The 144,179-nt window shown below is 39.9% G+C and overlaps 1 protein-coding gene across 2 annotated transcripts; it reads left to right on the top strand.

Annotated features, from left to right (window-relative positions):
- Nucleotides 1-70,239: 70,239 nt before the first annotated feature.
- Nucleotides 70,240-124,884, top strand: LOC102223887 (runt-related transcription factor 3-like). Of its 2 annotated transcripts, XM_023352679.1 has the most exons (8): nucleotides 70,240-70,462; nucleotides 70,765-70,852; nucleotides 93,025-93,266; nucleotides 93,889-94,045; nucleotides 95,659-95,763; nucleotides 110,938-111,084; nucleotides 117,491-117,565; nucleotides 122,087-124,884. In XM_023352679.1, the coding sequence occupies exons 2-8, from the start codon at nucleotides 70,795-70,797 to the stop codon at nucleotides 122,566-122,568; spliced, it is 1,266 nt and encodes a 421-aa protein (XP_023208447.1). In that variant the 5' UTR covers nucleotides 70,240-70,462; nucleotides 70,765-70,794; the 3' UTR covers nucleotides 122,569-124,884. The 2 variants fall into 2 exon arrangements, with proteins under 2 accessions (XP_023208447.1, XP_014324284.1); XM_014468798.2 differs by lacking the exons at nucleotides 70,240-70,462; nucleotides 70,765-70,852 and having other exon boundaries at nucleotides 92,237-93,266.
- Nucleotides 124,885-144,179: the final 19,295 nt, after the last annotated feature.

Raw genomic sequence — 144,179 nt, 5'->3', positions numbered from 1 at the left:
AGGCTTATTTTGGGCCATGTTACTTAAGCTAGTTTTCAGTGAAATTATAAGATTTTTTTCTTGTTTTCTTTTTTCTTTGAGATCCAGCCACTTGTTTACACATCTTCATAGCATATGCCTCTTGTCTTTTTCTCTTATCAAGTCCATCACATCAAATTACAGATGAAGAAATAAAGAAAAGTCATAAAACTAGGGTTTTAGTTGAATATTAAGCTCCAAATAACCTTTTGTTTCTGATACCTAAATTTGTCCTTTTAGACAAAAGACCATTGTTCACAGAATATTCCTCTCATATGTATTAATTGTGCTTTAAGATAATAAGATTTAGAGCTTAAAAAAAGTAAAAAGATTTTGCCAAAGAAACTAGCTCTGAAGGTGAGGAAGATATGAAATGCTGTTGTTAAGGACACACGGCATTTTGTATAGTAAAATGTGGTCCTCAAACACATTTCCCCTCCAAATGTACACCACACAGGTCCATTTCCTATTACTGGTACTCTACTTTAAAAAGCTGTCCAAACTTCAAAACATTCCCGAGTTGTAGCCACTGAAGTTACAGGAACATACATCTAATTCCTACTGGCTGAGGTCAGGCCGCTTATACATTGGAACTGAATCAACAGCTTAATTTCACTGATTCATTCTGGCCATTAAATCATTTTAGTCAGAGGCAAATGGAGAGCTGTTTGCTGTTTATCAGACTGAAAGGCTTCCTCTTCGCTCATTTAATGATAGCATTACAGTAATATAGGTGTTTACGATAGGTGTGGGGCTTATTTAGAGTTAATAAAATATTCCCTTTCCTATGTAATGAAGGGTGCCGTTTGACATAAGTGCTTTTTGTTTGTTCTGTTTGGTCTCAAGTGTGAGGAGAGAACCATTAACTTGAGACAAACATTTTTACCAGCGGTTTGTGAAAGCCTTCTCTGAAACGAACGAGAGGAGAGGCTCTGATGTGAAGCTTTCTTGTCGACTTTGCTCATTCCAAGGAGCAACACAGTGAGAGAGAGGAAGTTTTGAAATAAAAGTTTATTTGTATTTTTAAAGGCAAATAAGGACAAAAAGAATTTCAGTAAAGTTCTTATATGTAAAATAAAATACATTTTGAGTTTGTGGAAGGTTGCTCTTCTTTTTTTTTTCCTGGGTAAATACAGTTTTCAAATAATGAGTTCATTCTTTGAAAAAAAAAAAATCCAAACAAACTTATATGAAAAGGTATTTACCCAATAAAGCTAATAACTTGTGCCAATCGTGATGGTTGCAACTACTGGTGGCAGTTGTTGCTTGGTGGCCTCACCTGCCACCAAGTATTTCTGATAGTCTTTTATGTCGCTGTGGAGCAATTTTGGCCAAATTTTGTTTGCAGAATTGATGACCATGTCCTTTAAGTGATGTCATTGCTTCACAACTTCCATCTTGTGTGTCCATTTGTGACTTCTCGGATAAGTTGTTGATGCTCTTTTGGAGTAATTTTGGCAGACTAGCTGCTCCATGTTGTGGATATTGGCTCCCAGTGCAGTTTTGCGGAGCCCCAAAGTCTTAGGAATGGGTTTGCGACCCTTTCCAGACATTGGTTTAACTGAATTTGTACATTATTTCTTCTTCGTTTCCTTTAGATGACGTTTAGCCTACTTCATGTGGCCAGATAGCTTCTATTGAAGAGATTTCTTTACTTTGTAGGTATGGTGATAAGGAGGACCGGGAATGGCTTGAACTCCGCTGAGTGTGACTTATCAAATAAATAAAATCGTCACATTAAAGCATTTGTTGTATTCACTTCAGGTTACATTTGCCTGGCATTAAAATTTGTTTCATGATCTGGTATACTTAAAATTGTATGTATGATATGGTTGACAAAATATAAAGCAGTGGGTTTTTGTTTTTCAGTTGAATTTGATGATGCTTCCCTTGGGATCCCAGAAGCTCAATGCGGCTGAGCGTGCACTACAACTTCAAAAACCCACTACCTAGGAGCTGCAGTTAAGCGAGATCCTTTAAAACAGCCAAACCGCTTCAAACGGCAGCCAAACAAGATCCACATTGTTCGATGGCATGCCCAAAGTGGCCATAACCCAGGCACGGGCCCATAAACAGATTGTAATTGGTTTAATTATCATATAATTTAAAAAATATGTTTTAATCTGGGGTCCTATCCTTTTATTTTTCCAGAGCCAAGTGGAAATGAGACATGGGGCCCTGTAACAAATTCAATATGCTCTTTATGTAAACACCTTAAAAAGCTCAAAGGGAAACAGAGGAGAAAGAATTAGCCACAATGCAGAACGTAAATAAGAAGTTTCAAAAGTTAAAGCACTAAAAGTTTGCTTTATTCCAAGAAAACACTGAGGTGGAGATAAAGCCACCGACAACTCCCCCCTACTGCCTCTGTGGCTGGTTTTCAGATAATGAAACAGGGCAGCAGACCGTTTAGCAACAACTGCTTCCTTCCTGGATGGAGGTACGACTGGTGGCGAAGGATAAGAGACAAGAACGAGTCAGAGGCGGCAATGAGAAAGTTTGTCGGCTCCTACCGCCTAACTGCAAAAAGAGTGGAATTAAACCGCCTGCTGAGCGCTGAACCACGAGTACTCTGAGACTTCACAGGGCATGGGGCAATTCATGACTCAACCACTACTACAAAAAACACAAAGAAACGTGTGAGAACACCACGCACTGCAGCACAATTCGCAGGAATGCTCAGCATGTTTACTTTGAGTGCCGCTTTACTGGCAGATTGATGTGCAGAGCCAAAAACGTCTGCTTGGCACAGCCACAAGGGCGACATGTAAATGAGAAAAGAATAAAACCCAACCCCAGTCGTGTACGATCATGTCTAATTAACTGGGAGCTGTGGGTGGAATCAGATCACATACAACAAAAATACTACAGATTAACCACAGTTTATAAGTTGTTTTGCAATGATAAGCTGGAGGGGTTTAATTTCTATGCAGACGTGCTTTTAAACCAGCCGTGACGCTTTGATGTTTAACCATCCAGTTTACTTAATTAAGATACAATGTCTTACAAAAGTACTCATACCCCATAGACTTTGTATGCATTTTATAAGTCACTTTGTTTACATTTTTCAGAAACTTCAATACATTTTATTGGGATTGAATCTGATCAACCAATACAAAGTAGCGAATAAGATAGAAACTTGGCCTACATAATAAACATAGATGCTTCTCAGTAATAAAAATATGACCGAAAAGTTCATTTATTTCAGTTAATATCTCAGTTAATATATAGAATAATTGCACAGATATTGATATACTTCATACATCTATTTTAATCCATCTAGGTCTTAGAACAAAATAAAGTGCTGATAAAAAAATGGAGGCATGAAATATCCTCTTTAAAAAAAAAAACTGGATGCAACATGATGAAATGTAAATGCAGGCTTTCATTTTCCACACATTGGTTCTGTTTTATTGACTCTTAAATGGGTGGGAGCCATGTTAGGGTTGACTTGAAAGTGTTACTGGGCTACTCGTTTTTATTGATATATTCTGTGACAGACAACCTAATACGAACTCTAAAGGTTCAGATTCAGTGTTTCAGAGGTAAAAATGTTTGATCCCAAGAAAAATATATTGGGATCAAAAGTATTTATTCTTTCCCCCTGAAAATAAAATTCAGGGCAGGAAGAGTCACAGAAACAACTAGAAACAGCTGCATCCCAAAAGAAACTCATTCTTGGGTGTTTTGTTTTACTCCTGGAAATTTACTTAATCTCAACATTAAGTGTGTGTTGTTCAGAGACAATGCTGTGTCGCCTTTAAAAACAAATACTCTCATGCTATTATACAAATTTTATGGCCTGACTGAAATTTCTAACAGAGACAAAATTAGGGCTAAATTGCTTTGAGTCATCAGATTCCTTTAGGGAAAAATATGGAATGACTGGCCATGACACTAGAAGCAATTTTGAAAAAGCTGCCAAAGATGAAGAGGAAAAAGTAGTTGAGGTATCAGGTCCTTTCCAAGGAATAATCTTACTGTCATCGGTGTCAGGCTTGGGTTTGGTCTTTTCCGAAAGACACACAGTGAAATGGTTTTTAATAGCCCTATTGACAATTTAGTAAATCCAGATATTTTTTTTAAATGTCAGGATCTTTCTGGAAGCAAGAAAAGAAAAAGGAAAGTTGTCAAAGAGGTGACTGTATATAATCTGAACACCAATCTTATGTTTTATTGAAGAACTCAATGTCCACCTGAAAGAAAAGCAGTTATTGCAAAGTTCAAAGCTCATATTTCAGTTCATTAAGTGAAAATCTACATTGGGATTTTTGAGGTGAGGGGGAGAGAGTTGGGAGAAATGTTGCCCGATAGCAATAGATTAGAGACCCCTCAAACCATCACCCTACAGAGATATTTAAAAGTGCTTTGTTGTGAGCCCAGTATATCTGTAAATGTGCACATTGGCAAATGATTGTTGATTTTAACCAGCATTGTTATGCTAATGCGCACATACATGAATCAGAACTTCCCTCCCTATGACTGTAGTTCACTTTAACAAGCCATGCAGTTGTTGTTCAAGTCTTGCTTTTCTCTGTGTAATGAGTCTGACTTTTAGTCATGAGGATTTAACTACACTAAAGAAATAGAGCTGTCAAATCGTCATTCCAAGGACACGTATCATGTCACAAACTCTAAAAGTCCATCTGCAGTTTGTTTCCCCAATGATAATATGTTGTTTGTCCCAAGAACTCACTTCAAGCTAATACTACACATGTGATGGATGAAAGGTAAGTAAAAATACTAAGGTACAATCAAACTGCAGCTGTTGGCAAACCCTTTCTTCTTCATTTGGCACAGAGAAAAGAAAAATAAAATGGAAAAAAGAGTTAAGCTAAGCAAAAGCAGACATTTCAGACAGACAGAGGATACAACTGCTGTGAATATATGGTTTATACTTTATCCACAGTTTACCTATGTTTTCTGTTTACATTATCTTAGCAGCAACAATTATCACTCTGCTTTTTCTGAGGTATTGATAATTATTATTTCTATTAACTCTTTTATGTTAAGGAAACAGCTTGTTTTCTCTCTTCAACAATGGCCTATTGGACACTGCTGATCCAAGTGACAAGTCATTATCCTAATACGGCATTCATGCCCTGTTTTTAAAAGGTATGGTTAACAAAGGCTTATCTGTTTTTAAAAGGTGTATTTAAAATTCCTCATCTGCTTTGAAAAACAACGGAAAGGGCAATTATAATTTATTTTTGTTTTCTACTTTCAATATTTACAGGTTTCATGGCTCTAAAATCTGATATTTGGTCTTCAAAGGCCAACATGCTGGTTTATTGGGAACTCACATCACAGCTCTTACCTATCTTCAAAATGTGCACTTCATTTGCAGCTTCAACCTCAACATCACGTCACTATTTTCAAAACAAACTCTCTCCTCATTAGACGTTAGAAAAGTGATGGAGCGACAGAGGGCAGAGGGAGGGGGAAAAAATCTGGAAAAAACCCCTCAGAAATAAAGATAAATTGAAAAGAGAGGAAAAATGAGAAACAGTGAAAATGAAAGAGTGTTTTTGTTGATGCGAGCCAAATGACAGACGCTGGGACACGAATGTGAAGACTTAATGGGCCTGGCCTCAGAAGTTGGCCTCCCCCTTGGTAAAATGAAAAGCCTGTGGAGCCGGCTCCTGTGATGGATGAAGCGTTGCGCTCGCCCAGTCCTGACAGATTCTGGGAAAGTGCCTGAGCCGTCTCCGGTCCTGATAAAGAAATAAAAGGAGAGCCAGCGCTGCTCGTCTTGCTCCTGGCGGAACAGAAAAGCTTTAAAAATCTGATCGGTTTGCCCAACCACAAACCTACAAAGTCTAGTCACGACACTGTAAGCCACAACAACATCAGTGTTTAATGAATTATTATAAACACACTTGACCCAGTTGGTCAAAGGTGGTGACCTTATAAGTTTATGACCCACTGATTTTAATAAACTACCAATACGGAGGCCTGGAAGTGAGCCCACATGTGTCTGTTCAGGAGATGTCTCCAATCTGTTTCTAATTGGTACCATCTTCCTTCCAGAGTGACATCACTGACGTTAAGGCAGAGGTGATGGGGACCAGATGGTGCAGAGACAGTGACAAGCCACTCTTCCTCACTCCTCACCCATGTGGTTTTGTTTCAGTCTTTTGCTTATCTTATCTCTCAGATCGCAGGGATTCATCCCCCTCCATCGGCTCCATCAAGATGTTTTTTATTGCCTCTGGTTTCCAATATAATTGCAGTGAACTAAATCAATGCTCCTTCACTTTACCTCACACATTCTTCATGCCGGCTGCGATTGATCTCACAAGATCAGTTTTCTTTTCATACAATGAATAGATTGGTGTAAAAATTAAGCCCTGATTTCTGTCAAATCCTTCTGCGAGTCTGCGACCTCTAATTAACACCCTCTCCGCCCCCGACCCCATCATTTCCCAAAAGTGATCCAATCCAGCCCCAGCGGCAAGCGCTGCTGACCTGGCGAAGGTCGAACCTCTCCAGCGTTTCACGCCTGCATGCAGAAACACATGAGTCAAGAGTCGCATTGATCCTATGTGTGGGTGTTCATTTCAGATTCCTGTTAGGATCCATCCAAGGCATTGATTTTACCATCTCCTCTGATTAGGCAATTGAGGGGAACATAACGGTGCTCCAAAGGGGCCTGATCAGGAGGACTCATCCCAAAGGGCGGCTGATGAAAAATTAATGTAAAAGTGTAAAATAGAAGAGGACAAAATTAATTAATTCAAATCGTACATTGGTTATTAGTTTTTAAAAAAATAATGATCCAATACTTAGGCAAGAGAACAATTTGTACAAAGAAATGTATTTACAGCATTGCATATGGATGAGTAACTGAAATCTGCAAATACTTAAAACCTCCTCTGAAATGGCCTGTGTTGATAGTTCAAACACCAAACATACCTTAATATGCATGAACACACACGATAAACTGTCTTGACGCTACAGCAGAAAATAATGTTTATATTATTTTCCTTATCTCCACTCTTGGGGGTCCAGCCAAACAGCACCAAGGCAAGTGAATGCTATGCAAACGCCAGCCAATAGCGTATCAACTAGCACTGCAACCTGGGAGCCCTGGAGTTGCTTAGTCAGCCGTGACTTCCTCAGTATACTGACTGACAGCTGAAGCTCAGCCATAACAAGTTTTGAAACAGATCCCAAACATCGAAGCTAATCGACAACAGCAAAGATAAGAAAGAAAGAAACAGATATGTTGGGATGGCCTAGTTAAAGCCTAGGGCCAAACCTGATGAAAATGCTGTGCTGGGAGCCTGGAGTCAAATTTATGAAAATGCTGATCATCCATGCAGGCAGTAATATTTGGGATGGCATCAAAACTCAGCTTTAAAAAAAAACTGCACGTGATGAGCAGAATAAAATACAATGTTGATGTTTGTTTTTAAGAACGATTTGGAGAGATTTAAAGCAGATCTACTGAAGCAGGGAAAAGTATTCAATGTGAAAGGTAGCTTGGCCTAGGGATTATGATGGGTCAGTGTTGTAGTCTAAGCTACAAGTAACTGATGTCATACTTATTAAAAGTCATAGTAAAATGTTCTTAATCATTTATTGGCTAAACTTATTGTTCCAAAAGGTAAGCATTGTTCAGCCTTATTTATTGCTTAGGCTTAATACCAGTTTTACTTTGCAATGTTTTACAGGATGCAAAGGCGCTTTTTAATTTAATTTTCTTTTATGAGTGGTTAACAGCTGAAGTTACCCTCAGCCCCTCACAGTTCTCCCAATCACATTTTTATTTCTTTAAAGCCAGTGAACTGTACCTTGTGAAGCAAAAACAAGCTGTAAATAGGGGATGAAATATAGTAAGAAAGTAATAATTATGCATTCTGTAATTCTATTATTTGGAAGAAAATGAAAGTCAAATGAGCTTGGCAGAAACAATAAGAGCTGCTAAGCTCTGTCTGGACAGCAGCTCTAAAAAGTGATTCAGGAAAAAGTTAAAAATGAGCAAACAGCAGCAAAGCTTCCATGCCAACAGTGAGATTTGTGGCTTGAGCAAAGCAACATGACATGTTCTGCTTAATGATTTCAGACCTGGACAACAGAGAGCAGACACAAAGCTTGTCTGAGCCTGTGACACGGATCACATGCAAGGAACTGTAGTGGCCTCCGAACACACAGTCCAGACCACAGAGAGTGGATCCAGTCACAGAAACAGAGGGAGACTGTCCAGGCATTCTTCTCCGTCTGTGTCAACAATGACACACCTCTGCTCTCCAGCTGGTCTCCTCCCTTCTCCTGGATGTCTTTCAAAACACACAGGCCTGTGTCACAGTGTAAAGCCACTTCAGACTGCTTTTCTTCATGATTCTTCTCTGTCAATCCGTAATCCCAGTCTTATATGGGGGTCTGCCTGTCTCATTCTGGTCCCTCTTGTTCTCTTTCTTTATAGGAATAAAACAGCAGTTGAAGAAGTAGCCCACCCCAGGGGTTGAAAGCTTGTATCCCATCCAACCCTGAAAGCTGTTTTCACTCAAAACATTGTCAGCGTGCCCAAGCATGTCAAAGGAAGTTATTCGTAACAAGGGGGATAGCAAGCTATCCTTTAGATCTGTCATCGGGCTCTGGAGGGGAAGCTCTCCACTCGCTGGCCACAACACCTCGGCCAGCCAATCGGAGGGCAGAAAGGGAAAATAAATAGAGGGCTCTGTCCCTTACTGGGCGGCTCACACTGGTGGTTTCATCATCCTAATGGTGAATCGTGGCAACAGTTTATATTTCCTATTTTCCCTACCAATCCCTCTTTATTTCCCCACTGCTGACCACTTTTAAACACAGCATATGAAACATTCTTAAAGTTAGTAAAAGAGATTTTGAATCAAAAATCAGTTGGTAATAACACAGTAAAGATACATCTAAATAATGTCTGGAAATGAAAGGAAGAAGGATTATTCTTCCATGTTTTTAATACAGTTTTAGTACCTTGGTGCATTTCTTAAATGCAGCATCCCAACCAAATGTTCTACAGGTTTTTATAAAGCAGCCCAAACTGTCAGAGTAAGCAGCAAGCGCCAGTGAACATTTAAAGAATTTTAAGTCTGGCAGCAGATTTTCAATTGGATTTGGCTCTGGATTTTGACTAAGCCAGTTGCAATATATATATATAAAAGCCTGGTTGTCTTTTTCAGCCTCTAACTGGTTTTCGACCAGCATATTTACATCTTCTTAACATGTTTGTTTGTATGCGAAAACACTTATGTTTTACCTATTAACCGATTTGGTGGTAGACAAAATTCTTTAAACTTAAGTTATAAACTTTGATTTGACCATTTTTTCACAGGAAACCAAGGGAAACATTAAAACAGCATTGTTTGATAAACATGAAATTGTATTTTAGTAGCAGTGAAGTCATTCTTCAAGATCTGTTAGTTAAAAACTTTGCTTGCAGTCAAAAAACCATATGGCAGCTTTCAATTTGTATTTGCAGGATTTGGAATCTCTTTTCTTTAAAAGCAGAACAAAAATTTAACTAAACTGCCAAAGCCATTAGAAAAAGCCCGGAAGACTTTTGAAAAGGCTTTTTTTTTTACAAAGTTCTCTTTCAAAGATTACATAAGCTCTAAAGTGGGAAAGAAGATAGATAATCAAAATGTTTTGCTCAACGTTTCAAAAGGCTACAAACCTTTTACACATTCAGCTTATTAGTCTGTGCTGCTTGTAATTCCCTCAACGCAACAAGTCTAACCAGCTCTCTTGGTTTAAAAACAAACTTTATTAAAAGATCATAGGAAGGTGGTCCGACAATAGCAGCAGTCATCAATCAAAGACTGCCATGGTGTGCGTGACGCAGTGGGAGGTTTGGTTGGAAGAGTATCACAGAAAGTGACTCATGCTTCTCCAGATTTGTTGGTGCACTTCCCTTCTGTCTCCTCCCCCCCAAAACCAGGAATGTCACTGCAATCAAAGATGATGTCTGGCGCGGTTTTTTTCAGTCGCAGACGAAGAATTGAAACTGAACACAAACAAATGGCAAATGTGCTGGCACTACACGCACAGGGACGATGACACTGCAGCTTTATGGCATGATAGGCAGGAACACAAGCTCAATTAAACTCTAAGGCGGATAGAAAACAAGCCAGGCTGCACTCAGTCAATTGTCTAACCATTATTCAACACATGAGGCTAATTTGTCCCTGGCAATTTTGATATTGGTTGGCTGACGGACTGCAGGAGAGATAGAACAAAGTAGAACAAAGACGTGGTTGCATTATGATTTCCAACCAAACCAAGGTAGCCGCAAACACCATATATAAATGTTAGCTCTCTCGCCAATCTCCTGCTATTCTGCCTCTGTCAACACACCATGGAAGCCGTGGAGCACTGGCCGAGGCCGGACGCAAAGCTAACTTGAAGGAAGCAGCAAATGTGAACCGTCTGATGCGGAACTGGAGTCATTTGACTAAATTAGGCAAGTTAAATGTGTTGGAGCCTGTGGTTAGCAGAATATAAGGAGAAGAGTCACTAATCCATCCACACACATTTGTCAACGCAGAGGGATGAAGCACGCGCCCGTGCGCTGGCAGACACACCAAGCTTTGTGGGTAATGGTGGCTGGATGGGTGTTAGAGGGGCGCCACTGTGGTTGTACTGGGCTGTCTGGGAGCATAAAGTGGCCTTCTCATGGTTCTCCTCATGCCTGGGTGGTCTGACCAGGGGCGCTAATGTGTGTGTGGACAGGGACGGACGTGCTCTCGTCCTGCTAAGGTGAGAGGAGTGAATATGTGTGTGGCAAAGACTGCCAGAGCTGTGCCCACACATGGAGCAACACTGATCGTCCTATTCAACACACACAAACGCGCGCGCGCGTACACAGGCACGCATAGTGACCATGTACATGGAACAAATATTTTGACAGAGACGGTCAGACTATAGGGCGTCTCCCCTCTCGCTGAGCGGGATTCGCTTGGTGTTGGGGTGGGTTCTGCACAGGATGGTCATGCTGTGTTCAAACAGGACCATAGGAAAACCTCAGCCACTTTTAGAGTCAGTCAACCCCCTCCTCAAACCCACCAAATCCCGCCCCGACGACTGAAACACCAACACTGAGCCATCAGAGTGTGGGGAGAGGAGGACAGCAGATTCCTTGGGTTTCTAAGTTGTGGCCAAGAAGAAAAAAAATAAACATTTTCTTCTTCCAACGAGATTTCAACAGGCAGATATACAGCCTGTCGCCATTCCAGTTACATTGAGGGAAAAAAAAGTGTCCTTCTCCTTCTCTCATAAGTGCCAGGCTATTTTGGTTTCCCAAAATATTTTCTGAGGCCTGAAGAGCTGCTTTTATATATCTGTCGCTGTTGCTGCTTGAAAGCGAGAGTGTCAGCTGAAAAGGACCATTCAGCAACCAGAATCAAAGTCCTCTGACCATGTAAAATGGTCCTCTATTGAGAGGGGGGGGGGCACCTCAGCAAAACTACAACTCTACAGTATCTAATGTGTGCTTCCCTAGACGCTCCAGTGTGGAAGGACTCAATATGTTTAAATTGTTTTCTAAAACAGGGACTAAATCCTTTCTGGAGTTATTTGTCTTTCATCAATTCAATTTAGATAAGGCTTATGAGTTTAACACACTTTACAGAACGAAACGTCCAATTGTTATTTACTTGATTCAGATGTTAATTCAAAAGGTTTGGAATTAAATAAAATAGTTTAATTATGCAGTCTGCAGTGGGCAATTAAAGTCAGTGGAGCTTATGATGCAAATTGATAATGTCCAGCTGATTGCATCGAGCTATTCTGAAAAAGAAAATCTATTATTTATCAAAAAGAGAATAAATTGAATGTTTTATTACATTCTTCGAAGTCAGACATACACTATACCAACAAACCATTTGATACTTCAGAGTATAGGAGGTCCCAGTCTGGATGTAGTATAAGACAATACTTCAAACATACAGCTTCCCTGTATACTGACAGAAGAACAGCAATCTCAAATTGGAAGTCAGATTTCTTTTAAAAGAAACACAACATCAGAAAATATGAGAAGAATAAAACCAGGAAGGAGACTGTGAAGAGGAGAGACAATGAAGGTCAGGGAACTCGGCATGCTGGGTAATGGCAGGAACTGAGTGAAGGAAATAGACTCACTTAAAACTGATTGAACAATGAGATGGAAACCTGGACAGTCCAATTAACCATGCTGAGCAGCTGGGTAACGACGCTCATTGAAAAGTTGAGTAAAATTAAATTAACACAGAAAATAATACACATGAATCCACAAAGGACACATAAGGATTTTATCAATCCAAAAGCTAAAGACTTGCACTAAGGTATTAACCAAACCAATGCATCAAGACATGAATAAACTAACAACCTTAAAGCCAAAAGTTTAAACATATATAGAAACGTGTGATAAAGTTAAAACAAAATAGTCCCACTCAAACACAACACCAAAACTAACATGACAAATTTCAAAGACCTACGGATTATGGCAGACATGACCATTTCGGTGACATTCAATTTAATGTACACCTCCAAAAAATATCATCAGATTTCTGAGCAAACCTGATGATCTTTTAACTCATCATTCCAGGTACTGAGCCTTGCTTTGATCTAAACCATTTTCCTCTAACTCTGTGTGTATTTAGGGTCATCGTGGTAAGATTTTTGTTTCATATGTGTTCTGTCATCTGTTTTCAAAGTATTCATTTGTTTTTAGTTGTAGTGTTGAATTTGCTTGTGTTCTAATATTTACGTGTTTAGATGTTAATGTATTTTTCCTCTTTTTCTTTCATTCTTCCTTAGATCCCTACACATCCATAATCCCTTTGTTTATTAATCATTTCTCCTCTATTTGGTAAAATTCTAACTAACCGTAAGGAACACAATGAAAATGCAAATGAAACACCAGATGGAAGCAGGAGTTGTGTTGTAAAGCTCTACACATTGCAGTTTACATGTAATTTTGCTGCCGCCTTCATGCATTCAGGAGTTAAGAAAGCCCCATTTATTATTGATCAGGCTATCTCCAAGTGTCCTTACTGAGTAATAAACAGTTGTTCACAGACAGTCAGTGCATTAGTGTCAGCAGGAGACACACAGCAACGGTCTATCAGTCACCATCACTCTCAAATTGACGAGACTGATTATAGGTCGTTATTAAGCTGTATTGATTACTGCCAGGAGCGGCTAAGAGAACAGGAAAACGACTGTTGAACTGTACTTTTATTGCTCCCTGCACTAAAATACAGCATTCTATAGTAAAGAGAAACTTAAGTAAGGTTACTTTTTCAAAAGAAAACTCAAATATACTTTCTTTAGCTGCATAATTCCACAGTTTCATTGACCTTACAGTCTCTGTAGCTGTGTCAACGAAGTTCACTATTAAATGCTATCAGTGGTTTTTAGCTTTTATCATCACAGTAATTATGGCTGTCTATTTGTTGAATAAACCTTTGAAGCGGTATCTTGTTCAGATGCCATAGCCACCCCAAACACACCACTTTGGAGGCAGAGGGAGCAGCTAACAGGCTTTTGGAGGCCATGTGGGTTACCTCCTCTCTCTACGAGTTTATCTACACACACACACACACACAAGCACACCCACCCCATTCTGTGCACCAATCATTATACCAACAGTGCCCACAGCTCCTCATCTCCACAGAACACACTTAGCTGTGGTTGCAGAAGCACTTACACCCACTCAGTAGGCAGCCCCCTTTTTCCTCCCCAAGCTATTCTGGCGAGGGGCTGGGATCTTCTTTTACGAACTTCCTGCAATCATCTATCAGCCAGCTGAAAAGAAGTGGGTGGGCACAGTGGCCGCAGTCTCTAACCTCAAGACGAGCCTAATGCAAGGAGGGCCTCTTTGGACTAGCTCCTCTGGCCTGCGTTGCATAAGAAGCGAAGCCATTAAATATTAACCCTCCACTGGGTTTAATATTTAATGGCGGCGACATGTAATTTACACTTAAACTCGAGAAATCACGGGGTAAGGACCAAAATAAACAAGTGTATTTGTTCCAGGAGGTGTTATATGAATCCTGTCAGATGGGCTCTCTGATCTTATTTCACTAATAAGCTCCTCTGTGAGGCTGCAGATGTTTGAGCTTTGATTTGATTCATACTGGAAAAGCTTGGAAGCAGCAGATTTTAAATCACGACATATCAGCTGGCTGTTCTACTGTCGAATCTGTGGGATATTAATCTTTTTCTACAAGACTGCGTCTGATGAAACTCTCATGTACAGGCAGGGATTTTAATACTGCATAGCTCCAAGCAACATGTGTCCTGCCTCTGATCTAAAAATATTGTATAAAATATCAGCCAGTAGCATGTGGCGGTACACCACACTGAGAGAACAGTTTCATGTTCTGGTCCAAGCATTGTATTCCCAACCATCCCTCTGTTGCATGCCTCCAGAAAACCAAACACTCTTTAATCTATATCCAGTAAAAACAAGAAAATTTTTTTGATTAAATCGTGCAACCGTTCTGTAAGTCTGCACCTCAAAATGGGCTGCGGCAGCGGCCGCAGGTTTTCAATGAGCCACTGAACTTCGAGTTAACACCTTTTGGGGATTACAAACTATGTGAACATGTGTTGTGAATCTCTCTGCCTTCAGAGAAGACGACTGACCTCTGACATGTGGAACACCTTCTAATTTGTTCAGAGGAGAACTTAACGAGGCCTACTGGGTAGGGGGCTCGTAAAAACGATGAGTGCTGGGGGTCTTGTTGACAGAGGCTGTGAGTTTTGGTGCATACATGATGAGTTTACAGGGGACATTTACTGTATGTGTGATTTATAGATTTTTAAATAAGGGCTAATGAAACTGGGAAAGTTTAGTGCAAATAATACAAATTTGATCAAACACTACAGCCTGTCTGTACTGTGCAGATTCGACAACATTTGGGTAATCAAAGTCATAAGGAGGAGTTTGCAATTTGATGACCAGGAGAACACGGAGTCAAAAATACTAATAAATGAAAACTCAATCAAGAAATCATAAACAAATACTACAAAATAAAGCTTTTAAAACAACATACATTTCTTCATAGTTTTGTTCTTTGGGATCAAGCTTTTGTGTGACTTTTTAACAGTATTTCAATCAATATTTCTCCAGCTAACCAGGCATAATTTTTTAGTGGTTACAGACATCAATTTATTTTAGTTTGATTTTATTATTGAAAGACAGACATACAGTAAGAAGTTCAGTTTGCAGTTCGGCTAAAGGCGTTTTCCCTGGGGCTGTTTTTCTTTACACCTGAGATAATCTACTCCTTTGTGTTGATCTACTACATAAAATCAAAATATAATACATTGAAATTAGTGGTTGTAACAAGACAAAGTGTGAAATTGCTCAAGTGGTCTGAAATGCTTTTGCTAGATGTTGTGCCATGTGCCAGGACTAATTTATTTGCGGGCCAAACCAAGTGTTTTTTTTTTGTGTTTTTTTTTTTTGTTTAGCTGATTTCAAGCTAAAAGTTTTGAAAATAAAGCAAAAAATATTTTAAAAATAACAAAACAAGTAATTTTTTATACAATTTTATTTGTTAAACAGGCCAATATAGAGTGAAGACTTACTGGTAGAAACTCACATGTTCAACCATCTGGTAGGTCTCCTATGATCATACGACTTTTCCTGAAGTTCACCTCTCGTGCACCCCAAGCAGAGAAACCACACCATATGCTTCCAGGGCAGTGTGCTTACCACTGATAAACATTCCTCAAACTGTGGTGGAAACTGTTTTATTATTTTTTTTTGTAGCTGCTGTGTGTGTCTTTGTCAGCCAGGACTGAGGAGGAATGCATGGACGGCTGCTGTGAAGGACGTTTTTTTTTAATTTTTTTTATTTACTGCACCACTGGAGGGCACTGTTCCGTCTGCATTCACACACTATACTCTTTGTTGGAAGAGGCTTCTGCTACAAGGATAGGTGGAAATCAATTGAGGCTAAATTTGACCTATTGGAGTCTTTGTTTTGCAATTAAATTTACCAGAAAAGTCCAGTGTAAAAGAAAATGCATACATTGAGTAATTTGATGACTGATAGAATGAAAATAATTACAGCCGGTTTTTTTTATTTTTTTTAACAGAGCTGTTTTAGTAGATTATTCAAGTTTAAATGAGTAGGTTTTAAAAAAGTAACAATAATAATGCAGTTATAAACCCGAAAATAAAAAGGGGTTAAATGCAATGCCACACAATATGAAAGTCTCTTCACCACAGACTTCTCAGCCTTGGTTTTCTATTTCATTATGTTCTTTTTTAAAATTTTGGTCTGCAAACTGAAGCAGGGTTGGCTGCTCTGGAATGTTCCCAGGTTTGAGTTATTTTAAATGACATATTTTCACATCAACACGTCTGCCCCCCATTTGCCTCTCTGGCCACAGTATCACAAACACTTTCATACTTGATAGAGGTAGACTGTTGGCAGCCTTAAGGTGCAAAAGAAGGATTAAATTCAAAACCAGAGCATATCTGCTGATTCAGTGGGTTTGCATAGCGAGTATTACTGCTACAATTACTGAAAGTCATTGCTTTGTGGATTAGATTTTGAAGAGCTGTCAGTTAATAATACCAGGAAATGATGGGATATAAGTGAAAACTAAATGTTTGAAATGGAAATGGTACAAATAGAGAGGGCTGGCTTTCGGAGTGGGGGACAGAATGATGAAAATGTTTTCAGAAACGTTGGAAAATCCTTGTGAGGCACAGCAATGCTCTGCATGACTGATGGTCCTTAATCAGAGGATATGATACAGTGATGAAGATCCAAACCACTGTCAGCTCAGCATGCCCGGCTGTGCGCAGCACTGCAGAAGCTCAGGCTTTATTGGAGGTGGGCAGATGTTCAAGTTTTTTTGTTTTTTTTTTCCTCTTCAGATGCTCCACCCCTCAAGCTGCTTTTATGGGGCTGTTTACTAGAATTGGCTTCCAGAGATCTTTATCGAGGGCGCCTTTGATTTACCAGAGCTCTCTCATCCCACATCCCATATGCAGCGGCAGAGACACGGGCCTTTCAAGACGCACAAATAGGAATCTGGCAGTCATTTCACAGTTAAGACAATTTTTTTGTCTGCTTACTCCCTCCCTTCATTTTGCTCCTTCATAGCCCCCCTTCTCTTTCTACACATCTTCACATATAATTATGGATGCGCTTTGCAGATGTTGCCTCTCTTCTTCCCAGCAAACAGAATTGCGGAGGAAAGCAATTCCTCAACCTAATTTACTGTCACTTCTCTCAGTTGAAAAGTCCTTTTCTGGAAAATAGCTAAAAATATGAAATCTAAAAGTGAAATAAGCGACACCATATTGCTAATTTTAATTATCTTCCATTACAAAGACTGCAGAGGAAACAGAGCAGCTGGAGTGGTTTCCGTTGAACAGTCTAGGTGGTCAGGAACCCACTGTAAACTGTACAAGACATGAATCACTGCAAAGAGACAGTTATTAATCATCACTCATTAATGCATGGCAGAAAGGCGCAGATTAAGAATAATGACATGAAAGAATGCTTTGGAGAAAAAAAGACGATAAAATCACTTCAGCAAACTCTATGGATAGATACTAATGCTGAAAAACAAGTAATTACTGGAGTCATTTGGAGTCATTACTGATTTTATAATATTTTGTCTGTAAAACTCCAGACTTTCTTCTGTTTAAAGACATTTTGGTTGAAATTTCCTTAGTCTTTCTAAAAAAAACAAAAAACAAAGTTTTTTCTTTGGACTTTGGCTATTTTTTATTCAGGTTCAAACCATTCTAAGAGGAATATTTTTGTTTTGTTATTATTAACTTTGACCTTATTAATTATTTAATTGTTGTACTTAACACCACTGTCATTTAATTATATATATATATATATATATATATATATATATATATATATATATATATATATATATATATATATATATATATATATATATATATAAATTTAAACAAACTCCACATATTGTATTAGTTTCACTGGATTGTATTTTATTTTACATTTCTCAAATTATTGTGAATTTCTGTTTTTCTTTCTTTACTATTCATTTTGTTCGAGTTTTTGTTGGTGTTTATATTAATTTCTGATGTTTCCTGTTTAGCCAAGTCTCTTTCCTGCCCTCTAAATGCCCCAGACGTTTGGGGTAAATGGTGGCTTGCACTGCTTCCTGTTAACTAGGTGTTGTTCATCTCCACCCTCACCACATGCTTGATTAGGATGAGTAAATTGCTGCAAAGGAAATGACTCATCCGGATTTTGTAAATTACTTTTTGCCATCTAGCAATATGATAAACTGAATCTCACTTTGTTTTATAACAATCTGTATTAAATACAACTTTAAGAACTTTGATATGAATCTATCTATATAACTGAATTGAACTGGGCTGATTTTTATTAACATCAACTGGAGAGAGTTGGATATCAATGATTAAATTAATCAGAAATTGGCACTATTTCAAATAAAACTATTCAACAACATAAAAATTAAGAATGCTTTAAAACTTTTGTTCATTTTGGAGCCATGGACAACCGTTAGGCAGATTATTATTTTACATCAACGCAGAAGCACACTAATGATAACTTTCGATCATTAATACCCACCCCTGTGGGTAGGCAAGCTTCTTTTGTGAGCAGACTAGAACTCACAGTTGAGGTCAAATTAACCAATGAGCATGTTTGTCACATCACCAAGGTCAATAGATGGTTTCAGAAGAAATAAAGCTGTGGGCCAGCAATGAGTGAGCCTTCTTTTTTATTTTTTAGAAATATTTTGCTTGCCTTTCATCACATTACCAGAAGCATCAGCTACAGGCTTTCAGGCAGGCAAACCTCTGGTGTGCCTGCTCAGCAAAGTGATGAAGCTTCCAGTTTTAAGCTCTGAGTGAAGAGTGCTTGTGTCTTTCAATATTTTCACAATTGTGGCCTTACAGATGTGTTTGGGAAGTGAGTCTAGGCAAGAAAATTCTTTCTCTGTGGATTAATCCCTGAACTGTCACGGTCCAGGTAAGGGGTGTGATTTGGCCCATGGTGGCTGAGGAGGTTCTGCATGGTAGACAGAGGAAGGAAGCGCTCACTGGGCTAGAGAAGGTCAGCAAGTCTATTTAACGGTTTCTGAGAGAGAGAGAAAAGTTTAACTGAAACACAGAGCCCCTCGCTTGTAATCCTGCTGCGGTTTCCTTCCTCAGCTTGACAGCCCCACACCCCTACACTACTGCTGCCTGCTAAACCGTCCTCTCCCCCATCTCTGTCTTTCAATATTTTTTTTTCCCTTCTTTTTCTTTTGTGGCATTGGCTTCCATCCAGGGGAGGAGATGTGGTTTCTCCAGCTGCTGTGAATCCTGCAATAAAGGTTTGCTCATGAAGCATGCTTAATTTGGGGTTGGAAGTTATGATACACCCCCCACCAACTCCAAGTATTTTTACTTTTATTTTATTTTTCTTTGAGATCTCAACCTCCTGTTTATGTTTATAACTTACTTTTATAGTATTCAAACAGTAGCTGAAGCAGTAGTGTTTTTGGATATGGGTGATTCAGGGAGTTGCTCAGGGCAGCATTAAAAATGGGATGCACCTATAGTGTATAGTGGATCTGTCCATTGTGTCCTGAACAAGTTTCCTACCATCCCAGAATCTCAGATCACGAGGACTTGCCCAGATCAAACATTTGTTTTCCTTGCACTGCCACATTACTACCTGTTCTTACTACAATGTAAAATAAGTATTCAATAAGTTGGATGCTTATTGAACAGTTAATTTATTAATTTTACTCAACTCTCTAAATCAATCATTTTATATAGATTTAAAAACACGACTGATATTTTCAAGCCTTTATTTCTGGTAATTTTGATTATATGTAATGTAAACCTTACAAATACAAACTAAAACTATCTGTAATGTTTTTCATTTTTCTGCCATGTGATGCTGCTCCTCTGCTCTGTCCCTCCCGATCCTGTTGCTAATATAAACTCCTGCTCTGCATTCAGTCGGTGTGTCGTCATCACAGCCTTTGAGTGTTCCACATCATTGTTTCTGATCATATTCCTCACAGGTTTCCTGTCTTGCCTGGCTCTGAACCTCGCTTCATGTACCTAGACTGATGTTCTGCCTTCCCTCCTGGCCCTGTTGCTTACACAGGCCATTCAACATAGAGCTTTGGGTTACAGACAAAGTAACTTCTTCCTTTCCTTTGGTAAAACCTGAACATTGGATTGGAGTGTGTGACCCTAATTACCCTGCCACAGGAGTGTTCATACTTTATGAGCTCAATGTTCCTAGTTTCCAGGATATAGAGTGTTTCCCTCTATTTGGTCCTGTGGGTGAGACAATCCCCAGTAAAAAGGATATTTTCCAATCCTCAACAGCTGCATTTCTGAGAATTCAAGTTTGTCAAGTTCGAGTCTCTGAAGAAGACTTACTGGAAAACACCTCTGCTTAGTAATCCACAATATCCTGATTTGTTTTGCTTGTGACTCCATGAGGATATTTATGTACATTTTTGCAACATAAAACTAGGAAACTTCATCTTTTGGGCAAAATAGAAAAATGTGTTACTTTTTTAACATTTTAAATTACGTGTTCAGATTTTGAGGGTTTTTTAAACATTCTGGACCAAACTTGCTTCTAAACATTTGTTATTTTTTTCAGTTAGCTAAATCAGTCCTGATATCTTTGCCAGATTTTCTCCCCATTTCCTCAAAACAACTTTACAAAGTTAATATTGATTTAATGGTAATATTTGAATTTTTTTTGTGAGCTCTTTTTCTATCTTCCACTTGTCCAGTTACCTGATTATTTAATACATTTTGTTGAATAACCTTCAGAATTTCTAATTAGAAACAAAAACAGTCTGACTCATTGGAAGAAAAGATTAGTCATGTTAAAACAGAAATGTAATTTTTGCTTAGCATTGTTTCTATAACATGTTTGTGGGTAATGGACAAGTTTTTCATACTGTACACAACTTTCCAGGTGGCTATTGCAAAGTCACGTGACTTCTCTTAATCCTAAAAAAGTTTTTAATTTTATAAACCTAACCAAAGTTACTTTTGTGCTCAGCAAATAGTAAAATTTTACTACAATGCCAGAAGACCATGCATAAGCTATTAGGGAGGAAAGTCTGCCAGCATTTGGAGCTGCTGCCATGTCCACATATAAGTCCTATTTACATCTCCCACACTAAACACTGCCTACTGCAGTGATCAAAACATTACATAAGACTGCTGTGGTGGTAGGTTGGGTTGCCTGGCTGGAATCCAGTGGCTTTCTAGAGGCCCTGGCTTCTCTCTGTACATTAGCCAGGATATTAAAGGAAATGCAGGCCGCCACAGGCTCCACTGCTGCGGTTTGCCATCAGCCGGAGCAAATCTGTGTGTTCCAGTGGCACATTCTCTGCCCAGTTTTGACAGGGGGGCTGCCTAGAGTGGGTGGTGGTGAGGGGGGACAAATGCACGGCCACTGCACTCTTTTTTGTGTGGCCTGTCAACAGCGGGTCACTGTAGTAATACTCATTACACATAATAGTCATAGAGACAAAGCGGCAAGCCACACGCACTGTCATGAATCCACATGGGCCCCTTGGTGTTCACGGACCATTAGCATAGCTGCTGTGTGCTGTAATCGGCTGTGGCAGCATTTTGCTTGGGACTGACCGGGTGGGACAGGTAACTGTATTACAGCTCGGCCAGGGTTGGCTTGAAAAAGACACTAGAGAAAACACATGGACTCTGCGGCTGGATGGAAACTGAAAAGCATCCTGCCTCGTCATTACCCCTCCACTTCAATAAGAAGCCCCAATTTCTGCATTTGTGTGAAAAAGAGATTAATCACGAATGACTCAACATTCTGTATTTGTGTATGTTCATTTTTAAATATCAGCATGTGTGTGTGTGCGTGTCTGTAGGGGATTGTCTCTTAATATAGTTAAGCTGTGAAAAACCCCAAGTCTTTGGCAAGGACTCACACACACTTTTTCTTCTTCCTTCCTCTCACCAGAACCATTTATCAGAGCAGAACAGGGGCAGCTTGCGTGTCGTAAGCCTCTTTGGAGCCACAAACAAATCAAGCAGGGCTCTCCATCAAATGAACTCCCCACTCGACTGGCGGTTACATAAAGGTTTACTCACTCGCTGTGTAAGAGCATGTTTCAGTGGGAAAGGCTTCTGATTGAATACATCCATACTAAGAAACACAAGGGAAGAAAAATTACTAAAATTCATAGCAAGGGTGGGGGGGGGACTGTCAAACTTTTCTCACTTCTTCATATGTCAGAAAACTCTGAGGCTTAACAGCTGATTCCTTTATCTCAGAGCAAGTGTTGCAAAATGTCACTATTTTACCTGGTGTGTGACTGACATGCAGAGCCCTGAAAAAGTTTTTCATACTTTTCACATTTTGACTCATTAAGAAAAAACTGTAATATATTTTGTCAGGATTTTACAGTTTGTGTTGGACCATGCAGTAAAGCAGAACAAAGGAAAAGGCTGTGTGGTTTTCAAACACAGCTTTGATTATAATTAAGATTTTAATGGAGAATTTTTCTACCAGTATATTTAGAAGCTAAAATTATTGACATTTCTTTTCAAAATAGCTCCACTCCAGTTATGTTGAAGAGAGAGCATGTAAAAACAGCAATTTTCAATTATTTTTGATTGAATTTTGGGCTGAACTTGAACTGGGTCATTTCAACACATTAATAACATTTCTTACACTTTGTTCCATTACAGGTTTACTTTTATGTTTAGGGTTGTGGTCCCTGTGGAATATGAACCTCCTCCACAATCTTAAGGCATTTTCCTCTTACAGCTTTTATCAACAATGCCTCTATAAAGGGATCTTATAGAGGGAATCCCCACAGCATGATGTTTCCACCACCATGTTTTATAAAGGTTTAGGGTTATTTTGAATGTTGATTATGCACCACAGATATGTTTTTCCATATCGGCCCATCTTGGTCTCATCTGATCAGCCTTTTTCTTGTCTGTTTGCTGTATCTCCTAAATGGCTTTTTGGCAAACTTTAAAGACAAAGACATTTTTAAGGAAAGCATAACTTTCCTTAAAAAAAACAAAAAACAACTGTCAAAAAAATAAGTACCGTCAACAAATGATTTTCCTTGAGATGGGACCTTTTGCAAGCCCTTCAGAGAAACTCTGGCCTCTTCGCTGGTTCTCTGATTAATGTTCTCCTTTCGTCACCTACCAGTTTAGGTGAATGAAAATACCTTCACTGGTTTCCAGTTGTGCTTTTATTTTTGGTTGATGGGTTTAGCAGTACTCTGTTTGATGTTCAAAGCTTTGGATATTGCTTCTTAACCTAACCCTCCTTAAACCCTGCTTAATAGCTGAAACCTGAGTAACGAAGTAGGATTTCATGAAAATATGTTTTTTAAAAATGCCCCCAAAAGCACTCATCAGGTTTGATGAGACCTCAGAACTCAGTCTGGTTTGAATCTACTGACCTGGTATTACGAACACAGGGAAATGAAGGCTTAAACATTGGCACGGCCATTCTGCAACAGTGTTTGCTTGTTGTACATGTGTTCACAGGAATCAAGTGGTGCAAGTTTGGAGTCTACTGTATGAGTCATCAATCCCTTTGTTTGTAGAAATGTGTCTATGAACAGAGAGAAACAAACACAGACACCACCATGGTGACACAACAACAATAGATAAAACATGCATATCAGTACAGAGACAAAAAAAAACTGGGATCAGACTGGGTAATGCTTTCATCCCTTTCACTGCCATTTGGAAATAAAAGGTTTTTTTTGAGCAGTTAACACCCTAATTTATCATTCCTGCTATTTTGACAGCTTTTCTCCAGATTACTTCACAATATCCTAGGTGAACCTACAGGTCCAGCCAAAATAAACTCTTATAACATGCAGATGGGGTCCCAGAATGTCCAGAATGAGAACATGAATTACATGAAGCATTTCCTATCTTAGGTCAGCTAGATTTAGATTGAGAGAATAGTTTAGAAAGTTTCTGTCCATATTTAGAACCACCTTTCAAACTGTAGGGCTTGCATGAAATGTTACGAGTATCCTACCAAAAGCTTCCCACAATGTTTTGCTAGAATTTTGTCCCATTCCTCCTGATAGAACTGATGTAATTGAATCAGGTTTGAAGGCTGCTTTGAACATTTCTTCCTCAAATTTTCTTCTTGACTATGACCAGAGCTTTGCGGAGGGAACCGGAAGCTGATGAATGAAAATGAGTCCAAGGCTTTATTTCTCCTTCCCTTTTTTCTTTCCCCTCTTTAACTACAGTGGTATGTTACTCAACTAATACCGTTTAAATCGTCTAATCATGTTACAGCTACAAAGTAAAGAAGTAGATTAATCTATATTTCAAAGAGTATGTGACAATGGCCAATATGTGAAATGATTGAGTAAGGCTAAAGGCTTCATTACAGAAGCTAAGTGTTGCATTAGTTTCAGACTACAAGAAAAGTAATCAATATCATTCATTCAACCTATTTCCTAAACATAACAGAAAATGTCTTTGTGGTGTTGACTATCCTCCGTCTCCAACATCACAGTTTATGCAAAGAATAACCACAAGAGCCTCTAAGAGGGGTCACCAATCTGAGCTCCACAGTGAAGAAAAGGCCCAGGTCAGGACAAAAAGCAGGTCAAACCTCCTCTCTGTGGTTTAGCTACAGCTGGAAGAGTCTCCAACAACTTGACCTTCACCTTTGACCCTGACTGTGGGTTTAGATGGAGACCAGGGGTCTGTACCCTCCTCTGACTTCTGCGACTGTATCAGTAATGGCATTGATTACTGCTTCTGAACTGGAGTGTTTGCATATCAGGGGTGTATGAAAGCATCGCGACTGCCTGCTTTGAATTATGGGGACATGAGGGATGTGGTATGGCTCTTTTGAGTAGTTTGAATGATTCATGGTGACGAGAAACACTTGCATGAAGTACATCATATACAGTCCCTCTGGTAGCTCCACCCTTTCAGCTCCATCTCACCCCTCTCCCTTGTGGAGTACAAACGGAGCTTTTAGGGCCCTGAATAGGTTTGGAGTCATGGAGTAAGGATTTTCAGTTATTTTTGCCAAAAAGCCAGAAATAACTCAAAGGAATCCCAGATCATCAACAACTTATTGACATGATTTGTTCATGTTTCAAATTTCATCAACACATAATGGTGTAATGAGGAAGCAACATTGTTTGAGCATTTGTCTGAACGGTGAGCAGTAATTTGAAATGAAGGGCAATCTGTGGAGGGCCCAGTCTCATAGGGCCAACTAGTGAACATTAGAGAGGCATGCAACTCACACTACACATCAATATTTAAGGACATACTGGGACTCTTCCATTTGATATCCCAAGGGGATGAAGCAGGCCAATATTTTTTTTTTCTCCTTCATCTCCTAACCCTGACCTCTGTTGCTCTTTTGCACTTCCCTTTCTCTCACTCATTTTCCCATCCATTCATTGCTCTGTCCTTTCCACACTCTGGTTTCTGTTGTGCGTTTTGCTTGTACTACTTCTAATGTTAAAGCCAAATACAGATCTAAATGTCAAATGAGAAATGCTTGACACATTTTATTTCTTTAAGCTATAAATCTTTGATTATTAACCAGTAGTCCTTCTCCTAGTGGATCATATACAAAATGACTAGACCTTCATATTTTCTTCATGATGCCATTCAAATAACTATCCACTCATTTCGAAACTCAGCATTATAGCTAAAGTGCTTGTAAATGGCCAATTAAAGAAATATTTAGCCTTCAGTGGTATTCCATCTCTCCATTAGACTGCTTTTGGGAAACAGCAAAGCACTGTATGTGCCGCTACCAGTTTAAAATTATTTTATGGCTTGATAAGCCTTGGATGCAAATGGCTATCATCCTGCCCTTTTTATGGATATGTAAAATGCTTTTGACACTGTAGATCATGACAGTTTCATAAATCGCCCTCTTAAAACGTGCCTTTGGCTAGTTTTTGAAACATGTCATATACATCGGAATCAATTCAGTTTTTCTTTGAATTATTTTGCTGTTTTCAGCAAAGTATCAGTCAAATCTTTGTGTTATAGGATCAGCATGTTTCACTATCAAGGACCTGATACAGCCACCTAACTGAAAGCATTATTTATATTAATGCTCTTGGCCAATTTTTGAATTGAATTGAATTCATGTATCATGAAGCACTGACACTCTTCATAGGATGTAGATCTATTACCCTCCATTACACTTCATGCTCACTGGTTAATAGGGCTTCATTGTTCTCAAGCTCAGTTTTGCACTAGTATATTTTGATGTAAAATGTCATTGAAACCCAAGGCTTCTGCAGCACAATTTTCTACTTTTATTGTTTTTTGAAAGTAATAATCAATGATGTAGAAGCCTTGGACTCCAAAGACTATTGTACTACACTGTTCTGAGATCTGTCCACACTGCTGACCATAACTTTCAGAAACACGTTTTCTGATTAGTGGGTTTCCAAACTATTTTGCAGTCTGAAATAATGTGTCCTAGTTTGTGGTCTCATTTGTTGTTTTCTAAATGTCACAGGCAGTCTTCCATAAGTGTCACTATGCATTTTTTTTGGTAAATGGGACAATTTAATAGACAAATCAATATTCTTGGCATCATACTTGTTTTCTTGCCATGGCTAACCCGTGTAAAGAAAGTTGAAATAAACAAATATTTTCATTTAGAAATGATTAATTTGGTAACATTGACAAAACCTGTTCCTGTATTAAAGTTAGCTTTATGAATAAAGGTAAAATGAATAAACAAGAGAGGCTTAAGTTAGCCTTTTCTTTTGCAGGGGTTCTTCAGAGCAAAGGAACAGCTAAAGCACTTGAAGAGATAAGAATTTGTTTTCTACCTTTTTGCCCTGCCAGTAGCCAAAAGCGAGAAGAGGAGATTGAGATGCGACCGAGCAGCTGGTTCTTCTTTGGCTTTAATAGCTCCCAGAAAGTCGACTATGGTTTGATTTGGTTTTTTACAACTGGCCTTATTTTTCACATCAGCGATTCACATGCCCCTTCAAAACCTCCCCCTTAAACTTTTGATGAAATTTGCACCATATGTCTTTTGATGGGAGATGAACAGACTAGTGGGCATGCTTCTCTTTAACTCCCCTTACTCGTGCGAGTGGTTTGATCAGGCCTCAGTCCTGATGGGAGTGAGTGCTCCAATCCTCAGCCTGTATTACATTCCCAAAATTGCCTGACTGAAGATAATGAAGGGCTATGATTTTTGTTTTTTTGAGGAACGATCACATCCAGAAAGGAAAGGACTTGACTAAGGATGTGCTCACTAGACCGTTACTACCAAATCAACCCCATAAGTGGGAAATGTCCTGTTGTGTGCCTCAAAGAAGAGTCCAAATTCATCCAATCACTTCAGACTTCATGTCAAGTCTTCTCTAAATACAACATTCAACAGGATTAAAAGGGTTTTATTTCACCTTGAATTACAGCTGCATGCAGCATGCTGTGTAATCCATATTGAAAGCGCCCCGGAATAAGTTTGGTCAAATGTAGAAAAGAGGAAAAAGAAGGAGGATGGTTCGCTGATTGCTGAAATGAACGCCGTGTTTCCCAGTATCTTTGCCCCAATGAAATCCTTCCCTCCTTCAGAGGGAGAGCCAATCAAAGCCCCTTATCAACGTCTCATCAGGCCGACTGGGCGAATTAGCCTTTGGCGTTTCACAGAGTGACGCACAGTTTGGGCAATCAGGGAGAAATCAGCAGCCACGAAATGAGGGCATCCTTTGGAAAAACAGTGAAGAGCAGTTAACCATGACCAGCCTCAGAAAGTGATGAACATGATGATAAAGTCATATTTTTAAACCATAAAGTTAATTAAAGATGCCTCGATTTCATTTACGTCACATTGTGGCGCAACAGAGAAAAAAAAAAAAGTAGACGAATTGTCGAATGAGTTTGAAAAGTTTCATTGTTTAAACAGCCCGCTGAAAGTTGACCCAAACTGCATGACTTCAAACTCTGAACCAATAAAATGAATAACTGAACAATTAATACTTAAAGCAACAACAGAAAGAATGTGAAATTTTTCTTCATGCAGTAAATGTGTCAGAGGTTGACAGCATGTCTGTCCTCCGTCTGCCGCTCAGCAAGCTGTCACAGATGTTTCTGAACAGCAGTCAAGGTTTAGACGTGCTGGAAAACAACAAAGCTTTGGTCTTTTCATTTGCTCAACAGATAAAAGAATGCAAAATGTGATGGTGATAAATATAATGCTTTCCAGAAGCATTCGTATCCACTGAGTTTTTTTTTATTATGGGTAACATTCCAGCTCAATTAAAAAAAAAAAGACTAATAAAAACCTAAAATCCTAATTAAAATCCAGTGCAATCAATTGCCTTAAAAAAATCTACTTAGTAAATAGGGTCCACTTGTGTAATTTAATTTCTCTGTAAATACCTTAGAGGTTTGATAGAAAACATTACTCATGTGACAGTACCATGCAGATGAATTAATACAACCGACGGATCAGGGATAGAGTTATAGAAAAAAAAATATATGGAGAGTATGATATCTAAAAATGATCATCTAAAATAACACCCTGAATGTACAATCACCTCTGTGAAACGCAGTGGTCGCAACTTCACGCTTTGGGGTTGCTTTTGTTCTGCAAATGCATTGAATCTGTTCAGAGTTTATTAGGGTGTCAAAGGACAATTCTTGATATAAACCAATTAAAAGCTGCTGAGCACTGAGACTGGTTTGCAGACTCATCTTCATGTGGCGATCTTAAACATAAAAATGCCTGCAACACTTTTTCTGATTTGTATTTGAAGACAGGTTTATAAACCATGTATCCTATTCCTTCCACTTCCCAGTTTTACACTACTTTGTGTTAGTTTATCACTTATTATATCAATAAAGGATATTAAGGTTTGTGATGCAATGTTCAAAGAGGAATTAATACTTCACTGCAGCAGCTGTCTGTTGGGGGCTTGATGCATAACAACTGAGCTGGGAGTCATTATTAAACAGTGCAGAGACAAACTGTAACACACGTGTGTGATGTGTTCAGTAAGGCATCTTTGACATACTGTATGCAGCCTGCCTATCTGCAGGCCATCACTATTGATTTACTAATGCTAGAGAATGCAGCTGCACTAATTGAATTGAGATCCAGGAAGTCAGTTAATGTAGCTGACAGCGATACAGGAATTTAATCTCCCTGGTGCACAGAATTATGACTCTTCCCTATCTGTGCTGTCGGATGGATAAATAGTAAATCAATCTCTGCCAGAATGGGCCGCACTCAGAGTTCTTCGAACAGGACGGATTGCTACGACCTTCCTCTGTCTGAAACCATCAACAGCTCAAGCTGCTCAAATGTTTGTCACTGCTTCAAAAATAAATCAGAGTTATGGAAAACGCGGCTGCCTGACGCAGATGGAGCTTCCAGAACCAGCAATCACAAAACCTGTCATTATAAAAAGACAATGTGCGCGCTGCCGCCAAATCACTTGTAACATAATATTTCACAGGCACTTAACATCATCCACGTCAGGGCATTCGCATTTACGCTTCAAAATCCACTTCCTGAAGTTCAGCCGAGTCCAGCTGGTTCCGTGCCACCCCTTAAAGAGTCCGCCCGTGTCAGCATTTCTACACTCAGGACCACCACCACTACAACGACCGCTACAATGTCTTACAACATCAGAGACGCTCCAACATAAAGTCATTAATAAAGGCCCGCTCTAATGTATATGTGTTTGTACAGCTGCTATATAGCTGAAGGTAAAAAGGAGGCTGTATAGCATGGTCTTGAAAAAGCTGACACTGTCCAGAAAAGGCAAGCCAGGCAGGGGGGCGAGAAGCCAAACCACGACAGTGTGCTCAAAGGCACCACCACCCAGGCCGGCCAAGGTGTGTGGGCCCGCTGGCTGGAACCGGACAGACAGTGTGTTTAAAGTGTGAGTACATGAACAGGAGTGGATCATATAGTGCATGCATCACAGAAATTCATAACCCAGAAAGGGACATGTGTATTTATAATAAAGACTGAGTGTCTAGGCAACTGTAGATTAGAAAAACAACTTCTTTTTTTCTTTTTTCTTTGCTCTATTTCCTCTTTTGGTGGTTAATGGATACAAGTTATATACAGTACAAGCTTGAGTCTTTTTAATCATGAGCTTTTATTGTATTTTCTGCCAAGACCTTCCACCAGTTGCTGGTCGACTGCCAAGAGAAATGAATGAAAATGTAGAGAAACCAAATATTGCGGAGGCAGGCCTCAGACCTCCAAACCCATCTTTTCCTTCCCCTTTGAAGAGGCATAGAGTTATAAAAGAAGCACCTCAAACTGCTACCAGGTATTGTGTGGAAGACAGATGAGGAAAACACTTCAGAGGGCTTTAATGATAGGAGATGAGTTTGTGTGGTTAATATTACCTGGTGTCTTGTGCAACTTAAGCTAGGGTAAGCTGTGCAAAGAGAAAACAAATACAAATGTCAGCATTTCTTTATTCCAGTGGCTTAGGAAGAGAGGAGACAGCATCATTAATCATTTTCTGACATGTCTTGATATGCAAGTTAAAAAAAGAAAACAGCTCAAGCAGTCCTGTTTATCAAAATAAAAAGTGGGTAATCCAGTTCTGCTCAGAAAAGCTTCCCAGAGCTTAAATCCCCAGGAACAATGAAAGGTGTCGACGTTATCCTTGTGTGTTTCTAATGGATGGAAATCCTGCAGAGTGGATGAGTGTGTTCAGCCAGAGTTGATCCGTTGGCCTCCCCATTAGATGGGGCCAGGGCTGCGGCCAGTGAAGCTCTTAGGCCTGCAGAGTTATACTTAATGCTTGGGTGGGGTGGAGGACCTTTCTGCCCACAACGTCCTACCCCATGCCCCCTGGAAAACCACAGCTGACCACCGGGGCAAAGGGAGATGAAACCAAGGAAACCACGAACGGGGCAAGAGCCGCTCGGCGGCCGACGCCGGGATGGAAAAAACAAATAGTCCAGCCTTTTGGCGGCTTGGTGGTTGGAGCTGATGGAGGTATTAAGATATTAATTGCTTTTTGACATGATTTTGTTAAGGAAGGAGGGCAGGCCTGCGGCTTTGAATACAATAGCTGTTAAAACAGTATACAAGCCTGACGGGGCAGAAACTGTCCAGCTCTGAGCTTCACCCTGAATGAGAGAAGCAGCTATGGAAGTTTAACATTAGTGGTTTGGGAGTTTTAGATGCGAATGTAAATAACTTAATTTAAATAAAACTCATGTAACGTGCAGATTCTTCAGTCCTACTCGGTTTAAATAAAAATATTATATATGATCAGTATAAAACAGATTTTTAACTTAAAAATGTTACATCGATGGTGATGTTATTATCTATGCAATCATAGGGAAATTCTGCTTACTCAACATTTTGTAGCCTGTCACTGTGGTAAGCACAAAAGCTGGCTGTTCAAAGTGTGGAAAGTTTAGTGGAAGAAAAAGTGTGACAAAACAAGATGCACAAGCAACCAGAATAAGTTGAAAGGCAGGTGAAAGGCTTTGGGGGACTGTGGTTAGATTGCTAATTTTGATTACAGTTTTCCAGTGGACAGTTATTGAATCATCTGACAAGGAGAATAAGCCAAAAAACATTGGTGTTTTTTTCTTAGCAAAAATAGCCAAATTTTTAATTTTTTGCTAAAAATATTTGCTGTTCACCTAGTCCTATCCAAGCATGTTAATGGGAGGTTAAGTAGAAGGAACAAGTTGGGGGAAAAAAAGGCACATAGATTATAGACTGAGAAGATTTTGAAAGCACATTCAAGAGCTTGCAAAAGATTCCAGACTGTGGCTAGAGTCACAGCTTCCAGAGCCAACGCACAGACATATCCAGGACATGGGCTATAATTGTCACATTCCTTGCATCATGACAACGTCATAAACACCTTCGCTGGGTTAAGGACAAGAAGTACTGGACTGTTGCTCAGTGGTCCAGTGTTGTTCCACAGTCAGTGAGAATTTGAGGAACCGTATCATCTGCTGTTGTTGGTCCACTGTGTTTTATCAAGTCCAAATTCAGCCCAGATGCCCACAAAGGAATTTTAGAGCACTTTATAACTTTCCTTGCTTATATCTTTTGTAGTGATGCTGACTTTAATTTCCAGCAGAACTGGGTACGTCCACACACAGCCTAAAGTACCAATGCCTGCTTTGATGACAAGAGCATCTCTGTACTTGGTTGGCCAACAAACTTAAACCACATTAAGGATCTACGGGTCATTGTCAAGAGGAAGTAGAGCAACAGCAGACCCGGCGACACAGACACAAAAATTCAGCAATTCATGCAAAACAAGCCACAATCAAGTACCTAGCACATGCTGTACAGTACATGGCAAAGGTTTTCAGTAGGTCAGCATTACAGAACGAACAAACTAGTTCATTTCTCTAATCATGTTATATTCTCTTTTTTTCAAGAAATAAGAATTGTGAATTTTCACTCACTTTAAATTATATTAATATATTTAATGAAACTATTTAATATCTAAGTTTCAATACTTTAACTGAACTACTGAAATTAACTTTTTGATTAAATATGTAATTACGTTTTCAAATTCTTCAATTTTGAATTTACAGAAATTGCAGAAACGAAAGAAGAACAAAAAGGTCAACCACAGCAGGAGTAAGGATGTGGGCCGAACGCAAACTCATTTAAAGAGTTCAGTATTTACAGCACATGCAGGACGGCCAGCAAACCTCTAACTGACCTTTACTTTGCTGGAGAAACACAAGGACACCTCAAGGCTGTGTGCAGAAATACTGGGCACACAATACAAGTAAGAGTCCAGCCAATGCAGAGAAAGCTTTATCCTTGTCTCAAAGGTTAAAGCCTCTGGAGCAGTAAAGCGTCACCGGGGGTGCAGACAGTCCTGACACATGGCCACAGGGAGGCTAAAGCTGCACTGGGAGAAGTGAATCACCAACCCCAGTGACTCAGGACACATAACCTATACTTAAGGGTTTCTGTCTTCATGAAATTGAACACTTGCATGGTTGCGTGGGAGTGGCATGTGTACGATCTGTGTACGGTGCAGGCAGCTGGCAGTGGAGGGGCAGGAAGCATTACCATCAGCATCTCTGCGGATCAAGGAGAAGCTCTCAGTAATCCGGGCCTCTCTGCTGGCTCCCACACATCGCAATTAGAATTAATCCTCTTCTCCTCCCCTCTGAGCTCCAGAACAACCCAGAACACTGCTGTGTGTATTTGTGTGTCTCTACATGGGTGTGTATGTTGTGGCTGTGGGGGGTGAGGGGAGTGGGGCAATTAGCCAACTTTGTACTTGGGGTGGAGATTCCCCTTCCCCCCGCAAAACCACCAGACGACCACTAGGCTGTGAGACTGCAGCACAAACATCTGAAATATTGAAGGAGGGTAACAAGTCGAGCAAAGTGTTGGCAATATAAACAAGTGTTTGACCAGTGGCCACATAATTGGCTGTGAAGCTTGAGTTCATCACCATCATAAGAGAGTTTTCTTCATGGTTTTTACCACATTTGTTCATTGAGCAAATGTGGTTCTATTTTCAAAGGACTATAACCCCTAATACGTTTTACAATGTCCGCAGCTCTTAAATGTGCAGTTCGTTTTTAAACAGTGTGCGACTGTGAAGTGCAGTCCAGAGTGTGATATCAAATTTGATTTCATGCACTAAACAGAGTGGAGGTGCTGCTTCTCAGCGCAGGTTAAAGAGCTACAGGCCAAACATAACCTGAAGGTTTAACATGGAGAACCACCCATACATACAGGTCATGACATGGGTGTTAGCAGAAGGTCTTGAATGTAAAACATCATAAAATATATATAATTCAATTTTAACTTCAACAGTAATGGTTGTTAAAGTTAGTTTTCTTCCATTTAAACTTTAAAATGTGAGAAGAGTTGTTTTAAAACTGCACTTTACTCCAAAATTTTTATTTTCCTTTGCGAAATGAATTAGGACACCCTCACTTTTATTTTTAACCCAAAACTGCTAAAATAAAACGCAGGCAGAGCACATCAGGCGCACATGATTAGACTACTATTACTCAGCATTTCAAAGAAGGTTTGCCTAAAACAAGCTCAGACATTTAGTTTGGTGAAATGCTGACAGTTGAAAAGTGAGAGATTGAGAAAGTTGCCTGAAGGCTTCAGAAGAAAGATAGTAGCAGATTATAGTTCTGATAAGGAGTCTTGCGATTTGAAATCAGTTATTCTGCTGTCTGGAAAATAGTTTACAAGTGTACAACCTCCAACAAAACCATATATAAACAAGCTCATTGACAAGAGCAGACCGAAAGATGCCAAAAGAAGTCTTAAAAAAATCTAAACCCAGGACCTGAATAAGACCGTTGCTATGAAAGTGCATGAATGTGAAATCAAACAGGCTACAGAAGTTTGCCAGAGAAAATCATTACTGAATCCACCAGAAATCCCAATGTGTGTCACCAAGTGCTTGGCAAAAATGTGAAACAATCTGTAAAAACAATATTCACAATCTCCGTCGCCAGATGAGATTATATTTGACATCAGCTTGACCTGCCATGTTAGGATAAAGAAAAATGCTAAGTGTGACTCAAAAAACTCTATCGTTAAAGTCAATGATGCTTCGAAGCTGCTTTTCCGTTAAAGACATCCAGACCTCAGTCTGTGGAGGGAACTGAAGCTTAATATTCTGCTCAGAAGCCAATCTGAAGAAAAGCTTCTGCAAAGAAAGAGAATTTTGTGGCATGGCTTGAAAACTGATGTTCACAAATACTCTCCAGTTGTTCTGAAGCAGTGAGATATTTTGCAAAGAAAATTCAGTAAAATGTCAATTTCTAGATGTGCAAATAGCAGAGACATGGCCTCGAAATCCTCTGATCTGTAATTGCAATGGAAGGTGGTTCTACAAATCCTTGACGTTACAAGAAAATCATTCAAGAGAAATTGACACAGGCTCTGTTATCTCAGACAAGTGGTTTCAGCTACGCTTTTACCTCAGAGGTGATTTTTTTGCTCACCTCGGTGTCACTGTGGGGTGTCAGCGTTTGGCTTTTGTGGAAGTGCCTGTGAGAGATGTACAGGGCGGGGAGAGGTGTCAGGGTGGAGGCTCTGTTGCACAGAAAACTTTACAGCTCACGCCTTCACAGCTTCACAACTACCTTACTGACCACATCCATCGCAACAACAGCGTCTATATTCAACTCCATTGTTACATTTCATCGTTAAACTCTGATGTATTTTCACAAGAGTCCACTACTTTGTTACATCACAAATAAACAGAACTGAACTTCCTCTGCCAACAGCTGCGGAGTACTGAAGTTTTGGTTTGTTTAAATTTTCTTTAAAATCATCTTTTTTTTCATAAGCTATTAAAATATTTGCCTTATAATAAAACGTCTGGGAGTAAAAATTATCCCTAATAGGCAGCTGCATGGTGTAGCTAAAACATCTAAATTATTTCCAGAGTTCTCTGCAACATACAAGGGAGAGGGGAGTCGAAGGATGAGGTTATTAATTACAAATGCATCATGGAATCAGGAAAACGTGAACAATTTGGAAAAATGATCTGAACTCATGAATGATCTGAACAGCATGAGGTGAAAGTGAGAAAACCACACAGAGGGTGAGTTATGAAGGACGGGCTGCTTTACAGCCGACCGTTCCTAAAAGCTGAATTGGTTGCTTATTTTTTAGGTAGGGAAGCTGCTAGGGAAGAGTTTGAATTGGGCTGTAACAGTGACAAACTGCACCGGAGGAAATCAGGCCTCAACCGTCAAGACACATGCCGTACCCTGCTTCAGCTAAACGAAACACAAACAGGAGGTCGAGTAAAGAGCCACAGCTCAGACAAACGGATACTGAACTGAAAACAGGTTTTATTCTGCTGTTTGAAGTATACACTGTCAGTGACAAAAGCTGCTGTCATGGATGTCAAAAATAGATGCAGTATTTTCTATTGACAAGCCAAGTTTACACTGATACTAACCCCAGGAAATAGTCCTTTACTGAAACCTTACCGAGCAAAAGTGCTGATCTTGCACTTTCTGTTACTTTCTCTGTTACTGATGCAGTCAGAAAGGAAAGTCTGTTTTAACCAATACAACTATACTAACAGAACTCTAATAACGCATAAAGATTATTGCCACTGATCCTGTTATTACATCTCAGAGGAGTGTTACACTCAGAGTGATCCACTGAGCGGCAGAAGGAACCTTGGCAATAATCACAGACTTCTCCAGCAGCTGACGGGCAGAGAAAGATGAACTGAAATTGCAGAGCTGCGGAGCAGCGGATGGTACAAAGTGTGTGGCTATGTTTTGATAAACTTTGAAAACGGAAAGGAATTAAAATAACGGGTTAAAACTTAGGAAGACAGAATTTGTGTTAATTTAAAAGTTGCCTGTTTTCAATGTTTGGTTGAGGTTTGGACTAAAACTTTCTCACAACTAAAGAAACTGCCATGTTTTTTACAAGCATATTTTGTCTGGTTTATGAAAGAAATGATCTCTTACATATCTAAATTAAAAAACAGAATTAAATTGTGATTGTTGATAAAGTGATAAAATCAATATGCCTTGGTGGCCAGGGTGCCAAAGCCTGGGGTGTGTCACAAGTAAAGTCCTCTGCAAATTGCACATAAATATTTTCTTTTTGTGTGTATTTACACATCCAGTCATGAAATTATTGATACACACTGGAGCCGGCAAGAATCTGATTTGCAGCTTTCAATACAGCAATAAATTAAAGGGCTAGTTTGCCATTTTTCACGTGAACCAGATGCAATTTGATCCTTTCTAGCTTCTAAAAAAAGGTGAAACTGAAAATGAATCTACATCAAACTGTGATTCTACAAAAAACAAAATTTAAGATTCATAAAAGATTATTTTATTCCAGAAAAACAAAAAGCAGCATCTCTGTGTTTCTTGGCATTTAATTCTTTTGGATAACAATCTACTGTGAAATTATTTCCACAGTAGAAAATTATGATTTTTTAAACTAATTTGCTGTTTTCTTGAACTACATGTGACAATAAAGCATGGACATATGAGCAATTTGTCATTTAAAAGTCTCCCAATTTTTTATATGTCACGAGTGTAAAATGCCTAAAAATAATTTAGAATTTATAAAAATAAACATAGGTTTTGTCTATCAGTGAAAATGCTGAAAGTAGTTCACATGATTCACTAATTCTGATGGCTCAATAAGGGTAAAAACAATGTGAGATGTGAGTTTGTGAGAATAAAGATAAAACATGTGAAGATGAAGAATCTTAAAGTAAGGTCCTTGTAAGACTGACATCAGAGGGAGGGAGGGCTGTGATGCTTAAAGATGCAAGTGAATCCTCTTAGAGCCTGCACACCCTTCTCCTGTTTTCTCACTGCTTGCATGATGCAATGCAAGTTTGGCAGCAAATATTATTCAACATTTTCAAAAAACTGCCAGCTTGAAATGGAATCAGGCTGAAGCGTTAAGCTCACTGACTCTCTCATGGGAGCGACGGAGGAAGAGCAGAGAGCCGGGCGGCTCTCGACAGCAGTGGCGTTTCTCACATCACTGTTTGTTTTCGGCTCCCGGTGATTTCAGGAAACCCTAAACACATCCTGCATCTGACAATGTCTTGTTTCATTTTATAAAACTCCAGTCAAGGTGGTTGAACTTCAAACAGCATCCCCTCTCCTCCTTCATTCCGTTTTCTACAGACAAACCCAACAGGCCTGCCAAACTGAATTTGCTCGGTAAAGTGAATTACAGGGTGATAAACGATACTTTCTCATCCAGGCAGTAAACTGCTGAGAGAAGCTAAATACTAATGTGATTTGTCAAGGAGTTTATAAGCTGTAAGTGCTACGATGAAATGACTGGCCCCACTGGAGGAGATAAAGAAGAGGGTGAAAGCTTTTTGTTTGCAGCCAGCAGAGATGAACTGGTTAACATTTTCAGAGCTTATACGAGAACAGCGGCTCCAAGCAGCAAAAAAAGCAGAATACTGTGCTGTTATGTGCTGTTCAGCACAACTAGGACATCCTAAGATAGACACTGCTGATGCCTGGGTTTCTCATGAATAAACATTTTCTGGTTCAACCTCACCATTTCCATGTGGGAGAGTTCTTTAAAATCATAGGAAACCAAGTCCTAAAAATATCTTCTTCATCTTTCCTCAGCTCTCCCAGACCTACACGGACGGACACGCATAAATTCCCTATCACTGTGGCTCTGCTGTGTTATGCCGTGGGAGGCTGAAGTGGCCTTTTTGGGCTGAGCTGAATATCTCCGTCCACTCTGGCAGCGGCTCAGAGCGCCTCAACCCCGGGCACGGGCTGCCTGCTGGCCTGCCGACCAGCTTCCCTGAACCCCTGCCAAGCTGCTGACGCCACCTTGGGTGGTCCTGCTTCATGCAGTTTTGGCAGAGTTCTGCTCAAATTGCCCCCACCTCCTCCTCTTCTCTCTGCACCCCTCCCTGCACAAACAGCTTTTCTGTGTTGCTAATATGGAGCTTCAACAAGTCAGTGAATGCTACGGGATATATTTCCATCGTGATTTTGAAACTTGTAAAAAGTCCAACTATCTCACTGGTTTAAAGAACATCGCCTTTAATATCGAGTTTACTCCCCTTTGCAGCTACAGCACCTTCCGTTCTCACAAATCTTAGTGTCTATTTGGGCATTTCAACGAATTCATTCTGCATAGTATTCAAATATATGCATACACTGTTTTGCAATATTACTCACACAACTATTTTTTTTCTCATCTTACATCCACAACGTTCAATATATTTAATTGGGATTTTGTGTGATTGACCAACAGTAAGTATTGCATAATGCTGAAAAAAATGCTTTGTTTTCAATTTATTTTACAAATACAATTTGAAAAATGTGGTGTAGTGTTCAGTCCCCTTTATACCGACACCCCAAAATAAAAATTAAATGCAGTCAGTTGTCTTCCGAAGTTACCAAATTAGTTAATTGCATTTAAATTCAAAGAGTCAATACGCTCTAGAGTCAAGTTTTGCGTCACTTACAGCTGTAAGTCCTTTGCATTCTGTCCATAGGCTGAAATTTCTTCCACTATTCTTCTTTTGCATAATAATTCATGCTCAGTCAGACTATATGTGGGGCAATTTTCAAGTCTGTATTCTGGCAGAATGCAAATATGGCATGAAGTCAGAATACCACCTTTGAAGTCCCTAAACTCTGCCTGAAACACAAATATTTGCACATGTAAATTTCATAACGTGCTTGATTTTACACAACCCCATGGCAACATATCTGACAGAAATAATTGAATTCAACAGTTGTGGTTTCTTCATATTTTGCTGACAAACAGCCAGACTTTTCTCTTTTGCCTCAAGGAAGGAGTTAATACAGACAGTGGGTGGACGGGGATCAGTAGTGGATTTTCCTCCCTGCTACCTAATTTTTGAAGTCCATTCTGTTTATTTTTCTACTCCCTTGACTGCATTTTGCACTTTTCCTGTCCTGCTTGGCAGCTGCCTCATTCAAGACTGTGGTGAAGGAGCATATTCGTGATTTAATGACTGCAGCACAGAACTTGATCAGCAGCGGCAGTCGCTTTGGTCTGTTGAGGAGAAAAAAAAAAGAGCCAAAAGCAAAGCTAAAGATTAACATTACAACCCTCACTGATAGCCATAAGATATAGATCATGGCCAAAACAACAAATCCTGAACATATCTCTGCAGCCTTAGGTTGAAATCGGTCTTATGTTTAAAAGCTCAGTAATTGACATTCACCACATTATAAAAGGGTGGTTTGGACATCTCGTCCGGATGTCACCTTTGAAGGTTTTCCTGGCACATCTTCCTAGGAGCAAACCCAAGAGAAGACCAATAATCCAGTAGAGCAACATTTTCTTTTTCTGGTCTGGGGTAACCTCTTTGGGTTCCCCCTAAATGTGCTGGAAAATATCTCGACTTCCTGGTTCCTGGTTTCCTTCCTGAACCTGTGACCTCTTCGATCTGAACTCATGAGTACAAAACAGTGAATGGACTGAAGGAGATAACTAAAGACTATTAGGACTCCATCACATTTATTTTTTGATGAAGGAAGGATGGAAAATCTTTTTAAACAGGCTTGACTAAAACATGTGCCAAACGGCTATGCATCATGTATGTAGAAACAGAAGGTTTTAGAGATATGGAAAAAGTCAATCACTGCTACAGTGGCAAATTCTATAAACCCTACATCACTAAATGATTTTAGTCCTGTTTCTTCAACATCTTCACTTATAAAATCCTTTAAGGGTCATCAGAAATGAGATTCTGCAGAAGATGCTGGTCACTTTTTAATTTTTCAGATGCATTTCTTAACTGACAAGCTTCTTAATCAGTTCAAACTTCATTTTAATTTCATGGGATGGATTTTAAACTTTTTAACCTAAAGATCTCAATGTGTGAGAGTCAACAGCTTCTTTTCAAATCAATTAAACTCTTCATGTTTTCATTAAATATGCGAATGAGTTGTTGATGGTGGATGAGGTTATTTCTTGGTGCGATTTGTTATTTTTGAAGACAATGCTGAAAACTAAGGAAATAATAATTGATTTCTGGACGCAATCCCTCTGTCCTCCACCCTCAGAAGTAAATGGTGATGTCATCAAACTGGTGGATAATTACAAGTATTTGGGGATTGTTTTTGATAATGATTTCTTCTTTGGGCCCAACAATGACTGCATTTCTCAAGAAACTGAATTTTCACTGAAATGATGAACGTTTCTGTAAAAAGTTTTAATGAAGTTCCTGCGGTGAAGATTGAGAAACAGCGACAAAGTTTCCTTTAAGATTAATAATACAAAATCACAAGTCTTATTAAGTTTGCTGCTCATTGAACTTTGATGATGCTGAATGATAAAACCTGTGCTATTCTTATGCTCTGGTTTCTGTGTGATACAATGTATGAGTTGTTTGATACATGAAGAAGCAGCAAGTTATTTTGCTATTGGGGACAATAAAATTTCCATTTACCATTAATGGATGAGTAAAGAAAGTGTCTACGGATCCAATTTTAAAAAAGTCCCTAAAAGCATTGAAGAAATACCAATTAAGAGCGTTGTAAAGTATTACAACAAACTATGGCTCCTTGATAGACACTATAAAGACGAAGTATAACTCAAGGTTGTTACACAGTAGATAGTGCTTATAATGTTTGAGTTTGGGATGCAAAAATATCTGCATTTGCATGTCCCCTTCTGCTCCAACTACGTTTTTCAATGAACCATTACCCAAAGTTAAATTCATCAAGAGCACAGACTAAAGTCATCCCGTACCAGTTACAGCACGCTGCCACTGTGATGAGTTGGAAACTGACTGTCAAATTACATGATGAGGACTCGAGGTTCTCCTGTTACACACACCAAACAGGCAGCCGACAGATCAGACCCGCTTAAGCCCGAACGCCGCTCTCGTTTCTCGTCTTCTGCTCCGGAGTTTGGAATCATGTTCCCCCAAAGCTCTGAAGGTAATTGTGCAGGGCTCCTACTCTGCTCCGTGACCACCTTTCCGCCGCCAGCCAGCATCACAGCTGAAAGCCCACTCCCTTCGTTTCTCTCTGTCTTGTCTTTCTGTCTCTGGTCCAGAGATTCAGGCTCCTGGGCCTGATTGCAGATGATTAAAATCATTAGAGGTTGGGCCACTTACTGCTGCCGAGAAGGCAGCTAGGAAAATGTGGGGTTACAGGCGGTTTTTGTGGGAGCTTTTGGGGGTGGGTAAGGAGACAAGCATCACTCCACTTCTGACATAAATGAAAGCATTATGAGCTGCCAGGCCCTAAATATGGGCACAAATATCCATCTACCCCCACCTCCGACAGTCACAGCTACGCACCAAAACCACCCAAGTGGCCTCTGATACCATCAGTGAAAAGTCTCAGAAGAAAAGCGCCAATGTGTGTATTAGCAATGTGTATAATCACGAGGCCTTTGGGGACACTAATGGATTAGTACACTAAGACACGGTCAAATCTGGGCCAAGCTGGGCCCACATTTACACACACGACAGCTAACATCGTCAAATGACACAATCACTGTGCTGAAAAAGTCTTAATTGCCCCTGTTAGGCATCAACAAAGGACTTCATAATACTCAAATGACTCATTTTTGAGCCCAATGTTTTGAGCCAGTTGATTAGAAAAAGGCAACAGTACAAACAATGTATTTACAGCGAGTGATCATCATCAACTTAGCAGAAACGCGGCTGCTGTCAAGTGTGTGCGGCCGTCGACTTTTCAGCACAGATGCAACCCAGATGTGTTTATCACAGCGATAACTACAGTTGGTGGAGGCGGCCGTACATTAAATCAAATGTAGACGTTGCCGCTGGACAAATCCAATCTGTCTGTCAGCAAACAAAGTGGCTGGACAACTGGTGTAGCCGGTGCGTGATGTGAGTGGATTACAGGGCTGAAGACATGAATAATAGATGCTGTTTATGAGTGTATGTTTTCCAGCTGACCCCTGGGTCTGCAGTGAAAACTGCCTCTTAAGGGGCTGGAGGAGAAGCTGCAGAGTGAGAGTGAGACAGATGAAGCCCGCCCTACGAGGCGATGGGTCATTTACTACCCAGGGACCCACCATCAGCCATCAGTGACATGTTCAATCAGAGCTTATGGTGTTATGCATACATCCTGCTAGTGACACAAAACACTGAGTTCAGCTTTTACGCTCTACGTTTAAATACGATACTCATATGGCTTAGATCAGAGTTTATCTTGGTATTACTGTGCAAAATGTTTAAGTAATCCCCATTTTTTTATTGTCCAAGAGCCCAGTTTTCTTAAAAAACATCTTGATCAGAAATTCTCCAGGTTTTCTGAAGGTTTTTAAAAAATATACCATGATAGTAGTTACAGCAGCAGAGTGAAAACAGTGTATGAGAATGTCAAATAGAGGACTGGGAGAATCAGACTGGAGTGGTATGGAGTGGTCGGCCCACTTTTTAATAGTCTTCCAACTATTGATTTCACATGACAAACTCCAAAATAACCTTTTTTTGTTGGGCGTTGTAACAGAATCAAAGAAATTATGGAAACTTTGGATCAAGTACACCAGATTTTTACCCTCAACAAACTTCTGAGGTGGTTGTGAGAGTTTTAGTGTCTGGCCCAGGTGTTTTGTAAATCTGGAAATGGCTTACTACCTGCCACTTGGCACTTTCAGAAACAGATGCATGTGAGCAGATTATAATAAAAACTTGAAATTTGTGAAATTATGATACATGTCTAGAGTACGAACTGACGCAAAGTTAATATTAAGCATCCAAAGCCATATAACTCTTTTAAGCCCACAGAAATATTTTAACAAATGATTAAAGCTGTGAAAATACAATATGGCAACAAGGCAAATTACTTTTTTATTTTATCTTTTATTTAAGCCATTTAATCTTGAACCATGAATCATTGAGGGCAAAAAAATAAGCAGCACCGAAACAATTTTCAGCTGGATGTCTAGGTACTTTTCTTACCAGCAGCCTGTGAAAAAAATCTACTTGTCATCAGTTTCTGTGTAAATCAACAAAAATGCCTAAGCATTACTCAGACCATTCACACCTTTAACTGGAGCATAACAGACCTCACCACAAAGGAACATGTCCTCAAACTTAGGAATAGTTTGGGGACAACTTTAATAAGTTTAAGGTGTTGCCTTGGTCTCAAAAATCCCAAAATGTTAATCCAATTAAATATGGGATGTGCGGAACAAATATGAATGTCCTGCCTTTGCACCTGACAGGACCTGCTCCTAATATGCTAATATAGCTCCAGATACTTCAGGACAGTGGAGTCCATGTCTCAATGGTTCACCGCAATTTAGGCAGCAAAAAGGAGGACTAACACAGCATCAGAGAGGAGGTCATAATCCTATGACTGCTTAGTGTATTAAAACAGACAAATAAACCGGTCTGCTTGAATGGAAATAATACCTAAATCAAAATTAGGGGTTGTTTAAAGCTTTAATAGAGTACTACATGTTTTTGATAAATGTAAACAAACCAAATTATTAGTGGTTTTATTTAGCTGTTCTTGACTGGGTTGCCTTAAGTAAGTGCATTAGAAAAAAGCCCTCAGAGGCTGCTGTGGCCTCCTTATTAAAGGTCTGGACTCCGGTGCAGGTTATAATGGTCAGACGGCGTGTAATCACTGCATGCAATTAGCTCAAGCAGCTTAAAGGCTGTAAATGTCTCTGTAAAGACTGGCATGGAAGCCAAATATTTGCTTGTAAAAGTACACAGGACAGGGAATGAGAGCTTATTGCATTTTCACACCGTTTGGCTGGGAGGATATGGGAGAAAATAAAGATATTACTGCAGGATTCATCACACAGGCAGAAAACTTCAGTCTTGATTTTATCTTTATCTATCTTGTGGCAGATCTGACTTAGCTGTGCAATTCAGTAAGGAAGTTTGTGTAAGCATGGCGCTTAGAAAGACCTGAGGCTGAGTTACCACTAGGTGGCATGGTCACTTTGGAGACACTCACACAAAGAAAACCTATGAAAAATAAAAAAAAACACAGACATTGAGATGTGCTGCACAGTACTGTGGCAAACTTTTAAAGCTTGATGAGCAAGATGTTTGTAACGCACTGTGTCTGATTTGTAAGGAGATAACAGCCAATACGTACGAGATGTTCAAAAACATGAGCACAGAAACTGAAGTTCTGGAGCAAGATGTGAGCAGCTGATCTGTGAGATACTTGCCAAATGGCACAAAGATAAGCACCTTGGTATCTTCAGCTTTTGTACGAGTAACATGATGTTGTCATCAAAGGATGTTATGTCTCCAAAAACGCTCACCATGTGTTTGTAACCTGCAAAATCAGCAAACTCAACTTGTCAACAGTTCTTGGAAAAACAGTGCAGGTGTTATGGAAGGAAAGCATGCCAAATAATTAAAATAATAAAGTCTTCAAGTTGGAGATATATGTGTGTGCACCCAATTCAAGTGAGGGGGTGTGGGGATGTGTGTGTGTGTGTGTGTGTGCGTGTGCGTGCGTGTGTGTGTGTGTGGGTGTGTGTGTGTGTGTGTGTGTGTGTGTGTGTGTGTGTGTGTGTGTGTGTGTGTGTGTAAGGAATACACATCTGTGGGGGTGTCTGTGTGTGATCACAGTTTTAGCTTGCTGAATAATTCAGTGTTCCCCCAGTGTGAACACCAACACTAACGGAGGGGAGCCATTAAACATCCATGAGGAGATCATTACAGGCTGCCTCCCGCCCTTTCCCCCTTCTTCATCTGCCCCCTTTTCCACTCCCCCAACCCGCCAGGGCAACTCCCTGCCCCAACAGCAGGGCCTAACCCTCCAACATGAGCACACTCTCCGGTCTGAAGCTGCTGCAGGGGCTCAGGGGGTCAGAGGTTACCCAAGCAAAGGCGTGACCCTCTGCTCTATTGCACTTGTAACACTTTTAAAACACTTTAGTGAGAGTTAAACAGAACAAGCTCTCAAGAAGGACCACACAGAGGGTCCTACTTTTCCTCAGTCGCCCCCCCCCCCCCCTTTTTTTTTTCCACCCTCACACACAGCTTGAGCTGCTCTTGCTGTTTCTTTGGCTGCCATTCAGGCCAAAATTAGAGGGAAGTTAGATATGTAGTCACTCTCTTTCTTCCTTTTTCCTTTCCTGTCACATTTTGCAGAAATCTCTACTTTTTTTTTTTTTGATGCTTGGATGATTTTCTGCAGTCTGAGTATTTCACACGCCGATCCAAAAACAGATGAAAGCAGAACAAATATCAACTAATCTGTTTAGATCAATATAATCTTCATATGATTTCAACATGGCTTTCGTGTTCCTGTGAAAAACCTAAAAAGATAGTTGTTTCGCTGCAGGACGCCCACTGAGCACCTCATTGATTGAACTGCCTGGTTTATATTACTTAATTTTCACAGAGGTCAAAGGATTTCTGGGTCCCCTTCAGAAAGCGAATATTAAGTGCTGGTTATCTTTCTGACCAAGGCCTTTTGTTCCTCAGCTTAGCTGGGTTTGAGGCTGTGGTTGTGGCTTTTCAAACTGACAGACAGCCTCATGTGTTAGAGCTCAGATAGAAGGAGACTTTTCAATTACAGCGTTCCCAATAAATTAAATGAGGCACAACTTGACTCAAGTTGAGAGTTCTAAATGAATATTTATTCCGCTGAGAAATCCTGGCTAACAAAGAAGTCATATCAGAAGTTTGTGTTCACCACAGGTGAATGTAAACCTCGATGGATGCTTAGCTCAGAGCTAACCTGAATGATTAGCATCACACTGGTTACACCCCAGCCTTACCCAGGAGACCCTCAGCTGTTATCATGTCATGTGAAACCAAGATAGAGCTGGCTGAAGACACAGTTAACAATTAACTCACATTGGAAGTTCCCTGGGTGACAAGTCCAATTGGACAGAAATTATGGCACAAAGTACTAGCCAGCACTTTTGCTGAATCTTGTTTACAAAAAAATCTCTTATGGAAGACATGTTGGACTTATTTGCACCCCACTCTAAATCAATTGGCGCTGTCAATTTTTTTTTTAGCATGTCTGAACCAGTTCGGCACATACTGAAATGCACTCCCATTCACTTAACATAGCTCAACCTTAACTGAACTGGATCAGGGTGTCCAGGACTTTTGACAAACAAGGACATAAATGCAAAGATGGTATCCTGTCAACAGATTCTTCAACCTAATCTGTACAGGAACATCAGGGTCATATAAGAAGAAAATTAGAAATAGAGAAATGTTTTACATCAGCAAAAACAGTTGTATTCGTGTTTGTGCTGCAGGGTACAGTCACTCATAATTAGGTGTTCCAACATGAATGTCGTTAAGAAGACAAAATACTGACAAGGTGGAAAAATGATGTCTTATTAGGATAGTAATTAGATTTCACAACATAAATATTGCACAATGTTTTTCATCAAATTAAAGACTGCACTATTCAGCTTCTGTCAGCAGATACAGTGGAACACAAGCAATCTTTGTGAATCTTTATAGCATCTTTTGATATTTATGTAAGCTTTTTTAATGGAACATAAAATTAGCATGTAGTGTTTGTTTTTTCCCCATTGGGAGAAAAATGGACAGGCATAAATGCCTATAGAAACTAGGTCAACCTGGACTAGTTTATTTTATACTGACTGAAAGATTCTGTACAACACAGTTTTTAATTTGTAAACCTTAGCCTGACTCCACCAAGAGGATTTCTCACATATTCTTAAAACCAGGATTGAACTTACAGTAACATACTGACTACAAAGGCGCTCGATTCAAAAGCATTTAAAACAAACAAAACTAACCATCGATTCAAAAGCATTTGAAACAAACAAAACTAACCGTTTAAACCAGAGACCCCCTTTAGAAGTTAGTAAAATGAAAAAGCACAATTTGCATTTGCATTTAGCAGATACTTAAACATCTCCACTCAGCCTTCATCTTCCTGAGTGCAGTTGTGGTTTCTGCTGCAAAATGCGTCTTAAGCAGGTCAGGGTGGTGTCATTCTGTGCTGATGGTTCAGGTCAGAGGGTCAGCCAGTGGCAGGTGTCATTTCACCGAGTCTTTTTCTACTAGTGTGTGTATTGAAGGCTGTGGAGTGTGTGGTTAGCTGGCAGGTCAGTGGTGGATGTAGAGTGGTCTGGATCCATCCACCATGGAGCTCTCAGGCAACAGTGGCAGCCCAGAGCACTGACAGATAGTGGGCATTATCATTTGTTAAGTGCCCCCTTAGCCTCTGGTCAGAATCACTTAACATTGCCTGTGGTCACTAAATGCTGCCGGACTGCCGGTAGCAAGGTAAAATATTCATTGTTGTGAAGTGGTGGTTTTCCTTTGCACCAACCCTAAAAGCTTAGCTTGGTTTTGTGTTTTTAACCAGAGCCCTAAAACCAGTAGCCTTTTACTGGACAGTGTAATGGACCTCAACAGGATCTGCTGACTTTACCACAAAATCACAGGCAGTGAAGACTTTCAGCCGCAATATGAATGTAGGATCTTTGCAACACAGGACCAAACAGAAAATCAGAAAGGTCAGGGAGTATTCTTGAAATAAAACAGCACATTTTGTGGAGTTGACATAATAAAAAAAACCCCATTGAGTTTGAATAGTCTCTGGAGATGAAAGAACATGCAATGCTGGTTCTGTTTGGATGAAAAAAAAAGTACTTTCTAAGGGGAATTTTTTAAAAACACCAGTAGTCCAATAAAAACATATATCTTTTCTACGTCAGCGCCATTTGGTTTTCCCGTTTACAATGAACAAGTGAATCACCACCTCTGCAGTGCTTGTGTTTGGAAGACTTTACTGCTAGTAACCTCTATGAGAACAGTCACATCTCTGACAGAGGGGAACTTCCAAAAAGACCCCAGCAGCCTGTCCCCCCTCTAACCAAACCACATGGCATTTACAAGTGTGTCAAACAAGCTGAAGAACAAAAAGTAATCTTACTGCTGCTGCTATCTGCTGAGCTGTTGTTCTTTCATGAGCTCTGGTTACTGCAAGCAGCATTGTTAGATGTGAAGTCACAGAGCAGTTGAACAGACCCTCTATTTTTTTTTGCTTGCATTTAATGGGGTCAACAGTGGAGCTTCCACCTGTGGTGAGTCTGGCATTTAGCAGCTCATAAACTTCACCTCCTCTCCTCACTTTTATTTCACCTCCCCTCTCTGTTTCACTCTCTCTTAGCTCTGAGCGCATAAAAAGCCTCCTTCTAATCTCAGGTACTTGTTTCCATGTGATCCGTTTCTAGTTTTAACCCACTTTAACCCTTGAAGGAACACCACAGAACCCTCAGTCACCTCAGGCCGACTCCCTATTTTGGGTTTTGAGTTGTGGGGTTCAGGCCAGTCGAGTGGGGTGGGGATCCCTTCCCTGACGGTGCTTGGTGGCATCCTTGGTCAACCTAAGAGCAACTCACAAGAGGCTTGAGGCAAAGAAGAAGCCGGGCTGTGGCAGGTGTGGCTATGGGAGACAGCCACATGCGTCACCACACATCGCTTCTAAAATGCCTCGTGTGTATTGTAATATAATCTGGTTGTGCATTAAAATAATTAATTTAGAAAACAAATGGGTTATGTTGGAGAAAAGGCCATTTATTGCCACACAGAATCACAGACACATCAATCAGTTGAAACCAAAACTCTATTGCATTCTCAGATTTCAATGAGCTGCAGAAACTATTCTAGCTTTCATATCAACATTTTAACTAATAATGTTTTAAAAAAACAAGTAAAGCTTGGCCTACCGTTTTTTTCTTTAATTCATTAAGAACAATACACAAAACAAATTGCAAAATATAGTGTTTTCATTTATGCAAAGGAAAGCAGAGAAATAAACAGTTAAACATAAAATTTTTAGATTTTTACACATTTTGACACATTGCAACCACAAAGATCAGATTTTATGTAATAGGCCAACAAAGTTGAGCATAATTCTTCAGCTTAAGAGAAATAACACAGTTTTTATTTATTTTTAGGAGCAAAATCCTGAATGGTGAAGTCAACTTTTGTATTGTTAATATGTTGCAGAAGCATCAGCTATATCCTCTCATATTTCTTTCAGACTCAGTCACGTTGGATGAAAAATGCTTGCTAACAGCAATTTTGAAGGTTTACAGCAGATTCTCAAGTAGCTCTGGACTTTGACTGGGCCATTCTAACATAAATATAATTTGATTTAACACATTCCACTGTAGTTCTGGCTGTATGTTTAGGGTCGTTGCCCAGGTGGAAGGGGAACGATGTTCGTCTGCTTTGGTTTTTTAGGAGCAGGAGATATTTGCACCACTGTTTTCCACTGTGGCAGACGGACACAGAGACAGCTGATGTGGTGGCTGACTTTTTCCTGCATCAACTTATGTATTTATGTAAAAGGGGGCATTTGAAATAATAGTTAATAATAATACTATTTCATGATGCTGATATATATTACAGGGTTTGTACAGTTCTCCTGACTTCCTGAAGTGATTTGAAAGTTTTGTTGGGAACTTGGTGCAGTTTTTGATAGTTTTCTGTGCTGATATTGTACCTATTATCAGCACAGATTGTGCGTGCAAGTAGTATGCATAATCATGACAAAACATTGCACAGTGTATTCAGAAGAAAAACAAAAGAAAGAAGAACTTTAAGAATGAATCACTGTCCTACTGTCATGCCCTTTAGAAATAGAGGGGAAAAAATGGAAAACATCTGACACAGGACTTCGAAAATGCCTGGCTCTTCAGCATTTCATCAACTTTATTCCATGTTTTTAGCTAAGAATAGTTTGAGAATCACCTTGAGGTGATTGTTTTGTGTGACATTTTATGTATTTTACATGGATTCCAGAAAAGAAATGAGAAAAGCATCTTCCCTTATGAGAAACTCCCAACAAAGTTGGTAGATTTGACTTAAAATGGGTCAACACAGATTCTTCGGATAGGATTAGGGGACTTTCCAGACCAGATTACGTCAAAGATTAGAGTTGCCACTTTAACTAAAACATTTCTCTGAAAATGTAATGTGCTGGATTGAAAATTGGCAAAAAAGCAGCCAAAGTTCAAAGCTTCAAGGTACTAACAGATAGCCTGGGGATATATTCATTAAGTTTTCTATCAGTCCATAACTGTGACTGTTTATTGTGCTAAAATACTGGTAATTGTTCCAAGTATGCACTTAGAATTTAGCAGATTCAGAGTGCATACTTGGATTCAAATCAGATACTTGGTGCATCAAATCACATTAGTTGGAAAAGTCTTAAAAAAAAAAAACAAGGTCACTTAAAACAATATTTTTGTTCCACAGAAACCTTTGTGCAATGATTATTGTTTGTATCTACACCACAATCTTGACCAGGAATCCCTTGACAAAGATGTTGCATCTCAATGTGGCTGTCTTGGTTAAAAAAAAGAGGCTATAAACTGTAGCAGACGACCTCTGTTGTGTCATCTATTTGGATGCATAACAGTTTTTAAATTCACACGTTTGATGAATTGCCTAAGCAATGTGCCATTTGATCAGAGATGTCTTCGCCGTCATCAGTCTGAAGTCTATGTTCCCACGCCGGCTGACCATTGGTCGAGCACAAGGGCAGAGTCACGGTTTTTCTCATGAAACCACGCCAATGGCTATCAAAAAACCAATAACTTCCTCTGCATGTTGGCTCACTTCCGTCTTCCTCATGTGGGGACCTGCCGTTGCCATGGTTCCCGAGCTGGCTTTTGCGTGCGAGCAACTGAGACAGCCGTCTGTGGTTTCACGCACACATAACAGGAAGACACTGGTCGTACTTCTCAACCGTTTCTCACTTCTGCCTTCTTGATTTAGGGAAGGCCGGGGAGACGCTCAGACACAACACGCAGAGACTTGAGCTGCCGATCTTCCCACAGTGACACTCTCCGTTTGAAAAAAAAGAGAAAAAAAAAGTCTACGAAAATATGCTATTAAAGCTGATGCAGCAAGTAGCACGCATAATCATGATGATTCATCCTCCTCTGCATTTCTGACAAAACTGAAAGTAACTACAAGAATGTGCAGGAATTTCAAATTTTGAAAGATCTCATTATAAAGCATAGAGAAATGTTATGCTTTATATATATTTTCAGTATGTAGGCCAGGTTTTTACTCTACTTTTTGTGCAAAGCACACAGGTTTGAAGGATCTCAGTTTTCAGCTTCATTTTGGTCATTTGCTTATGAAAACCTCCAACTAATGACTAAAACATTCAAATCAGACCACTACATTTGCTGGATAAGATGCAACTTTAAACTTAGACCAAATATCATAATGAATGACTTAATGTACTTAATGTTTTACGACATTAAAAACATTACATCTTAATTGTTTTTTTCAACTATATGCTTGTTTTTGCTTGAATTTAAAATATAAGAAGGAATCTGCAGAGCGGTTAGAAATATTTCTGTCAATAGATCAGAAAAAAAGTCTTAGTTAAAAAAAGACAAGAAAGTTTGCACTTATTTGAAGAGGAAGACAAAAATCTAGCTATGACAAGTTCCTAATGTTAAGTAACCAAAAGAGTGACCTTAGCAACTCAGCAGCTGTGGGAAACTGCATAGCATGTCTGTCGCATGGTTAAGTTGTTCTCTGAGCACAGAGTTGTCAAGCCACAGAGTGTCAAACTGTACAATAAACTCATACCGGAACCCGTCTGCAGAGTGATCTGTGCCAAGGTAGTTCTGCTCCATGCCAACCTGCTTCTGATGCCACTCAACGACAGCCGGCGTTCGGCACATAGCGATGTGGACACAGAATCTTTTCAAAAATAATAAATTATATATTTAGATAAACCTTTCCTGTTTGAGGTTATGATTTGCAAAATTGTTTCTATTTACTAGATGCCAGAATAAGGAGAGTGATAACGTCTTCAGTTTCATAAGATTTTACAGAAGCGCTGAATTGCCTTTTTAGCAGTACAATCTTCTAATCTTTGCCCATAAATTTTCCAGGGGCTATAAGGAAAGGGTTGTGATGGTTTACACCATAACCTTGTTGTTGCTCATACAAAATCATAAAAAATAAAAGAGAATTGTTTGACGTTGTGAATGTGAACATAATTCCGAATCTTTAGCTGGTGAACTATGAACATGAATGCAATTACTTCAACCTGGTGAATCTAGGTGAGGCTTTACAAAGTGGATGCTTATTTGAGCTGCACTTACTTAAGGTTTGTCATGTAAAAAAAAACAACATTCAGTACAAAGTTCTCAAAAAGGCATGTACTAAGCATGAGCAATATTGATTTTATGCAACAATGTAGACCGATGCCTGGGAACGGCCTGTTTAAAACAAAAACAGATTATGTGTCACAGAGATTAACCTGTTTTGGTGTGAACCCAAAACAAAAGAGTGTGTGATAATCCTGTACTGACATGGTCTGAAAAGCCTTTCACACAGGAAGATGTCAAAAAAAGCCACATTATAGTTTAAAAAAGGAACTTAGAGAAAAAGGCCTTAGTCTTTAGAAACATTACCTTTGAGCTGACTGAAAGAGTGTTAGCCCTTTGGAGGACAAAAGAGAGGTTTGCAAGTCTTAAGCTAGATTTATAGCTGGCACATTGAACTGGGCAGTTACCAAATGTGCCATCTCACACCCTGCTCATTGGCCCCACATACTGTCATGGTGCCTCGTCATGCTACTCTAATGCTTTGTAACTTGACATGAATCGCGTACACCACCTTTCACTCAAACTGGACAATTTCGAAGGTATTTTTGTAGAGCAGGTCCACCTCCACTGGCATTTACATCAGCCCTCTAAAATATTTTTTTTTTCAGAGAATACTACTCCAATGTAAGCACCAAATATAAAGGCCAGACTGCTCGACCAGCTTGTGCACTCTCAACGAAGAACAACTTTGCTCTGAGTTGTTCGGTGCTCAGTAAAATTGTGATGTCGTGTTTTATGCCAAAGAATATAATGCGACGTAAATGGATTTGAAAATTTGATGTGCAACTTTTAATAATAAAATAATAAAAGTAACTATTATATTGGTTTATGTCATTTTGGGGTAAGAAAGAAATGTTTCTGGTTTTTTAAGATCCTATGGTGGAGTATCACCTCAAGCCCAGAATCGGTAACATTTCATTTTAAGAGGTTCTCTCTGCAAGAAGAGATTTAATCTCAGTTGAAACGGCACCTTGTGTTGAACAATGATGCAAGGCAGCGAGTCATTCCTATACTCGGATACATGAGCAGAAAAAATAAACAGTGACTTCTGGCTGAAATATTTGTGATACAGAATTGGTTGACGTTACAATGGAAAAGTGTGTATGTATGTGTGTGGGTTTGCAAAAACCACTTTGTAGCATTCTTAGTGGATTCCAGCAGCAAATGTCAGTTGTGCTACACACTCCCAGGATGTTTTTTTATCCTCAAATGTGATGGTTGTGACCTTATTTAAAGTTACAAATCCATCAATCACTTTCTGAAAACAATAAGATAAACATGGATGCCAGCCTAGAGTGAGGATGGCTAAATCTGTGCGTTTAATGTGTAAAATGTAAGAATTCAAGAGCTTCACTTCTGTGACTCAGATAGTAAGCAGCGGTTTGTGTGTGGGTGAAGCCTTTAACAGTGTTGAGATGACTCAACTTAGCAGAACCTAGCCAAGACTTCTGGGTAAGGAGGTTTGGCTAACCAACACCGTGAGAATGTGGCAACATATGTCCTGTTCTGTGGCAACATTAGCCTTGTTTCTGCTCTTGCTCTGAGAAGGCACCAAAGGTTTTTGCAGCTTCAGAAACCAATCAAAAACAAAAGAAAAAAAAAGCAATCATGTTTTTGCTGTAAGAGAAATATTACTTGCAAAAAAAGATTCAAATACACAGATGTTGCAGTGCAGAACTTGTCACGGCAAAGTGTAAAAGTACAACATAAACAGAGCTACTCATCCATCAGTCCTCATTAGTTGCTCATCCATTATTTTTAATGAGTAAAAATAGTAAAAATGGCTCCAATCCACATAAACAACCTGGTGTTACAGCACGTTAAGCCACCCTCTTGCATGGTTTACTAGGCTTGGTGCCATCCTGTACCCAGCATATGTGCCCACAGACTTGTGTTCTGTTTTGCGCCTGTTTAGCCTCAGTCATATTCACCCGAGCATCATGTGCCACCACAGGTCCCGAGCCAGGGCTGCGGGAATGGTATGGTGCATCTACTCCCACTCCAACCATTGTTTCTATTTGTAGTGAGCCCACAATAAGCTCTGCATGTGGGTTGCAATAGGGCCTTTGATACAGCCAATGCTACCATATCCTCTGATCTGTCACCTGCTGGTATATTTCTGCAGTGCTAATGCATTTAGGAGACTGTAGACAATAAAAGAGGACGGATGTTGCCAATTTCTATCTGCAGCTCGCTCTACTGCACAGCTAGAAATCGGAAGAAAACTATGACATGGGTGTAAGTGCATGCACAAACAAGCAGATTGCATTGCGCACAATCGCATGCACTGATGTGACACTATAGCGGAAACCATATCCACAGACTTGTCACGAAATAGTCTGAACGATACAGAATAGAATCTATATTCATGTTATACTCTCTTAAACTCACATACACACACGCCGACAGACAGACACACACGCAGAGATACACACACGCAGAGACACGCACACAGACACAAGAAGATAGATAAAGTAGACAGTTCCTTCTCGGTTGTCTGCACAGCAAGCAAGCCACCAACCACAACCACAAAGCCCCAGTATGTCAGCAAGCACCTGGCTATACACCCGCTCCCAGACAGCAGACAGACACACACACACAATCATATGCACTTCAATGTATATACATATATATATATATACATGCACCATTCCGTATACAAGCGCCTAAAGATGAAATTGTTTTTTCTAAAAGCGACGATGCATAAAGCACCTGCTTCTATCAGAGCCCTTCTACGTCTCGTAAATATAGGCAAAGGTTTGTAGGGATCACGCATGGAGTCACAAGTTTTGTGTGTAGGTGTGAGTTTGTTTACAGATGAACCCTGCAGGCCTCTTGAACTATTTCAAGTGATGAGCGTGGGAAACAACATCAGAAAGAGTCTTCAGAGGTGACAGATTGCACTACAGATACTTTGTGTTACAAATGCAGTGTGTGCCTTTAATATGTTTTCATTTATCTGAATCTAATTTGCACCTTCCTTTGTACGTTCGTAAGTTATTTCTGCATGTATTCAAGCAGCGTTGCATCTGGTATATTTGTGCAAATAGGTCTCTAATTTTCAAAGATGGCGGACACTGGCAGGCAACCCTACCACGCAGACTGACGAGCTCAGTCAAATAGATAAGACAGGAGGAGGAGGATGATGTCTTCAATTGTCAAAACGGGGAGAACCGCACAGAGTACATTTGAAGTTGTCTTGGTGAGGAAATGTATTTGTATAATGTACTTCCCAGCCCCTTACACAAATCTTAACCAAGAGCTAGCTGCCTAACCTCAGCTATTACCTAATCCAAACCTAAACCTCATTCTAACCTTAGATCTGCAACCAAGTCTTTGCCCACAAACATGCCTTGTACACAGTTGTGGGAAAATTGGGACAAAGCAAGACGTCTTCACTTTAAGTATCATAAATCCATCCTGTATTGTGGTTGTTTCAATAGCTTTAATACACTATTTTTGATAAAATTGGGCTAACTGAGCACAACTTCAACTGAGCACATTGTTGCAACATTATATGGGCAAATGGCTACTCTAGTCTTTTAGGTAAAGTTTTAGGTTATTCAAATATTCTTACAAATGGAGAGCTGTTAGACATCTGCAGAGTCTTTTTGATTCTTCTAGTTTTTTTTCTGGACACCATATTTAAAGTGCTGAAATAAAAGGATTGACATTGTTCTCACATTTGTGTCAAAGATTTTTAAACTAACGCTCTTAACCGATCCAAACCTCAACCTTTAAGCTCTGAAATGTGTTCTATTCAGGAAATACATTCAACAAAATATGCAAATATCCTTAAATAAAATCCAGTACAAACAACTAGATTTAGAGTTAATCACTTTAACATGGATATAATTTAAAATTAGTATTAAGTATTTACCAATTATGCGCTGCTTTCTGTTTATCACAAAAAATTCTACTAAAATGAATTTTATGTAGTGTAGTGTTTATTTATACTATGTTTTTGTAGTGTTTACTGGTATTGTATTTCATTTTCCTTTAAATGTCAATAATTGCACTGCTTTTTTAATATTAGTGTTTTAATTGCACTTTATATGTAAAAGTACTGCTTTAACGTATTTGTGTTTCTGAAGTGTGTGCTGCTGACCTCTTGGGTCGGTGACACTTGTAAAAGACCTTGGTCAATGTGTGGTTTTTTAAAAAACTTGTTAGATAAGGATTGATAAATAACTTAATAAAATACAAGTGTGTGGCTGTAATCTGAAAATAAGTGAACATTTTTCACTGAGATCTAATCTTTCATAAAAACTGAACTTTACTTAAAGCACGAAACCCTGAAAATAATTTAAAAACTCAACATAAATCACTTGAATTACTCCATGACAATGGATAACATTACATCAATGCAAATAAAACCCAAAGTGTAATTTTTGCTACAAACTAAAATCTTCCAATAAATTACTTTTTAAGCCAACTTATTTTTCTTAGTTCTTGTAATGCTCTGCCAGTTTTCAAAAAGGCAGTGGTGGAGTAGATCCATTACAGGGACGCAAGTCAAACAATCATTCAAATGCATGTCTTTGGACTGTATGAAGGGGAAAAAAATGAAAAAAAAACCCATGGGGTTTCAGTGCAACCCTGTATTATTTCAGATACTTATAGCAAGAGATATCTTCAGCCTGTATTATTTTTTTGGTCAACATTTTAAGCTAAATTGTCGTTCCAATAAAATCTGTGATGAAATATCCGTCTCATTCCCAAATGTCAACAGACGTTTAAAAAAGTTGTCCTGTTTCAGAGAAAAAAGAGCAGCGACGCTTCCCGCTTTTTATAGAGGGAAGTATGTGACATTCAAAGAGCAGGGTAAGATTCTTGTTCACATAAACCCTAACCGCACCACAGTACTGGTTTCAGACGCAATAGGCACTCGGTGACGTGTTAGTGAGTGGTTCAATCTGCATTTCCTTCTGTGTATAACATCAGAACTGCTCAGGATGGTCTTAACATTTAAAAAATTTGTCATCACAGGCTAGTTGTTTTCAAAGTTTATCTAAGAAACATAGAGTTGGTGTTTGAAATTGAAAATCATTATTGCTAATGGCATATTTTCATCAAAGTACAGTAGTTACACAGCATAAAAACGGTTTTTGAGAAATCCAAAAAGAAAATAAATATTAATACTCTTTTAGCTTAACAATCTGCTCAATTGGGCTCTCATGTAAAACATTAGCGGGATTTTGCACAATGTAATGCAGTGAAAGGATACTGGTACACAGTTTTACAAATACAAGACTATGAAGTGTCATGCTTATTCATTCCCGTTTACTCTGGTAGCCCTAAACTAAATACAATTCAACTAGCTGCTTTCAGAAGTCATATAATTGCTATATAGAGTTCATCTGTGTAAATTTTAATTTAAACATAACTGTCCTGTGAAGATCTGAGAGGTTTGTTGGAGAACACTGATGAACAAAAGGTTTTTACAAAACACACCAGACATGACAGGAACGAAGGGGTGGAGTCGTTTGAAGTGGACTTAGGTTACAAAACAATACATCATACAGTGAGCAACTCACTAAAAACTGTTTGTACCATCATTTTAAAATGAAAATTGAACATTGCAACTCCAAATCTTCCAAGAAAAACTAAATTATCAGGAAAAGAAACAGGTAATTATCAGAGAAGCAATCAGTGGGCTGAAGATCCACAGTTCAAGTGGTGGAATAGGTCAATGTGACAAAACGCGGAGAAGTATTGGCAGTTTTTATACTGTTGCAGGGTAACGAGCAATGTTTGTGTGCTACCATCAGCCACAGTTTGAGGTCACAGGCCTTTATATTGTGAATAACTGCATCAGAGACGGTCATGAAGCCACAATATACTGGTAATGTACTGAACCAGGATTGCCCATTGGACCTTTTTTGTACACTGTGGAGTTTACCTGCCATCCAGCCTGTCACTCAGTCCGGGGGGCCTGGAAATAATTAGAGGCCAGGAGAGAGGACAAACTCCCCAGCCACAAGGGAAACAGTACGCTCCCCTCAGAATGAAAGCCAGCCCTGGATCATACATCAGACATGTGTTGGGGTGTAGGAAGGGGATTCAGCCAAACACACATACATAAAGAGACAGAGCAGGGATGGCTTGCAGTGAATGACAAAGAGCAATGAGCTCTGATATTAAAGAGCTCGAAGAATGGATGAGGAGGCAGAGGAAGGCAGGGAGACTTAAATGTGTGTGCATTTGGGGAGTTGAGACAGTGTTATGGGGCCATCAAGAGTGCCCTGTGTCACCGCCACCTCATATAGCATCCTAATGGACGTTGGTCCTATTTGTCAAAGAAGGAGATGAATGAAAGTGATGCGGCTTGCGGGAGAAGGAGAAAGAGAAAGTGAGAACGACATTTTTCAGAAAAATGGTGTGCGCTATTATGTTACCGGCTTTCAAATTCCTATTAAAGGCTTATGCACATATGCGTATATTTACAGTTACAAAGACGTGTGCATATGCAAGAACACAGCCCTGGATTTCCTGAGCCCCCTTCCCTCGTTCTAGGTCAGTAAAAGCCACCGTGTTCGCAAAATGAGTGGGCTGCAATGTGAAATGAGGTCACAGCAGCAAAGACCCACATACACAAATTCAGTGCGAGGTAAACAGTATGGTTTCAGTACTGTCCACTCCACTGAGTCACTCAGTTCTTGGTAAGCTAAACGTGATATTTTTGAAATAATAACATCTTCCACTTCGCTGGGGAAAAATAGTCAGAAATTTAATTTTTTTTTTCTTTGATTCACAAATATTACTGAATTAGCTTTACCGTCACTTTGGAGATCTGGGTCAGTTATAAGTTCATATCTTTTTATGAGGACTTTAAATCTTGAGTCTTATTTTTAGCAAGTACATACTAGTTTTGCTCAAAAATAAAGGTGCTAATCAACTCCTCGACAAAACATTTTTTTCCACATTCAAATTGCAGACAGGTGGTGCAACTAACAAGTAAGTATTTAGTCAGTGTAAGTATTTTTTTTGCCTGTGCATAAACATTAGAAATAAGATTTTGTACTTGGAGTACAAATGTAATCAAAACTGTAAGATGGGTACTAAGTAATACAAGACGTTGATTCAGAAGAAACCAGAAAAACCTAGCCTATAGGAAGTATCTAAAACCCCCCAAAAGATAACAAAAAACAGTTTATAGCTGTTTTTCAATATATTAGAACCCTATTGAAATGTTTCTATGGTTCATTGTAGGAAATGAAACTCATAGACAAATGACAATACATCTACACTGCAAAAATATTATCTGATAAACGTGTTTCGGGAAACAAAATCATGGGGAAGACTGCTGACAGTTGTCCAGCAGACAGTCACTGACACCTATCACAAGAACGGTAAGCCACAGGTCATGCTAAATCAGTGACTGTTCACAGAGTGCTGTAAGCAAGCAAGCAACATGGATATGTGTATTGGAACTGGGTTTCAAGAGCCACCTCGTCAGCTTATCTAGGACATGGGCTATGACTGCTTTCTTTGGGTTTGGCTACTCGTAAACCAAAGGCAAAGAAAGAAGTGTCTTACCAGATCGAAGGAAAAAATCTACTGGACTGTGTCCTAGAGGTCCCAGTTCCTGTTTTCAGATGAAGGAAGGTAAACTTTGCTTTTCATTTGAAAATCAAAGTCCTATCATCTGCAGGAAGAGGACAGATGCACAGAATCCCAGCTAGTTGAGGTTGAATATGAAGTTTCTACGATCAGTCATGATCTGGGGAGTCTTGTTATCTGCTGGTGTTGGTCCACCGTGTTTTATGAACTTGGCACCTGCCCTCACTGCAGAAGCTACTTATATCTGGCTTAGTGACCATGCTATCACTGTGTTTGACCCATCTAACCTAGACCTGATAGTAAATCTATAGGGTATTTGTCAAGTTCAGGAAGATCAGAGGTATAATACCCAACACTGCAGGTAAGCTGATGGCAACACCTATTGCTTCCTGATCACACAAGAGGGGTCGTCACGAGAACCACAAGCTGGTCGCTCCTCCATGCCACGCTATACCGATAGAAACAGAATAGAAATGTCACGTAACTTTACAACTGCAGCATGTAAAGTGACAGCATGCATGTTCATACAAAGATAACATTTAATAGCCAAAAAATAAGAAATAAAAGACTGTGCAGTAAGGGCAAATTTAAATAAAGAGGAAATACTGTAGCACACAAAGGCTCTGATAAATGTGAAAATGAATTTGAACAAAAATGTTCCAACTGTGCTTCTATGTTTGTGCTATAATTATCAAAGTTAATTAACAAAATTAGCATAATTTATTTTCAAACATTCTACACATGAAGAATTTTTTGAACATTTGATTTTCACTTTTTGAATTGCGACCCAAATAGAAACGAATAATTTTAAAAAAATATTAACCGACAAAATAAATGACCTTTTCAATGGCTTTCTAATCTTCTGAGATACACCAGGGCACTCAGACTTAATAAAACAAATCACTCTGAATGGAGATGCATTCTTTTTTTTTATTCTTCTACAACAGAAATATATAATCAGTTTAAACATTGCATCTCTAACTTATGTTGAAAATCTGAAAGAGTATCTTTCAAATACCCTGTAAATAATTGGCAGATTTTTGGTTAATACTTTATTTGGTTTATAACACTCAAAACCAAATTTTAAATAGAGGTTTTATGCACCTTACTATTTGCCATATGTTTTTGCATGAAATGTCAACAAATTAATAACTAAAGTCAAACTGTTTTGAGGTATATTAAAATTTCAAATGAATTCGCTATGCTTTTATTTTTATTATTGTTTATAATTTTGTAGTTTTAGAATTTAATCACTATATCTGAAGTTTTTGCATCAAGTAAAATGAGCACTGGTGCAGATTAACTTTTTTGACTTTAGTTCAGAGTTAACCTATTTTCAGACAACTTTTGTTAAACAAGTTGCATGATTAACATAAGTTTGTAGTGCAGCAGTGCAGACAAATGCTCACACGCACACAGTCTCTGTGTAAACCACTGTGCATCTGCTCTAGAGGAACATCCTGCCTAACGCAGACTTGCATGTTTGCAAGCTCGTCTGTCACATCCAAACCCCATGTCTGAACCACAGGAAATACGTATGAGCACAAACATAGACACAAACACATGCAAACTGAGCGTACACGCACAGGTAATAAAACACAATGAGGAGCAATCTAGATGACTAGAACCAGCTATGTTCAGATGAAACCCGAAGCAATTTGGAGAAGGTGCAAATTTAGAGTTACACCTCAATAAGAGCAACAGATTGGAGACATGAAAGCAAAAAATCTTATGAACTATCACAACTTTAAAGATCTTGATATTGCATCGCACTTGTGGAGAAGCTGGCTCATTTATCCTGGACTGAGATATGTGAGCTGGTTGAGCGTTGGGGCGTTTGGGGCGCTTGGGGTAAGTGAGGTCTTGGGTTTACGGGTGCTTTTATGTGAGGTTGCTGCACTTAACCTTCCAGCTGCTCTGTTGCAATGATGTGGTGCCTCTGTGCACCTCAAAGCAGAATGTAAATTTACCACTCTGGTGAAGTCAAGTGGTTCACAAAACACACAAGCACAACGTGATAAGCACTGAAAACCAAAACATAATAAAACTGGAATGTGATTAGCTCGATGTTTTGATTGCGTCGGGGATCCTCTTCCTTGCTTGATTTTCAAAGTAATGGCCCTTGATGTACCTTGAAGATGTGTGACTGGAAACAAAACTGTTTCTGAAAACGAAAAGCTATCTTTTCAGTGCATTCCAGATTGTAAATGTATCCAAACAACTAGGTAAAATTTAACAAAAATTCCCCCATCAAAACAAGCAATAAGCCATAAAATGTGAATCATACTAATATTGTCTTTCTTTTTGTTTCTAATGTAAACACATACAGTACATCATTTGTTATTGTGGTGTAGTTTCTACTACATATACCTACATAGTTTCTAAACTACTTACTTGGGATATATAATAAAAAATTCAAAATTTGCTTTTTCAACGACAAAACCTTGAGTACAACAAAACAACTTAGGAATAATTTAAATTTTACATAAGAAAGTTTCACAACAATTTTTTTTATTTATTTTGGTATATAAAGTATATTCATTATCAGAAATCTTTGAAGGATACTTATATGCTTCCAAAATAAAATTTTAAATTAAAATAGAAACAACACATAATACTGCCAGTATTCCAAAAAGGAATTTCGAGTGTCTTTTATGACTAATCAAAGGCAACAGAAGCCTACGCTAACAGGCCAGCGTTTCAAACCTCGAAAAAGAGATGGATTCCTGGATTTTGTGGGATACATTTCTGTAAGTGACTAACCTGTATGTTTTGGAAAAGCACCCATACACTGGATAATTTCAAATAAAGTTACCATAAGCCTCAGAAAATATCTTGTAAGTTCTAAAAATAAATTTTATGTCATGAGAAAGATTTTTAAAAAAATAAATTGCAATGAATGTAACCTGTAAATTTAATGGAAGTAATGTGGTGACTTCTGGGAAATATACTTCAGGATCAAAAAGATCTGTAATTCTGGTACAGATTTTAGAAAAAAAAAGGATGAATGTATTTCATAAATTAGCTCGTAAGTTTGTGAAATTACTCGGATATTTTGTAACTTCCTGGTAAATTCTGCAGAGTAACCTTTAGCTTCTGGGTACCTTTTTAAAAATACTTTGCAATTTCTGCACAGGGATTATATTGAAGTAATCTGTATGTGACATGAAGGTAATATCTTGTCACTTTCCTAAAATAATGGTCCAAGTCATTTTCCCCTAAAACATAGAAAGAAAGAGATGGTGATTTTTTTTATTTAATTTATTTATTTTTTTGCCAAATTTATTTTCGGCAAAAAATGAATTAGACCATCAGGTGACGGATTTGGGTTTTAAAAAATAACCTATTAGTTTAGAATGGAAAAAAAAGGTCAAACTGTTTCTAATTAGTATGAATTCTGTACAGTAATTTGTAGGTTCCTGAAAGTTATCTTTATGTTCTAAAGATAAAAAATTCCTTCAAAATAACCTCTATGTCTGCGTTAAATTTTGGAAGGTGGAATATAAATTCCTGACACTAACTTGTAAATTCAGGAAAGTAACCTGAAAGCTCAAAGTTACTTCTCTATTTTGGATACAAGTCAGAAAAATAACTTCAAAGTTCTGGGTGAGGATAGACTATAATATGTAATGTTTCCTGCACTTAATTATTTTTAAAGACCTCAGCAATTAAACCTTAACCACATAGAGCTAACACAATGTGACAAAATCTATTTATTTTGAACTGTGTTTTATTAAATAAACAGGAGAGAGAGTTTGACAGGCAGTAATGGCCCAATTAGTCTGCTCAGCTGATGCCAGCAGCTGTGTGAGGGGTTTATAATTAACCTGCTGTAAAGCAAAGCTGGATGCTGCATCTTTGTGTTGGCATGGTTTCTGAATAACAGGAAGCATTGGGGTTAAGGGGGTCGGATGGAGAGTTTACTACCTGTAAACATTTCTCTCTGATGGAGACGAAGCAGGTGCCAAAACTACAAAACCACCTGAAATGAGCCAGTCATCCTTCAACCGCTGCTGTCATGGTGGTGTGCACTCAGTCACAAGCTTCAATTTAGTCTGTCTGAGTGAATATTGCTATGGACGTTTACAAATTTCAGAAATTCCCACAATATCCACACATAACAGTGACAAAACTTCTCCTTTTTGTCCCGTTTCCATGTCACACGACTCAGGATTTCTGGGATTTTGCCTGCGTGTGAGTGCGTGTGTGTTTGTGTGTGGTAACGAGGGGCCCACGCTCCCCTCCATTCAGTGTGGTTACCACAGTCTCCATGTCTGCTGGAGCCAATAAATAAATAATGGGCCCGGTGATCACTTCCAACGGTGATACTGCATGCTAAAAACCACTGCATCTGGGAGTGTCTCACTGACAATAAAAACACAAACCAAAGCGCACATGTAGACACACAGATTGTCGCCGAGTTGGTAACAATGCACACAGCTGCTGTTTACTTGTGATCTCTTTAGACGGTTTTAAAATAATTTTATTCACAGCCTGAAGGAGGATGTTTCCAAATCCTCTCGTGCAAAACTTCCCCTTAGCCATGAAATCTTCAGGAATTTCCAGTAGAAATCTCTTATGATATCATATCACAGCAAATGATGAGTGTTTGAGAATCCGGTAATGGAGATGAACACAATGAATTTACATCTGAATTAGATGAATCCCCCCAGTATGAGGTGTGAATGAGGAGTCAGGACTGCACGCAGTCTAAGGAAAAAGGCTCCCATGGCCGTATGCTGGAGGCAGGCAGGACCCTGGTGTTTGATGCAATGACGGCCACTTCATTATAAAAACCTCCTCAAGTCCCACGCTGCATTCCACGTTTATGGGGAACATATGGGGAAGCCTGCAATTTTTAGACCACAAAATAAGCCCCTTTGCAGCTGGACGCACGACCGCACTGGGTCCTTTTTGCTTCTCGAGCCACGCCCGAAAGGCGTAGGACCACTGACAGTGATTAAACCACCACAGTTTTCTCAGCAAAACAGGAGTTATATTAAGCTTAAATACAGGGGCTTGATAAACAAGGCCTGGGCAGGGGAAAGAAAAAAAAAAGGATTTAGTGAAAAGACGGCCACAATGATCTTCAGACTATTTTCCCCTCACGGTCATGGGCAGTGCAAAGCAATGAGATACATTTCAAAACATGAAGCAGATGTTTACCTAGACAAAAGAGGGAAAACACAGAGTAAAAGGCCTTGACTCCAGCGCTTTCTTCAAATATCAAGTTTGGACTAAACAGCAACATAGCCAATTCTTGCACAATATTGTGGGACAGTGCTATATTTATTTAGCTTTTTCACTATCCTTTGTTGAGAATCCAGATACGTCTTTGTTTCCACAAGGGAACAAATATATGAAAACTGACAATAAAACTAAAGATTCATGCCTTAGAAACAGCTAAAAGAGAAAGATATTTACCACGTCTAGTGGCTCTACACTGTTCAAATTCCAGGGTTTGTTTTAGACTTAAAATTTTGACCACAATAAATCATTTCCAAACTTTTCCTGTCTTTAATGTGACACAATTCCCTCATAAGTCAACTAAAAAAAAAACCCACACATTTCTCTAACCAGATACCTGATAGTTTAATTTTCCAAATGGTTATTAAGCATCAAAGTATCACTTTGAAAATGTATTATTTGGTAGAGGGGGCCAAACCTCCCCCCCCCCCCAAAGTATTATATATGAACAATAATATGTGCTGTGGTGCATTAAATGCATTATCAGTAATTGAAGGGAAACTAAATAGAGCAAAAAACCAAAAAATAAATAAAAATAAAAATAAAAACCCAAACAAGTAGATCACAACAGATAAAAATTGATCAGGGAACGTGGGGTTATTTGGGTTCATGCGATGATATTCTGCTGCGTTATTCATATAATTGTATTAACAAGTAGGGTTGCAGGACTTTTTTTTCAAGAAAAGCCTTCCAAATCGTCCAGGAAAACAGTCAGAAGTAAATAAATGGGAACTTTTGATTTACGATTCTAAAAGCTTTATAGATAAAACACCAACCAAAAAAGCCCCTAATTCCCACTGTGAAACATGGTGGTGGCACCCTCAGGCTCAGTGGCCACATTTCTTCGGATTGAACTAGGGTTTTTATCAAGATGGTTGAAAGCATGACCAAATTCAGTCAGTTTTTACCCAAATCTTTCAGTAGATGCTAAGGAAGCTGAATGTGAAGAAGGATTTACTTTTCAGCATTCAGAAATACTAGTAGTACAACTAAATAATGACTTCACCTGAAGACAAGCAAAGCTTTGGGATGGCGGCTCAAGAAACAAGCCTGACAGAAAATATATGCAGTCATTTCAAGGGGATGGCCGAGGACAGGAGATGTCCTCAAAGAAAACCAAAAGTTGACATTAAATCAAGATGTGCTTTAATCCTTCTGCAGTCTTAAGAGAAGGGATCATTTAGACCCCACACATTTCTTACTTTGTGCGCAGCCTGGCGGGGGTCACACTGACCCCATGTGCGCTTTTCTGAGTTTTTTGTGTGTGTGTTTTCGGAAATTGATGGTCTGATGGGACAACCCTCTGCATCTCCACTCCACTGTCCAACCATGACATTTTCCGCTCTCCTCCTGAGCTTCGCACTAAGACCGCAGGAGGGCTAATGAAGTTTAATTTGAAGGATGTGGTTTTGTGCATTTTTTAGCTTCTTCTTTACATTTTTTATGCCTGTTTTTCACTCTAATAATACAGGATGTGTCACAATAGAAGAAGAAACCTGGAATGTTCCCAGGACGAGAGTACTTTTGAGAACCTTTAGATGAAAATTAATACTAAATAGTTTGTCTTAGTTGTACAAATTCATAAAAACAAAAACATGCTGGCTTCTCTTGAGCATTTTCTTCATGTTTGGTATTTTTGGTCGTAAAACAAACTTGCAGATGGTTTTAAAGACTGCCTGAGGTTAAAATCCCTGACTCTGGCCTCACAAGGAGCTCCGTCTGCCCTCTGTTTCTCCGAGCTGTAATCTGTCCCCAGGCTGGCAGGCCATGGGACGAGGCCATGTCAAGAGGCAGCAGAGGTGTTAGAAAAGGAAGCCTCGCTATGTGTGAGGTTAAGTCAGAGGCCCGTAGCGGCCTCGTGGACGGACTGATAAAAGCCCTGGGGCCGCGGCTGTGGCCTCAGCGTTCGGCCACACTCGCTGACGCGCCGTGTCATTTAGCCCGCGTTGCCGCCTAACTCAACGGCAACTGCTCATTTACAGGGCAGTGCGGGCTACCAGGAAGAAGAGTGAGCTCTCGCCTCTTTCTCTCTCGTTCTCCAACACACACATGGATTTACGCATGGCATATATATACACACAAACAAAGCTTCTGTCCAACAATTAGCAGAGTGCAATGCGGACCCACGTCCATACACAATGGCAGGGGAAACAGAACCGAAAAACCTATGTATCTGCACACATACAGGTTTCTAGGGAAAGCACTGGGTCACATGAGTGACCAGACGGTGGTTTGGGTCTGTTGTCCCACAGTCAGACGTGGTCACTGTGTCACTAAGAGACAGGAGAAAGGAGAAGGGAAGTGTGGAGACCACAGGTCTGCAAATGCCAGTGATTTGAGAGCTCTCACACAAACAGACATCCACCCAGACACGCACACACGTACATATGTGTAGTTTAGGAGGACAGTCGGCTTCACACAGCAAAATGAAAGTAACTCTGGCAGCATGTTTGTCGCCCCGCACATCCATAATTTCTGTGTTAATGTTGAGCAATCGGACTGTTACCAAATAACTCGTGAGGAAATCCTTAAGTAAATGGTTTTTTTCTTTAATGGCTTAATATTGGAATACTGCAAGTCAAATCTTTAGAAGAATTTTCATTTTGCTACTGATATTTTTAACAAAATATAGTGTTCGCAAGTAAACATTGAATTTTTATGCCTTGCAAAACAAGGCAAAGTGAAGAAGCTGTAAATGGATTTAAAATGCTTATAGTACACTGCAAAATTAATCACACCCTTTGGAGCCTTTTTTATTTCACTAACTTCAATGTTTTTGATTAGGAGTTTATGTGATGCAACTACCCCTCATCTACACAGTAAAGAGTTCACACTGAGCTACCTTTAATCTGATATCCCTGAATAAAATCCACACAAACTGCATTCAGACATCAAACACCAAAGATCCACAGTTCAGGAGGAAGAGTCTGTCAGTAGAACAATAATTAGCCTTACTCTCCACAAGTCTAGACTTTATTGTAAATCGCAAGAAAAACAAAATTGTTGTAAGAAAAAAATCAAATAAATGACATAATTTTATGTTTTATAGAGCATTCAGGAGCGGCAAACCTCTGGTAGTAGACGCTCTGGTCAGATAAGACTTCAAACATTTTGCTCTACATGGATAATTTGCTATGAGAGTCATAACCCTAAACCGAGATGCTTTTTTTCAGCAGGTGCAAATAATGAATCCAGTCATGGTGAATGCAAAGAGATATTTGAGGTAAATACAAGAAATTTACCTTAGACTGTAAGCAAAAGTTGGTTCTACTAAATATAAACATATGACATATCTCAGATTCTTTGTAGTAAAGAATGGTAAAAAAAACAAACAAACAAACAAAAAAACAAAACAGTACACTATTTTCTTTCTGTGTCAGAGTTTTGTGCTTATTTGTATTCATTTATCACAGAAATGTCCAATAAAATAGATATAGTTGAAGTAAAAATAGTCACATTTTTCAAAAAATGTTGGTGAAAAACCCAGAGTGGTGCCTGTTTGGTTGGATTGCTCCGTCTCTTTCCATTAGATTAGGAGTTTAATTTACACTTAAGTTACCTTCTTGCTAAATTAGAGAAGCTGCAACTGAATGGATGAGCTAATGATAATTGCCACATGAACTCAGACAAAATGTGTTCAGGGAGAAATTCTGCATGAAGCTGCAAAACGAAACTTCCCCAATCTCTGTCTAGGGTGAGCCCCCAGCTCACCACAATATTTTAATTGTGCATTTAAACTATTAACAGAGACAGTGGAGCCGTCTGCTCCCAACCATCCCCAGTCTCTACACCCTGAAATGCGTCTCACTTAATTTGGTTGACTTAAGCTGACTTTTTTTTTCAATGCATCTTGCGAAACTTTGGTTGTCACTGGCATGAGAATAATAATAATTGTAAAAGTAATGATGTTTGTATCTCAGCTGCAGACAGGCTGGCAGTCCAAGTCTTCAGTGAAGCACTTTTCCATTCTTAAATTCTAGTTGGAAAATGAAAAAGTGTGAAAACCACAATCAGGTTAGCTCACTGTAAAGTGAGCTAACCTGTAAAGTGAGACGCTACAGTGGGCCTCAAATACTTCAATACTTGCAAAAGGAAGTTTAGAAAAAAGGCACCAAGGAAACGCAAACTTTTTTTTTTTTACCCAAGTCCATGTGAACTTTGCATTAACTGGGTTTATGCTGACATGTAAGAGTCAATCAAGGCAAACTAGGTGAAAACAAATGAAAAAGAGAAAATTGGAAGGTAACTGTTCAGAGAAAGGGGGAAAGACCCAGGCACAGGCAGAGCTGCTTCTGATGAGACTAAGATTATGATACTATCAAGTGGTAAGTGAGGGTGGAGGTTTTGCGGGCCCAAAACCACCGGTTCTTACTAACACAGATGTGCAGTGAGTCAGACAAACAGACAATAAAACTAGCACAGGACATGCGTACACTGTCAACAGCAACAAGTTCAGGGTAGCTCAGATTAGTCTCAGAAAGCTGCTTCTTTCAATTTCATGCCTCTCATCTCTGCTGTGTTGAGCTTTCAACATTTTACTGCTTCATCTACAATTACTTTAGAGCCTTGGACATTCAACAGCGGCGAAGGCCCCTGTGTGGTTTAAGCTCAAAGGAAAATAAAATGTTTCCAAAACTTCGGACGACCAACGAAAAGTGAGAGTAAGTACTGGAAGTCTGCGAAGCGTGGAAAGTACAGGATGAAACTGAAAAAAAAACTGAAAAAAAAGCCAAAAGACAGCAGGAGAAGAAGAAGAAGGGAGGGAGAGGGTGGGAGGGAGAGGCCCGGTGACCTCATGTGACATGTGACGTGGGCTCCACCACTCACGGAGGGGAGTGTGTCTGTCTCTCTGTGTGGAGGATGGCGAGGAGGATGCAGAGAGACTGTGGCTTGTAGCCTTTTACTAGCACTGAAGCTCCAGTCAGGCCACCGCCGCCGAGGAAGAGAAAGAAAAGTGGCAGACCACGCTGTCAGACAAGCGGGTTAACCTCGGAGTGTCGGCCTGCTGAGTGACAGACCGCCAAGTCGGGCTCTGTTACGTGGGCCCCCACCTTCTCTCATCTCCAGCCCTGGTGAGTCCACCTCCTACACCTGGACACCTGAGAACTCTGGCACCGCCAGTGCCATTCAGATTCAGTGCTGCTTCTTTCTCCTCCATTTCTCGCTCAAACACGTTCTGATGCAGCTGCTAGCACATGCTGCTGCTCTCTCTGCAAGCTTGTGGCTTGGGATTCCTGTGGTAGTCAGAAAACCCAAAGATTCTTGGTTGCAAACAGAGCTCCAGGAGTTCTTGCCCTCTTAGGCTCGCCTTCCTTCCCGTGCTCGTCTGTTTCACTCTGTGTTTTAATTCTGCTTTTGTCCTCTCTTTCCAAAGGTTGGTGGAGACTGGAGACACTGTCCTGTCATGGCATCCAACAGCATCTTTGACTCCTTCTCCAACTACAGCAGCAGCCTACTTAGAGGTGAGCCCCTAGCCCACCCTTACATCTAACCCACTCTCTACTTGTTTAGACAGTTGATCCATGTCCTTGTTCTTTTTTTTTTCTCGTACTGCTCTAATGTGCTGAGACGGATTATACCAAAAAAAAAAAAAAAAAAAAAGAGGATCTGGTTTGCACTTGACTGATATGGTTCCATAAAGGCCTCTCAGCTTCTGTGTTTTCTGTAGGCTTGATCGAGTAGCTCCATAATGGGATTCTCACCACAGACATTCATTATCAAGTGAAACTCTCTGCGAGAATACGAGCTCAGAGGCTCCATGTGACTGGCTGCTTTACTGGAACACGGCAATGCAATGAAAGAGCGAGTAGGGAAAGGAAAGGAAAAGAAAAACATATTAGTGCCTTACTTCCAGGAGGTACTTTTGGTCTTTGCGGTGAGGTGAGTGCACTTGGCTGTCCTTAATGAAGAAACCATTTGTTACCATGGCATTTGCAATCAGACAGCTTTTGCTCGCAAACAACAATGAGAAGAAGAGGAGAAAGATGGCAAGGCTGTGCCAAATGTCAAGAAAAATAAATGCTGGGCATTGTTGACACTTCAGTTGTTAATCTATGCTGGAGGCTTCAGTCATTTCCAGCCACAGAAAGACAGCAGAGGATAAAAAAAAAGCTCCTTTCCCAATTAAGGCCTTGTAGCAGTGTTAATTAGAGACAGCCACAGGAGAAGCACTACCACTTCATAATTGTTTGCAGAGTTTATCTTAAAAATCTCTGGAGCCTCACACATACACGCAGTCAGAATCCCCATCTGTGCCTCACGTGAGAACAATCCTCTGATATCCTCTCAGTGACAGAAGGTGATATTCCAGCGTTCTCGCAGCTTCTGCAGGCATTTATAGTTTTCTCATGACACGGCTCCAAGTCACCCCCCTTCTACCACCCATCCTCTACTCCTTTATAACTGTTGGATCTGTGCCCTTCTTCATCAGATCAGCGCACCACCAATGTCAGGTTTCATGAGTGCTGTCTACCACGCTTTTGTTCGCGGGGATCTGATTTTGATTTCGAGATGTAAGGCAGGATTGGAGACAGCGGGTCAAAAAGGGAAACAAGAGCCAGGGCGCTCAAAACAGCGACCAAAATCAATAGCGAATGTGCAATTTTATTTTAAAATCCATGCAGCCAGGGGACTGAAACTGAACTCAAAAAGGAAAAAAGATGTTAAATCATCCACTTCAGTCTGAGAGCATTTAAATTGGGGCTACCACATGCAAGCAACACAACTCAGAATGGTGTGCCACACATGCAAAGAAATTAGACCTTTTTAGGTACAAACTGAAGTGAATAGAAGCAGTTTTAGAAAAATCAAGCTCATGGAAACGCTGTTTTCAGCTCCTCAGAAGTCAGGAAGCACAAAGCAAGAACAACATCAAATTTATGTGTGCAAATACACACTCTGAAAATCAACTCAATCTTTTCTGTTTTCATGTAGCGGTATCTTTCAAATTTCAAAAAAGCCAAAAAAAGAACAAATCTAAAGGGGAAAATTATACATCAATTTTATCAGCACAAAAACAACGATCACTGTTCCAGTGTTATTTTGGTAATTCTTTTATATATCACAACCTGTTTCACAGTGCACACATCTAAGCGTGTGATGTGCAACATCAGATGCACTTCGCGTGAGAAGCTAGAGGACGCCTCACCTCAGAAACCTCAGTCCTCCGCTGAAAGCTCAGGGAGACACACACAACTACACACAAATAAAAATGCACAACACACACACGCATACACACAAGGGAACAGACAGTGCTTTTCTCGTGCCGTTTAACTCTGTTGAGCACAAGAAAAAGCTAAAAGTCTGACAGTTAGCGCGTTGCGAGAAACAGAAGGAGACATACATACTTGCGCCTCACCGAGGTGTTAATCTGATGCAGACTCATGGACCTGCTGCACTTCACTGATAACAACCACAATGAGGCTACACCTGCTAACCCTCACACAATTCAAGCATAGCAGCGTTTCTGGAAAGAAATTAAATAAATAAAGATGCAGGCTCCATAGAAAGAAAAATGAGTCGTAACATTTATAGTTGTGGTTAGTTTGGGAGTATTTACATCAGGTGGAAAACCTGGTTTGTTAGCAGCAGAGATTGGGCCTCTGTGGAGGGTCATATCCTTGGCTCGGTTTCTGTCACCTCATTTCCATCTGCTTGGAAGGGCCGCTGTGTTCCCCCTGCAGGCTGTTTTTATTCATGGTACGCGCTCTGGAGCCAGCTTCCTTTTGTGGCAGACTAAAAAAAGGTCTCGAGTTTATTAGAGTAGAAGGATTTTTATGTGTTTGGCTTATTGTGCTGAATGAATGGAAGTGAGAATTTCAGTGAGAGAAATCCTCAGCACAGTAGCAGCGAGGTTATTTTCGAAGATTTTGCTCCACAAATGCAGAGAAGGCAGCATTTCATCCTCACCAGAAAGAATCTCTCTCACCAGAGATAAAAGACTCAAATGCTGTTTTCAGCGACTTACTTAAGTTAAAAAAAAAAGCCCCTGTACAGTAGCTCCATCAAAAGAGATGCCTTAAAATTTGCTGGATCACATGCCTTGCTTCTGCTGAATTTATTACCAAGTCATATGGAGAAGATTTTGTTCTTTTCTGTTGAATTAACATGCCTGATTAGAGTCCATTCAAAGCCCCGCTGAGTGAGAGGCCCGAGTATGAAAAGACTGGCGTAGCAGGCTGAAAGCTGTAACCAGATATAAAGAGTTTCAATATTTTAAAGCGAAAGCAAATAATAGAAAGCTCATGACGACCACAGAGCAGCGAAACCCTGTCTCCAATTTAGTAGAATATAATATATATTTATAAAACTCTGAAGCCATATGGGATAGAAAGAAGGTTCTGGACTTGATTAGGGCTGTAAACGTATTTCTGAGTACTTATTTACTTTCCAGTCCGTCTCGCTGCTTCCACCTCCTGTCAACACAACTTTATAGGAAACACTTTTAGGGGTTTGCAAGTGTGATGGCTTCGAGGTAGAGGGGTGCACTGATTATGTGGTCCACTGCCTGGCCCGATCCGCCCGATTTTGGCTCAAAGCATCGAGCTTCATCCTGCGCCGGTCAAGGTTAGAGTGTTGTTGTAAATATAATTTTCTGGTGGTCGGCGAGCGACCACACTGCCCAAATTCTTCTGCTGCCGATCTGATAGAATGAATTGGCTTCATAATGTTTCTTTTGATTAAAAGACTTGCTCTGAAAGGTTGAGCTGCTTATTTCAACAAGCGCACACCTTAGTGGAGATGTGGGGGGGATAATCCTGCAGCAATGTACAGTGGAGCTGCAGAAATCCAGAGAAGAACCAGTGTGAAGCTAACGTCGGGACTTATTAAGCACTGACCTGCTGTGGTCACATTGGACTGGACATCCACATTAATCAACAAAAATAACTTATTTTTCTGCAGAAAAGTATAGAATGATGAAAATAATGATCTAGACCTGCTTCTTTAAGTTTCAGGAAATTTTGTTTTGGAGGAAAATACAAATGCAAAAGTATTCACACGACTTGAACTATCTCTACAAACATTCACAAATTTTATTCACGTTTTAAGTCAAAGAAGCATAAAAAATTTTCAAATGTTCAAATATAACCATAAAATCTTGCACTCTGCCCACATTGTTTCCATTGGGAACAGTGGTGGAAGTATTATGCTGCGGGGAGCTTTTCTTCAGCAAGACAGAAAGCTAGTCAGAGTTAATGTGAGGACTGATATCTATGGGTAGATTCACACCAGTCCTCTTTAGTCTGCTTTGATCAAACTGTAGTAAGTTTGCATAGAAAGTTGGTTTGTGGAGGTGTGAATGTGCAATAAGACTCTGACAGACCACTCCAAAAGCAGGAAGTGAACAATAGCACAGGGCATTCTGGGTAAATACAACCAAAACCAATGTGCGATGCAAGCCTAACACTAGAGGGGAAAGTAGCTTGTGGTCTTTCACCAATGACAAAAGTGAAATACTACAACCTCTAAAATCTGACACCACTCCATTTTTATATACATTTTGAAGAAGGAAGTTGCGTTCATGTCTTCTTCAAATGTTTTTGTGTTTTTTCCTTCAGTAGATCTTGGCACAGCGCCCTACAGGCGGTTGAGATGGTGGAGGAACATGTTTTTCAAAGTGTTTGGTTAGTTTGTGTGAAAGCAAAACAGCTGAAAATCTAACAAATGTTGTAATTTTGGTCCCTAATCAAACTAAGTCTATTGGACTATCAGTTGCGAAAACAACCTAAGTGTAAGGAAATCCTAGCATAAAACCTGAGACTGATGTCTTCCTGAAAAAAAAAAAAAACTTAATGAAGTATGAATAATTTTACAAGACACTGTATATTTAAATGAGATTTTTTTTTAAATAATTGCAAAACATATTTGTGCTTGTGCTTCACACATTACCCGATTGGGTTTTATACCAAAAACTAGCTTGAATACATTTGGTTTCCATCAAAGATGACTAATTTCAAGTAAAGCCACTATCTTGATTTCCTAATTTTCTTTTCCATTTTGTTTCAAACCTACGCCCTAAACCACAGGACGGTCTCAGGGCCTATAAAGCGGTAAAGCCAGGGCCGTAGCAAAAACACAAGCATCATTGTGAGCTAATTTATGCATCGACCTAAAATTATGTCGCAACCAAATTCGATACGCTGGCAATTTCCAGCCGAGATGAAAATAAGTCAAACAATTTAAAGGTTCATCACAGGTTTGCTTTGTTTTTTCGGGGGGTGACTCAGAAGAAGAAAGAAAAGTTTTGTTTAGACTCCTCCCTGCATTGTTAACATGAATTCTGCTGCTGCAAGAAGGTGGAAAATCAAAACATGACCAAGAGCGACCTCGACTGCTTTGCACTTTAGTTTTTAACATTACAGCTGCATCCTAACCCACAAATTACTTTAATGGGCAGGCATGGGCCTGGTCCTTAGCACAAAAATTGACTTCAACTTATGGAGATCCCACATGCTCTGAAACATAGCAGACAGCAACATCATTTATGTCTTTGACTGTAGACAAGGGTAATGGGAATTTATCATGTGTGAAAATTTAGCTAAGATCTAAAGGCACCATCAAAGAATTAAAAAATCATGTTTTTCACATCCTTTCGCAGTGAATCTTCACTTCATTATGACTAACTTTAATCATGCTCAAAACATCCTTATAGTCGATCTTTCTTCCCATAAGCAATAAAGAAAGAACCTAATTACGGAGGAGGAAATATGCAGATAATGATAGGATGCGAGGCTTTGCAGGATACAAGATGTTCTCTGATTCTGCATTTTCCCAGAATTTTTTTTCTCAACTTGTTTACATACATTGTTGACGCTCCAATAAAACATGTTTTTGTTTTGTTTTTTTGGGTAGGGGTGGCGTTCTCCTGTCTCTTCAAACATCATTTTCACTGCAGATAATTAATTTTTTTTTATGATTTTTTTTTTCTTGTTGTTTTGTGGAGCTAGCGTTTCAAAAATGGGATTTCAGTTCTCTGTTCAACTACTCATCAGGGGGAACAAATAACCGTCAGTGCTCCTAACTGCGTCACTAATGGGCCACCTAATTGTTCCTTCCTTTTGGGCAAATTTGATCATTCTCATTTATGTTACAACTGAAAGAAAAGAAAATCGCAGAGTTAGTCTGAAGTGGTGGAAAGTGTTGAAGTTACAGCTGAAAGACAGCCTTGTATTGCTTTTAGCTTGCTGACTTTGCTGATCCAAACAGGTGGAAAGTCAGCCCTGTTTGATGCATGTGATCAAAATTTTCCAGCATACGCAGAAACTGAAGAGCGAAAATGACGGTTAACCTTAATATATAAGGCTACGTGTCAAAGTATGTTTTGTGGCCAGATGCAGCATCTTAAATGCACCATTACAGGAAGTCCCATACAACCCTCTGAATAATAAACAGTTTTAATTTAGCTGTTTTAATTCAAATCTACTTCCTGTTTAAAGGCTAATTCTATGTCTCTCATTTATTTTGTGTCGTACAACAGCAGCTTTCTGTAGAGTTTGCAGACAGATTGCAGGTTGTTTTTTTTTTTGCCCTGAAGTAAACTTCAGAGGACTCGTATTTTCTGCGCAGTGCCTCACTTCTGTATCGGCTCAGTAGGAAACACCATGCCAGGGATTCCCCCTAAGCAGAAGTGGCCCTGCGCTCCTTCTGTATCGTCTGTCTACAGCGAGGTCACTCCGTCTGCTTTTCTCACGGACGCAGCAGTCACAAGCACAGATGTACAGTTGTGTTTTTTTAAAAAAACAGCCGACTGACATCACTTACCAGATCACACGCCTGTTTTGATAGAAATTAGATGTCTAGATATTATTCATACCCTGACAGATTTAAAGTTATTTTTCATTCAACTGCATTAAGTTGAATAAGCCCACATTTATACATTAAAATGTTTTTTTGTTGGTCTGATGTCATGTTCTAACCTTAAATGTTATAAATTTATTAGTAGTTAACAAAAAATCCTCATAATGCATAGGAGTCTGGCTGGACTGTTCCATTAGTATTTTTTTCTAGTCAGACGAAACATTTTGGTTAACTTAGAAGATGTTATAAACTTATAAATTGGTGCCTCCATTACTCCAACTTGGATTAACTGAAACATAATAGATGATGTAAGTTTAAATTTGCAAATGTATGAATACTTGGGATTAAGTGTGGGGCTATTTCTCATAATCTGTTGTACCAATTTACGACAAACCGGGAATCCTGGATCAATTTAAATACAACAAAAATACTTTAGGAGGTCATGTTGTCTTATGCTGAAGAGGAAATCCTGTTGTCATGTTTTGGGTACTTCAATGACATGACAACCCCAACTGCCCCAGCACTCCAGTAGCACCTTAGTTAACTTTATGGACTGGTCAGCTCCATCCAAGGACCTTAATCCAATAATCAAACATGGTTGTACAAACCCCAAACAGATGTTACACACAAAAAAATATGTGTTGTGTGTTTCACTGCATTTTTTATCATATTATGAAAGAATATTTGAGTTTATATATATAAAAAAATCAAACAGTTTTGGTTTTTTGAGGTGCCTCTTTTATAGAGTGCTAACAAACTTAACCAATTTTTCTTGGGAATAGGACGTGCAGTGTTCCTTGGAAATTTGTGTGCATGGAAATAAAAGCTATTATAAAAATGTTGAGTTTTACTCACCTCTTAATGCATACTACTATTATTTTGAATGCAAGAGGTTTTACGGCATATGAACATGATTTAATTGCCACATATGGGGCACATGCACACAGACAGGAGTGGGAGCCTTGCTATTGCTGAGTCAGAGAGGAGAAGTGCATGTCATCATGACGAGTATGACGTTTCTTTCAGCTCTAAGTGCCATCTGAGTTCATCCTAATAGCTGGTCCAGGTTAACATATGGCCTCCCAATGGCTTACTCCAGTAGAATTACTCACTGGGTGACTGAACAGCAGCGTCTCTAATAATCAGCTGAAATCTGTGCACTGAAATGAGCATTTCAAAGCTTTTGCTGTCTTTTAAAATCTTGCTGGACTCCCTCTCTTCAGAACTGAAGCACATAAATGCTTTTATTAGCCAAGGAACATCCAGTTCTCTTATTTTCTGGAATTTGATAAAAAACATTAGAAAGACAACTAGTTCTGCTAACACAGCCAACCTGGCAGAAAGTTTGTGTCACATTGACTCGAATGCAGCTTTTCCCCTTTAATCATCGTGATGACGTAAGAGGCAGACAGTGGGCCACTCATTCATGCCGTACATGAGGTTTGATTAACCTAATCACCAGGCAGCCATATCCAGAGCTACTGATTGGGTTTACAAACGCCGCTTGTCATCGTTGTGTCATTAGCTCGTCGTTAGCTGTGGCTGCCTTGACGTGGAGCGGCGACGTGCCGGGCCTAAACACAGCAATCAGGGGATTAGAGTCTGAGCCTCACTGGACGCCTCGGGCTCTGAGTCAAAAGAGGAAAATCCTGCATTGATATTTGTTCTCCACGTGGCTGCTTTGCTCCTCGTACAGAGGCAACGCCACTGCTCATTAGCTGTAAAGATGATGAGAGGAAGCATTCAGTGACTCTGGACCCGCAGGTGGTTTTCAGGATTAAAACAAATCCAAGGGGACGCAAAGGCTTCCAACTGGTTTAGCTTAATCTTAAAGTGGGAATCAAGCCCAGCTGTGACTCTCTTCTACCACAGCTACACCGATGTCTTTTAATTCTTTTAATGAGTTTTATAATCATCAAATGATCAAACGGTACTTGAATAAGGTATGGCAATATTATGTGTCTGAGGGATTTCCAGAGCTCCTTGACTTGCAGCCACTTGAGCCACCACACCCCTGCTTCCTCGCGATGAGAAGCCCAGAGGGCCCGTCGAATACTTTCCAAGAGTTGTCTCACGTCTGCAGAGGAAAGTGGCATGGACAGTTGTCAGGAAACCGGCACCAGGTTCCCTCTCCAATCTGGTTGAAGTCTGCAGTGAGTCAGAAGGAGCTCTGAAAGAGCGACCTTCTGAATGAGGTTTTTGAAGTCTGTTTGCTCAGGAATGACTGTGACAGAACCTGACAGAACCGACCCCACTGAAAGAACGCCTGAGCAGCAATGGAACAAGTTGAAAGAACATAAAAATAGTAGAAAAGTCAAAAACCAATACATGCTGTGTGTTTGTGTGTTTTTAGACTACTATGCTTGAATTCATGGGAGCAGAGGTATCATACAGGAACAAAAAAAGAAAAGAAAACAAAGCAGTGTTGATGAAAGCAGTTTGCCCAGCTCCCTTCATACGCACTGGTTATTTTGACACTAATCTATACAAAATATTCAGCTTCAAAAATGTGAATACAACTCAAAAATACAAATATTGACTTCAAAGATAAATTATTGAAAACCACTGTATGCACTTAGATAAATGTTAACAAATTTAGTAAATTAAAATGAATATCAGATTAAATATTTATCTCATGAATTTCTTTGAGAAAAGAAAAAAATGGTGCATCTCAGTCTGAACATCTTTCGAAAGTCAGTCTGTTTCAAGAATCTGTTTCAGTTCAAAAAGTAAAACTCTTTCATTATATAGATTTGTTACACACTGCAGTTATATATTTTAAGCTTTTATTCCATTATTATTGATGAAAACCTAAAATCCCATTTCTTGAAAAGTTCTATTAACTTACCATCAGATAAATACTGCTGGCATGGCCGACGCAATCACAAGAAAGACGTCTGAACTGATAGCTTTCCAGCAGAAAGTCACTGACACGTCTGCAATTAGGGTAAGCCACAAAAAGTCTTATTCAAAAGACGGTGCAGTATGCATACGTCAATAGAAAGTTTAGGGGAAGGAAAAAGTGTGGTTGAAAAAAGTGCCTGGAGGTGATCAAACACCCATTGAAAAATTTGGCAAAGTACTTCAAAAGCCACCAAGCATAGAGGTGCTTAGGATATACCCAAAAACGGTGGCATTCCTTGTGTTAATGCTGAATTATTGTTCTTTATAACAATAATTTATGAATTATTGTTATATAATTTATAAATTATATAACAATTTATAAATTGTTATATAAATTTTATAACAATTTATAAAATTGTTATAAGACAGTTGTTATAAAACAATTTTATAAACATCTTACCTAGATTAAGGAGAAAAAGCAGTACATAGATGTAACAGTAGTGTACTACAAGGGGGAGCAAGCAGATATGGATGCTATAAGCAGAACAGATTGATTATAATGACTTGTATTCCTAATAAAATAAGATAAGACTAAACCAGATGATAAAACAAGCTCTAGTCTACTGTTTGTTGGTGAAAAACTTTTAAAGCCATTTGAACATACAATGCAGTCGTCGCTCTTCACATCATGCGTTGCAGACCTGACCATGTTCCTTCACAGTTCAAAGTAACAGCGACTAGTCTGAAAAAGTAAAAACATGTGGCTTTTGTTGCAGAGAGGAATGAACAACAGCATTCCACGAGCAGCCACATCAAAGTTCTCCCCTGCAGTGGCGCTAAATAAGGGCAGACCATCCTGTTCACCCCTACTGACATCGTCCCTGATAATTAACAAACATTTTAAAACTGACACTTTTTCCTCATCGGTTTCAATCAAATGTGTAGGGCTTCGATCAAGGGGGGACAGCCACACAACATGCACAAAGAGCCATTGTCTGCTGGTGAAAATGTGGTTTACAGGCTTGGCTATAAGGGCCCGGTGGTTGCTGGAAGCCATGCGCACTTCCTAATATTCAGCTCACATGCGATTTCATTTTGAGAGAGGTCTGTGCTGTGGGGCTTTGCCTTTGTGTGAGAGGGAAGCCTCACAACTTATTTTCCGAGTTGACAGACTGCTATACCCCCCTCCTCCTCCTGCTGCTGCTCCCCTGCTCTCCTCACCCCCTCTTCCCTCTCTCCGGTGGCGCTACTATATTTGTGTGGGATCTCAAGCGAGGGAAGAGTAGACACAGGCTGTGTTGCCATTCAAACGTGTTCGAGCTGTCAGACTGAATGGCTTCCAGCTCCGCGATCTGTCTCCTCTCCACGTCAGAGGGAGCTGTTTGATCTGACACAGAGACTCCATTGCAGACACAGGGAAGTTCAACTGCAGGGAGTTGGATGGTTTCAGCAGCCCAGAGAGGAAAAGGTTTGCACACACAGTCTGGTTGCAATCTTGGTGTCTGTGCTGTGTATCTATAAATGTCTCCGAGCATTACTTGTCCTTTTAGTAGGTGTGTGTGGTTACAAACTGGGCTGACATATTTTTGGGGCACTGCTGTGCAAAAGGCCGATGACGCACTAGGTAATGATTTCACTGCTTCGATGCAACGACAGAGAGGTTAGTTGCTGAGGTGGTGAGATGTGAAGCACGCCGTCGTCTTTATCACACACAACATAGCTCACGCTCAGACTCTCGGCGTGTCGGTCACCTCATAGCGCAGCGCCACAGTCCAACAGAACTGAGCAGTTGCTGGTGTGAGAGTGATGAAATAGCAGACGATGGTTTGATAAATATGCATCGATGGTTGAGCCACAGACCGTCACTACATCCCCTACAATTAATGTGGCCGAGACTTCAAATAAGCAAGAGGAACTCTGAAATTAGACTCGATTTTCCAGGACAACTTCATTATGAGAGGATTTGGGAACATCACCTGCTTGCAGTTTGCGCTAGCAGTTAAGGAGCAGAAGAGGAGTGAATTGATGTGGCTTCTGTGAAAGATTTAAAATACTGATCTGTGTGTGGCAGCTGGGCTCTGGCACCAGTGCGTGGCAGTTAAACTGTCACTAACAGGAACTGTAAATCTTTGGCAGAAGGTGAATGCATTCAGACAGTCCCACAGGTGCTGCATATACAATCTGAGCAAAAGTATTCATACCCATTGAACTTTTTCACATTTGTTCCCTCTTACAAACAGCAAGCCTCAATCTGTTTCATGCAGATTTCAGAGGATGGACCAACATAAACTAGTGCATAATGTAAAGCAGAATGACAATGATAAATGGCTTTCAAAAATGTATATAAACATAATCTGGAAAGTGTGGCATGCATATGTTTAGCTCGATGGAGTCAGCAATATGTAGAACGACCTTGGGCTGTAATGGCAGTTGGACGTTATGTATATACAAGCTTTGCACATCTAAAAACTGAAATCGATGCCCATTCTTTTTACAAAATAGCTCAATCTCATCCAGACTGAATGGTCAAAGTCTGAATATCAGTTTTCAGTTATTGACAGATTAAGAACTTTGACTGAACCATTAACACACCCTTATTTTTTCCAGGTTTTGTATTTAGTTCCAAGTCATGTTCTCATGAACCCTGACAAGTTTTCCTGCTCCTGGGAAGACAAAAACATCCATATTAATGCAGCCAACACTATGTGTCATAGGAAAATGTGCAGAGATTGTTTTCCTCCACAGAAATTGTTTTGCATGTAGGCCAAGAAGTTTAATATTTACCTCATCTGACCAGAACACCTTCATCCAGCATTTACTGTGTCCCCTGCAGGGCTTGTGGCAAACAGCAAATTATACTTTCTTTTTTTTTCTTTAAATCGCTACATTCTTGATAAAGCCCAGATTGGTGGTTGACAACAGATTTTTACACCTAAGTTGAGAATCTCAGCAGATCCCCCAGAGGCGCTTCTCTGGTTAATGGTTTCCTTGCCCCTTCTGTCATCGTAGGTTGTCAGCCATGTTGTGATGGATTTGAAATGGTGCCATAGTTGTGATGATATATTGAACAGAGCTATGTGAGGGGTTCAACGTTTTGGTGTAATGTTGCTTTATATCCTGGAAACTGCAAATGTCCACGCAGGAAGCTATCTGCAGAAAAGTGTGGCTCTCTCTTGGTGACAGTTTCGTTTACATATGCTCTAGCGGCGTGACGCATACTGAAGCGGGAGGTGTGTTCCCAGGTTGTCTGTGCCGTGTGTGAAAGATGTGTGTGAATCTGAGCGTCCTGCAACCATGTAACTGCAGGTCGATGCTTCTGTTTCGGATGAAGCATGAGAGAGCCTTTAAGCTTCTCCAAACCTTAGGTCCTGACTTGTCTGTAGTGTTTAATGGTCTTCATGATACTGTTTGTTCGCTAATGTTATCAACAAATCTCTGAGGATTACACAGAGCAGTTAAATTTCTAGTGAGATTTTTTTTTTTATCTTCAACTTCATAATTATTCATTACTTAGTGTTACTCTGTTATATAGAAATCTCAATAAACAACTTTGAAGTTTGTGGTTGTAACGCAGCAAAATATTATGAGGCTTCAGGGGTGCTCATGCTTTTTCCTTCCACTGTAAGTGTTTGTGTTTCCCAATCCTTTGGTTTTTGTCTGTCCCTGAGCCATCTTTAGGTGCACTCAGCAAACTTTTAGCAGGACTCTTTTGGCAAAGTCACGATGGCTTATGTGTTTGTCTGTAGGGGGTGGTGGTGCTGTCACTTTGGCAAGGCAACTGCACATATTGCAGCGATTACCACAGCGGAAAAATGTTTTTCTGCAACATACAATTACTACAGATTACAGATTGCCGTCCTTGCATCAGAAGCCCTCGCCAGAAAAGGAGAAACACTGCATTTGTGTGTGGATGTGTGTCGATACACACAAACAGACAGAGACCCAGAGACAAAGAAAGATGAGAAATGATTATAGCTCACACCAAAAACCACAACTGAAAAAAATGGGGGAGTTGACGTATTTATGGGTCTCATTTAGATTTAAAACTTATACTGACTTTCAGGGGTAAATAAAGGAAGAAGAAATGCAATCTGTCCTTCAGTACCATGAAGAAAAGCAGCGTAGGGTACATTCATGAATCCTTTGTCCATCATCATCAGCATTATGAATACTGTACTCCGATGTCCTCATGGCGTACACAATACTAAATGCCACACGTTACATTAATTTGGTTCCAGGTTACAAATCATGATGAGCATCAGAAACTTTCCTTCAGGTCACACTAAACAATATAGCCAAAAAGTGGTGCCCCGCAGCAAGGCAGGGCCCTATTTACAAACCCACCAGATCAAAACTCAACCCAAAGTGCTCCTATAATAGGCACTGGGGCCTTTTGGTGAGCTTACCATCCAGTTCTACTTTTAGTGGGTTTCCAAAAGAATAAACAGGCCTGCAAACCACATCACAGGCAGCTCACTGTCATCGTTGGGTGAGTGTACCCGACGGATGATGTGAGGGCGGGGCGAGAGTGACACTGAGGTCTACGGGGAGTTACCCCCACCACCCAACCCCCGGCTGCTCAGGGTGTGGAGTGTCTTATTGAACTGCGGCTGAAAGGACAGGGAGAGGGTCTGACCCCACTCAAATCCCGATTACACTGAACCAATCAGGCTGCCTCATAATCTTTGCCACGAATGAACAGCTCCTGAAACTTTGGTGTTGAAAAGAGATTGGTCACACAATTACGTTTTGATACCCAAACTGGATTTGAATTCAGGAAACAGTGGAGGAAAAAAATCTATTGAAGGAGTGAAAGTATTAAAAAAAATAAAACTCCTTCAAAGTACCATGTAAAGTGAATTATATATTCAATAGCACTAGGTGCAAGTTGCTCTAAGGTAAAATATATGTTAAATATGAAAACACACTATATCAAAGATCTGTCTGCACAAAATATATAAATATAAAATAGAATATTTAAGTAGAAGCTACAAATCAAGTGTTGAAAAATCTCAATTAAATGATTTAGTTTAACAATAAACTTTACTTCCTTGTTACATATTTAAACAATATGCTTTAATGTACTGTAATATCTAAATGAATGCTGACTTTGAATGCTGGTTATTAAAAATCCCTGCCTATTTAGGCCCATTAGATAATGTGAAGCACATAAAAAAATTAAAATGCAGGCTATTCCTATGAAATGAAAAAAAAGCATCTCGGTTTCAAAGTTTTGTGTTTGAATGGAACTTGCATGAACATCCAACTGCTGGTGGATAAATCAAAATATCATAAAAAAGTGAACTTCTTTCAGCAATTTAGATCAAAATGTGAATCCATGTGTGATATAGATTCATTCCAATCACAGACATGTACCTGAGGCATTTGCTTCTGCCCAAAATGTTGTTTTTCATAAAATGTAAATATTACAAAACAGCATGTTCCTTATGCACCTTTTTGTTCAGCACTTTTTCCTTCAACTCAACTTTCCATTATTCAACATGCTTGGAAACAGAGAATTACTTCAGTAAAATTCTCCTGTGACTTACCCTCCTTATAGAGGCTGTCAACGACTGTCTGCTGAGCTAATGTTAAGTCAGCAGTCTTCCCAGTATCATCTGAGCCATTACATACAGTACATAGAATTTCTGAAACTAAAATCATCATGTAATGCAAACAGTGCTTCTCCAAACAGCACTTTACTGGATGGCTTGAAGTTTGCTTTCAGAATTCATTATTTTTTACTCAAAGTGTCATGTTAAAAGCTGCGACTTTTAACATGTTGCAGCTCTTTACATGAGGATTATTTCATCCTCATGTAATAATTTCAGCACATTTTGATTGTCAAGACGTAATGTGTATTTGCTCACTGTAACTAAAGGTCGATTCTACTGGTTTACAAATTGCTTCAAGCTTGTTTAAATTTTCCCCAGCAAACATCTGGTGCTGAATACAGTTGTGACAATGTATTCCAATGTCTGGTAGTACAATAAAACATCAGTATAACATTTGATAAATTTTTGTTTCACAAAGTTTTGTTCAGCTTTCTAACAGCCCCTTTTTACTACAAATGTATTCCATGTTTTTGTTAATTGTCTAAAGAAAATTAATCGGACATTTGCATAAATAACAGGTACCTTTAAGGGCAGATATGAATATCTACCAGAAGAGCTTTTTTAACCTTTAAAGATGCAAAACCTGACCTTTATTAACAATGTTGCAATGTTGCACAGGATACAGTCATAATGGCAGCTTGGTAAAAGTTCCCAAGATGTTCAACGACTGTCTGCTGAGCTAATGTTAAGTCAGCAATCTTCCCAGTATCATCTGAACCATTACGTACATAGAATTTCTGAAACTAAAATCATTACCCACTGTTTAAAACAAAAGTAGTACAATAACGTTGCCTAAAATATTGAACTGTCTTACCTTTATGTTTCTCTACTCATTTGACAATTGATACCAACTACAGTTTTGAATTAACCCCTTTTTTTTTGTGCAGGAACTTTTAAGATAAAGTTGTGGTCAAAACAGTAAATGTGGGGTCTTGAATTTACCTCCAGTAATAAAATTAGCCTAAAGAATGATTGGAAACAGCGTCTTTATGTAAAATTTATGGCCTACATGAAAAAATGTTTGATAAATCAGAGTGTAGTTACTGTTTCCTTGTTTGTTTTGCAAGTTAGTCTAGTATTTAACAAAATAAGTCATATTCAGCACTTTAAATAATTGTTTTCACCTTTTAATAAGTCTGTATATTTGATTTCCTTTACATATTTGTACTAATTTACTTATATTGTTTTAATTCTTATTTAAGTGAAGCCATATGATCATTTTAAAGTGCAGCTGTCACTTTGATATGGCATCACAGATCCTCTCGATTTAAAAATTATAACTTGAAAAATACTTTGTCTAATGTATGAAATTAAATGTTTAACATAAAACAATCTTTTTTTGTCTTCACAGTATGAAAATAAATAGAATTGCTAATTAAATGTGGTACTTGAGTAAATATATTTAGATTGCTCTGGAGGATTAAGGATGTGTCAGACAGCTACATGCATCACATGTCTGAAAATCTCTTTAAGAAGCCCGTTTACATTCAGCAGACAGAAATAAAAACCTTTTTGGAGTTTTCCCTTAGCAGCCATTATGACGCTCAGTTGTTTCAGACAAATTTAATAAGCCCTCTGATCTGCACCTTTTTTCTAAAATGCAAGCAGAATATTAAAGATGTATGAGATGAATGTGCTCATTGTCTCCTCCGGTGACCGCTGCATCTCAGCTCATCACGCTTACATAGTAATTAGGTGCTGGGTTTGGAAATGTCACCGCTCTGTTCATTTTCGCCTGGATAAAATACGCTCTCGGTGCCTTCAAGGATCTGAAATTAGGGGCCTGACACTCTTATTTATGAGTTATTGGATGTACAAAGCGAAGCTCCATGAGAAAAACTGCAGACGTTTGAGTACACAGATGCATTCCTGCCATCATTAAAACTAACACAGACGACCTCGGTGGACAAAAAAGAAACATACAAATTTGTATGATCGAAATTGCTCAATGTGTTTCCTATTTTCTTGTCTGAACATCAAAATGGGCAAAAATGACCGCCAATTGTGATGTGCTGACACGTTGTGTAATCAAAATTTGAGGAAGAATCAGCCATCAGAGCAGCGAAAGACCCAAAACCCAAACAGTCTGTACCCACTCAGTGTTGTTTAAAAGTTTCTCCATATACTTGTGTATATAAACACTCTGACGCTAGAATATGATTTGGCTTTGAGGAGACTGGCACAAATGACTTTTGGTGACTTACATCATGCTTGGGGAGTCTAATCACAGACACTCTTGTCATATCAAGCAGAAAAAAAGTCCACTTCACAGCGAACTGCGTTTCAACAAAAAAGAGAAAAAATAGGAGGGAAGGGTAAACAAGCCCGACGTTCCACAGCCACCACAGAATTCATCATTCATGGAGAAAAAAAATACCTCAAGCCCCAAAAGAAGAGCTAATTTAATCCGAGAGGAATAAAACTCCATTTCATAGGAGTCGTTCATTCAGAACACTCATATTTCCAGTGAAGAGAAACCCCCAGCTGAAACTCGAGCAGACACTTTTCGGAAGGAATGCATTCGGTGGGTTGAGGGCCAAAGCTCGCCCTGTAATTTGTGAATGTACAGAAATGTGTGAGCGCCACAGCTTCTCTAAAGATAGAAATCTTTGTCTTATGTCATCGCTGAACCTCAAACTATTTCTAATTGCCCCCCTCTCCCTACCTCTAGCCCCCTTTTTTTCCAAATGAATAACTACCCCTCCAAAAGGCTTATGTGTGCCACGTCTGAACTGAAAATAGCCTGGGAGTTTACACAAGCTAATAGATCAAATTCAGTAAAAAACAAGAAACTTTGAAAGCAGCTTCATGTATCTCAGACTGTCCCTGACTTCAAAGTGACTTTTAAGTGGCGCTGAAAGCTGTGTGGGTGGCATTTAGAGGCAGGTATATATTGCAGACCCCAAAGGCTTTCACTGGTTTCTCTGCTAAGGGTTATCACAGTCATATTAGTCCTTACATTCTGACTCATTACACAAGAAAACTTAAAGTATGTGGGGTTTTCTTCAGCTTTAAAGCAGAATAATGATGGAAAGCTTCAATGCAAGAAGTCCAAAATTAGATCTTTGGTTCAAATTATTAAAAAGAAGACATTTTAAGATGATCTTTCCGATAGTTCATCAATTTTCTGATACAGCAAGCTCTGGTTTATTTTATTTCTTTTCAAATGGGGAGAACGTCTTCATCACAGGTTTTCACATTGTAACCACTTGTTAACAATGATGTGATGCTCTTGTCATTTGCAACTGCAGGCTCTGTTTTCCTCTTTCTTCTTTTAATGGCAAGTAACCTATATGCCCTGGCCTATTTTTGAGGTGGGTCCGGGGGTTTCACATGTCCTCCAGGAGTTCTTGTCTTGATTTCAGGCTCAGCCCATTCGGATCATTAAAAATCGTTCAGGGGCACGGCGGGCTCCGTCCTCAATGCCTGTGCGGCTGAAACCGTAGAAACTGCGTGCTGAAATGCGGCGGTCTAAATGTGACAGGCGCCCGGAGCGCACATTACGGCTGAGTGGGATGAAGCTGGAGCATGCGGTCACGTATTAATAATGAACTACGGCAGGAGGACGGCTAAAATATCAGCAGCATTGTCACTGTCCCAGTTGAGTTGTACTTGAAATAGATGCTGCATGATAGGTGATCTGAATGGACATGATGTTGTTTTTTTTTCTTTTTTAAGATTAAGGGCTGCAGATTTGATCCCTGAATGCAGGGAAAACTTCAGAAAGTTTTGCAAGAGGTGGCAAGTCAGCAATCTTTGTGTGGCACCACACTGAATATATCAGAGCAGCCATTCTCTCCTCAAAACTCCCCTTGTGGGTACCACTGATATGAACTTACAAAGTGAGCTTGAACTGAGGGAAATTTCTGATTTTTAATCTTTTATAACTTTCTTTTTTTTTCCTTAATCTGAATCAGAATCGTTTCAAGTATTTTGCCATGTTTCTCAAAATCATATTTTCATAATCATTTAGCAGTAGGGCCATCAAGGAAGGGTCAGCAGCACAAGGGCCACCATTCATTGGCTTGAAATAATTTAAGATAAATGACGTTTTGTACCTGTATAGTTTCATGCACAATGTTTTTAGGTGAAGTATTTTTTTATAGCAGTCAACAGGCTCAAATGAGGATCAAAAGAGAAAAGAGCAAAGATTTAATTTAATAATATGACCACAACATGGTAAACTAGGTAATTAAAAACATTTGGTATTGTTTTTAAAGCAGTTTTATACCAGCAAATAATTTTGTTTGCATATTAAATTTTCTCCAGAAGGATCAGATGTGTCAGAAATTAGAGGGACAGGACTCTGGACAATAATTGTGTCACACGCTCACATATATTGACACATTTTCAGCAATACAAAATCTGTAGTAAGACTACTAGGTTGTTTAAAAGAAAATAAAAAAATGTAACAAAGCTAGGTTTTCTTGTTTTTGATTTTTTCTTTTAGAAATGAGACCTAAATTTCTTATTTCTGTCACATAAAACTGAAATTCTTTTCTGACTTTGGTTTTGGTGTCTCACCTCTAAGGGGCCACCATCTGGTCACTCATTAAAAAAACATTCTGGAGGTCACTCCTGTCAGTCAGACAGCTTTAGGTCATTTTTCCACATAAGCAAATTAGTAGGTTTTAATCATTATTTTTTTTGTTAGTTTTTTGTTGTTGTTTTTTAATTGCATTACTATATTGCAGCAATAACCAACATAGAAAAAAAAACGGTGTTCAATACACAGCTCAATACTAATTTAATTTAATCAACTAAAATATCCTCTATATTGTACTTCATTTTCTTTCTGTTTTGACAGAAAACCCTCCCTTTAATCAATCAGTTAAACTTGAATGATTGATTTCTATATAGTAAAACTTAATCTTAAAATTACCAAAAAATTTTTATTTTAATTCATTTCCCCCACATCCAATCACACTGTACCTCTGATGAGACTAACGGGTGATTAAATAAATTTTAAAGCCACTTTTGGCGTCTCTTCTCGCCACTTAATTTATTCTCCTGCAAGTAAACAACTTAAAAGCCACCACGCACGCGCAAAACGCGCGTGAGCACGACGACAACTCGGCCTCATAATTATACACCATCTGATGCAAAGTATAGATGCGCTTAAAAACATGTTCGGGTGATTTATTTAAAAAAAAATCTGGGATCAAGATAAGCAAGACGGATGTATCAAATCATTAATGGGGAAAAATAAATGAGAATTACAAATAACTAAATAAATAATTTCGCCGTCCAATATTTACCAAATTAATACTGACCATTTAAATCCACAATAACAGTTTCTAGAGCTTACACTCAAATAGTAAAGATGCACTGATTATTTTAGTAGAAATTGCCAACTTCGGCTCCGTTACGGACAAAAACTCATCATATCAGGTATTAAGTCGGAAATGTGGTCCCATTCATTTTAACGCACAGTAGGTATTATTTTAAAAGCTGGAATGATATTTAAAACTTCCAGCAAAAACCAAGCAGAAGCATATAAATCAAATATAACCTTATGAAGTGATGAAAAATGCGTCTTCAGCATGAATAACACCTTAAAGTGTCGTATTTCACTTCCAGGGTTTAATCTAAAATATTTCAGATTTCCGACTCTCTCGCCGGCAGATAAAGGTTGCCCTCCTCTCTGTGCCTCAGTAAGTGTGAAATATGTGCCTCAGACTGGTCGAGCTGACAGCGATTGAAAAGGCAAACGCGCCAACTAGTGTCAGAAGGACGTATGGCCTCTGCGTTTTTGCAGGGTGTGCCGTCATTTCATGCAACTTTTTGAGTTCCTAATAATTTACGCCTCTGGCGTACACAGACACATGCAATTATAAATGGGTTGAGTGTTTGATGTGGAGGCAATTAAGAGACTATTGCACGCTTGTTTTAATTTTCCATATTTAATTCAGACCAGGTAATTAACGCGATAAGAATCTGCCCGAAACCCTAATTTTGCTTTATGAAAGTTTTTATTTACTTGGAGAAGCAATGGAGCCGCCAGACATTGGCTGATGGCTTTTCAAGATGAATTAGTGAAATTAAAACCACAGTTCTGTGAGAGTTTTTCTAGATAAATGACAAACAGATCAAATAATAATAATAATAAAAAAAACAAGTCAGCGAGTTGGGCTGAAATAAATCAACGTGGAGAGAACAAAGTTTAAGATATTTAATTAAATGTTTTAATGTTTTGTTTTCCTGCCGCAGCAGTTGCGTTGTATGGACTCTATTTTTAATACATGAGATAAAAGGTTTCAATCTAAATCTGAGATCATTTTAACCTCATTAAATCCATCAAATTTTATGTGCATCACATGTATCTTATTGCTTTACACTATCAGCTGTGCGTAAAAATTTGAACTCTAATAATTCATAACTTATAAGAAAACTATTTACCCATGTAGTTTGCAGCTCACGGAGAAGAGCAGATATGTATCAATAATTGAGCCGGTGTAGTATGTGACAACGGGGCAGATCCGGAGAAGAAGCGACGCACTTTGATTGGTGCGCCAAAGCCCAACCCAGCGCCCTCATTGGCTGAACCCAGTCACCAAAAGCTGAAATGAGTTGTGTAAAAGTGATATCGCGGCACTCTGCAGTCTGCTCAGCCACAAGTCTCCTTCTTTGCGCCCCATAAAGGATAACTTTTGACAGGAAATCCAGCTGGAGCGACGGGGAACCGTTCCTTTTTATTTCAGGATCTCGCAGATCCAATCGGGAAAATTACTTTTACGCACGAACAAAGGACTGCTGCAGTTTGATTGCTTTTATTCGCGTTCAGGACATTCAAGTCGATATATTTTTTTCTCTCTCTTTTGCTCAACGGTGATGGTAGTTTTATGGTGATATTTTTAAAGCATTTAGAAGTTGCGACAGCCGCTGAGCTGGACTCTAACTTTTACATTTATCGTTGCTGGATTATCGTTTTGTTACAAAAAATATTTAGGGGGATTTTTCCTGAGTTTGGTGCTCTGTGGTGTTAATGTATTGTTTACACGCGGCTAAAAGTATTCAAGTGTGCGGTAGATCCGAGCGCAGATAGAAAAGTCCAACCCTGCGCAGAGCTTGGACTGCTTCAGCTTGTTAGATACATATTATTCATCTCGGATGTTCTTCATGATGACACATTGTGGGTTGCTGATCTAACGCCACAATCAGCAGAGTTTAGTTTTTATTATTATTATTTTTATTCAATCAGTGGAACTTTTTTTCGCCCCCTTCGCGTTCGCCTTCATCCTCTGAGACCAGCGGCGTCTGGAGCAGAAAGAGAGACACAACCCCCCCCAATAACCTGAGTTTGCCTGTCCTCCAGAGACTTTGACACAACCCCAGTCAGGTGGCGCTGACCCAAGCTGTTGTGATGCATATTCCCGTAGAGCCGCCCACCACAAGACGGTTCACACCGCCCTCCACGTCCTTCCCCTGCAGTAAGATCGGAGACGGCAACGGGCCCATGGCCACCCCGGGGCCCATGAGGACGCGGCCAGACAACAGGAACGTGGTGGACGTCCTGGCGGACCACGCCGGAGAGCTAGTGCGGACCGACAGCCCCAACTTCCTCTGCTCCGTGCTGCCGTCGCACTGGCGGTGCAACAAGACGCTTCCCGTGGCTTTCAAGGCAAGATTGGTGGTTTCTAAATTAACTATTTCTCATTTTAATAATTATAGGAGTTACTTTCCTACTGTAATGTCAGAGATGGTGTGATCTGTGCATAGGAATTTAATTGCTAGTGTTTATAAATGTACACTGAACTTCATCCGAGCTAAAACTTTAATTATTAAGACGCAATAAGAGATACGCTTGCGACATTCAGAGGTATTACAATTTGGAGTTAGAATTGTGAAACCAAGATGCAGTAAAGCTTCGTTTTTATCTATTTTTCATAATTTTATAAATAGTTTTCTAAAAATATATTATCCAAATGATGAGACATCTGGGAATAAATAGCCGGATAGAGATAGAATGGTCACCATGCAAATCAAGATGTTGACAAACATTTAACTGGATGTCAGCGGTAGATTCATACTGCTGTGTGTTGTTAGTAAATCTCTCTCCTGCATGCTTACACATTTTATACCTTTTGCAATACTAACATTGTGGGGGAAAATGTAAAAGAAAATTGGAGTTAATTATAATACAACAGGATGTGGTTTTCACGCTAAGTCCTATGGAGATTTTCTTTTATTATTATTATTTTTGGTGACCCGCAGTGACCACCTGCTTTTCCTCCCGTGCGCAGGTCGTTGCGCTCGGCGACGTTCCCGACGGGACACTGGTCACTGTCATGGCCGGGAACGATGAGAATTACTCGGCCGAGCTGCGGAACGCCTCCGCGGTGATGAAGAACCAAGTGGCCCGCTTCAACGACCTCCGCTTCGTGGGCAGGAGCGGACGAGGCGAGTCAAAACTATGAAACTCGCTTGACTTCTCTCTCTCTCTCTTTCTCTCTCTTTCTTTCACACACACACCCCAACACGCGCGCGCTCTCACAGATGCATTCAGGGCCTTCTTGCAAACAATTAGACGATGACAATGTTTCTACTCAGGAAGCTAATAGATCACAATCTTATTTTCGTGTTTGTGTACACTCATTCCTTCAGCATATAAGAAATCTTTATCAGCATTTTAATTTAAAAAATTTTAATATTTGCGTTAGTTTTATGGGTCATTCTGGCCTAGATAATTTCACTCTGATGTCCATTCTTATTATCAAATATCATGGCCTGATGCGCCGATGCAACTTGTCTGCAATATTCCAAATCTGAGAGAGTACAAATAATCATCCATACTTTCTTGGTGGAAAGATGAGCACATATATTTTTACCAGCTGATTCCATTATTTAAGTCCGGTTTTATCATCCGTGTTGGGTTTAATTTTTGTGCAGAAAGTCACACATTAAGGCCGGAGTGCAGGATGTTGCGGTTAAAGCGCAGGCCTGCTGACTGTAATTTTTGTACCCTATCAAGCAAATCAAAACCTCTCAATGTTAAGGCATAAACAACCAATTGTCTCCACATAAAACATTATTCAAAATTTTGAATGTCACTGAGTGAAAAAAGCATTGCTTTAATTATCAACGCACTTTTTTTTATTTGCCCCACTCATTAAATATTAAAAACCCCAATTCATGTCTAATGGATAGGCTGCAAACAAACCTAAGTAATACAAATAAAACCAGTTATAGAGTACATATTTAATTTCTTTAAAAAAAAAAGTTTCTGCCGTCCTCACACTCTATTGTTTTTAAGATAAGGAGTCGCCCCTACCCTCTCACACACTCACCGCAGGTGTCACACACAGCCTTCCTCTTCTTGCACAGACTCTAGTGCAGGGGTGCATCCAGAAATATGTGAATGTGAGAAAGAGGGCCACTTTTGGATGGATGGCACAAATACCTCGGAAGTCATAATATAATATAATTATACTGTGGTATTCAAAACAGATTACTACACAAGACAGAAAACACTGCTGAGTAAATAAATACAAAGTCTTGCAAGTAACCCAAGTTCTCCTTCTCTCTTACATTTCTAAAAATATATAGAAATTCTTTTACATGCATATAAGACTGACTGGTCAGAGTGGGAAGTAGCAGTTTTATGGAGGTGGTCCTCCCCCCACCAACCAGGCCCTCCTTTTTTTCTGCTACTGCTTTTATTCAAATGCTGACTAGATTTAGCCACTAATATTCTATTGCTATAAGCTTTTTGGGATAAATCTAGAAGGCATTCTGACAGGAATCAAAATTATGATTATGGTTCTTTTTTTATTTCTGTAGGGAGAACTGATTTGAAGGTCTCAAAAAAAATATTCGCTGACTTATTAATCCAATTTAATCAAGTTTCTAAAATATAATCAGCTCAAACCAACTCCCCCCAAAAAAATCATAAACACAGATTCAAATTCAATCGTTTATTTGATTTTCAAAATGAGGGATAGTCGAGTTTAGTGTCTAATTCTAACCGATGATGAGTGATCCATCATCATGAATGTAATGTGGTTTTGCTGCAGGAAAGAGCTTCACTCTGACCATCACGGTGTTCACCGGACCGCCGCAGGTGGCCACCTATCACCGTGCCATCAAAGTCACTGTGGACGGACCCCGGGAACCACGCAGTAAGTGCACGCAGACATCATCACACACACATCACAAATCTGGCATGCATTGCGGTGAGATGCGGCTGCTGCACAGCCACCCCATCAGAGAGTGTGTGGGTGTCAGTATCTGTTCACCGTAAGAGAAATGCATGACTCATGTGCAGTTAGAAAAAAAAAACAACACACAGAACAAGGCTGATACGTGTCCATGCGTAGGTGTGTAACTACTCATAAGTGCAGAAATCCAGTTTTTCACCAGAGTTGGTTTTGGGGTTAAGATAAAATTAAGGTTTTGGTTAAAAGGTGTGGTTAGGAATGGAGTCTCTGGAGGATGAAGGTAGAGCAGCTTATTGTTCTCAGTAGAATAGCAGTGCAGGTGTGTGAGGGGGTTAGTGTGTGTGTGAGGATCACTGGAAAGGTCCAGTCAGAGGAAACTGCAGCACATTAAGGCGAAAACCGAAGACCACTAAGAGGAGCTGAGCGTGACTCCAAGCCACAGGTGGCTCCGCTCCTCCTCGCCTTTCTCTCAGTGCTGGTCAGTGGGGTCCTACCTGCCTGACCACATAAGTGGCTCGTTGATTTAACGCAGGGCAGGCCGAGGGCACTTCCCACGGCGTTCTGAAGCTGTTAGCGCCCTTTCTTACCCACATGCAGCTGCGTTTCACATGTGGGGTAAAAGCAGCCAATGCGAAGGGGATGGAGGAGCTTAATGTTAATCAGATGAATCCATCGCTTCAGGGGAGAACTGTATGTGCATAAATGTGTTGTACGGCTCAAAGTTAGACAAGACGGGCGTCTTTTTAAGATGGCATCTAAGAAGGGAGTGTGTTTAATGCTAAAGGTTTCTCCGAACAAATGGATTGCTGTGGTTTGTGTGGAGGTGGATACTGGGACAGGGTGGATTTAACCCAGTCAAAACAGAGCGCAGCAGTGTCACATGAGAGGGGATATGAGCGGCATCACCCCTCACCCCCCTTGCCATGCTGGATGCTATTTGCAGCGGTATAATACAGAACACTGACTGCATAATAGACACTATGTGTGTGCATGGTTTCAATTTCTGCTGTTGAACAGAAAGAAAGAAGTTCTCTAAAGACGCGTGTGTCTGTGCATAAATGTGTTCTGATGTACAGTCCCTGGTTTGAAATAACTGCACATTAAAGTTGTCTCCCGTCTGTCTGTCGACACGTTTCGGCTCCGGCTCCGAGCTACTTTTACTCTGGCGCTCGGTGCTATAAAGTGACACTGTTTAATATAGGCCAGGAGGAATTTAAGGCTCCATTAAAATCCGCTTTTACACCGAGTTAAATTCACAGAAGGTGCAAAAATAAACTTCTGCTGAAGCTGATTTAAATGAATATCATTTTTATATTTACAACACAGAACCTCATGAGCTTAATCACCTGGTAACGGAGGAAACATTAAAACCTCAATGGAAACAACACATCTAATCATCCCTGCATCATCATCATCATCAAAGCAATTTAAACAGCTGACAAAACAAGAAAATATAGCATATTAATATTGTCCATTATGTTGGGCTGAATGAGCTTTCAGATCCGGGGCTGAGATGGCATTTCGGCCCTCTTTACTGCATTTGAGACTTTGTAGCCTTGAAATAGACATTGCACGAGATGATATAAAGGAGCTCTCATATTTTAAACAAGGAACACATTCTCAGAGTCATGTTGCAGCAGAGTCGAAGAACAGGAACACTCACTGCCTTTCAGACGTTATTAGGACCATAAAAATAATCAGATTCCTCTTTAACCACAAGGAACCGTCTTATATCGCTACTATTGAACAAAGCAGACAGGCACCATAAAACTACCAGGATTTTTTTTTATTATTAATTGCATCCTTTTGGGGACAGCTTTGTACTCCTAAACAGCTTTGATCTGCTTTTGGTTTATGATGCCACACAATGTGTCGTGCAGAAAGGTTGAGGCTTCTGCTCAGGCAGCAGTGCCGTCGTGCTCAGGGCTTGAAGGCTGTTTGTGCAGGCAGGGCCCCTCTGCATTTGCATGGTAACCAGCCGAGCCACGACAGCGGAGCGAGCACCGAGGGGGAGGTCGTTTTAATTAATGTTTGCTGATCCAGTCGGGAGAACCTGATGGACAAGACTGCAACGGTGGCTTGCCTGGGGCCATGAAACAAAGAATGACATGCCTTCTGAAAACACCTGAGCAGTAGGTTAGACACACATACCGTCTAGGCACAGTTGTGTACACTAAAGAAGCTCCACATGCCCAGACACACACAGATACAAACACACAGAGACAAGTTCTGCCCCTGAACAGAAAGTATGCTCCGCTAAGTATTTTTGTCGTCTTTGCTGCTGATTTCCTCATCATGCATCCGGCATTCGTCATTATAACAGCACCCCCAACCACACACACACACACCCCCGCACACCCCTGCACGCGCCACCACGCACTCGCACTTCTTTAGCTTTGTCACACACTATTATCATCCTTTGTCTATGCTTAAACTGGAAACAGTGCTCATAACTGCCAATGACAACAGCAAGGAATGACATGCAGCAAATGAACATGGGAGAAAAATATATATATATTCGAAAGAACTTCTGTGTAAAGCAGATTCCAGGAGCTATATTGACTTCTGAAGTTTTTCTCACATTGCTTCAACATGACATCATCATTCACCTATTTACAGGGGAAGAGTTGTTTACAGCTCTGCATCTACTGAGCTTAAGATATTTTGAACGTGTGAAATGATATTTAGAAATTGTATTCACAGTTTCTCTAGAGGGGTTGAGGATCTAATTTCAGAGGTAAAAAATAAATAAACGTGAGGATTTATAAAGTTCTGTACCCTGGTTTTCTGTCAGTGGCTGTTAATGTTTGCTCTTCAGATTTTGGCAAAACAGCTGTTAAATACAGATGTCCGTTTTCATGTAAGAAATATAAAAAAACATTCACTTCAGTAAGTGATTTTCAGAGCATCTTGAAACATGTAGCAAAGGGGTATTGTCATTGTGTCTGAAAAGTTGTCACTCCATTTTCACTGTTTACTATGTATTCTACCACTCTCGATTTTATTTTGCTTCCCTAGGCAAAGTTGCCTTTTGAAAACAATTTCAGATCTCAATGGGATGGCAGATAAAATAAAAACATAAATAATTTAATATGTCAAAATATATTGAGTAGTTGATTTAGATTATAACACCAATTTTCTTGAGTAAACTAGTGCTTCCTTTACCTACTACTTATAATTGGCAATAAAAAATTGTTACCGATTGTATCTCGTTTTTATAAATAGCTTCCAACCCTTTTTATTTTCAGCTACATGTGAAAGAAACAAAAAATAAACAGAGTATTTACAGTCATATCTGAAAACTGACATTTTCTTATCAGCAGTGGCTGTTTCAATTCAGTGAGGTTGAAGTGGCAGCTTGTTTCATAGAAATGACATCTCCGTACAGTGAGCTCAACACCTGCTTGCATTGAGATGAAGGCGAAACATGTCGTAACCCCAAAGGGAACCCCTGCCTCCAAAAAGCACACGACTACCACCGTGTTTTCTTGCTCTATTTGCTCGCTTGGGTGTGTTCGCTCTGCTCCTACAGGAGAATGATGGGCGTGGGGGAAGGACTCAGCGTGGTGGTGGGGGGTGAGCATGTTCGAGTTGGCGGGTTGAGTCTATTTGCATTTGGCACACAGACTGTACAAAGTATGCAAATAGCCAAACAATGACATTTGCTGTGTTATTTTTCCTGTGATATTGCAGTCTCTCTGCAAAGTAAACAAAAAGACAGCATGCATGTTGATGCATTTGCGTGTGCGGGTGCTCAGGCTCATGCACCTGCCAGGTGCATCTCTTTAAAAAAAAAGAAAAAAAGAAGAAGAAGAAAAAAGGTAATCACCACCCCCTCTTACTATACAGCGCCACGCCCATGCTCCACAAATCACATGAAAGGGCTCACCCTCGGTCCCAATTGCTCTCAAAGGCAACTTTGATGTTTGAAAACGGAGATGAGAGTCTTTGAAAGAAAGGCCTACAGGTGTATCAGTGCCAAGGGAGGGGTGGGGGAAACAGCAGCGTGTGAGACTCTGGGTGCTTTCCTCAACATCTGTAATCTACAGGTACCAAAGCCAGAAGTCCTAATAATCAAATCCATCACCATCGAATTTCACATTCAGTCATTAAGACAGTCTGAATAAGTGTCATTTCAAACAGATGACAATAGAAGAGCAGCAGTTTTATTGTACTCTTAAAGTTAAAAGGTAAAAATTAACCTCTGCTGCGTCTAAAGTGACTAGAGGCTGTGGCATGTTTCCTTCCTTTGGGTCACTGCCGACAAATCATGCACAGTCTTAGTGATTAGATGTAGAGCAAATATTGGCCATATGATAAAGCCGCTGGAATGCAGTGGCGTGTTTCTTTTATACTTCAGGCTAAAACATTCACCACATTCTGAGGTTTTGAGGCTTGTGATGGGGTGCAGATGAGCGTCTCCCTCCAGCAGTAATGCAGGATGTCAAGAGTCTGTTAATTTTTCTCCTACAGATTTTTATGCTACAGATATAAATTTCAGACATGAGAGAATGTGTTCTATGATTACAGCCATACCAATAAATTGCCCAGCGATCGGAATCTGACCATTTTTCCTTAATCGAATTCAGTGCAAATTCTGAAATAAAAAAAATCTGATTTTTAAATTTAATTAAAGTCAGCCAAAGATTAGGGAATAATTTAGTAAATTCCTTTTATTTTTTGTTGTGCTTGAGCCTGTAATCTCTACAAATAAAAAAAAATCTGGCACATTTTTTGATTTTACATAAGCCTCAGAACAAGTTGTTTTTTTAAAGCAGTCGGCCAAAACTGGTCCGGAAATCAACATAAATTTGATTAGTGCATCAGTAATTCTGATTAATTTATTTATAGGTGATTAAATTAGACAGAAATATGGAAGCTTGTTAACTTCTCTTGCCACCTTAACCACATCTAGAAGCTTTGAGGCCAACTCTCCATATGACAGATTGTTACACATAGCTATGTTAATCCTCCTGTGGTTCTTACTACAAAAAATGGTGTCCTGTCACTGCAAAAACAGGAGAAAAAGAACAACATTGTTTGATGTTTTAAAAAGAAACAGCTAAATGCCACATCCTCAGGCCAGCTGATGACTTTCAAAGACGCATGCAAAACAGCTTCAGGGTGCTTAAAATTTCCACATTATTTTTGCTGACGCCACACAGAGGATTAGCACTTATTAGAAATTACCAAATAATTTACAGAGGACTCAGACAGTGCTTTTTTTATTCCTTTTTTTTTTTTGCTCTGATGATGCAACCAGGCGTTTTCTGAGAATCAGATGAGTAGCCTGGCTCTCCTCTAAACTCACCAGCCAAGCGTCTTTCCTGTTTACTCACCTACCAGGGGAACTAAAATGCCAGCTCTGTGTGCGCTCATTCTTCTTTATTTACACTGACCCTTACAGGAGGGGGGCATTACGACCTTTCAGCTGTAATTCAGTAAAAGTTCTGATCTGTATTTAGAAAAATAAATAGTCAATTTTTCTAGGCTGCTGCATTATGACAATAAATGGTTTTCAGCACTGGGACGGTGCCGCGGGGGCTGCTTGAGGGTATGAAGCACCTGTTGGATGCTGGGAAAGACGAAGCGTACCACCACCCTGCGGTTTAGATATTTATTTCTTTAGACCTCAATAGTTAGGAACAGCAAGCAAATAATAGGTACAGCGAGGTTCCAAAAGTGGAGAGGGATGTAGCCCTCGTGGCAAGCACAGAGCAAAGCCTTGACAGGAATCGCTGCAGAAAAAGTTAGGTCAGTTTTGTAAGCTCACACCTGCAGCTGTGGCCCTCAAACAGCCCGGTGAATTCAGAGAAAGTGCTGAAGGTGAAGCGAGCGCAATGGCAAATTAATACATTTACATCTCTCACATGTCCTTTGACTCACCTGGAATAACAATTGTCTGTTCAGTGGAATTTTGAGCGAGCTATGTGTTTGTTTAGGGCCACTGCATTAGTTGTTGCACTTTATTGTGCGCGATGGGGTGTGCATGGAGGTGTGAACACAAAGCTGTTTGACACATCTGCTGGCGTTGCATTGATGTATGTGACAGCAAGCAGCTTGCTTCCCTTTCTCACAGCTCTGCAAGAGCCCCCACCTTTGCCTCAACACCTTGCTGTTTAGAGCAACCTGAAAACATGCAAACACCAACACACATGCACACGCACTCACAACAACCTCATTCACCATTAGAGCTAAAATAACATACTAGCGGCAGTTTATTGCTTTAATTTGAGCTGTCAGTGAAGCCAAATAGGCCTTCTGTGTTCGACAAGGCCAAAACAGCAGCAGCAGCAGCAGTGGGAAATCGGCAACGTCTGCAGGCAAGGAGCCAAGAGGGCTGAAAAACAGCCCCATTTCTATCAACCCCCCAACATGCCTGTGTTTCAGTAGATGACAGTTAAACACACACACACACATAAAGAACAAAGGAGGAAAGATTGCTCTCAACTTGCTACGGGCTTTGCTGTATTGTTAAAGAATCCGGGTGCATTGGCTCCTATTCTGGCATCCCTGCACCCCGTCCAGCCTGCCCGAACGTGTCTTTTTTTTTGTTATAGGCCCGTCACTGCTTCTGTCCCACACACACTGACACAAAAAGCACTTTATCCCCCCTTATCAGAAAAGGAAGGCTGTGCTCTTTGCTCAAACAGTCTCATGTAGCAACTTCCGCTGTGAGCGACTTGTTTTCAGACCTGCGAGGGGGATTTTTCACGCTGCTTATGTCCCCAGAGATTGTGATGCATCTGCCTGAGGGAGCAGATCCGAGCTGTGGTCGTACAGGACGAGCTACAGATAACTTCAGAAAGCCCAAACCGCGTTTCCATTAAACCCCTACTTGCAACCGAGTCCAGAGATTTTCTACTCCCGTTTGTGGAAAAAAAGAAAAAATTGCTTCCCACATTTCATCTGTGATAATAACACAGCACTGCCGTCTCATGCCTTCATATTGAAAGCGTTAGAGTTATGTAAATTATTGTAAAGCAGGGAGATGTCTGTATGTGGCTAGCATTGACTCAATTTGGCCCAGACGAGACAGCCACAATCACCAACCAAGGGTAAAACCCACATCCCTCAGGGTCTGCCTCAAAACAAGAACTTTGATTTGCCCGACTGTAAATACTCGGTGGTGTGATTGGTGGCCTTGGCAAGCGGAGTGCCAAACATGCCTCCGCCGCAGAGATGCTTTGTTAGCAAGGAATAGAGGTAAAAAGGGAAGTAGAAGAAAAAAGGGTGGCAGAAAGCAGCGGGGTGGGAGCAAGAGCTCGAGGGTGGCGTTCAGGTCCGCTAGAGAGGAGGAAGAGGAAGACAGGTGTGCACTGCTTTGCTCAACAGATGTTGAAACGTCCTCAGCGTCTGTTGAGGGCAAACGGAAGTTTGCAGACAGGCAAGTAGGCCCCAGCGCTGCATGTGTTCAACTGTCGCTCCACATCGAGCTGACAGCTTTCAGAAGCAAGATAAGGATGCAGCTCGCGTCTTTTTTTTCCTCAAGCTTTTAGTGCAAAAACATCCAAGCTTACATGACCTACAAGTGAGGATAACTGCTATTTTTGTGTATTTTTTCTCAAATATAAGTGCATTTATCACCATTTATAACCTTTTTACATGTAACCCTATGGCAACCATGCAAGACAATGCAGTCCAGGCATAGTTTTCACCATGTTTGATGCATGCATCAAGTCCATTTATACAGTCGATGCAAATATTTATACTACAAATAAATTCTGTGAAGGTTTCGTTTCGAGCCAAAGCACGCCTTGCCCTTTGCTGCACAGATAATGTGGAGAGGTCATGTTGTAGTGTGTGTCTTCAAGGAGTGAGTTTTCATTGTTTATTTTAATGGAGACACAGGAGGAGAAGTTGAAAAAAGGGATGAATGAAGAGAGGAAACACATCGGGCTGGGCAATCATTTAGATGTGGCATCACGTTCAAGCCCTGGCAGTCACCTCACTGAGCAAACGGTCTCTGTATTGAGCTGATATGGGCTTTGTGGAGGAAGGCCAGGGTGGATTTTACAGTTCATGTGGTCTGGCCTGCTCCCCCGCTTAAGAGTACGGTAAAAGAAAAAAAAACAACTTTACCATGCTTTCACTTTACCTGCTTCCACGTGCTTCAAAAGCCTGGAGTAAAAGTGCAAAATAACTTGTCACGCTAGTCTGCAGCAATTATGAGAAACTATCAGGAAATAAAAAAAATAAAAAAATTCACACACAAAACAAAGCAGGGCAGGGAACGGCGCACCCAGTTCTTAAACGCACAACCACCGCCTCTCAGTGCATCCTTAATACCAGACATTTTATATCAAGCATTTTATTTATTCTTCATAGACTTCCATAATGCTTTCAGTTGATGCGACCACTACCCTGAGAGGAGGCTAGTAAATCTACAACCTCCAGCATCCATTTTCAACACTGGATGCATATTGAGCTGCTGTTTAGGCCTCGTATGTGCATTGGTTCCCATCTCCCAGCTCTATCTTGTGGTTATGATATCATAGATAGAAAAAAAGAACTAGGACATTCTCTACTAAGTGCACCCTGACACATTAAATATTCATCTGACCACGAAAACTCCCCCCTTTCTGAAATGGGGCGGGTGTGGAGCCCCCCCTCTGGCCCTCAGCCCCACAGACTAAGTCAAACGCAGGTGGTCAAACCCGACGAGCTGCGCATGAATACAGAACCAACCAGGCTAAAGGGTGAACGCCTTAACATGATGCATGTTGTACATTAAGAGGTTTTACTTTCTTTTGTTTTCTTCACATCAGAATACAGCATTTTTATTTTATTGCATCTCAGTTAACTAGAAAGTCATCAAAAAGGAAATGAAGTTTTTGTATGTTACATAAATTATTTTACAAATAGAAATGTTTCAAGTATTTTCTTCTAATAATTTTGATAATTGTCTCAATTACAAAACGTGTTGTTTTTTTTAATTTAAATATAAAAAATGATAATAAATGTAATTGCACTACAGAAATATCTGCTCACTGTAAACTTGATTGAGGCTTGTTTTTTATTAATTATGGCATCAAGCTTGCAACTGCAGTTTGGCATGACGGCGTTCAGCCTTTGGATCTGCTAAGGTATCAAGGAAGTTGATTTCAGCTGCAGCCTTTGCTCCACAGTTTGCTTCCACCACTTCAATTGTCCCTGTTGGTTGTTCACGTTTTTTGTGACACTTTTGTCTTCCACTAAGCTTACAAATAAAATGAATAGCCAGATTCTTTACAAATGACCTTTGGTGGCTTACCATCCTTATGTTGGTTGTGCTTTACAGCCTGCTGGAAAGCTGTTAGTGTTCTCCATGATTGTGTAGATGATAATGTTTCTGTAATGCAGGCTGTAGTTTGTGCATCTTTGTGTGCCATACTTTTTCCTTCCACTTAATGTTTCCATAATGCATTAAATAAGCTCTTCATTAAGAACCAGCTTCTTAAATACCAAGTTTTCTTTAGTTGGAAGTCATATTAATAAAAAAAACACTCTGTAAGTAATAATTCTATATGGGTTTCACTTTTACAGCTGATAAACAACAATCAACTTTCAGATGATATTCTAACTGTTTCAGATGCACTTATAACAGGTGTGCAGGAGACAAAGAGTTTGCACGTTACTATTTTCTAAGAACCCAGATACACCCTGGACTAGTCACCAGTTGACCAAAGGGCAATTTAAAGTGAGTGATTACATACAGTACATGTTTTTGGATGGAGGGAGAAAGCAGAAGTACCTTAATAGCACCCATACATGCACACAGAGAACATGTAAACTGATCAGAGAAATTCCCCAGCCAAGAGTCCAACACTGAGTCTTTTTGGACAACTGCCGTTCCATGATTGCTTTCCCCATTATAACTAGGGGAAAGAAAAATAAATACTCTTGTTAAAGAACTATTCAGAAAAAATCTGTTAATAAAATGTTAATTTTATCCAAGCAAAGAAAGAAAAGAGGATAGAAAACAGAGAGAAAGAGAGTTTTAAGCTGCCTATCAGTTGATTAGTGGTGTTAACAGTAACTGTGGGTCTCGGGTTAATGGGCTCCAGGCCTTGTTCTAATGATGCATCTAAAACTCCCACTCCTAAAAAAAAAAAAACACACACACACACATCACCCTTTCGCATCACACTAAACCCCCCCTGCTGGAAGCTGTGAACACTGTCGCCACATGCAGCATATGAGTTTGTGTGTGTGTGTGTCCCTGCCAGCTGGAACCAGGCCACAGGATCTGCAGCTTGAGTGTGTGTGTGTGCGTTTGTGGGCGGCTGAATGATTACTTTCATCTCCAAAGAGCCAATTCATCTCAGACCACCACTGGAAACAGAAAAACTGACCAATTATATATTTTTTCCCCTCTGTGGCATCTGCTTTTTCTTTCCAGCCAGAGAGCGTTGGGATGTATCATTTCCCTGACCTCAGCCGTTTGAGGTGGTGTAAATCTCTTAATAACTACGCAAGGACACATATAGGGGTTATATTTGGAGGGCTGCTACCCCTAGGCTGGCAGTACTCTGGTCTGGAGTCGACAGTGGTCTCTCTGTGTCAGAGACAGAAAACGCCAACCTCCATTCCTTCCACTGCAGTTTAAAGAGAAGACAGACCGATTGCAAAGCATCTGAATAAAGAGATATCCCAGAGCGTACAAAGAGGGGGGTGGTGTTCCTGAGAAACGGCAAAGAGCAAAGTCGTACAGCGGCTGAGTTGGTGTCATAATGTTCAGGAAATCAAGCTGCTTTACAGCACCAGAAGAACAGCAGTTTCTGCTCCAGCAGATTAGTCATAACTGAATCTTTCTCAAACTTGTTAAGTTCAAGGTTACTGCTGATCAAAACGTGTGAAAAAAACAAACGTCCTGGAGTTGTCGCTGCTAGATTCTCGCTCATTGTGCATCATTTAACATGTATTTTCTCTATGGAGCCAGATACTCTAAACTTGAACACCTTTCGTATTGTCATTTTTGTTTTAAATACATTAAATTTAATGTATTTAAATTACATCTAGTTCATTGTGGCAATGATATGCTTGTGATTAGTTTTACTTGTGTTTCATTTTTAATTAAGCGTGTAGCTAAGGTACTCACTTCTGACCTATGAATCATTCGGGCATTAAAAATTAGTGCTGGTATTAGTTCTTGGGATATTAAAATAACTTGACATTTCCCGTCAAAGTGAAGTTTGTCTCATAAAGCAACACCTAATTGCTGTTGGCTGGTGAAATAATGGCGCTTTCTGGAAACACAGTGAGGAAGCTGAAAGTGTAATTCCAAACCTTATTAGACTTTAGGAGTGAAAGATAAAAACCAATTACTTGCACTTTACAGTTTGTGTCTCATTAAATCAGGGTTGCCTCTAGCACAGAACAATCTTTCTTTGAGAATATTTTTCCTTTAGCTTTAACTACATACATTTAACTAAATACATTGTTATTGTGCTGTGATGCTAATAGCACTGTGTCAATTACCAAAGCCCATTATTTTCCAACTTGCAGCTTCAACTTCTGAGACAAATATAACATCCCATAATTGCAAGCAATTAATGAGTCTCAGATGTAAAGGTGCATGTTTCAAGCATATCTATATTTGAGACTTTTATTTTGAAATGGGAAAGGAAGCAGCTCTTTAATTATTCCGTGGTGCTAATAAAGGTGGCTAATAAATACTTTTCATTGGATTCACACACAACACAAGCATTGAAGAAGAATCCAGCACTTTAAATTGTAGGTCTGGCTGTATTTAAATTATATCCAGTTCATAATATTACATACGTAAAATGAATAGGCCTGTGCTAAATAATTATCCACTGAACATAGATTCTTTTAAAAAAAAGTTTGAGCTTCATAAAATTATATTTGTTAGTACGCAAACAGCAAGCATTGACTTTTGTCTTCAGGACAAACTTCGAATTAGACAAGCATGAAAACTGTTAAATATTTAAGCCCAAACAGGGTTATTCTTGATTATAAATTTTATAAATACAAACGGATACAATTTGCTAAAACAAAATATAGTGATTTGTGGTTTTTCAAAAAAATATAACTAAAATCTTGTTCTCGGAACTTGGTACCATGCATCATCTCATGAGATGGATGTATCGTTATGCCCCGAATAAAAGATCTCTTAAAATACTGGTCTCTTGTTGACAGACTGGAGACAAACTAACAAAGAGCTCATTTTTAATTTTATCTTCAGGCAATTTGTTTTCAAATTACTTATCACAAAACACAACTTGTTCCCATTTTCTCCAGCAACATCTATTAAAATACTGAAAAAGTGTGACAGACATAAACTGGTATTTTTACACCAGCTTTCATTGATTCCCAAGGAAAACTTTGAAGTCCATTAACACAATCCGTCTCTGTAAAAAAAATCTATTGCTCACAAATGGACCTTGAGGATATTGTTTGAGGCCGATCACTGCGCTAAATGCTGTTAATTTAGGCACGTGGATAGTAAATAAGAGAAAGCATAAGTCAATTGGAAAAAGATTGGAATCGTGATTGATCAAAATTATTATTTTTTGTCCTTTTCATTAGATGCATACAAAAACTAACTCACGCCATTTTTCAGATTAAACATAACATCCACTCTTGAGTTTATTAAAAATCAATGAAAAGTTAGACATTTTCTTTGATGCACATATTATGGGGTAACCTTATATACAGTATGTAAAGCTATATATATTACTACTACTAATGTACCCACTACTGCTGCTGTTTCCTTCGCAGTTAAATCCAGCATTTTAGTTGGAACTTTACACAGCGGAATAAATGGTAAAAGCAAAGGCGAAATATTTATTTGATTAACATTGTCTTTCTGATTATCTTTTATGAGTGGAGCTGTCTATGTGGTGTGCTGATGCATTTGTCTTCATATATATATATATTTCTGTATATTTTTTAAGATGAAGATTGAAAGGAGGCAGTGGGTCAAAGCAAATGGACAGAGCGGTAAACGGGAGGAAACTTTACCCATGGGTCAGCCTCAAAGGGAAGATATATTGCCCATGGGTCAGTGGAGAGAAAGGACGGGCAAAATCCATATTGGTCCGTCTGCCTTGCCCTCTTTATATTGTGATAAAATATTCAAATCCAGCCATTACTTCACATTAGGCTACTCTGTAGAGATGCCAGGGAGAAAACCACAGAATGTATACATGCTGGTTGACACACAGTTTTGGTGCATTGATAGTTACATTAAAATCTCTTCCCCCCATTAGAGGCATCCGGACTCATGTCTGGCATTTAAGGTGTGTTCACATGTAAAGCATGTGCATGTGCGAATACACATGCGTCTGTCCATGTAAAAGGCACAATCAGAGTTCATTTTTTCTCTTACCATTTCCCCGAAGGGGACCGCAGAGTGATAAGGGCACTAAGTGTGTTGGTTAGTTTTCTAGATGCAGCAGAAATGCGTCACTTCTCCTTCCCCGACTTCACCACCTGAACACACATAAACATCTCTTTCTGTGTTTTTTCTTTGCTACGTTGAAGACTGATGACTGTAAGGTCTCATAACCTTGTTTGGGTGTTTCCTTCTCACTAAGTGCTGTGTCAGTCAGACCTGAATTTGTGTTGGTGCGGGGGCGTGTGGGTGTGTGTGTGTGTGAGAGAGAGAGAGAGAGAGAGAGAGAGAGAGAGAGAGAGAGAGCAAGATAGGGGGATGTTATTAGGGGTAGCTGTAGTCACATTGTGCTGTTTTTCAAATGAGATAGTACAGATAAAGATCATTTAATCTCATCACTTTTCAGAAACTCCTAATGCAATAATTCACACTTTTTTAGACATCAGTTTCAGGGAAAACAACATTCCTGCAGCAATTATTTTCAACCACTTACACCATCGTTATCTGTGGGTGACGTGGCAGCAGGTGCAGCTTGGGCAACATTTAGTGTCTAGCCAGTGTATTTCAAGGTCTGCTGACATTCTAATAATATTTTTGTGTTTGGCAGCTAAAAACATGGCAACAATAGCTTCCTCTGAACATATGTTTACCTTGGATTAATCTAAAAGTAGATTGAGGGGTCCTATTTCAATTTCTTAGTTCTCTCAAATTCAAAATATAATTGTTACATAAAGATTAATCCCAATGATTTACATGAAAAAGTAAAACTCATTACCTAAATTCATTTCACACATTTAAAATAGACATGTTTCGAGCACCGGCTATGGCATAAAGCTAATGAAAACAATAATCAGCTTCTCAGAAGATTGCAATATTACAGAACAATTTAAAACATATTTTTAATACAGGACTCTTCTGGCCTACACAAACATGGGTAAGATCGCTGACTTTGGCAGTTGCCATAAGAAGCTGGCTTTATAAAGTGCTGTATTGAAGAATATTATTGGAAAGTTGGGTGGAAGGAAAAAGTGTCATAAAACAAAGTGAACAAGTTACAAAAGTAATTGCAGCCTTGCAGAGATTGAAAACCAAACTCTATTTAAGAAGTTGGGAGAGATTTACATGGCAACTGCAGCTGAAGTTTGTGCTCCAAGACATGTCCGGAACCGGAGCTAAAACTATTACAATCCTTATATTTAACTGCTCCTCAACCAGAAACATCTTCTAAACCACCGTACCTTGGCTAGGGAGAAAAGGACCTGCACTGCTGCCTAGAGGTCCAAATTACAATTCAGCAGTTTCATTTAGAAATTCAGATCCTAGTGCCTGGAGGAACAACAAAGAGGCTCCAAGTTAATGAGGTTTATTCAGAAGTTTCAGTTAGTGATGATTTGATCAGCCATGTTATTTACTAGTTTTGGCTCACTGTGTTTGTTCAAGTTCAAAATTAGCAGAGCTGTCTTCCAGGAAATTTTAAATACTGTACAGCAGAAGGTCCACTTTTTCTTCCACTCAACTTTCCACTAAAATGCTTGGACACAGTGATCCAGCTTTTAACCCTCATTGTGAAAGGTCTCAGTGACAGTCTTCTGGACAACTTGATATAATAAATATATAAAATACAAATTTTACTTTTTGAAACGAATTATTGAAATAAATCAGCTTCTCAGTGATATTCTAATTTAGTAATCTGCTCTTGTACACAAGAAAAAGATCAACACTGGCTTCAGGATGTTTAAAACTTTCCCTCAGCCACTGTGAAGGAAATAAAACATGCATGTGCCTCCATCTTGCAGGACACCGAGTGAAGATGGAAGACACCACGAAGATGCAGTTTTCCGACCGGCTGTCAGAAATCGAGCGCTACCAGCGGTCTATGCGGATAGGCCCAGTGAACAACAATCCACGCCCCATCCACCAGACACACCTCAGTACCACACAAGGTGAGGACTTCAAACGCGTGCAGGCGGCTTCCTCAAAATAAAAACCGCAACAACGAAAAGTCACCTCACTTTGAGGGAAATTGGTTTAAAGTAATCTAAACCACAAATCTGTGTACACATAAAGTTCTGTCGAGGGCTTAAAGTCAAGGGGGGGGATTTTTAAGTTCTGGTTTGGCGGGGTGTATGTGTGAGTGTGTGTTTGTGGAGGGGCTTGCAGAGAGCTTCAGTTCTGTCTTGGGATAACTAGTGTTGAAGAGAACCAACTGCCAGGTGACACAGCCGGTCCTGCCGTCGGATTTGGCTGAACCTCACATTACGGGAATGTAACAGCCGTCCGCTACCTTGGCACTCGCGTCACTCAGACTGGCCGAGTGTGTGGGGGTGGGAGGAAGGCTGTGACTTAGTCTGAGGTGGTGCGATCTTTTTATTGGAAGTGTATGTGTGCATTTTGAGAACAGCTGCCTGGATGACGACTGGGCTGAGGATGACTCTTCATTCCTCATCATGTGTCAGAGGCTCTTCAGCGAGGATATCAGGGAGAACGAGGGATGAAGGCATTCACTCCCCTCCCACCCACTCCTCTGTTCTCATGCATGCTAATGATTCTCATTACTTTAGAGCGAGTGTGTTGCTGTGGACAGGAGGGCTTGTTTGGGAGCTGTACGTGGGTGCAGCCCTATCTCAGAACATCACAGCCATACAGTGTTTGGCCTTGTGTTTAAGCTTAGGTAGCGCTGAGTCACCAGTTTAGGCCTAATCTAACAGCTGACTGCTGGGAACACTGGGTCTTTTACTCATGCTCCCCCATGTCCTTACTTTCTGTTGATGCTAATGTTGTTCCCTCCACATCCTGTACCGGGATGAAAAACACATCAGCCATTTTAGAAACAGCAGCTACCGGTAAACTTCGAAAATAGTTTGTTCTTTTTATTTTTTTTATTTTTTAAGTACAGTGCACAATGCCGCCACTATGATGTTAATTTTCTGTTTTGGCAGAAGCTCTGTGGGTTGTCTGCCAGCAGAAAGCCCCCTGCGGCTAAGCTTAAACTGGGAGCTTTAAGCTTCTGAGGCCCGTCTTGAATATGAGGGGCGCAGAGGTGTGCAGACACAGTCCAGACGGCAGACTCCTCGCGCAGGATTAGGGCGGGAATTAGAGCATCACAGGCTTTTGGGGCTTCAAAGGGCTGCAGTGTTGCAACACACACTTCTGCGGCGCATAAACGGAGAGCCGACAAAACATGTTAACATCAGCTGGAAGTGTCAGAGACGCTGAAGGCCTTGAGCTTCATGTTACAGTTGCAGAGGAGGGGAAGGGCCATAAAAACCACACACCTTAATCTGTGGTATTAGCGTCATGTACGCCGCACCGCAGGGCAAGAGTGGTAAAATAATTAAATAAAAGAGTAAGATGGCCCTCCCTCCCACTTCACCTTCTCTTCTGAGCAGCATCCAGTACATGCAGACGACAAGGGCTGCAGAATTAGAAGCAAAGCTCAAACAAAAATAGACTTGCTGTAATAAATCCCATCTAGAGACGCGGGGAGGTGTTTACATATCAACAACACGCACCCCTCTGCTTTTTTCAGCCTTGCCAGGCGCTGTTGTGCTCCACTGATACTTTACATCGCGGGGCCTGTTTGAGTATCGCCGGGTGATAGATCGCCCATCAGCAAGTTATAATTAAATGGATTCCCGTCTCGCTGTTACAAAAGATGTTTTCCATTATCCTACATTTTTTCCCCCGAGAACGACGGAAAAAGAAGAGGAAAATATGGTGTCACCTCTCCTCAAAGCCCTCTTGCTTCATTTTGTTGACTGAGCTGTGAAATACTGTCTGTACTGTTTTCAGCAGGATGCGTCTTCAGACATCTGTGCAAAATCTTAAATCACACAATTGCACCATGGGCACGTAGAAAATAAAAAACACACTGTTTCTCACACACAGAACGGTGTTGTAAGTTTTCTGCTAGCACCCGAGACAGACGGGGTAATTAAGAGCTCATTACAGTGCATGCAGTGACAAGATTCCTGCACGCTAGCAGACGTTTCATTCGCTGCTTGTTTTTGTTCTTCGGTGGCCACAGGTAAGCCTGCTAGACATGTGGAATGATTCTCAGCCAGGGCGGAGGGGTGTGTGTGTGTGCCGGTGTGTTTGAAAATGTGTGGTTCGCCGAGTTCAGCCAAACAAATCTGACACTCAGACAATCAAGCACTAAATTGTTATTCTGGTTTTCAAAACCTCAAGCGAGATACATGTGTAGCCGACTGTGTCTGTGGGTGGCATCGTTTGCTTTTTTCCTCATCCGTGTTCATGTGAGTTTGACAGCATTTTATAGTGTGTACACAGGTATTTCCAGTCTGTAAGAAAAGCAAAAAGTATGATTGAAGAAGTGATTTAGCTTAAGGGGTGGAAAAAAGAGGAAAACAGATTTCAGTTTTTACCTTAATCCAGACAAAACTCGACCACCTCCTGGCACGAGCTCTAACAGACGGCCGAGAAGAAAGAAAGTTTTTTAACTTAAACTTGCTTTAGCAGTTGAGAAAGAGGGAAGAAAGGAAACGCAGCACCAATTTAATCATCCAAACAGAAAGTGCTGGCACTTTTGAGGTGGTATCGTTTGACATGTTATTTGTTCCAACACCTGTGTGTTCCCTCTCTGAAGATGAATATCAGACCCAAAGCATAACGTTCCACCATCGAGTGATCTGAGCTTTGATGAGGGCTCAAAAGCGCCTTTCTGGGTGTCTCACAATGTGCGGTGATGGTTTTAATATCAGCTGCTAAAATCTTGCAGAACTGATACATTCTCCCCCCAGTTCCTTTTTTCCAAGCCATACTCACTTTTTGTCCTTACAATGCCTTGCAAAGAAGACATTTAGTCAGGTTTCAACCACAAAGTTGAACATATTTTATTTTGACACAAAATAGTGCATAGATACGAAGTGGTAGGAAAACAAAATGGGTTTCAATGTTGTTGTTTTTTTTTTTTTTTTTACATAAACCTGTAAATGTGGTGTGCATTTGTATTCAACCCCTTTTACTCTGATGCCACTAAAGCATCTCTGATGCTACTAAAGCATCAGAGTAAAAGAGCAACTGGAACCAAATTACTAAACAGACATGATAGGTCCCAACTGTACAAAACTACATTAACTGGGAAAGTAAAGAATTATTCAGAGATTCACTCTGACCTTTTAGTGAGAATAGCAAAAAAAAAAAAACTCCACATGACCACAAACACATCATTACCACAGTGAAACATGGTGGTGGCAGTGTTATGCTGTGGGAATGTTTTACTTCAACCTAAGCAGACACAAATGGTAGATTTAGATCAAAACAAATTTATTTATTAGCCTGGTCAAAGTTCAATGGCAAAACCAAAGGAGAGTCTTTAGAAAAAATGTAAAAGCTGGAGGGATTTTCTATGGAAAATTTGGCAGCAATTTCCATGTGTGGATGAGCAAAATCAGCAGAAGTAGGAGAGGCAACAATTCAGGGCACTTTAATATTAATGTGTGCCTTTACAGATTTTTATTTGAAAGCCATATATAATTTTTCTACCACTTCAAAATTTTCTGCTACTTTGTGTTGGTCTATCTCATAAAACCCCAATAAATCAGACCAAAGTATGAATGTTTTGTAAAGCATTTTACATAAAAAAGAGCAAATCCATTCCATGTATGACACTTAATACAAATGTTGTTACTTCTGGCTTCATTCCGCTTAACTGGCACTCATCTGCTGCAGCTGTGCCTTGGCAGTCTCTCTCGGTATCTTAACATCGTGGCCTCTGGCCTGGACTTAATTTGAGAAGGTTTTTAATGCAGCCGTACCCCCTCCCGGCCTGTCCACAGCGACCACACTGTTTACTCCGCATAAACAAGCCAGCTGGACCCCCTGGTTTGAGGAGGCAGCGCTGCCGCCTCGGCTGGGAGGTGCACAACTAATTCACACTCCGAGAGTGACATGATAAGCCAATTAGAAGCGGTAGCGGGGCAGGAAATTAGCACCGTCCGGTAGCGACGGGGATATTTGAGAGGAGGCGTCATGTTCGTTAAGTTTCTGCCAAACCAAAGCAGGAGGCACTGAGGCTAATACTACAGAAAAGAACAAGGAATCTGGAACAGCTTTTTAGGCGCTCCGCTTTACTTCTGCACTTCAATATTTACATAATATGCCAATGGCTGCCAGAGAGTTTATTTGTCATGGTGCCTGAAAGTTTTACTTGTGGTTAGTTTTTGTTTTTTTTGTCACCAAGAGATGAATTTTCAAACTGAAAATGTTTCTGTCCAAAAAGAAATCTTTTGAAGCCATCAACTTTGTGAAAAACAATGAAAAAGGAGAAGTGAGAGTGAGTGGAATTTTTTTTTCAAACCAGACTCGGCTGTTTGTGTAAGTCACAACTTCACATCAGAGTGAGGCTGAGTCTTACATTTCAGCAATTACAGAAACTACATGTATCCCATGAACAGTCTCTATTGAGTCCGGGGTGAGACGGGAAGGGCGGGCAGACGACCAGCTCTCAAAGAGAACGTAGGATTTTTCAGCCCATGTGTTTGTTTTTGCTCACGTTATAAGTGAGGGCTCAAAAGACATATCAAATGTCCCGCATAGCTGAGCCAAGGCCATGTTCCTCCCCTCTGTAACACGCTCTCTTTCTCTCTCTCGCTCTGCTTTCCTCGGTTGGCGTCTTTCTTTCTGTCTTCCTCTCTCCCTCACACACATTCTCTCCCCTGTGTGACGCCTAAGGCCTGAGCGAAACAGGAAGTCAGCACAAGGACCAGTATTCACTGTGTCTCAATGACACGCTTCATTACGCCAAATTCATTACATGTCTCAGAGGCGTTGCTAGATCTGGAGTCATGAGGATGGGACGCCATTTTGGCTCAAGCAACATCTCAGCCATCCCTTTCATCTGCACACATAAACTTCAAAAGCAGAAGGGTTTATTCTTGTCATCCCCAAAATTGCACTGGAACCATCCCAGAGTGGCCTAATTAGTGACGCAGTCAACACTTCACCATTCCCCGCTCTGCAGCTCCTCCTAGGGGGCTGGTCCTCCTATTAACAGGGGTAATCTGTGCCTCTGGTATTGATGTTGTCTGCTGGCCAATCAAAATATTTGAAGGAAATGTTTATTTTCTTGAGCGAATCGCACCAGCTGCTTGCAAGCTTTTCTGAATAAGGCCATTTATGTGTAAGAATTTGCCATTGTGAGGCATAGTGCGGGACCTCTCGGTGGCTGAGTGCTGATTTGGACATTTGCAAAGGAAGTGGAGGGGCTCCAGGGGAAGCAAAGATCTTACACAAGCTGTGGCTGAAAAACCTAGTGCCACCCCCCCCCTCCCCCCCGCCACTCCCATCTCTGCCCTTTGGCGTTATTCGAAGAACAACCTGTCACAATGACAGATTGGGAGTTTACTTCATTGTTGTATCAGAATCATGGCTGATTGCTTGTGCCTTAAAAAGAAAAAAACGAATACCACGTGATATATTTGTAAACAGAGCTTCGTGCAGGTTGTCTGGTAGCAAACACGCCATCTCAGACTTTGAATAAATACTAACTGTTTGTCCCAAGTCCACTGCGGTGTAGCCTTCAGGTGTGAAGCCGGGTCCCACGCGTTGGGCCAGCAGGTCCTTGACCTTTCCTTCACTGACAGCTCTGCTGGACAGGCTACCGAGTGTCCTACGCAGAGATCTCACCTCCTCCAGTGTCTCGCCTAAAGGGCCCAAAAATACCTCATATGCACCCATGAAGCGTGTTTTTCCAAGCCTGGTCTCACAGTGGTGAGAAACCCACCCCCTTCTCTTCTCAGTCTTCACTGCTCAGTCAGCAGAGGCCAACCTGTGACAGGAACAAACATCTCAAAACCACCAGGTGTCAGAACAGTTTGGACCAGTCTGTCCTAAAGAAGGCTATTTGGATTGTGTTTTAGGTTCCCAAGCCAAATACAATGATTTCATTACTATAAACATCAAGCATTTACAACCCATACATGTGTTTGTGTACTCAAATTTTAAAATCATAATAAAGGGCATAAATGCCAGTAAATTTTTTGGCTTTTGATTTATTTGAACTGTTATTTTTTTTTAAGGTTGCGAGATTATACAAAAAAAAAAGTATTAATTCTATAATTTTACATTGTGAATCTTCTCAAATCTAAACCGACTCAAAATTATACATATAGGCTGAAATAAATGGATACACCAATGCAATTTAGCTTAATGTGTTGTTGCTTGTTGCACTTTGACTTTACACTTTTTAAGTCCCCAACTAGCTTCTGACATCATTCTGACTGGATATTTGAGTTGTAGGGAAAATTTGTGTGCACAAGCCAAAATGTATATTAGTCACATAAGCAGATCCCAGTATTGACCTGCTGGTTCCTTTGTTTTTTGATGCAGGTCTGTGGCCGGAGCAAATGGATACACCCACTCTGAAGACCTGTAAGGTGGAGGAGGATCTGAGATCATGGCCAGGTGAGGGACTGATTTCTCCCTTTTCATGTTTACATATCAACACAATTCCATGACTCTCCTTTGAGATTCTGGATTTGGAAAAACATGCATGCATGTAACATAAGGGGTGAGGTCTGTTTTGATTTTGTTTGAAGAGCCTTACTACATCCCATTACATTCCACTAACACCACCACTGAGTCTCCCTCCTTCATCCCCTCCTACTCAGTCTTTCTTTCCTTTGTCTCTGGGTGATGTGGATCTTTGCTGCTTTCTTTGCAGCCCCCACTGCCACTAATCCATGCCTTACCCAGAAACCACCAACCCCACACCAGACGTGCTGAGTCATCCACTCACACTGTAAAGAGGACCCACTTTCAGACACAAAGAAGACTTTCAGGACAGGGTTTAGTAGTCTGACTTATGAGAACAGATATATGACTTTTTAAGCTGCTATTTCCAAGATTTGAAACTAGTCATAGACACAAAAGACCGGTAGCGACTGCAATAAATCACAGGGGAGAATCATCTCCGAGGAAAGGATTTACTTAACAAATAAACATTGTAATCGTGCCACTGTACCTGTTGATACATTAGTAAAATCTCAGGTTTTTTTACAATCACAAATTCCACTTCCCATTGCTTGTATTGCATGTCACAAGTGGAGAACATGCAAAGAGCCTGTGCTCTGGCATGATGAAGCGTTACCATAGATGAAGCTTTTGGTGCTGTTGACCGCGGTTCCACAGCAGAGAGGTGATTGTCATTTGCATTCAACTTGAAGCTCCAACTGCAAAGGCTTGATGCTTAAATAAACACCTGGAAATCATTTGTGTTCATTTGAGTCTCCTATTCTTTGGCATGCATAGCCGCAGCAGTAGCCGCCTTCTCATGCTTATCAACAGTGACTGCTCATCTTAATGGCATCCACTGTTCGAGTCACCCAAACCAATCATTGAATCAGAATTTTTATGATTAATACTGAGACTCAGCGAAGTCCCTTCAGGGATATCACTGTAGCACGTAGCTGCACCAGCTGGAACTCTCTTTCCCTTTTTCCTTCCCTCCACCTTATTTGCCTGAGACACCATTCCCTGGGCCCTGCCTGTCACAGTTTGCATCAAGCCTGAGTAAACATTTCACAGGTGAGCGCCTGGATTTGCATCTTCCCATCACCAGCTACCACAGTGGGATAGACACATACACACGTATATGCCCCGATGCACAATTAAACACACGGAGGCGATCGCTTCAATCCTGCCCTTATGTTAATAACCAAAATCAGTTTCTGCCGTAGGCAAATGAGACAAACCTCCAGGCCTATCTGGGTTACACGCTTCAGTGTAGACTAGTGGACTTCTTGAGCTATGTGGAAAGGAGGAAGGCTCCGCCCTTAAAAGAGTTTGCAGGACTCAGAAGCAGTGGAGAAAAAGAAGGGGCGCTGGAACACAATGTTCTCAATAAAATCCCTGATTCCCACCTACCCACTTCACAGACTGGGAACATCACAGACGGGAGACGGTGCCAGCGAGCCCTCTGGGTTCCATCCCTTCTCCTCCTGTCCCTGCAATTTAGTCAACACGTTTCAGATGAGTCTAATGGAGATCATGTGTGGGGTTTGTGCCGCAGAGGTTACAGGCAACTACTGCAAAGCTTGGTTGGGAAGACCCTCTCGGCCAAAGATGCACTGTCGTTACTACAGCCACAATAGCAAAGCCTGTACTTACAGTGGGTGGGGGAGAGGGGAGATGCAGAAAGGTATGCAGGAGAGAGAAAATGCAGACCTCCTCTCAGTTAACACAGCAGTTTGTTTAGCTCTTTCTCTCCTCCAGAGGGAGCTACTGGACCATGGAGCCTGGAAGGTGTCTGCAGACACCTTGTGGCTCGCAGCCAAGAGCCTGAGCCTGAACAAGCCCATTAAAGTGTTGTGATAAGTGTCCAATCCAGTTTCCCCTGACAGAATGCAGGAGTCAATCCCCGCCACAGTTTAGCCAGCATGTTTCCACCAACTCCAATCAACAGGGAGATCATAAGCAGGGTGGGCACGCAGCAGCCATAGCCTGCATGTCCCCTCCCCAGCTCCACCCTGACGCCTAAATTTAGAGCAGGCAGGGAGAGATGAAGAGACACACACACACGCAGAGAGGGAGCAAAGGCGTTTTGGGAGTCCGGTAGGAAATAATCTGACTCCACTTCACCCGAATCAACAGCAGCTGATGGTTTGGATTTTCCTTCCATGAAATCAGATATGGAGCCGACTGCTGTTCCTGGTAGACTCTGGAAAAAGAAACAGCACCCCCACCATGAACAAACTCTCTGCTTTTATACAAGAAAAGTAAAACAAAATATAAAAATGTGTGAGGAAGGAAAAAAAACAAAAAAACATCACAGTATAGCCGGGCCCATGGAAATTACAAAGGAGTATTTTCTATTTTGTTGCTGAAAATGGATCCTGTTCTCCACACATAAGGAAAAGAGATTTGAAAAACACTGCAGCACACAAGCTTGGCATCCCCCCCTTAGGGCTGTGGCGTGCAAGCGCTTGCTATTTTATAAATACAAGCTCTCTTTTCTCTGCCATCCAAATAGCTATTTTACACTTATAGTCATGTGGGCACATTGAGCCCAAGAAAGCCACATTGGGAGAAACAAATAACCAAGAATGGAGCTCTGTTTAGATAAATGAACGTGTGTGCAGGTGGCAGGTGTGGATGTGGTGCTCACTACGCTAGCAGCAAATATGAGGAACTTTCTCCAACAACCAAAGACATTAAGAGGGTGTTTTCAGTTCCGTGTTTAAACGTGACTCTTAGTCACCAGACTTTCTTCTGAACTATCCAAATGTCACAGGGACTCAGACAGAGCTTAATATGTACAGATGCAATTAAGTAAATTAGAATGTAGAATAAATGTCAAAAAGTTTGTTTATTTCAATAAATAAACAATATTTAATATGTGTTTAATGGTAAACATATATTTTTGTTAAATTTAATACCTTTTTAAGTACAACCAAAGAAAACCCAAAATTCACTTTCTCATCAAATGGGAACACAATATATTGCCAACAAAGCTTTTTTACAGTTTGAAATGTTAAGTGGAAGGAAAAAGAGTGGTAGGAAACCCAATTACTGGTTTTGAAAAAAAGTGTGAACTACAGGTGGAGTCAGAAGTGCCATAACACAAAAAATGTATCTAGGAAATTGGTTGTGACTGTTTTAAATCCTTGTTTAAAGTCACTCTGGAATTAGAAATGCCAGAAGCGTCTTATCTGGAAAAAAGAGACAGCTCTTCCTTTCAGATGAAAATACATCATCTTTTAAATTAGTTTAAATCTTCAGTGTGACGATTACACGGATGCCGATCATTTAGGGAGTCATGTTGTCTGAGTGTGCTGCTGCTCTTCTGTGTTTTATCTAGTCACAAGTCAATGTTACCATCTACCAAGAAACTCTAGAGAAATTCATACTTCCCCTAGCTGACAAGCTTTATGGGCATGTGCATTTCATTTTCCAGCAAGACCTGGCACCTGTACAATGTACCAAAACCTGCCTTAATTACCACACTATCACTGGGATAGAGCCAACAAGCAGATAAGCCAAAGGCTGCTATTAAAGCAGCTGGCATTCCTTAACACCTCAGCAGTCGCCTCCAAGATGATTGCCTCCCAGCTATGTCACATTGAATGCAAAGCAAAAGGAATCTCAGACAAGCCAGAAACCCATGCATGGGTATATTTTTCAGTCAGCTGACAATTCTGTATTAAAACAAGCTTTTCATTGACTTATTATGAACTACATAATATATTTCTTTATAAATAAGGAGGGAACTAAGGAATGAAGACATTTCAAGCCTGCTTAGAGGCTTTCAACTTTATTTATATTTCCCTCCTGGCTGTTAAACAAATTATATAGACCCAGAAGGATTCAGCTTCGTTACCTGTAAGCTCACAGTTAACATTTAACTTTGACAGGATCTGCACTGTGATAGACATTTATACATGAACAGAAAACGTCTTTCTTCCTCTCTCTCTCTGTCTCCAATTGTGAACGTCCGCCTGTTTCACCGAAGTATGATTTATGACATGTTGCACAACAGTGCAACAAGCCATCAGTGTTTATACAAAGCACCCCTTAGCACCGACAATGCCCCTTTTCATTGCTCAGAGGACAGAGAGCTGTACGTTGATTTCCTTTTGAAGGACCGGTAGGAGGGCGCTGGTGAGGGGGGCCTTTTCATAACTTCGGTCTTGTGCACGAGGCTGTGGGATGATGTGCTGTCAATGCTTGATGACTGTTACTGAGCCAAAAAATGTCTCAGTTCATTACTTTTGAGCAAATATTTCCATAGAGTGGTTTATCGCAAGAAATTGGAGAACAGAATGAAGGTTTAGGAAGGTTTGCTCTGGAAATGTGTAATAGTGCAGAGAATCCTGATGTTTGTAAAAGGGAAATGTTTGAGCCCATTGTTTCATCACGGCGACAGCGGTTTTCCATCATGGATGAATGCTTCTAACGGTTTTTTATTTGTCTTTGTGTCTCAAACAGGGACTACAGACCTCTTCCCACAGAGGAGTACCTTCCCCTCTCTGTCCCCGCTGACAGACCCTCGCTTCTCAGACCCCCGCATGCACTACCCGGGGGCCTTCCCTTACTCTGCCAACACTTCCAGCACCGGCATCAGCGGTCTCAGCATGTCGGCCTCCTCTAGATACCACACCTACCTGCCGCCACCTTACTCAAACAACCAGTCTCAAAACTTCCAGTCCAACTCTTACCTGTATTATGGCACGGGCTCCGGATCCTACCAGTTCTCTATGGTGGCACCAGGAAACACTGGGGGTGAGCGCTCCCCCACCCGCCTCCTTTCATGCTCCGGGGCCACGGGCACTGGAGGGACCAACAGTCTGATGAACCCGGGCCTGAACACCCAGAGCGAGGGCGTGGAAGCCGACGGCAGCCACAGCAACTCCCCAACAGCTATGAGCGCTTCAGGTCGTTTGGATGAATCCGTCTGGAGGCCATATTGACTGGAAGAGAGCTAGAAAATTGGGAGAATGGGAGGAGAGAGGGTGGAGAAGTGAAAATATTGATGAACAACAAAGCTGAACACTGAAAAAAAACAAAACAAAAATGTTGCATGTTTGCCTTAGTTTTCTTGCTTTAAAGACTTTTGCTTTTACTGTTTGAAGACATTTTGTTGTTTCAGAGTGAACTCTCGCACTGCGCTGAAACCTGTACTCTCAAAGACCTTCCAAAGCCATACGAGTCAAAGTGGCACTCAGCGGAGACTGTAAATAATTGTTAGAAAGCCATCGCAGTGATGTAGACAGGTACTCGAGGTCAAACGAACAACAGCGTGGAGGTGCAAACAATTAGTACGTCTGCTGAGATGAAAGCCACAGCAGACGTTCATCAAACAGACTGCTCAGACTGATCCAGCCAACTTGGCAGGTGGAGAAGAGAAGTCAGACTGGTTTTCTGCTCCATCACTGGCTAAGCATGGCTGTACTGCTGTGGCAATCGTCCCTTTAAGCTTTCATTTCTGTAAAAAATTTGCATCAGATGTAAAAATGTTTTCACGAGCATACAGGGCTGTTTCGTGTGCTCAGAGTACTTCTGCAGAACCTTTTGGTCTATTTATTATCCACAGAGAGACATCAGCCTTTGGTTAGAGAGGAAACGTCTCAGAACAATTGCTGCATTATTGAGAAGCGTTTTCAAGATTAAGAAATGAATTCTCTGCTGTTTCATCATGTTCCAGCAGAACAATGGATGATTATTGAAGGAATGAGACAAAAACAGTTTGGTTTATTTTCTGCAGATAAGATGAGTTCTGTTGTCTGTACTCCTTACTTTTACTTCTTTATTCAAGCTTTTTCGTAAGTTTTAAAGTCCTCGCCAGAATTTATTTTTATTTTCATTATTTTAACTGGACAACATGGTTTACTTTTGATATTTATTTGAGCCAAACTTTGGGGAAATGTATGCAAATACCCCAAATCCTTAAGCATTTCTTTCGTTTTTCCTTTTTTATAAGCATTTATACAGTATATTTACCATGTTTGTTAAGTATGAATTTGGAGTTTTTGTAATATATTGCAACTAAATTATGAAAAAAACTTTTTATGTAATTTTGTTGCCTTCCAATGTAGCTTTGGTGCACTAAAACCTTTATTCCAAATGGACTATGCCCAAAAAGATCCTAGAGCCATGATCTTTTAGATTATTTACAATTTGCCTTCCTGCGCTTACAAAACAAAAAAGAGCTAATTTTTTGCACTATTTTTTTGACTTTCCTTATATTTTGCTGGGTTTGAAAGTGTGCAGAGCGAAATATAAAATATTCCTGTGCATGTTGTTCAAACACACTTCAAGTGTCGTTTTTGAAAAATATTACACAAAAGTAATCACAATCCTGCAGCACAGGTGTGTCTGCACATTCCCCCCATCCTGAGTGCCTTTTTAAAGAGACAGAGGGAAGAGGAGGATCCAGAGCGGGATCTTCTTACCAACCGTCTCTTGTTCTGCACAGGTCCCTTTGTTCTGAGTCATCAGTAGCGCTTTGAAGCATTTGTGGTCACAACTGTCCCTCTTGTTCTAATTTACTAGCCTTTGTTCACACGCCTGTGCAGACCATTTTCTCCTGTGCCGAGAGCTGAGGTATTTGCAACAGATATCAGGTGTCTGATAGCAAAAGACTGTAGTTGTGACTCAGAAATGGTTGCTACAGAGCTGAGGTTTGATCTCTGAGTAAATGGTGACCCAAACACGCTTGCATTTGGAGCTCAGGTGAAGAAATACATGTATGCAAGACGTTTTCAGCTTTATTCCACAAATGTTGTCTCATTCCTACTAAGGAAAAGCATGTTGTATTTTTAGCCACTCAAACCTCAACTCTGTTAAAAACATGACAATCATGCAGCTAGAGAAATCACATGATGTTTGTGTGGTTACTTTCTATAAAAACCAAAGATCTATACAACTGCCTGTAAAACTCTTTAAATGTTGAGATTTGTGGCGACTCATCTGTGTTGAATGAACTTTATTGTCCTTGTTTATGCAAAACTATGAAGCCAAAGTGTACAAGTCAGTCCAATTTTGTATGTTTAATTAAAGAGCACAATGTTCCATCAGTTTTCTTTTTAAAAGAATCCCAGTTTCATTTTAGGTCATTCTTCTCTCTTCGTTGCTCTCTATGCTGAAAGCATGTACATCTGAAACTGATATGTTAATTTAAAAAACATGTGTATGTCCTGAAACCATTACTGCTTCCATATGAGTGCTTGTAAAGTTTGCGGATAATGTAGTTTTTAATCATTTTAATTAAAAAAAAAGACGCCTCACTTCTGTCTTCAGAATTGAATTTTTTTTATGGTGAAACTACATATATTGCACCTTACAAAAGTATCAACACCACTTAAACTTTTTCACATTTTATCATAATTTTAATGTAATTTCATGTGATAGACCAACACAAAATAGCACATTCAAAATATTTTAAAAATTAAAATATGTGGAAATGGTGGCATATGCATGTATGCCTCAGTTGAGGTCAAAATTATTAGCCCCCTTATGAAATTTATATATTTTTCAAAGATTTCTCAAGTGCTGTTAAACAGATTGATAATTTTTCAATACAGCCTTTCTAAACACCTTAGTTCTTATTTTTGGATGCTTAGTTTAATTTACTTTGCGCATAGAAATTCTGTCATTAAGACCAAATATATATATATTTTTTTACCCCTCCAGGGGGTCTTTTGTGGGCTCTAGTGTGCCTTCTATGAAAGTAGACTGACAGGAGAGGCCCACTAAGATAGAGCCAACTAAGTCCAATGTCTAAAAAATAATAATAATAATAATCACTCAATTAGTAAACAAAGTTTACCTGTGAGTAATTTAATCTCTATATAATTACAGGTGTTCTATGGAGGTCTCAGAAATTTGTTAGAGGTCATTAGTGAACAAAAAGCATCAAAGACTAAGAAACAGCAGAAAAGTTGTGGAGATGCTTAAAGTAAGGATTATAAAACAAGATCTTACACTTGAACTTAAAAAGCATGGTTCAATTAATCATCTAAAAGATAAAAAAATTCTTTTTTAAAAAAGAAATTTGTATTGTTGTCATTAACATCAACCCTCACCAGAGAATTTTTCTCCATAAAAAAACATTTTTACAGTAAGATTACAAAATAATAATTGCAAAAATACAAATGGGGAGCAGTTTGCTTCATTAAGTGTAAACGGCAATTGGACAATAAAATGTAAAAATGAAACATAAATCCATCAGAACCTGGATAGTCATCGGAATAATCAATGCATCCAAAAATGTAGAAAAATAAAATTCTAAGAGGACAAAAAAAGTCCACGAAGAATATTTAGTCTTTAAAGATCACAATTTTTCATCATGCAACCTCATTTTTCAATCTGGACTTTTTAAATGACCCACTTATAAAAATAGTATACATTACTTATAAATACAAGCAGAATTTAACCATTTTTATAATATTGGTGTGGAAGTCAAGTAAACAATAAATTAGTGAACCAAAGTTAAATTAACATGGACAATTTTACCCCTTGATTGTACAAGTCATCTGCATTTGTGTCCTTCTCTAAAGCCATTTCATCATTATATTTATTTTTATTGCAGTACATGTTTTATTTTGAAAATTAACACTGATCCCAGTCTTGGAGGTTATTTTAGTTTGTTAAACTGTGGGAGGTGTCGGGACTAAAAACATGGAGACAGTGTATGAATCACCTCCACAAAAACTTTCAGATGAGACATGAAGATGGGAGGTAAAAAAAAAGAAATGCCAGAATATTTATGGGACCAATTTCATTCCAGAACATTCTGACCCAACAGATTGTCGCAGATTTATCCTCATACAATAAAAATACCACAAATGTCATGTTTCCTGCTCATTACACTTTAGGATGTTTCTTGACATTTTGTCCCCAGTAACCCACTAATAAAGACCTTCTTTGCCATCAGTGAGCCTCTCGCTGGGACCCCTCAGAGGATTAAAAATGCCTCTGCTGTCAACACGGTGGTACCCAGAACGTGCATAAAAACGTATCCCAGGAATCCAACACCGCCCTGGCAGAGTCCGTGTTAGCACACGTCGGCAAGTTGTCACTTGTTAAAAACAATATGGAGAAGCTTGGAATGTCGGCTGGCTTTCTCACCAGCTATGTGGTTGTCAATTCATGCCAAGATTATGGCATCTGTTTGGATCATCTGAAGCCGAGCCACAAGATTAAACACTTGAGATGCTACCTTGTGGGGTGGTCTGATTTTAGATGTGGTTAACCTGTAACAAAATACTCACAGTTCCTCACTCTTTAAACTAATGCCACCTGTTGGTGTGGCATGAAAAGCCTGTCTAAGCGCTTTGTTCTTCGTCAATTTTCACTGTTATTCTGTGTTTATCCTCTTGTATCTGTTCTTTTTATCCTTTCTTCTTATTCAGCCTCTTTTCTTCCCCTTTATGGTTTCTCCTGTGTGCGTGTCTGCATCAGGACTTCTATGGGGGCAGCTTTGGCAAAACAACAAAGACTCAGGAGGAAGCCTTGATACACACTGTATTCAATTTATGCACACTCAGAGCCCTTCCACACATACCCCCCCCCCCCACACACACACTTAAAAAATCCTGTGCTGACAGATCTCATCCCCCCCAAGCCAGTCCACCCAGACAGTCTGAGCTCCACTTCACACCCTGAGAGTATGACGGTATTCCCTGCAGGTCTCATCCCGGAGTCGTTTTGCATCGCCCCGTCTCTCAGGAAGCACAAAGAAAAGATGATAAGCTTTCAATTAGGCCAGGCTCAGGGGAATTTTCCAGCTGTCTTCACACACTCTTTGAGGCCCAAATCTCGTCATCCACATGTGGGGAGCACATCAGTTTTTGTTTTGGATGTGAAGAAGTGCTACTTTTTTCCGCCCCATCTCCTTTGTTCCCACCATGTTGCTTCTCTTTCAGAAACTGTAACTCTGCAGGAAAGACAAGAAATCTTTGCCCACATAGTGAGGTTCCTGTCTGGTTGCAGTTGTCATCAAATGTATAACCAGGCTGGCAAACACAATTGTTTAAAGTTGATGAAAAGTACTGGAAGTTACAGCAAAGAAAAAAAGTAAACAGGGAAAAGAACAAAGTGTCTTGTTTGTATTACACAAATCATATCCTGTTCCAAATAAATCTCTGAGATAAAAATTAAACCAGCTTTGGAGACAAAAACAAGAACAGACAAGACAGACAGAAGGAGAGAACAGAGAAAAGGGAGTGTTTTGGAACAAGCACACAATTGCTAAAACTCTCTCATTTCTCATAAAAACATGATCCCGTGTCGCTTTTGCGGTACCTGCATGCGAAACCCATTAAGGCCCCTTCTGCAGTCGCTGACCTCTTCTCCAGTGGACCCCGTGAGAAGGAGCAGGCAAGAACCGGCTTGGTTTCAGCAACTGGTACGCGAACGCAAGTCTATTTTCTAACCAGGCCGCCGGTGGGAACAGAGGCTACCGCCAAAAATCAGGGTTCCCACAGAATGACCGAGGAATACAGGGGCTAAGAAACCACGAGAGCTGTGATGCAACCGATTTCACACAAATGACTTGTGCTGCCTCGCTGACATGGTGTGGGATTTGGAGAGAGGGCTCTCCCAATTCAGAGGGATCCCAGTGAAGGTAATTTCTCATCTGTACTGGGTCTATAGAGACCATTGTTTGTTACGATACTCCAGCCAGTTTCCAGTTCCCACACTGCAGCACATATCCAGCCTAAGAGGCTGCAGAGTCAGTCAATGTTTTAACAAAAAGTGGGTCCACTAAAGCCAGGGGTGACCAAAAAAGAAGGGCCCTAAAACTGTTATCCAGACTTCTTAACCATCTACAAAATTGTTTCAGACACACAAAATATTACACCAGTCCTACATCTCAAATTTCAACTTGATGTAAAAATTTAATTGATTTTTCCTGCCTTTTTACACTTGTTCTAAAATCACTTTGATACACATTAGTAGATAGTTACCATCCTGGAACTTTTATATGCATCCCTTCTCCGACACACCTGACTCAAATGAAGTGTTCATTAGAAGGCCTCTGCACAGCTGAGATCAAAACGTTTAATTAAGACACATACATTGCCCATAATAAACAAAAACAGACAGAACAACAACAAGGAAATGCAATAAAAATAAAATAATCATCTATTGCCATATAAACTAAGGCGCCAGTAATTCCACAAACTAGAGAAGAACCTATAGATGCTTTTCCACTAGACCGTCTCTAACCGGTACAGTCCTGGTTCGTTAATTTTACGTTAGCAAATGCAGTGCGGCTGTAGGTTCTCAGATTTTTGTACCTACTTTAGGGGTAGTACTAGTTGCACCAAGACAGGTACAGCACTGAAACAATTTGACAGTTGACCGCATTCATTGATTGGCTCGTGATTTACATTTGAAAACGCCAGACCTTGTAGTTTAACTGTGGACCGTTGACATGTCATCTGCTATCAGTACGTTGCTCAGTATGAAGAAGCAATTATGAGTTTAATCAGGAGCAGCAGCAGGAATACATGCGGGAAGGAATGACCATGATATAGCAGTGCTAGCAGCAAAGTGTGAATGACACTGTTTACAGTCTATTATCCTACACATGCAGACACACACCGCTGGCGGATTCAGATATTTCATTAAGATGTGTTGGAGAGGGGATGCATCTAAAGGTTAGTAGCTCTCATGATCTGAAAGAACCCCTGATTTAAAATGACAAATACAGGAAATTACCAATAAAAATGGCACCATACTACTTACAGTATATTTCAAAGAAATATCTCAAAACTTAACACAGTTCTTTCATTTTATGATTTATTATAGTCGTTGCTAAAGTATTTAAACCCTTGAACATGAAACCACAACAGTTATGCATTTTAACACTATTTTTGAGGGATAGGTCAACATAGAGTAAAACTGTAAAAAAAAAAAAAAAAAAGAAAATGTAGTTGAACACTTTTGATTAATGAAAACCTGTTCAGTCCATTTTAGTCTGCACAATATGGAACCACTTTTCGCTGCAACTGGAGCTTCAAATCTTTGCCAGCTTTGCATTAGAGACAGATTCCCCCTCCTCCCCAATCTTTGCAAAACAGCTAAAGCTCAGTATGGACAATATCTCTGAAAAGTACATTTCAATTAGCATTCTCAGTTAGATTTGAATCTGGACTTTGACTTGGTCGTTCTAACATTAACATCCTTTGATCTGAATTATTCAATTGTATCTCTGTCTGAATGTTAGGGTTGTTTCCCCTCTTTTCTCAACTTGACATGTCTTGTGTGTTCCTTAGTCTTCATAATGTTGTTTGTGGACAATATTTTCTAATTAGGGGACTTCAGAAAGGCAGTTTGTGACACATGATTATATTTAGGAATGTTAGAGTAAAGAAGGATGACTGTGAATGCATACTTATCTTTGAAAGGTTTATTCAGAAAACATTTACTAAATTATGCATTCTTTTTCCATGTAACAATTTTGCACTGAGTTTGTATCTCGTAAATACAACACAAAATCTGTGGATGTAAAGAACAAAAATTCAAAAAAGTCAAGGAACTATGAATAATGGCATTGACTAATAAATTACATTGTACTTTGAAACAAATTCTTAAAAAAAGCCTTATGACAATTATTGGAAGACTCCAGTTTGCTAAGTATGAATAATCTCTCCAAGTGTTAATGTAAGAGTAGATCAATGTCTGAGGAAGAGAATAGTTAATGTTGTCCCATGTCGAAAGAAGACGTGCTGTACGTGTTGCTCCTAAATTATGGTTCTACATTAGCAGCCATTGTTTCCACCTATGAGTTTAAGTGCGTGTCAAGTGTTTGTCGATCAGCTCAGTTTAGTAATCTCATCTCTGACAAGGGGGAATATCCTGCCTTTCCACAGGCACGGCTTCAGCCACATCATAAAGTACAGTCTTAAAACTTGGGTATTAAACCCCCCAAAAAGTGTTAATTTATATCTTCAACAAAGCAATGAAAGGAATATTTCACTTTTGGACAGCTGAACAATAAAGCACATTTTTTAAAAATAAAATATAAGCCACTGAGCACCATCCCTCCCCAAATACTAATAAAATGGATTTCTAAGCATTGGAAATGTACTGTATATCTAGCCTGAGGATGTGTGCTTGTAATTGCAGCCATTCAGAGAAATGCTGCTTATAAAATTGCATTTATGAGGTAAAGCTTATGCGCAAATGCAAGGGAACTTGATGATGCAGATAAGCCTCCATATGACTGAACTCTTTTCACTGTGAATTAGTCAGACACAGACGGTGGCTTTTTGAGAAAGCCAACAGACTGCTGCATGGCGGATCTGTGGCCCCAAACATGGTTAGAGGGTATTCTTGCAAAGACCACAGTGGCTAACTTTCATTTGGATGCAATAATGGGCTCAATTTAGATTCTTCTCATTGTATGAAGACCACAGTTATCTGTGTGTAACCAATCTGACCCTAATTTAATTAATCTGTCAAGGAGGAGAGCAAAACACTGAAAAAGGATAATAGCTAGAAGTGTTGAAGGATATTTCTTTGCAATAATAAAATGTCATGCTTTTCAGATCCTGATTTGGACACTGCGTTTGTGCTTTACTAATGAACTGAAATATGTTTTTACTAAGTGAATAGGCCAGCTTCCCAGAAAAAATGCTCGCTGTTTCCCATACAGATTCATGAGAATTGACACAAATCTTTTTTTAATCCCTTTTTCTCACAGAGAAAATCCGAATAACGATCTGCACACGCAAACCCGGTTTCCTCTATAAAACAGGAAATTAACACACACACACACACACACACACACACTGCAGCTCTTGCCAGGCACTCCCCCTTCATGGTGGGGTACTAGGTGGGTGGAGGGGGAAACAAGAAGGCTAGAAGGGGAAACGGGGGATCCCTGTGGACCAGGTCTCCTTTAACTTGAGCAGGGGAACTTGCTAAATAGAAAGTTCACATACACATGTTCTATCTTTCTATCTCCCTCACTGTTTTTCCATCCATACGCACGAGCGGCGAGTTAAATGAGGATGATTGCTCAAGTCTGGTTTGGATCACGTGGGAATGTGGATGGTCATTAAAATCCACACTGTCCCTTTCTTTTTCCCACTGGCTGCATTGGAAGCAGAAAAGTCAAATATTCTTGCAGTTATCCAAAGTTTCTATGTGCTGGAAAATGTAAATATTATTCTCAGACTGATTACCAAACTACTTTTATAAAATGCCCATAAAAATCCCACAACTTTGTGGCAGTACCTTATTAAAAACATTTTCAGCACCATCTTCAAAATAAATCTAAATTAATAAAATCTCAAAGCAGGCATTAAACTTTTTTTTTTTTTACAAAAATTTTTTTTTTAATATGTCATGCAATAATTTAATCTTAAGTGTTGCTAAAGTGTTTTCTACTTGTAAGTGGAAAGTCATAATTGCGCTCTGGTGAGATGACTGGGTTGAGTTTTGTGACATGAATGACCTCAGAAAGCAAAGTGTCTAAACATCCCAAATTTTCTGGTGCCCAAAGAAGAACAAGAGAAAAGAAGAGGAAGATAAAGTTGACAGAGACAAAGAATATCTGTGCGCCAGGCACAGTTACTATAACATTGGAAAAAGAACCTGCATTAGTTGCCATGGAAACAGACCCAGGCAGGAAGATCTTGACACTAAAAACCTAAACTGGACTTGAATTTCCTTAAGACAGAAACCCTGCTTCATAGAACCACCCTGGAATCAAGACCACTGTTAAAAGGTTTAACGGTTAAACTTCAAATAAATAAGTACACGTTAGGTTTGTTTTTTGAAAGTCTGATTGTTTGTTGGTTTATTTTTGATATTGGTGTAAAAAATAAAAATAAAAATAAAGGCATTCCCTGAGATGTTAAGTCAAATGTTAAAATTGTTACAAATTAAATTTCTTCTATGAACATTTTGTTAAAATCATTTCCTATTTTGGCTGCTGAATGTTCTCCTCAAACAGGCGCCCGAATAAAATTAGGCTGCTTCCAACATCCATTAAAGTATGAGCTCTTGTTACTCCCAGACAAACCGAAATGACTCGCAGCCATTGCTTTGGTGTTTCTGTCTCCAGTAGCAATGTGTGTGTGCGTGTGTGTATGTGTGGGGTAGTGTCAGACACCCACATGTCTGTCCACGGATGCCCTCTGGGTCTTTAGTAACCAGTTCCCATGGTTCCACTATAGCAACATTGGACTTCCTCAGGGGACACCTCCCACATGCTGGTTTGTTTTCTGCTTTAATAGAGGATCATCTTACGTACTCCTCATAATGAATGCATGGGAGGTAAACAGATTGCATGATTTCCCCCCCCCCCCATGCGCACCTGTGCAACAAAGGCTTTCGGTCCATTGGAGGGTGTGTTTTAGTTTGCACAATATTATGCAACAAAATGATGCATTTGCATTGGGCTGTAGAAATCAGATACTTTGATTTTGATGTCTGCCCTTTTATTTTTACCCAGGCGGCAGAGAGGAACATAAAGCAGGGAAAATATCTTTCATGCATCTGGATGACTGTGATGCTCAGACTGAGGAATAATTGCTGAAATTTAAAAGCCAAATGGGCCACAGAACAAAGAGAGACTCCGAGGTGATGGAAAATGAAGAACTTAGATTTGAGAGCTGGTAATGAGGGGGTTTTCCTGAAAGATGACAGTGAAGAGGAGGATCACAGACAGACAGTGAAGGAGGGAGTTAAAAGGGTGAATACATTAGATCAGGAGACAGCAATTACCTGACTTTTTTTTCTTTTGGCTGTCATGAATGCTTTAAACTGGCTGAAGGTGCACACACAGAAGACATGATTCATTCAGGAAGGCAACAGGTGTTTGTACTTTAAAAAGGAGATTTTATAACACCTCAGCAGGAGCCGCTGCAGCAGAGTGAGCCAACCAGGATTTGGGCGTCTAGCACATTTCTTTCACACAAGGCCTTCTGACAGGCCACTCTCAGCAGGGCACATCAGATCTAATCATAAACATAATCTGTCCTTAAAATCCATCCTTCAAACAGCTCCACCAGGGAACAAACACCATCAATCTCTCTGCAAAAATTGACACAGAAACAGATTGTTACAGACAAAGTAATGAACTATAGAAGGTTTTTGACATGTGGTTGGCTGGTAAAAGTACAGTATCTAATAAAAGTAGTCATGCCCTTTGAACTTTTGTGCATTGTCAGATTAAAGCCAAAAGATTTCAGCGCATAAAAAAACCCCTGAAAAATCACCAAATAACATGAGGGCCAAGAAAAGCAGAAGGCAAGTCAGAGGAAAGGTTAGAGAAATTTAAAATGGGGCGAGGTTATAAAAGACTATCCCAAACTTCAAACAACTCTGAGTACTGTTCAACTTATCATTATAAAATGAGAAGTGAATAGCAAACACTAAAGCTGCAAACCTACCAAGACATGGCCATCAACTTTAACAGGCCAGCAAGGTGAGTAAGGCCATGAAGAATATAGATCCTTTTCTGGACCAGCACACCAGTAAAATGGTTAAATGCCATTCCCGGCAAGCAATAAAGTTGTACAGGTCCCTGGTAATCACGTAATTTTTTGCTTTAGGTGTGTGAAGGCAAAAACGTATATAATGGTAGCAGACACTTTCCACACCTGAAGAATGGAGTTTGAGACTCCTGGTTTAGATGAAAACATAGATGAATAATGGGTAAAAATGTCACTCAGTCAATGTACAAAGCTTTTATAGGGTTTGAAAAACATGTACCTCTGTTTGAAGCACAAAGTGATTATAAAAACTATCAGCTTTGCTGAATACCACACTTTTCAGATTCTGGTAGCTAAACCCACAGAAAAACATTTGTTCTAATTTTTCCAGTTCATAGTTCTGCACGTCATATCCCCATTAATTACATTAAGACTGTGGTTGTAACATGGAAAAATAAAATAATCTCAATGGGAACAAATCCCTCTTACTTGATTTATATGTATAATTAAGATAAAATCTCAAAATAACCCTTCAAACAATATCTTTCTCCCAGAGTATTCTGAATTTGCCTCTGCCCCAGTCAAAGGTGTTTTGCAAAAGAGTGGCCCTGCAGTTTTCTTTTTGTGGTTTTTGGAAATGCCCCCACTTTTCCGGCCCTGCTCCAATTTTCTTTAAATACGACCGTAATTGGTTTGATTTCCTACCTCCGGCCTCGTGGTGAAGAGGAGGGGGGTGACGAACGGTGGCGAGAGCTGCAGAGAAACTAAATAAAGGGAACCCAGCTTTCAGCTGGCGAGATGCTCGCTTGGGTGGCGATGGAGTTTGACCCGCACTCCTATTCCCCCAGTTAAAAGCTGTTTAAGAGTAGAGCTTGGAAACCCATTAGGGAAAACTATCTTAAATCCACATGGCAACACACTTCTACACACAAAGCCACAAAACACTCAGATATTTCTAGAACCTGAATGTGAGTCTCCTCAGTTAATTTTTTCCAGAAAACCTTGTTGAATTTTTACAAAGGCATACCAGCCACCAAATCAAAACCAGTCTCAAACAACAAAAAACGTCTTTTTTTTTTTTCATTTCTCTCATTGGCTGGCCGACAGAGGAGTGGGAGTGTGGCACTCATCATCCAGGCGTGAGTAATCAAAGAGGAAATAAGACATAGTGTCTGGAAGAAGCCAAGTGGGCCTCCACTGATCTGCAGCCAGCTCATTGTTACTCACTTCCATTGTTTCCATGCTCAGTTGGCAGAGGGCAGCAATCCAACAACAGGCCAGTCTAGATACATCCTTGTCAATTTCTGAGATTGCAAGCATAATAAAGGGCAATCCTAGGAAATCACAGCCAGAAAACCAGCAGGGAACAAAGTATTGTACAAATCTGTGAATCTTATTTCTTCATTATCCCTCCAATGAGACTCTAACATCTTAACGTTCTCTTGATCTAAATCTGTTCTACATTTCTGTCTTAAATATTTATTTTCTGCTTAACCTTTCTCATATTTGCTTGCTTAGCTGTGACCTATTCTATGCAAAGTCCTCTGACAAATAAAACCCTTAAATTCAAACTGTGTTAAAGCTGTTGAAAACCAGCAACTTGTCACAAACACAATCAGATCCAATTACTTTAGCTGGATCTATGAAATATGCTACAGCTCCAACAGTTTTTACACATATGAAACATGGCCAGCTTTTCTCAGATTTCAGCTTTCACCTACACAACTTATTTTCCTCCAGGAATTTCCACAGGTCTCACTAAAACAAACCCTTATTCCCATGAGTGGCAGCATGGGATCTTCAAAACATGAGAAGCTTGTGACCCAAGTTGTTATGCTCAAAAACATAAAGATTCTGCTGAATGCATTTCAAAGACGTTTCTTTAAGCCCCAAATTATTGAAACCTCTGGCAGATTTGGGTTATAAATAATTCTTTAATTTGACATTTTTTTCCAAGCATTAAGTAATTAACATTTTGGAATGGCCTGATTTAAATCTACTGGAGGAAGCAGATGAGGCCTTCCAATGTCCAAGACTTGAAGATTATCACCAAGTGGGCCTCAAAATATACCAGTGGCAACGAGTACAAAGTTGGTCAGCAATTATAATAAGGTGTGTATTACTGTGATGCCAATAATAATTTTGGCTGTGACTACTAATTTAGAAATTAAGGAAAAGTTCCAATTAACTTATGACCTTCAGTATTGTTGATAGGGTCAACCACTGATTGTGAATATGTCTTTAAAGTGAAAAAGAAAATTCTGGATATTCTGTAGCAAAATACACTGAGAAGCAATAATATTAAGAACACTAACAGTTTAATAACACTGTCTATGTCTTCCTCATTGCACCAGTTAGTGAATTTAACATATTAAATGTGCTTTTTCCTAAGAGAAAAGAATGTGTTAGAACTGACGTCACCGTGTGTGTTTGTCTGTGCGCATATATGTATAAAATAAGGTGATAATAAACACAAGTATCCCAATGAAGGAATGGTGGACCTACAACTCACTGCACCACACGCTCCAACCATAGACAGCAAAGCGAATAGATAGCGCAGGCTCCAAAAAACTGGAAAATGCAACAATAGTCTCATTGACATCTCACAATGTGTAGCTTGTTTCATAAGGTGACAGAACCTTCTGTCACCTTATGACAAAAAGTCATGAGATGGGATAGCTGTGCTAGTGATAGTAACTGTAATAGAGATGATTGAAGTGCAGATGTGTGTAAAGCGTCTTTGCAGGAAAGAAGTCAGAGGCAGAGATTTACATTTTTCAAAATAAAAGATTTTTCAAAATAAAATACTCTACAAACTGGAGGTAAAATGAAAAGTCAAGTCCATATGAGCCACACAGGAGAGAGAAAAAAGTTGCATGTGGCCACTCCTGCCCTCACATGTGTCCTCACAACATTACAAATGCTTCTGATGCTCCTTCCATCATTCATGCAAATGTTACGTTTTATATGTACCACCAACCTATGCAATGTTGCAAATCATCTACATCTACATCCAATCATCTTTACAAGAGGAGATTCCTTGCTTTTATTGAATAATGGTGGTGGTCTCTTTCAGTAGAATAATGCAGCCATTCACAGAACAATTTTTTGAAAACCACAACAAGATTGTGCTATTGATTTGGCACCCAAACTCTCCAGATTTCAATTCAATACAATCAAACATCGGTGCTCATTGGTGTGTAAAGAAATAAGACATGTCTGAAAATTTTAGCTCACTAAATAAGTAAAGGAGACGGAACAAATTTTAACAGTAACTTAAAATTAAGTCAAAAACAGAGTATGAGAACCAAAATTTCAAATTGTCTACTTTTTTTTTTCTTCAAAAAAAGGTAAATGTTCTTATCAGTAACAGCTTCTGATTTCGGTGTTGGCCACGTGTACATAGATGAAACTAGATCCCCCTGTTGAAAAGTCTCCATCTGAAGTAGTTGAGGTGTTAATTTATACTGTATCCAGAAGCGGTATAGAAGGAGCCTGTTATGGTTAAGTTCGGGGCCAAACACAGCCTGTTAACATCGGATGGGGAGACAGTGGGTGAGTTGGTCTTCTTTATGATGGCTGGAAAAAACAACAGATGCATTTCCAACCAAAGCAGGATTCTGGGGTATGTGGTGCAGTCCGCAGAAGAAATAGGCTCAGGAGGCTTCCGTAACCCAAGCACTGATGCAGAGAGAACACAGGGACTCGTCCAAAAATGGCACAAGAGCATGCATGCATGCACATACACACGATGGAGCGCTTTCCCGGCAAGTGACAAGTCATCCTGGTGGAAAAGCAGGGTAACGAAAGCATTAAAGCCTGGGACTTTGAGAGATTGCAGGCATGCAGTGGCATTAAAGACACACAGACTAAGCAGAACATGCCATGTAAGATCCAAAGAAGAAAGACGTTTACAGGAATTGGTGCAGCAGTGAGACTGGACACACAGAATATGGAAAAAGTACCAATAATGTTGGTTCTGTTTGCATGTGTATGCATATTATCATCAGCCAGAGTGTGCCACATCAAAGTCAGGCCTAAATGGGTTCAGGCCACAGAATCTTTTTTTCAAAAATTGGTTTAAAAGAAGTAAACATCTGAACACCACAAAAATTATATAAAAAATAAATCTGTTGCTGCCATCCAGTACCAAATCTAATTTAAAATTGAGCTTTCTATTCCAGTATCAAGCTATAATTCTCTCCTCATCAAATGAGTCGTACAAATTTTAGAGCTCCTGGCAGCATTTCAGTTGTCAGAGTGAGACTAAGCTTTTACTATACATAAGTTTTATGGGGTGACCGGCCCATTTCTTTAACAGCTGAACTGAACAAATTCCCAGAAGTCTATGCGTTAACACATCTCATGCCTCGAAAAAGAAAACAAAGGTAGCCCAAACTCAAATCTCTTTAGGCAACATAATCTAAACTTGAGCATTCCTGATGAGCTGGCAGAGTAGAGAAATAACACAGGCCATCCTATTAATGCTTAAAGCGCTCTGACAGAGCCTTTTTTTACTGACTTAAACCACACTGCTACAGCAACCCAGCAACCTAATGGAAGACTAAAAGCCATTAGAGCAGAAGGCTTAGCCAACACAAACTAGGCACACAAACTATGAAAGGAGAAGATTAGGGCAATCAATATCTTCTTTTATTTTATTCTTCCTGCTCTTGCTTTTTTTCCTCCTGTGTTAAAGCTGAATGTCAAAGTATCTTTATCTGCTGAGTAAAGGAAGCCCCTGTTTACACAAGGAGAATGGACAGAGGGTACATCAACTGCAGATATAAGGCATCTCCATTTATGCAAGATGCAGCTTTCACCCTCGGCTTCCTATTCAGCTATACTGTACACTAATTGGCCACTTTACTTAATCATACTAGGTACACTCACTAGGTAACACTGCTAGAAATGAGTGGGGCCCTGTTTGTCTGCAAAAGTTCCCTATTGCATTCACTTTTTGATCCATATTGATATGACAGTATCAAACCGTCCATCTATGATATAAAATCTCTTGTTCCATCTACATCCAACACAAAGGAGATCCGCTGGGTCAATTGATTGATTGATTGATTGATTAGGTTGTGGCCATGTGAATGAATGACTAATGTCCACATAAGCAAACAATTCAGCAAGTGTACCCAATAAATTGGCCAGTGTGCATGTCTGTTGAGCATCTTGCCTTTCATGTCAGGAAAAACAGAAAAACTCATGCAAGACAGGACGCATGAGTGTAGTCTGTAGCCATGTTTGCATGGCAACAAAGCAGGGAGGAGCATTCTGAGGAAAGGAAGGCACAGTGTGTCTTTTTACAGGCCTGCTGAGGCTGGCATGAAAAGAAAGCCAGAGAGTCGAAGACGGATGGTAAAACCAAAACTTCAAAGACCTCTTCTCTTTCTCTCCTTTAGATGTGCTGTACAGTAGAACACTGAAAGGGAACCTGCTGGTTCACTTCAACACAAAGACACATAGAGCCATGTTGTCTGATACTCCCACAAACACACCTGGAACTATCAAGATAGACATTTCCTGACTCTACAAGAACTATTGTGCATTTAGAAAACTACACATACAGTACAGACTTATAATGTTAGGCACATTTCTACCTGTAAAGCCAACGATAATCCAGCACATACAGACAAATGCTGCAGGCTCTGGCTCTGCTAGGTAAAAGTTTCGGGTATGTTAGCTGAGGACACAACTCTTTCATGTCTACTAGTTTTTTTCCTCTTTTTTGTCATCACAGACAAAATAAAAACAAACCACTTTTGTCGTTTTACAAAGAAACTAAACAGCTTGGAAAAGCTAGAGGCATCGGAGCTGGCGTCACAAGTTGTCCTTCAATAACATCCTTTTCCTCACTATTTTATACTTGATGACTTCAGTTGTATTATCGTGAGGGACTTTACAAAGAACATGTTTGTGCCTAATTAAATACATTAAAATCCATTTTAGTTCATTAAAATGAGGACAATCCGGTCTAAATCAATTAAATTATACCCTATAATGACATCTCATCTCCCATAAAAACAAAAAGCCTTGTAAAGCTTTTTGTAAAGAAAATGAGCTGACTGTGTGCAGGAGGCAAGAAGATGCCTCCATAAAAACAGCCCCAGCTCCCACTTGCGTCTTCCTGTGACTTACTGCCCTCTTGTGGCTCAGGAGAGAGGCAGCATTTGTGTTTGAATCCCAGAACCCTCACAGTGCCTCATCACCAGCCAGCAGCTGCAGCAAACCACAAGTCTGCCACAGGGTGTGACTGCAGGACCCAGATGGAGTGAGTGGCAAAGCAGAGGGAGGAAAAGAGTAAGGCTTATTTTTACCCCCCTTTTTTTCTGTGGGCCGCCCAAGGGGGTCTGCCACAGCCCCCTATCTTCCCACCACAGTAGCCACCAAGCCCTGGAGAGAGAAAGCCAAGGCACCACATATTAACAGTGGCTAAAATAAACAATGTGAGCACACACACAAAATAAATCCACCCTGACTGGTTGACTGCAGGCACTGGAGCGCAGCAGATAAGCCAGTGCTGTTGCTTTGGTGGTCTGTGGGGTTGATGTGGCTGCTGGTGATGCCACAGTAATCTCCCCCTTCCATATGCAAACGTTGGGCCCTCATAATGAGGAGACAGTGTTGCATGTTCAAGCTGAATACACACTCTGCAAACAGCTGAAGTCAAAGGATACATTTGCACAAATACTTCACATACCTGTGGTGGGATACTGCCATGCACATAGTTAGTGGCAAGTTTCAAGACATCTGGATATCTGCCCCAAACACACAAAAAAGAGAGGTGAGTGGAAGGTTAAATGCTGCAACGTTTATATGTACATATACTGAGATTACTCAAACCACCAGAACTTTCTCACATTTTTTTAAAATGGCAACAAAACTGCTCATAATTGTAAAATGAAAAAGCGACACATGATTTTTCACCTCCATAATAAAAACGGCTCCTTTCAAAATTCATCTAATTATTAAATACAGTCCACTTTCTGTTAATTTAATCTCACTACTATCACAGCTATTCTGTGAAGGCCTCAGAATAAGGCCTTCACAGAAACCTGCCTGTTCACTGTTTAAACCACAAATTCTTTATAAACATGGAAAGTACATAGTCAAAGATGCTCTGCACAAGTGAGAACAATATTGGCATTTTTAGCTAACTTGCTAAAAACGTTGAGTGCAAAAAAAAAAAGAGACAATATCAACCCAAACAAACCATTTCTGCAGTGAAGCACACTAGGGATGCTTTTTTGAGCAGGAACAAATTTGGACTTTGACAACAAAAATACAAATTAAGTTCTACTTTTTGTAAATTGATACTCCATTTTACATTTTTCACCATCTTCTTGTAGATGCCCATCTCATTTATGATCAGAAACAAATTTTCTTGATTTAATAATAATTAAAAAAAAGAATCATTTTAAAAACAAACACTACTAGGGGTATGGATACATTTGGCCTCAACTAAGATTTTTTTTTCCAGCTGCTACACTCCCATCATCTTTGAGTAATACAATATATTTCATGAGAGACATAAAACTTGAGAAGTGTTACTTTGGTGAATAAATCCCTCAAGATCCCCTCTTAAAGGCGTTTATTACACGTTCCAATGGATAAATTTGAACACTGTTGATGTGAAAGACAAAATCCGAGAACATTCTGGAGATTTAGGTCCCCCCCCCCCACACACCTTCACTTATTGCGCGTATTAATGGGTATTTTACTCCACCTCGTTCGGCAAATAAAGAGACATTTTGATGGGGCAGTGACAGCTTTCACAACCAGAAGCTTGGCAAGAAATACACCTTGTTGGATTTGCAGTTTATGGAGTTGGTGCAAACATTTCTCTCTGTACATAACTCGATATTACTGCAGATATAAGGAGCAGATATTGAGTATTCGGGAAGCTATGCGGCCTGTGAGTCTCGATGCCTAAAGCTCACTTCTGTCCAACAACAACAGCGCTGCGGTCTACCAACAAACTGGCAGCTGCTCCTGCTGCTACAGGCCTCCAACATGGTCATTAGCTGATGAGAAATAGATTTAGCCACATATTACTGAGTATTTACCGAGTAGCTCCTCTAGAAATATTCAGGCGAGAGCAGTCAACTTCCATCTGGATCTTCTCACAGGTGGACGAGGCAGAGCTGGCGCAGGTGGAAGCGATTAACTTAATTATGGTCTCGTCCCATTTAGTTTTGCCCGCGTCATGCTACTAGCCTTATAAGACTGCTTTTCTCCTTCTGTTCAACTATTTGTCTAGACTCTAGACAGTAAAGTAGATTTATTTTGGTGTGGCCAGTGTTGTAACACCCACAGATAACAAAAAACAGCAAAGACCAAGGATGGTTGTTTGTTACAAAAAGTAGCTAATTTGTTTTGGCTGAAGTTGTACCACTTGCTGGCACAACGCAATATTTTAAAATAAGTGTCCCATTATCCATTTTTGTCAAGTGTAAGAGGAGAAAAAACACAAAATAAGAATAGTTTAAGTTTTATTATTTTATTCTGTTTAAAAAAAAAAAAAAAAAAAGTCAATACGGTCACAATGAAAAGTATTCACCATCTTGGATGTTTTCCCCTTTTGTTGTGGTTTCAAATCAATCACAATCAACATTAGCAACAAAAAAGCAATAGTTCTCTTGAAACAAATTTTCCTTCAAAAGATCTTCACATTTTGCTGCCTTCATTTTAGCTTTTACCTTTAAAAGCCTGCTGCAGACATGATGCTGTCGCCACAGCATCCCACTTCACTGTGGGGATGCTGTGCTTGTGGTGATGTTCAGAGTTTGCTGTCCACCAAACCTAACGTCTTGTCTGATGGTCAAAAAGATCCATTTTGGTCTCGTCAAACCAAAGACCTTCACTCAGTTTGAACATGGCGTCTCCTTGAGACTTGCTATTTTGCAGTCTCCCTAAGCCTAACCCTACAATGTCCTGGTGGCCTCTCCCTCTAGTCTTCTTCTTGCACCGTCAGGACTTCCTGATCTAGGCAGATTCACACCTGGTCCATAATGCTTCTTTCACTCAGTGAGACTACTGGCACCAACTGGCTGGACATTTGTTGATTTGGATCAGTCACTTTAAAAGGAGTGAATTTTTATGTAATCACTTATTTTGAGTAAAATATGTTTGTTGAATTGTCATTATTTTTGTATAAATCAGATTTTTTTGTCATTTTGTTTGTCAAAAAAGTTGGGTTTTGTTGCTTGTGATTGATTTGTAAAAGCAATAAACAGGATAAAACATCCAAGGGGGTGAATATTTTTATAAGCACTACAATTATTTGGACTTCAAAAGCCATCATAACACTAAAAAGCAAATACTGCAGTTCCTTTTTAGTGTAAAAGAAAATAGGTAAAGTAAAAAAATATATATAATCCCCTTCCTAAACTGATTACAAGATATGACTGCATGTGGCTGCTCCAAATAAGTTTGTTTTGAGGAATCACTTGAAACTAAAAAATACTTTAAAAAAAACAACAGCATTGTTTTAGTTTCTGTTGTCTAAACCATAAACAGATCTTGACTCAGATGTTCAGTGATTCATTCTGCCTGTTTTTTCCTACTGAAAAGCTCTAAATACGTCCTTTATAACACACTTTACTGTCACAACAGAAACCAGACAATGTATTTACATGGCATATTATGCTCATGAAAATGATCACTAATACTTTCTAGAGCGTCACAATGGTTTTATTGTTTCCCTCTGTTAAGTCCTGTGCACTGTCAATCAGCGTGCTAAATCAAATACAAGCAGCCCCCTAACCACATCAAATGTCAGGTGCACAGAGTTCATATGAAAAGAAAGTTTTTCACACATTGTAGGTCCAAAACCCAGTCGGGATATCGCTGTGTACCCTTGAGCGAGCTACTTTACCAGAGTAAATATTTAGTCAGCTGTATAAATGGGTGTTGTGTAAAAAGCTGCAAAGTGAGCTGGCAGTGCTGGGAAAGAGTCAATGCCAAAGAGAAACGCCTCCACTCAACTATTGAGTGATGAAAATACATGTGTGATTGAATTACACTGTAAAAAAAAAGAAAGAAAGAAAGAAAAAGAAAGCAGAATAAAATTTCTTTTAAAGAGGCAGTTTTGTGTATTCTTCAGGCACAAAGTGCCATTC

This window comes from Xiphophorus maculatus, chromosome 19 (genome assembly GCF_002775205.1).
Source record: "Xiphophorus maculatus strain JP 163 A chromosome 19, X_maculatus-5.0-male, whole genome shotgun sequence".
Classification (NCBI taxonomy): Eukaryota; Metazoa; Chordata; class Actinopteri; order Cyprinodontiformes; family Poeciliidae; genus Xiphophorus; species Xiphophorus maculatus.
This window is presented reverse-complemented; position numbering and strand designations above follow the sequence as displayed.

What these genes read in the sequence shown, in the direction of transcription:
- LOC102223887 (XM_023352679.1), top strand. Translation starts at nt 70,795, where the DNA reads ATGGCATCCAACAGCATCTTTGACTCCTTCTCCAACTACAGCAGCAGC. An exon ending in CGCTTCCCGTGGCTTTCAAG is followed by an intron (nt 93,267 to 93,888) that starts GCAAGATTGGTG and finishes TCCCGTGCGCAG; the next exon opens with GTCGTTGCGCTCGGCGACGT. An exon ending in CGGACCCCGGGAACCACGCA is followed by an intron (nt 95,764 to 110,937) that starts GTAAGTGCACGC and finishes TCCATCTTGCAG; the next exon opens with GACACCGAGTGAAGATGGAA.